At 36.8% G+C, this 120,057-nt stretch overlaps 14 protein-coding genes, 1 non-coding gene and 2 pseudogenes across 25 annotated transcripts; 11 read left to right on the top strand and 6 right to left on the bottom strand.

Moving 5' to 3' along the window:
- Positions 1-17,587: 17,587 nt before the first annotated feature.
- LOC110672489 (DNA-(apurinic or apyrimidinic site) endonuclease) lies at positions 17,588-23,098 on the top strand. 2 transcript variants are annotated; one of them, XM_021835281.2, is made up of 9 exons: positions 17,588-17,923; positions 19,001-19,093; positions 19,454-19,598; positions 19,887-19,989; positions 20,562-20,640; positions 21,311-21,372; positions 21,686-21,772; positions 21,958-22,061; positions 22,891-23,098. In XM_021835281.2, exons 1-9 carry the CDS (start codon positions 17,681-17,683, stop codon positions 22,962-22,964), a joined length of 990 nt encoding a protein of 329 aa, XP_021690973.2. In that variant the 5' UTR covers positions 17,588-17,680; the 3' UTR covers positions 22,965-23,098. The 2 variants fall into 2 exon arrangements, with proteins under 2 accessions (XP_021690973.2, XP_021690971.2); XM_021835279.2 differs by having other exon boundaries at positions 17,590-17,923; positions 19,791-19,989.
- An 863-nt stretch (positions 23,099-23,961) lies between these two features.
- LOC110672497 (lysine-specific demethylase REF6) lies at positions 23,962-33,119 on the top strand. Its single transcript, XM_058140241.1, has 7 exons — positions 23,962-25,119; positions 25,657-25,735; positions 26,110-26,177; positions 26,282-26,432; positions 26,971-27,647; positions 28,611-29,357; positions 30,135-33,119. The coding sequence occupies exons 1-7, from the start codon at positions 24,258-24,260 to the stop codon at positions 32,891-32,893; spliced, it is 5,343 nt and encodes a 1,780-aa protein (XP_057996224.1). The 5' UTR covers positions 23,962-24,257; the 3' UTR covers positions 32,894-33,119.
- Positions 33,120-33,777: 658 nt separating this feature from the next.
- LOC110672510 (zinc finger CCCH domain-containing protein 43) lies at positions 33,778-39,358 on the top strand. Its single transcript, XM_021835304.2, has 6 exons — positions 33,778-34,436; positions 34,967-35,032; positions 35,691-35,831; positions 35,948-36,220; positions 38,080-38,349; positions 38,925-39,358. The coding sequence occupies exons 1-6, from the start codon at positions 33,906-33,908 to the stop codon at positions 39,129-39,131; spliced, it is 1,488 nt and encodes a 495-aa protein (XP_021690996.2). The 5' UTR covers positions 33,778-33,905; the 3' UTR covers positions 39,132-39,358.
- Positions 39,359-39,559: 201 nt separating this feature from the next.
- LOC110672511 (protein NOI4-like) lies at positions 39,560-40,979 on the bottom strand. 2 transcript variants are annotated; one of them, XM_021835307.2, is made up of 3 exons: positions 40,839-40,979; positions 40,051-40,242; positions 39,560-39,818 (listed from the first exon to the last, which is right to left on the bottom strand). In XM_021835307.2, exons 1-3 carry the CDS (start codon positions 40,845-40,847, stop codon positions 39,795-39,797), a joined length of 225 nt encoding a protein of 74 aa, XP_021690999.1. In that variant the 5' UTR covers positions 40,848-40,979; the 3' UTR covers positions 39,560-39,794. The 2 variants fall into 2 exon arrangements, with proteins under 2 accessions (XP_021690999.1, XP_021690997.2); XM_021835305.2 differs by lacking the exon at positions 39,560-39,818 and having other exon boundaries at positions 39,829-40,242.
- A 622-nt stretch (positions 40,980-41,601) lies between these two features.
- Positions 41,602-44,498, top strand: LOC110672485 (callose synthase 10-like). 3 transcript variants are annotated; one of them, XR_009145604.1, is made up of 5 exons: positions 42,001-42,114; positions 42,739-42,878; positions 42,975-43,072; positions 43,190-43,356; positions 44,288-44,305. XR_009145604.1 is itself a non-coding variant. In XM_058139661.1 (5 exons), the coding sequence occupies exons 2-5, from the start codon at positions 42,767-42,769 to the stop codon at positions 44,394-44,396; spliced, it is 447 nt and encodes a 148-aa protein (XP_057995644.1). In that variant the 5' UTR covers positions 42,001-42,114; positions 42,739-42,766; the 3' UTR covers positions 44,397-44,498. The 3 variants fall into 3 exon arrangements, 2 of the variants coding, with proteins under 2 accessions (XP_057995643.1, XP_057995644.1); XM_058139661.1 differs by having other exon boundaries at positions 43,229-43,356; positions 44,288-44,498; XM_058139660.1 differs by lacking the exon at positions 42,739-42,878 and having other exon boundaries at positions 41,602-42,114; positions 43,229-43,356; positions 44,288-44,498.
- Positions 44,499-44,747: 249 nt separating this feature from the next.
- On the top strand, positions 44,748-46,643 carry LOC131175237 (callose synthase 10-like). Its single transcript, XM_058138932.1, has 4 exons — positions 44,748-44,762; positions 44,854-44,949; positions 45,184-45,309; positions 46,116-46,643. Exons 1-4 carry the CDS (start codon positions 44,748-44,750, stop codon positions 46,188-46,190), a joined length of 312 nt encoding a protein of 103 aa, XP_057994915.1. The 3' UTR covers positions 46,191-46,643.
- Positions 46,644-49,699: 3,056 nt separating this feature from the next.
- LOC110672487 (GDSL esterase/lipase At3g48460-like) lies at positions 49,700-51,132 on the top strand (annotated as a pseudogene).
- Positions 51,133-51,551: 419 nt separating this feature from the next.
- On the bottom strand, positions 51,552-53,855 carry LOC110672486 (E3 ubiquitin-protein ligase AIRP2). 2 transcript variants are annotated; one of them, XM_021835278.2, is made up of 5 exons: positions 53,516-53,855; positions 52,788-52,938; positions 52,591-52,657; positions 52,127-52,358; positions 51,552-52,022 (listed from the first exon to the last, which is right to left on the bottom strand). In XM_021835278.2, the coding sequence occupies exons 1-5, from the start codon at positions 53,845-53,847 to the stop codon at positions 51,812-51,814; spliced, it is 993 nt and encodes a 330-aa protein (XP_021690970.2). In that variant the 5' UTR covers positions 53,848-53,855; the 3' UTR covers positions 51,552-51,811. The 2 variants fall into 2 exon arrangements, with proteins under 2 accessions (XP_021690970.2, XP_057995919.1); XM_058139936.1 differs by having other exon boundaries at positions 52,788-52,933.
- Positions 53,856-55,820: 1,965 nt separating this feature from the next.
- Positions 55,821-63,420, top strand: LOC131175236 (uncharacterized; annotated as a pseudogene).
- A 1,288-nt stretch (positions 63,421-64,708) lies between these two features.
- On the bottom strand, positions 64,709-66,526 carry LOC110672484 (uncharacterized). Its single transcript, XM_021835277.2, has 2 exons — positions 65,573-66,526; positions 64,709-65,489 (listed from the first exon to the last, which is right to left on the bottom strand). The coding sequence occupies exons 1-2, from the start codon at positions 66,373-66,375 to the stop codon at positions 64,862-64,864; spliced, it is 1,431 nt and encodes a 476-aa protein (XP_021690969.2). The 5' UTR covers positions 66,376-66,526; the 3' UTR covers positions 64,709-64,861.
- Positions 66,527-67,892: 1,366 nt separating this feature from the next.
- Positions 67,893-72,986, bottom strand: LOC110672524 (elongator complex protein 3). The gene is made up of 9 exons (XM_021835323.2): positions 72,446-72,986; positions 71,023-71,092; positions 70,773-70,945; positions 70,004-70,178; positions 69,524-69,690; positions 69,168-69,387; positions 68,968-69,072; positions 68,433-68,585; positions 67,893-68,137 (listed from the first exon to the last, which is right to left on the bottom strand). The coding sequence occupies exons 1-9, from the start codon at positions 72,913-72,915 to the stop codon at positions 67,973-67,975; spliced, it is 1,698 nt and encodes a 565-aa protein (XP_021691015.2). The 5' UTR covers positions 72,916-72,986; the 3' UTR covers positions 67,893-67,972.
- On the bottom strand, positions 71,570-71,684 carry LOC131175757 (small nucleolar RNA snoR100). Its single transcript, XR_009145947.1, has one exon. It is a non-coding gene; the product is annotated as a small nucleolar RNA snoR100 (small nucleolar RNA).
- Positions 72,987-73,200: 214 nt separating the features above from the next.
- On the top strand, positions 73,201-75,539 carry LOC110672498 (30S ribosomal protein S21, chloroplastic). The gene is made up of 2 exons (XM_021835292.2): positions 73,201-73,740; positions 75,101-75,539. Exons 1-2 carry the CDS (start codon positions 73,295-73,297, stop codon positions 75,210-75,212), a joined length of 558 nt encoding a protein of 185 aa, XP_021690984.2. The 5' UTR covers positions 73,201-73,294; the 3' UTR covers positions 75,213-75,539.
- Positions 75,540-82,637: 7,098 nt separating this feature from the next.
- LOC110665292 (probable ubiquitin-like-specific protease 2A) lies at positions 82,638-85,192 on the bottom strand. 5 transcript variants are annotated; one of them, XM_021825353.2, is made up of 7 exons: positions 85,027-85,192; positions 83,924-84,173; positions 83,656-83,826; positions 83,436-83,567; positions 83,274-83,355; positions 83,075-83,185; positions 82,638-82,999 (listed from the first exon to the last, which is right to left on the bottom strand). In XM_021825353.2, the coding sequence occupies exons 1-7, from the start codon at positions 85,085-85,087 to the stop codon at positions 82,928-82,930; spliced, it is 879 nt and encodes a 292-aa protein (XP_021681045.1). In that variant the 5' UTR covers positions 85,088-85,192; the 3' UTR covers positions 82,638-82,927. The 5 variants fall into 5 exon arrangements, with proteins under 5 accessions (XP_021681045.1, XP_021681043.1, XP_057996108.1 ...); XM_021825351.2 differs by having other exon boundaries at positions 83,656-83,823; positions 85,027-85,191; XM_058140125.1 differs by lacking the exon at positions 85,027-85,192 and adding an exon at positions 84,881-85,007.
- A 2,516-nt stretch (positions 85,193-87,708) lies between these two features.
- On the top strand, positions 87,709-91,709 carry LOC110665291 (26S proteasome non-ATPase regulatory subunit 6 homolog). The gene is made up of 8 exons (XM_021825350.2): positions 87,709-87,978; positions 88,064-88,178; positions 90,031-90,121; positions 90,221-90,366; positions 90,471-90,690; positions 90,774-90,882; positions 91,067-91,235; positions 91,354-91,709. Exons 1-8 carry the CDS (start codon positions 87,843-87,845, stop codon positions 91,526-91,528), a joined length of 1,161 nt encoding a protein of 386 aa, XP_021681042.2. The 5' UTR covers positions 87,709-87,842; the 3' UTR covers positions 91,529-91,709.
- Positions 91,710-98,385: 6,676 nt separating this feature from the next.
- On the top strand, positions 98,386-98,775 carry LOC131175235 (glycine-rich protein 2-like). Its single transcript, XM_058138931.1, has one exon. The coding sequence runs from the start codon at positions 98,386-98,388 to the stop codon at positions 98,773-98,775; it is 390 nt and encodes a 129-aa protein (XP_057994914.1).
- Positions 98,776-107,600: 8,825 nt separating this feature from the next.
- Positions 107,601-113,828, top strand: LOC110665290 (protein ACTIVITY OF BC1 COMPLEX KINASE 7, chloroplastic). Of its 2 annotated transcripts, none has more exons than XM_021825348.2 (12): positions 107,601-107,974; positions 108,077-108,188; positions 108,554-108,748; positions 109,356-109,403; positions 109,476-109,604; positions 110,315-110,439; positions 111,474-111,584; positions 111,856-111,964; positions 112,209-112,327; positions 112,706-112,859; positions 113,090-113,234; positions 113,492-113,828. In XM_021825348.2, the coding sequence occupies exons 2-12, from the start codon at positions 108,108-108,110 to the stop codon at positions 113,548-113,550; spliced, it is 1,275 nt and encodes a 424-aa protein (XP_021681040.1). In that variant the 5' UTR covers positions 107,601-107,974; positions 108,077-108,107; the 3' UTR covers positions 113,551-113,828. The 2 variants fall into 2 exon arrangements, with proteins under 2 accessions (XP_021681040.1, XP_021681039.2); XM_021825347.2 differs by having other exon boundaries at positions 108,077-108,205.
- Positions 113,829-120,057: the final 6,229 nt, after the last annotated feature.

Here is a 120,057-nt window from a genome sequence, read left to right as displayed (position 1 = left end):
TGGGGGTAATTGAACCATATCCATATTCTAAATTTGAAGCCCTGCCCAATACGACGTACAGTTCCAGATATTCCAACGTCCAAGCATCTACTCCGAAAAACATAAACGCTCCAAACGCTCGAGCAGTCTTCTTGATATCATCGTAGCTCACTGGATTCCTCTTCCTGGGTCTGTAACTCTCAACTTCGAAACGCTAAAAAAAATTGCCTAACCATGCAACAACAGCAGCAATCGCCTGTGCCCGTTAAAACGGAACTCGAAATTTTTTCTTTTAAAATGCATATATACTCATAAAAATTTTATTTTAATTATTATCCTAAAAATTATTTATATTATTTTATTATGTTATACGTGAAATAGTAAAATCCTGTGTTCCACATTACATATTTAATAATTTTCTATAATATCAACACTCTCGAAATTTTTTTAATTTATTTATACTTTTATAACGATATTGTTCTAATATCAAAAATTGACCTTTTCAAGATAACTAAATAATAAGTGTAATTAATTTTTTTTTTTCAAATTAATTTTGTATATAACATTAACCCTTTCAAGTAAAATTTTTTGATTTCGCATGAAAAAGAAAATACTTAATTGATTTTGTTTTTATTACTTTAGTTTATATTTATTTTTTTACTAAAAATTAAATTATATTAAACTTATATTTTATCACAACCAAATAAAAAAAAAATTAACTTTATACATTGTTTTTCTATAATTTTAGTTATATTGTATTTTTAATATAATTATATATGTATATACAATTATAATTGTATATGTATTATATACAAATTAATATTATTTTTTTTATTTTTCTTTATTTTTTTAATAATTTTAAATATAAATATATTAAATCATCTTATAATTATTAATTAAAAATATAATAATATATTATATAATATATTTAATCTTAATTATATATTTTATGATTAAAAATGATATAATTAATAAATAATTAAAATTATGCTTTTAAAAAAAATTAAAATTGTGAATGTAATTATAACATCTCGAATTTTTTTAAATAAAAATTATATTTTAACTTATAGTGTTGTGAGTTTCACGTAGGTGTTTTCATTTCGAGAAAATTTTACTAGTGACCAGGACTGTATTTTTGGGCCAAACACATGGGCTGCGGGACCCACTTCAAAAGGAGGTCAACATTACAGTGATTTTCAACATTTTCAAACCCCTCAAACGCATTTTATGTATCAGAATTGGTATCGGTAAATTCAAACTCCAAATGCTCCGTTTTACCTAAAGTTGAGTTTATAATAAAATTTATAAAATATTCGTGAGTAGCTAGAAAATTATGATTCCAATTGTATTAGTATAATAGCATTGTTAAGAACTGCAGGGTATGATTATAGAATTTTTGGGGTTAATTTTGATAATTTTTGCAAAATATTAGTTTTAAACTTAATAGTTGAATAATGTAAATATGTGAGTTTTGGTTATTGTGGCAGGCCTAGGAGGGGCATTATAATGTTATTGTGTTATGGGCCTAAGGCCTTTGGATTAGAAAGTGTTGTTTGAGTTGTTTTGAAGGTTAGGTACGTCTTCGGTGCAGGAAAAACTGTCAGATTTTCAACATAAATTATAATGTCTTTTGACTCTTCAAATCCTTATTTTTTGTTAATATTGATAAATTCATAATATAATTGTTTATGTGATCAGAGTCAGCTTTTTTCTTCTGCTCAGCCTCTATAGTAATCTCCAGTTGATCTGTGAGTAGATATTGATTTTACTTATGATTTTAATATTATTATATATTAAAGGCATACTATACCCATACATCATTTATAAATATATGCATATAGTTATTATTAGGCACGCTTTATATTGAATTATTATTTGATGAAATCAATGTGGGTGTCGCCTTAGAATAATTTGGAGCTGTGTGTGTTGGGGTGTGTAGCGTGATACTGGATATGGGTAAGACAGACAAATTGACTATAACTAGCTTTAAGTTGATATCGCTGACCCCCGCGTTTGGATTATTAAGAAAAAGTTCGGTTCGAGTTGATCTCGCTAACATACATTAGATTAAGAGAGATGTACAGGAGATCAGCTCCCATATGCATACATATATTGATGTGACATGTGGGTGTGTGAATGCTTCAAATTATTTTTTTTGTGTAACACCCCAAAATTTTAAATTTTATGAGCATTTTTGGTATTTTAATTTTATTTAAATTTTAGAAATTTTTTTTAGATTTTTCGGATTTTAAAAATCGGGTTCGATTTTCCGAAAATATAAACTTTGAGGAGTTTTAAAAAATTTATTTAAAGACCACGTGGCAAAACTAAAAATATATTTGGAGTCTACGTATTTTTCTGAGTTTTCTGGAATTTTTTCGGAATTTTTGGACCTCGTTTTCGGTCCCGAGGCAGAGTAAAAATTCAAAATTCTATATTTCGAATCGAACCGGCCGAATCGAACCGGACCGGATCGGACCGGTCGAATCGGACCAGTCTTCTTCCCTTTTTCTTCCTCCCGCGCGCGACGTTCCCTCTCCCTTTTCTCTCTCTTTTCTCTCTCCTCCCCTCCTTTGCCGCCGGCCAGCCTCCTCCCCTGCGTCCCCACCTCGCGTGCGCCTCCCGGTATCCCGACCACCCAGCGCCCCAAAAAGCGAAGCGCGAATGCCCCTCCCTGCTTGGCGTTTCGGCTTCTCCGGCCAAAATTCGGCCGATCCGGCCACCAATTGGACCGGGTCTTATGTCTAAAATCATCTACTCGGCGAGAGCTTTCCATAGACACCAAGAACGCCGAAATCTATCGAGCAGTTTGCCCAATTTTTGCTCGAGAAGTTTTTAGCCCATTTCGACTTTTGGGCTAGATTTCTCGAAAACCGTGAATCCACGAAAAGCCGAGGCTACCGACGCTCCACTCGTCGAGAGCCGCGCGACATAAATTTTGAATTTTTCAGACACCGGATTTCGGTGGGTCCCACGGAACTTCGCAGTGTTTTTCCGAGACTTCAATGAGCTTAGAAAATTCTGAAAAATTTATGTACTCACACCCGTGGTATGGTCTTCGTGTAGGTATCCTCAATTCGCGAAAATTCGGGATTGGCCAAGATGCGTGAATTTCCGGCCAAGCGACGTTCTGGAAAAGTCTCGAATTGGACCGAGGTTTTGGCTACCCCCATTGTCGGGCGTCGAGTGCGTCCCCGAAGTCGGAATCGACAAAGGTAAACCCGAACCTTGCTTTTTTGTAATTTTCTAGTGCTTAAATAGGATTAAAAATCCATAAAATATTCGTGGTAGCTTAGAAAATTACGATTTTTTTTGCAATAGCTTAGTAATATTGCTAAGGACCGCGGGGCAAAGTTTTATAATTTTTAGAGCTTGTTTGGGCAGTTTTTGCAAAAATGATCAATAATAAGGACTAAATTGAAATTTTACATGTTGTGATGGATAATTGAATTGGTGGGCCCAGGAGGGGCTATGTGATGTGATTGAGTTGTGGACATATGGATTGTGAATATAGAAGTGTGTTTTGAGCCCTTTTGCAGGTTGGGTAGGTCCTAAGTATAGGGAAGACTCTGCCGGATTTTCGGCACGACTTAGGACGTATTGGTCTTTTTCTTTGTTTGTATTGAGTCAAATTTATTAAATGATTGTAATAAAATTGTCAGGTGAGCCGGGACAGCCTTCTTCCTCCGCCCAGCCGCCACAGTGATTGTCGTCAAGTCTGTGAGTAGAATATTAATTTTAATTGTAATTTCGATATTATTATATGTTCAAGCATGCCCATGCATCACTTATATGCATATATTTATGTAGTTAAACTCTAGGCATGATTTATGTTGCATTCATAACTGTTGATGTGCCATGGATGTTGTTGTGGTAATTTGGAGCAGTGTGCGTGCGTTGGCGTGCGTGTGATGTGGTGTGGACTATGGATAGGACGGGGTAGTCACGGCTTGAGTAATTCGCTGGGACCCGATCCTTCGAGGGGTAGTCACGGCTTGAGTAATTATTTGGGACCTCGATTTGGTTATTAAGTGGAAGTCCGAAATGAGTAATTGGGCACGGGTTGGATTTAAGAGAGCTGTATAGGGGATCAGCTCCCATATGTTATGATTGATACTATAGGGTGTGTGAGTGCTCCAAATTACCTTTTTGATGTTATGATGTGAAAATGTTGTTGATGTTGCATTTCACTCTACAGGGTGCATTAGTTTTAGATAGTTATAGGGATTATGGTTAAAATTGATATTTTACTCTCTAAGTCGAACGCTCACTCCTATTCAAAAAATTTTACAGGCCACAGGAGGATATTTTTTTGAGGTTAACCTGCTTTCTCCCTCGCAGGTCAATTATTACTGTTTGTATAAACTTGTTAAATCTTAGAATTTCCGCATGTGTTAGAAATGTTTATTTGATTTGGGTCTGTAAACTAAATTATTATTTTGGGACCTGTAAACTTAATATACTATGCATGTTTGATGGATTGGATGAGGGAGCTGAGCTCCCATTTATTTTTATGTTGATGAGTATGTGGAGGGTGAGTTGAGCTCCCCAAATGACTATATATTGTGTTTACAGGTCGGGTGAGTCAAAAACTCCCCGTTGGAAAGTCCATTTTATGGCCGGACTCTGTCCGTTTGTTTTCTTGAAATTGGGCCCAAATGGGCCTTAGAATTGGGTAAATGAATAGTTAGGCTTACTACGGGCCTCGGGGGCTTTAGGCTGGCCCAGGTCCTAGTGCCGGTCCGGCCCATAGGTTGGGTCGTGACAGATGTGGTATCAGAGCTTAGGCTCCAGATTCTTAGGGAATGTTTGTCTAAAATATCGGGAAGAGTCTAATAGGAGTCACATGCGGAAAAATAGGGTCCACATTCGTCTTGCATTGTCGTCTTTGCTTCTAGTTTCTGCTTCATATATTGTGTATAAATATGAGTCTATAGAGCTGTGTAATGTGCAGTTTTAAATTTTGTGGGCTAATGCTGCTGAATTTCAGGAAAATGCGTAGAAGCGGAGAGGCGCCATTGCACGAGCGGATGTGCTGACGGCGAGGTGTCGGCCAGATGAGGCGCTGCCAGGAGGCGGGGTAGGAGGCCTAGAGGCTGCTCAAGTAGAAGCGGCTACCACGATCTGAGATCGATCTTTTATGGCACAGGGTCCCATGGACCCCATGGCAGCTACTCTAGCTGGTCTGCAGAGAACCATCGATATGATGGCGCAATATATGGTACACCCTCCACAGCAGCAGCAGTCCACCGCACCAAGAGGGGAACCTTATAAACAGATAATTAATTTCAAGAAGTTGGTGCCTGGAACTTATGATGTGTCAGACGATGCATATCGGTTTTGGATTCCATAAGCGAGCGAGCAGAATTACGATTGGTGATAGGAGGCGATAGAGTGTATCACGACATGTCATGGGGCCTATGCCTGACAATGGATGAATGACTACGTGTTACCTCGGATGGAGGGTTTGTCATGGGCTCGGTTGTGGAACTGTTCATCAATCGTTTTGTGCGAAAGTTTGAGAGATCGAAGCAGTGGGCCTTTGAGGCCCTAAGGCGAATGGCAGTGCAGTAGATGAATATGCTCTGAGAATTTACGGAATTGAGCGGATATGCCCCTACAAAGTAGCTACGAAACTATGAAGGTGAAGAGGTTCCTAAAGGGGCTTGGCGGGAGGTATGCAAACTGGCCATGATGTCCAGTCGATCTTTTGATGTGGTGGTTGATCGAGGCAGACAGTTGAGATTAGCTATCTTTGTGGATGACAAATGAAGAGCAAAGAAAAAGCGAGCGGGGTTCTTGGTGTTCCCCAAATGGGTGCTCGGATAGTGGTGGCGAGTAATTACAGAGGAAAGGGTAGGAGCAAGAGAAGTGGTTTTAGACACAGATCACGACGATTCGGACCGAGTGCGGATCAGCGGTGGTCACGGTTCGAAGTGCAGCGGATTCTGTGCAGTTCAGATCCTCCTTGGCACCTTGTGTACAGTGTGAAGAGGACATTCGGGACCTTGTTTGATGGGATCGAGTATGCTTGGTGTGGCCAACCAGGTCACTTTGCTAGAGAATGCCCGTGTTCGAGCCACGGATGGGGTCACAAGGTTCATTGCGAATGTTCCTCGACAATTGTATCCGGTGCTTCCAACATGGCGGCGATCGATTCGGTGGCCAACGCCGAGGACAAGGGGCGTGGATTTGGAGGCGGTCGGGAGGTAGAAGTCGATGTCGAGTTACGCCACTTAGGGTAGGGTCAAGCTCGAGTTTTCACCACGACCCACGGGATGCTCAAGCTTCAAATGCGGTTGTGGCGGGTATTCTTACAGTACATTCTTATGAGGCTCGTGTTTTGATAGATCCGGGTGCTACGCACTCATTTGTCTCCCCTGTGTTTGCCATGAGGTTGGGTAGAAACCCTACAACCTTAGAATGTCCTTTATCGGTAGCTACCCCGCTTAGTGACAACATAGATGTAGATATGATTTTTCCGGGTAGCCCAGTGATAGTGGATGGAAAGATCCTCCCAGCAGACTTGGTTCCTTTACCAGTAATGGATTTTGATGTAATTTTGGGGATGGATTGGTTGGCAACTCACTATGCCACCTTAGACTGCAGGAACAAAAAGGTGTATTTCCACATACCTAGTGTGGAAGAGTTTAGCTTTGATGGTGACAGGAGCGTGGCTCCATATAATTTGGTGTCAGCAATTAGTGTCAGAAAAATGTTGAGGCGTGGATGCCAAGGGTATTTGGCATTGGTGAGAGATACATCTGTAGAAGGTGTCAGCATGGAAAATGTTCCTGTTGTCAGAGAATTCATAGATGTCTTCCCTGAAGAGCTTCCAGGGTTGCCACCAGAAAGGGGAATAGAGTTCTGCATTGATGTTGTTCCGGGTACAAACCCCATATCAATGCCACCTTACAGGATGGCACCAGCAGAATTGAAAGAGTTAAAGGAGCAACTACAGGAGCTTTTGGACAAGGGTTTCATACGTCCGAGTACTTCACCCTGGGGTGCTCCTGTTCTATTTGTGAGAAAGAAGGATGGGTCATTGAGGTTGTGCATTGACTACAGACAGCTGAACAAGGTGACAGTGAAGAACAAGTATCCACTTTCTCGGATCGATGATCTGTTTGATCAGCTCCAAGGAGCTAGATTCTTTTCCAAGATAGACTTGCGATCAGGCTACCATCAGTTGAGAATCAGGAATGAGGACGTGTCCAAAACGGCTTTCAGGACAAGATATGGTCATTATGAGTTCTTGGTGATGTCTTTTGGACTTACTAATGCACCAGCAGCCTTTATGGACTTGATGAACAGGGTGTTCAAGCCATTTTTGGACCGTTTTGTCATCGTATTCATAGATGACATTCTGGTATACTCTCGGACCGAGGAAGAACACGTGTGGCACTTGAGGATGGTGTTGCAGACGTTGAGGGAGCACCAGCTATATGCCAAATTTTCAAAATGTAAATTTTGGCTAGAAAGCATCTCATTCTTGGGACACGTGGTTTTTAGTGACGGCATTCAAGTGGATTCCAAGAAAATTGAAGCTGTAACTGATTGGCTTAGGCCTACAACAGTCACTGAGGTGCGAAGTTTTCTGGGTTTAGCTGGCTACTATAGGCGTTTTGTATAAGATTTCTCCAGGATAGCGGCTCCCCTAACTAAGTTGACCAGGAAGAATGTTCCATTCATTTGGACAGATGACTGTGAGGTGAGTTTCCAGAAGCTTAAGGAGTGTCTAACCACTGCCCCTGTGTTGACACTACCTGTGAGTGGTGAAGGATACACCGTATATTGTGACGCCTCCAGAGTTGGCCTAGGGTGTGTCTTGATGCAGAATGGAAAGGTAGTGGCTTATGCTTCAAGGCAGCTGAAGAGGCATGAGCAGAACTACCCCACCCATGATTTGGAAATGGCGGCTGTAGTCTTTGCACTAAAAATCTGGAGACACTACCTGTATGGTGAAGTGTGCGAGATATACACCGACCATAAGAGTTTGAAGTACATCTTCCAACAGAGGGACTTGAACTTGAGACAGAGGAGATGGATGGAGCTTACGAAAGACTATGATTGCACCATCCAGGTACCACCTGAAAGGCCAATGTTGTGGCGGATGCCTGAGCGTAAAATCTTCCAGCGTTTGGCGCACATTTGAGAGAAGAGACCATTGATTCAGAGGTACATGAGTTGATGGATCAAGGTTTAATCCTAGATCTTTCAGATGAGGGGGTATTGTTGGCTCACTTTTCAGTGAGGCCAGACTTGAGGGACAGAGTTAGAGTTTCCCAGCACAGAGACCAACAATTGATGAAGATCATAGAAAGAGTACAGCAAGGTGAAGGTGGTGAGTTTGGATTTGCCAATGATGGTGCCCTAGTACAAGGTTCTAGGATATGTGTGCCCGATGTAGACAACCTCAGGAATGAAATCATGCGAGAGGCACACTACACACTGTACAGTGTCCACCCAGGTTCCACCAAGATGTACCATGATGTGAAGGATAGCTATTGGTGGAATGGCATGAAGAGAGACATAGCAGACTTTGTGTCCAAGTGCTTGACTTGTCAGAAGGTGAAGTTTGAACACCAGAGACCGTCAGGGAAGCTGCAAGAGCTCCCTATCCCAGAATGGAAGTGGGAAATGATCACTATGGATTTTGTGGATCAAGGTTGCCTCGTACCACGCGAGGATATGATTCGATATGGGTAATTGTAGACCGCTTGACCAAATCAGCTCACTTCTTACCTGTAAAGACTACATACTCTGTGGTACAGTATGCCCGGCTCTACATTCGAGAAATAGTCAGATTGCATGGAGTTCCGGCTTCCATAATATCTGACAGAGGGCCCCAGTTCACTTCTCGATTTTGGAGAAAGTTGCAGGAGGCACTTGGCACACAGTTGAACTTCAGTACAGCCTTCCACCCTCAGACAGACGGACAGTCCGAAAGGACAATCCAAACACTGGAAGACATGCTTCGCATGAGTGTTTTGGATTTTGGAGGTCAATGGGATGAGCAGTTAGCTTTGGTGGAGTTTGCCTACAACAACAGTTATCACTCCAGCATAGGGATGGCACCCTATGAGGCACTATATGGAAGAAAGTGTAGGTCTCCTCTGTGTTTGTAACACCCTCCCGGTATCAACTCCGTACATTCTACTGTTCCGGTGACCGGTGTCGGTCCGGACAGCTAGAACGTCCGGAAAAATATTTAAATTAAAGTCAGGAACCATAATTAACTCAAATATTAGTAAGAAAAATTTAGTAAAAATTTTAGAAATAAAATACAACTAAATCAAATGAGCTGGTACCCTAGCGAGGGGTAACCAGAGGGAAGTTGTGGTTCTCGCAACGAGGAGCCCTAGACCCGAGGGAAAAATTATAAAATAATTTTTGGGACTTCAGAGAAGGGTTATTGAGGTTCCCATGGCATTAGAATGCCAAGAAAATACCTAGAAAAATTTTTCAATCGGTACAGACGATTTAGACCCGTTAACCCAAACGGAGGGCATTTTGGTCATTTCGCCTTCAGAGGTGATTTCTGGCCGACTTGTCCAGTTAAGTAAATAATTAATATGACATAAAATATGAAGAAATATTGCTAAAAATTAAATTGAAATGTGGTAGAAAAGAAAAGAAAAGAAAAATGAAGGAAATTAGGGATAATGACATCACATGATGTCATTTACATACCCTCCACCAATCACCATTCAATAAGTCTTTTTTTTAAACAATTAAAAGAGACAAATGGAGTCAAAATTCTGCTGTTTCCTTCTTCTTCTTCAGCCAAAACGTGAATCTCTCCCTCTTCTCCCTCCATTGATTTTCAAACAAAAGCTTCATTTCTCATGCTTCCTCACCATATTTCCTCAAGACCCCAACACTAAAATGAATCCTTGGACCTAGAGGAAGTGTTTGGCAGCCAAGAGAGTACAAGAAAATGAAGATTTAACTTGGAAAAATCTGCCCTACAAGAGGTTAAAGTGAGGTTAGTGCCTACTTATATATATACTTCTTTGATTCTATGTTAGAAGCTTGAAATAAGTGAGAAATTGTAAATTAAATGAATAAAAGTTAAGTGTATGCATCCCTTGAATTTTTGGCAGCCCTAAGGAAGGATGAGTTTGATTGTTTTAATGAATTTAGAGTGGATAGAAATGATGTGTAAGGTATGAATATGCATGGATGTTGAACTAGTGTGCTAATTGAGGTTTATGGGCAAATTGAATTGGACATTAGGGTTTTGAGAAGTGAAAAATTGATTTGGCTTATGAAATTGTTAGAGCACATTTTAATGGTCAATTAGTGACCATTTTAGGTAAGTTGACCATATTATGGACTGAAAAATAGGATTGCAAAGTGAAGTTGTAGGCTGCCCTAGGACAGCAGCAGAGGGACTAAAAATTCAGTCCACTTGCACTGCCATAACTTTGGCTGTGTAGGTCCAATTGATGTTTGGCTAATTGGACATGAAACTAGGCTTATAATGGCACATTTTTGCTGAAGAAACCATGCCCAAAAGACTAAAGCAAGAGGACCAAAACTTGGCCCCAATCCGGATACCACAAACAGCCTGCAAAAATGACCATTTGTACAGTAACTGTTCATTTGGCCATAACTCACTGTAGAGTGGTCAAATTGACCTGAAATTTTTACAGCAACAAGATAGGATATAGAAAAACAACTTTCATGAAGAAACCTATCCCAAATTATGCCATTAACCCATTCAAATTATTGAACAAAATTGAGTTATCAAACCTGCAACTCTGCAGATTTACATTTGAACAGTAATGTTTGGATGGCTATAACTCTCTCTAAAAAACTCGGATTTAGGCGATTCTTGAACCGATGGAAACCTAAGGCATGGTAGAACATTTCATATGAAGAAAGTTAGACCAAATTATGAACCTAACTTGGTCAAATTACTGACCAAAGTTGGACCAAAATCTGCCAAAACACAAAATTTCAGCAGAACGATGCAGTGAGCGAGAAACTTATTTTGGCCATAACTTGAGCTACAAAACTCCAAATGGAGTGATTCAAAAAAAGAAATTCAACTAGACAAAATAAGGAACATATTCTATGAAGGAAGTTTTGTCTAATTCCAACAGTAAATCGACCAATGAAACAGTGCAACTTCGGAGCACCAAAACCGAAAATTGGCAATTTTGCCAAAATGACCTAAGCTTTGAGAAAGTTACCAAAACCAACAAGTTTTAAATGAAAAATGTAGTATGTTTGAAGTGCCAAAGTCGATGTACATATTTTCTATGCAAAAGTCAACATTTTAGTTGACTAATGAAGTGAATAGTGACATGAAAACTTGAAATAAGCTTGGAAATGGATTTGGTAATTGATTCCAACAAGTTTTAAATGCAAAATGTGGTACATCGGGAGTGTTAAAACCAATGTACCTATTGTCTATGCAAAAGTCAACATTTTTGTTGACCAATGAGGTGAATAGTGACACCAAAACTTGAAATTCAAAATTTGAAATTAGAAATGCATCTAGGGGACATTAAATTGCAATTGGCAATTAATACTAGTAAATGTAAAACTCAAAATGTGGGATCTTGGTGTAATTAGAATTAATATATCCATTAAGTATAAAAAGGTCAACATTTTGGTTGACTAGTATGGTGAATAGTAATCAAAATGATTAATGAATTAAGATGAAGACCTAGAACCAATTCTAAGCTTAAATGCTTAGAATTGTATGACAAATATGGACTATACATCCTAGTCAAAATTGTTAAAAAGAAATTTAGGCCATAAATTTGAAATCCATGAAATATTCATGGATTACTTGAAACATGAAAAATAAGTCACCTAATTGATGTGAATAGATAGTTAGGGCATATATGCCCATCATAAATGGAATTCATAAAATATTAGTAACTCAACTTGAAATATAAAATTTGTAATTACATAAATAGATTCTTGAATGTATAAATGAGAAAAGAAAAATGTTTTGAATACAATGGTACATGTGAACCATTGCTTAGAATTGTGATCAATATGAATAACATAATGAATGAATAAATGAACCATATTAATGTATGAATGAGACATTAGTTCTCATTATTGTAGAGAGGAGAAATATTTTGAGTACAATGGTATATGAATACCATTATTGTGAATTGTGATCAATAGAAATGATGTAAGGAATGTATGAATATTATGATCAATGTACAAATTATGAAATTTATCGTGAAATAATAAAGACATAAAACACAACATATTAATATTTGATGATAGTATATGCCCTTGTATTGCCTAGACATGTGTGTCAGATTGGATAGTTTGGCATGCCAATAGGGTATTGTTTTAGCAGTACTGCGAAAGGCTTTATGCCTGTATTCATGGCTTTATGCCCGTATTCATGGCTTTTATGCCCGTATTCATGGCTTTTATGCCCGATTATGTGATATCATGGCTTTTTAGCCATACCGATCGCATACATGGTTGGCGTTCTGCGTCCCATGGTATGACGCCCGAGGCAATCATGGTGTCGGTGCCAACGACTTCGTTATCCGATTTAGTCACTGTCAGAGGTCACTTGGGCAGTGTAATTTATTGAAATAAATTAAGACTATTAGTAATTAAAAACATTAGAGATCAAATAAATGAGTTAATAAGACTTCAAAAGAATTAGTTACAATTATGAAATGATCCAAACCACATAAAAATTGTTAAGTAAAATGATAAGAGAGTTGCAAAAATAGGTATAACTTAACTAAATATTTTAAATGTACCTTCTATTGCCATATGAATATAAATTGAGTATTTTTATTAATTCTGTATATCGTACATTATCACTGTGAATTTCGGAATTAAACGCTTCCAAAGCGAAACAAATGAGAACAAAAGATAATTAACATTAGACACATTGTATTAAATTAAATTGATTCTTAATCAAATTATGCTCTGTTCTTTCTTTATTTGTATATATTATTTCTTGTTATATTATTGCACCACTAAGCAGAAATGCTTAGCGCGATGGAATTGCTTCCTCGCGCAGGTACTGAAGGTAAAAACCAGTAGACTGTCGACTGAGATTTTTGGAGTCCAGATCTGCAGAAGTGTCAGAAGAGTTCAAGATTGTCACCTCCTCAGCAATGCATGTAGATAGGGCTCATTTTATACATGTTATGTATATTGTTCATTCCTAGCACATTGTAAATTATTTGTATATCTTGTACAAAATAAACTCATGTAATTAACCTATGAATTATGGAAGCTATTCAAAGTAAGTATTTTAGTATGTGAATTGAATTTGAGTTATAATGAGATTATACTTGTGAATATTGAGATATTGAAAATCTAATGAGATTTCTGAGAAATCTGGATACTGTATTGAGATACATTATGTTTGAAAATTTTTGAGACTATTAAGTTTGAGAAATTGAGTATATATTGAAATTGTCTTTGGCAGGTTCAGAAGAACTGTTAGTCCAAATTACAGCCGACACTTTGTCGGATTATCGTTAAAATTTTTGAAATTTCCAATTTAGTTAGATTTTGATAAAAGTAAAAATAGCCTAAATCTTCAATAAAGTTTTTGAATAAATAAATCAAGGACTGTAATGAAATCAGATAAAAAAGAGTGCTCCGGCACACTGAGTGGCATAACTTGCACGGCTACACTGTAGTCGGGTAAGGGGTGTCACAGTGTTGGACAGAAATGAGGGAAGCGAAGGTGCATGATGTAGACCTAGTGCAGTATACTTCAGAGGTAGTTCCTTTAATCAGGGAACGACTGAAGACAGCTTTCAGTAGACAGAAGAGTTATGCAGACCCTAGACGGAGGGATGTGGAGTTTGCAGTGGGCGACTATGTATTCCTGAAGGTTTCTCCAATGAAGGGAGTCATGAGATTTGGAAAGAAGGGCAAGTTGGCACCTCGGTATATCGGACCTTTTGAGGTTACTGATAGAGTTGGAGCAGTTGCCTACCGGTTGGAGCTACCACCCAACCTTTCTCACGTTCATCCCGTGTTTCACATCTCCATGCTCTCAGGAAATACATTCCAGATCCTTCTCATGTACTGTAGCCGGATGTGATAGAGCTAAAGGAGAACTTGACATTTGAGGAGCAGCCTGTAGCCATAGTGGACTACCAAGTGAGACAGCTGAGATCCAAACAGATCCCTATGGTTAAGGTTTTGTGGAGGAGTCAGTCAGTGGAAGAGTGCACCTGGGAGTCAGAACGGGACATGCGTAGCAAGTACCCTTATCTGTTCAATGTATAATCATGTGCTTTATTCTGCCTTGTGTAAAATTCGAGGACGAATTTTCTGTAAGGGGGGAAGAATGTAACACCCCAAAATTTTAAATTTTATGAGCATTTTTTGTATTTTAATTTTATTTAAATTTTAGGAATTTTTTTGAGATTTTTCGGATTTTAAAAATCGGGTTCGATTTTCCAAAAATATAAACTTTGAGGATTTTTAAAAAATTTATTTAAAGACCACGTGGCAAAACTAAAAATATATTTGGAGTCTACGTATTTTTCTGAGTTTTCTGGAATTTTTTCGGAATTTTTGGACCTCGTTTTTGGTCCCGAGACAGAGTAAAAATTCAAAATTCTGTATTTCGAATTGAACCGGCCGAATCGAACCGGACCGGATCGGACCGGTTGAATCGGACCGTTCTTCTTCCCTTTTTCTTCCTCCCGCGCGCGACGTTCCCTCTCCCTTTTCTCTCTCTTTTCTCTCTCCTCCCCTCCCCACGGCCGCCTCCCTCGTCCCCACCTCGCGGGCCTCCCACTGCTCTCGGCCGCGCCCCAAACGGCCGGAAACGCGCGCGAACGCCTCCCTCAGCGGCGTTTAGCTTCCAGCCGATCCGGCCACCAATTGGACCGGGTCTTGTGTCTAAAATCATCTACTCGGCGAGAACTTTCCATTGACACCAAGAACGCCGAAATCCATCGAGCGGTTTGTCCAATTTTTGCTCGGGAAGTTTTTAGCCCATTTCGACTTTTGGGCTAGATTTCTCGAAAACCGTGAATCCCACGAGAAAACCGAGGCTACCAGCACGCTCCACTCGTCGAGAGCTTCGCAACGACATAAATTTCGAATTTTTCCGACACCGTTTTTCGATGGGTCCCACGGAACTTCGCAGTGTTTTTCCGAGCATTAAATGAGCTTAGAAAATTCTGAAAAATTTATGTACTAACCCCCGTGTTATGGGCTTCGTGTAGGTATCCTCAATTCGCGGAAATTCGACAGTTGACCAGGTCTGTGAATTTCCGGCGAATGCACTTCATCGAAAAGTCTCCGAATTGGACCGAGGTTTTGGCTACCCCCCCATTGTCAGACGTCCCGAGTGCGTCCCCAAAGTCGGAATCAGCAAAGGTAAACCTGAACCTTGCTTTTTCGTAATTTTCTAGTGCTTAAATAGGATTAAAAATCCATAAAATATTCGTGGTAGCTTAGAAAATTACGATTTTTTTTGCAATAACTTAGTAATATTGCTAAGGACCGCAGGGCAAAGTTTTATAATTTTTAGAGCTTGTTTGGGCAGTTTTTGCAAAAATGATCAATAATAAGGACTAAATTGAAATTTTACATGTTGTGATGGATGATTGAATTGGTGGGCCCAGGAGGGGCTGTGTGATGTGATTGAGTTGTGGACATATGGATTGTGAATATAGAAGTGTGTTTTGAGCCCTTTTGCAGGTTGGGTAGGTCCTAGGTATAGGGGAGACTCACTGGGATTTTCGCACGACTTAGGACGTATTGGACTTTATCTTTTTTTGTATTGATTAAAAATTATAAAATTATTGTAATAAAATTGTCAGTGAGCAGCCTTCTTCCTCCGCCCAGCCGCCACAGTGATTGTCGTCAAGTCTGTGAGTAGAATATTAATTTTAATTGTAATTTCGATATTATTATATGTTCAAGCATGCCCATGAATCACTTATATGCATATATTTATGTAGTTAAACTCTAGGCACGATTTATGTTGCATTCATAACTGTTGATGTGCCATGGATGTTGTTGTGGTAATTTGGAGCAGTGTGCGTGCGTTGGCGTGCGTGTGATGTGGTGTGGACTATGGATAGGACGGGGTAGTCACGGCTTGAGTAATTCGCTGGGACCCGATCCTTCGAGGGGTAGTCACGGCTTGAGTAATTCGCTGGGACCCTCGATTTGGTTATTAAGTGGAAGTCCGAGCTGAGTAATTCGCTGGCACTAGGTTGGATTTAAGAGAGCTGTATAGGGGATCAGCTCCCATATGTTATGATTGATACTACAGGGTGTGTGAGTGCTCCAAATTACCTTTTTGATGTTATGATGTGAAAATGTTGTTGATGTTGCATTTCACTCTACAGGGTGCATTAGTTTTAGATAGTTATAGGGATTATGGTTAAAATTGATATTTTACTCTCTGAGTCGAACGCTCACTCCTATTCAAAAATTTTTACAGGCCACAGGAGGATATTTTTTTGAGGTTAACCTGCTTTCTCCCTTGCAGGTCAATTATTACTGTTTGTATAAACTTGTTAAATCTTAGAATTTCCGCATGTGTTAGAAATGTTTATTTGATTTAGGTCTGTAAACTAAATTATTATTTTGGGACCTGTAAACTTAATATGCTATGCATGTTTGATGGATTGGATGAGGGAGCTGAGCTCCCATTTATTTTTATGTTGATGAGTATGTGGAGGGTGAGCTGAGCTCCCCAAATGACTATATATTGTGTTTATAGGTCGGGTGAGTCAAAAATTCCCCGTTGGAAAGTCCATTTTATGGCCGGACTCTGTCCGTTTGTTTTCTTGAAATTGGGCCCAAATGGGCCTTAGAATTGGGTAAATGAACAGTTAGGCTTACTACGGGCCTCGGGGGCTTTAGCGCCCAGGTCCTAGTGCCGGTCCGGCCCATAGGTTGGGTCGTGACATTTTGTGAATATTATTTGAATGTGGTTGAATATGTTGATATTTGTTGCATTTCATTTTTAGGAATGCATCAGTTTTAAATAGTTATAGAAATTATATTTAAAATTAATATCTTACCCTATGAGTTAATACCCACTCTTGTTCACCTTATTTTTCAAGAAAATAATTATAGAATCTTCTTGTGATTAATCTGTTTTCTTTCTCACACGTCTTTGTTAGCAGCAATTATCAATATTTCATAATATTAATTAAAAATTTAGAGCTCCGTATTTGCTACAAGTATTTTATTTAGCTTGAGACTATAATAATTTATTTATTTTGAAATTGTAAAACTATTATTTATACATGTGTGGATATATTGGATGAGTATTTATCTTTGATGAGGGAGCTGAGCTCCCATTTGATTAAATTACTATATTGATGATTATAAGAATGAGCTAAGCTCACAAAATTGATATATTTTATGATTATAGGTTGATTGAGCTAAAAATTATATGTTAAATAGTATAATTTATGATCATACTCTGTTTGTTTATCTTCTTAAATTATTGTTATAGGCGTTATGTTTAAATTTGAAATAGCTAGACTTACTACGAATTACATAAATTTTAGTGTTCATCCGGCTCATAATCTGGGTAGTAATTCCAAGTATAATTTTTCATTGCAGTAATTATATAAAATTAAGTTAAAAATTAAATTAAACTAAAACTAAAATATCAAAAATCATATCCAACGAGACTAGTGTCATCTGCGGGCTAGAGCTCTGTGTCTAGTGGAAAGGCTGAGATTTGAGAGTTGTTGCGATGAAGCGCTTTTTCAAGCCAATAGAGAAAGATGGGTCTGCAAAGAAGCCTGCGCTCTCTGCGAAACAAGAAGATGGTGAAAAGAGAGAGTTATCTGCATCAGAAGGGAACTGTGAGAACAAGAAAGAGCCGTTGAAGTTTATAACATGGAACGCCAATAGCTTTCTTCTTCGAGTCAAGACCAACTGGCCTGAGTTCTCCAAGTTCATCTCTAGCTTGGACCCTGATGTCATTGCCATACAGGTACTTATCTCTCTCTCTGTTGCATCTCTATTTTATAACTATTTGATGTATAGGAATTTGATCCAATTTGTTAAATGTGCGTAATGGGAACTGGGTATTTGATGATTGGGTCTATGAACATTGATTTTGTGTGCAATGGCAACTGTGTGTTGGGTATTTAATGGGGAAGTGTGTTTTGAGATGCGGGTGTTAGATGGGTACTATTTTGGTTGTATGCTGAGGTGCTAAATGTTTGTTTCTGTATTTGAATTTGCGATATTACTTCTTTTTTTTTTTCCCTTCAAATTTACCTCTATTTGCTTGCATTTGAAGAAGTAATGTGCTTTTGTTTGAAGGAGAAAGAAGGAATTGAAACCAGGTCGATTGAGTAGTAAAACACTAACCAGAGAATGCACGTCCGGTCTGCAGCCTCTAATTTTATAATATTTAGTTCCCCTTTTGTCCTCAATATCAAGCTCAGAGGAAGGAGTACAATTGTGTCAATTGAACTGTCTATGATATATGTTTATGCACTCTTACAGTTTGGTTGTTTGAGTTTCATGAAACTGAGTTGCTCTTAGATAAAATCTGGGCAGCGGACATATTGGACATAGTCTATTGTTGGCCTAACGAGGTTTGCAATGTATGGCATTCTGATACCCTAATTCCTTACTCTTTAAAGGTGAAATTTGTTGTTTTAATCTTCCTCTTTATCACTTGGTTTGAAGGGTTGGACATTTTGCATATTGCTGTTAACTGGATCTGTATCCAAGGGAATTAAGGAAGTTTTGGTGTTATTTTGAGTGCAGAGACAAATAAATATCAATCAATGTGTGTGCGTGTGTGTGTGTGTGTGTGTATTCCAACTGAATTAATGGAAACAACCTTACATTGCTAGACTTTATTTTGCTATATTCTCTGTTGGGTCATCGGTTTCCTTCCTTGATGCAGCTCATGATTAATTTGTCATCTTAAAACTCTTTATTATGCAATGTTATTCATATTTCTGAACATATATGAGGTCTTATCAGTTTTTTTTAGTTGCATACTAATCCTTGATAACTGAGTGAACTCTATCTAATAGCACAATAATTTTAGGAAGTAAGGATGCCTGCTGCAGGCTCAAAGGGTGCGCCTAAAAACCCAGGAGAGTTGAAAGATGACACAAGCTCTTCCCGTGAGGAAAAGCAGGTGACATTTGTTCTTATTACTATACATGAGATAATTTTGTGAAGATCATGCCCTATTATGTAAACTAGAAATTTTTTACACTAAGCTTGGAAAACTGGAACGTAGGAAAAAAGAAAATATTGAGGGAAAATAAATAGAAGAATGTATATTTTCCTCCATTGTTTGGATGGAAAGAAAATCAGGAGAGAATAAGTGGTAGAAAGGTTCTGAAATTACAATTTTTACCTTTACTTTTTTGATAAAATATTTTTAATAAGGGGTATTTAATAGTGAAATTAAAGTTTCATTCAATTGGCATATTTAAAGATCAAGTTTCTGATGTTAACTGATAACCTATTATATTTTTATCAAATGATGCAGATATTGATGCGTGCTCTTTCCAGTCCACCATTTGGAAATTATCGCATTTGGTGGTCCCTTGCAGATTCAAAGTATGCAGGGACTGCATTGTTAGTAAAGAAGTGTTATCAACCAATAAAGGTTTCTTTCTCTCTTGACAGAACAGGTAGTTTGGTTCAATTTTTCTATGGTTCATGCATGTGGTATGAAATATTTCTCATTTAGGGACAAGAAAGTTCTTTCATCATAATTTGGACATAACTGCTTTACTTGATGGAAAATGCATCATGTTTCTCCTCCCATCAGATTTGCATATGAAGTGATAGTCACTTGTACATTTTTTTTTTTTTGCCATTAGCTTCAAAACATGAACCAGATGGCCGTGTTATTTTAGCTGAATTTGAGACATTTCGTTTATTGAATACATATGCACCAAACAATGGCTGGAAAGAAGAGAATTCATTTCAAAGGAGAAGAAAATGGGACAAAAGGATGCTAGAGTTTGTCGTGCAATTATCAGACAAGCCTCTTATATGGTGTGGTGATCTGAATGTTAGGTTAGTATTTCTGTATTTCTTTGTCTTTCTGAATTTGTCTTGCTTCATTTTTACTATTTAGTGTAGTCCAAGCTATTCAAGGTATATGGAATAAGTTGAGGACCCTACTATTCATACATGCATGCATGCAAATTTGTTTTGTTTTGTTTCTTTTTTTTCCTCCTCTTGAATTCTATGAAGATTGTAATGCTTTGTGCTCAGTATTTTCTCCAGTAGTTGATTGATGCCAACAACATGATTAGATGGACTGATTTTGGCACCATGTGCAATTTATCCTCCACTTCTTTCAGTCCAAGAAACTGAAGATAATCATTCATATTTATTTTTTAGAAAAAAAAAAGAAAAGAAAAGGTGGCATATTGACTTGCACACAATTGGTTCTTCAAAGGGTGATGAATCAAATTCAATTGTTTTCTAGTGTTATATTTAGATTACCGTACTGTTGGAGAACTGTTCTTGACTTTGTAAGAAACTGTTCTGGCAATAAGATCTGCTTTGTGTCTAATTCTTGGAATGAACTTAGTGTTCTTACCTATGATCTTCTACTTAAAAAGTTGATCTCTAATTTGCAGCCATGAAGAGATTGATGTGAGTCACCCTGAATTTTTCAGCGCAGCAAAGCAAAATGGTTATATTCCTCCAGACAAAGAGGTGTTAGTATTTTTGTTTGAACATATTCTGGCACGTTTTGGTTTCATCTCAACTTTGATACATGCAGGATATTGTTAAAGTTGCCTTTCGGGCACCAAAATTATTGGGAAAAGATAAGCTACTGAAATGAAAGAAGACTTTTACTGTCAAAACTTGTACATTTTATATGTCAAGCAGAAATTATTTGCCCTTGTAAACGGAAATGCTTCTTTGTATTGAGCATTGAAAGTCTGAATTATAAATCATGTAGTCTGGAAGGAGCCATTATAATTTCAAAATACTAGTGCAATAATGGATGTTTTGGATCAATTCCTTTAGCAATGAGTTGCTTTTGAGTTAAGGGGTTACCTTTGTATGTGTGCATGCAAGCATGCAGCCATATGTGCTTGTGGCTGTTATTTTTCTCAAAGTCCATTTTATGTTAGCATTCTTTCTATTACAATGGTAAAGTTACTCCATTTGTGACCTGAAGGTCACAGCTTTGAGCTACGGAAATAGCCTCTCTGCAAAATAGGGGGGAGGCTGTGTGCATCAACCCTCTCCAAAGCCCACAAGTGTGGGATGCTTCCTATACTAGGTCACCCTTTTTTGTATTCTTTCTATTGCAACTGTTTAGTATGATCCTCCTTATCTAAGCTAATGCTTTGACTTTTGCATTTTGTTGTTGCAGGATTGTGGGCAGCCTGGCTTTACCTTGAATGAGAGAAAGCGCTTTGGTGCCATTCTGAGAGAGTGAGTGCTTCCACTGAACATGTACTACTATAATTTTAATTAGCAATTAGTGCTGAAACCATAAATTGTACCTTTACTGATTTTTGCCCTTGAAGATTGAGGTCAGTTAATAGTTCCTTATGGTAAATCATGTTACAATATCTTTCACTATAAGCGTCGGGATTAAAGATCATTATTTCATTTCTTTCACTCTCTCTTCTCATGACCTTCTTACCTTGCAGATTCATTTTGCTTTTCAGATATAAAGATTTCTCTTTTTATTTCCTAATTTGTCCTGTTAATGAAGTTTGGAACTGTTTGGATTATGCTTTAGGGGAAAGCTGATAGATGCATATAGATTTTTGCACAAGGAGAAGGACATGGAGTGTGGCTTCTCATGGTCTGGGAACCCCATTGGAAAGTATGAAATCATATGGATTATCTATTTAGCATACATACGAAATATATGCTATGAATAACTATGTTATAATATGACCAATTGATGTCTTTTAATAACGAAAATTTATGCTGCCATTACGGTGTTCCAGATAGTCGCATACTTGTAGCAGCAAGTGATATACTTCCTGATGGATGGCTTTGTTGTAGGTATCGAGGGAAAAGGATGAGAATTGATTATTTCATAGTTTCAGAGAAATTCAAAGATAGGATTATTTTGTGCGAGATGCATGGGAAAGGAATTGAATTACAAGGTGCTCTTTTTTTGTTTTTTGTCCTTTTCTCTTATGCTATGCAAATCCTTTACACTAGTGAATACTGGTTAGAAAATCTTTTTATCATCCATTTAATGAATTGAGCCAATGAGGCCTTGATCTAGTGGCAGAAGACTTGTCTATGGCCGTAGAAACAATATGTATACTTTTGGCCTCAAACTCCTCTCTTGCTACATGGAAAGTCCATTTTTACATTTTAGTGAGTTGAAAACAGCAAGCAACCTGTACTGCTAATCACTGCACACCAGCACACTGGAGGACTTGCCTTGGCTGTCTCAGATGGCACAGCCTAAGGGAATGTTGCTTTATTCTCCAATGTTCTTAAACTTTGTAAATGATCTGTGGCTGACGGTTTACATATTATTTTCCTCACTTGGAAGGATATATCGGATATATCTTTCTAGGTTTTCTATCTTTTGAGGCTTGCAAATGATTTTGTTATATGTACATTTGGAATGGGTGGTAGTTTATGTTTAGTTCTCTTGCCAATTGAAATGGTTCAACTATCTGCACAACATTGATCAACTTCAAACAAATTTGGAATTTGCATTGTTCTAGTCTTCAGTCCATTGACTGCTGTCAATTCTTAATTATCATCATCTGCTAAAGCTCTTTATAGAGATCACATATTCACATTGCAGACAGTAAATGCTATTTAAATTAATAATGCTTACATTCAAATGCCTAAACAAAAATGAAAAGATATCCATTTTTTTTGTGGAAGCTTGCGTTGTTTCTTGCCCTTTTCTCTATCATTTCTCACTGCATAGAAGTTCAGCTATCTTAGTTGACCTTGGATTCTTGGCAGGTTTCTACGGAAGCGACCACTGTCCAGTATCTCTTGAGCTTTCACCAGCTAGTTGTGATTCCAATGAGAGTTAACTTTCGTATGTTTTTATTCTGTGATGATACTGTTATCTAATTTCTTAGTGTATTAAATAGAATCTCCTTTAGTCTCAAAACTTTAAGACATAAATTTATTTATCAAGAAATTATTTTGGATTACCAATACCCCATATGCTAGTGTTATGTAATTTAATTAAATAGTAAATGGCCAAGCTAAGATCAATCATGAGGGTGTGTGGGGACAATAATGTGAAGGAAATGGGATCAATGATGTAAGGGGAGTTAAAGCATGCTCGGTAAAAATTATTCAATTCAAATTAGAGCAGCAAACGAAGCTTTGCTTTGTAATGTACGACTCTGTTTTCCCCAATTACATTGTAAGCTTTAGCTAGTTGGCTTATTTGCTAGTTGCCTGGACGACTCTATGGCCCGCCATGGATGCTCAACCACTCAATCACATTACCATACATTATCCTCTTTAAGATTTATTTATTTTTCTCAGCGCATGTTGACATTAATTTGTAGTGATTTGACTTGTCAAGCTCTGATTTGGTTTCCTCGCGGACTCCGTTTGACCGTCGTCGAAGTCAAACCCAAGGTAAAAATGATGAAAACTGAAAACAAGAAAATGTTGGGGCAAAAAATATAAGCCGGGAAAAGATAAGGGCCACAACTGCGAAATGTTTATTATTATTTTAAATTTCTTCCCATATCCTAAAATTCATTGCCCCTTATCCAGAAAATGAAAATCCATGCCGATGACAGCTTGGCCAAGCAGTGGATATACTGTATTTTAGGCCAATGTAATTAAATTAAATTGTATTTAAGCAATAATTGCTCTACTTGTTTACTTAAAAAAGGTAAATTATCCGCATCCCAATTTTAAAATTCTATAATATAATATATATTTATAAACGAATTCAATCTTAAAAAAAATCAGATTGGTGGAAACTGTAAATAAGAACAAAAGCGGGGTCATTTACAAAAATTAAGCCAATCCCCCACTCGATGGAAATACGTTGGCTACTCTGTGAGGTTCCGCACTGGGCAGTCTCTTCATCTCTGCCTCTCTATTTTCACCGCTCTGTAATAAGCAGGGCAAAAACAAAATCTCATATAAAAAAAACCCCAACCGCAAAGACAATAAGCCCCAAACCCATTTACGTTATACTATAAAAAAAGTAAGAGAGCAAAGAATCTGATCAGCTTGCTTCCCTTCTTCTTTCCTGTCTCTCTCCTCTCAGTGCACAATGGACTTTGTATGAGAAACAAACCCACGAATCCAAAACCGCCCTTTTCAACAATTTTTCATCTTCTCTCTGTTTTTTCATGGCAGCTTCTGGTGGGTTGGTCTCTGAGCCAACATCACAGCAAGAGGTCTTTCAATGGCTGAAAAACCTACCACTGGCACCAGAGTACCATCCTACTCCAGCTGAGTTCCAAGATCCAATTGCCTACATTTTCAAAATCGAGAAGGAAGCTGCCAAGTATGGTATCTGCAAAATCGTGCCCCCTGTCCTTGCGGCTCCCAAGAAAGCTGCAATTTCTAATCTCAACCGCTCCCTTGCCGCCCGTGCTGACTCCTCTAGTTCGAAATCCCCACCTACATTCACTACCCGCCAGCAGCAGATCGGATTCTGCCCGCGGAAGCCCCGTCCGGTGCAAAAGCCCGTGTGGCAGAGTGGAGAGAACTATACTTTTCAAGAATTCGAAACTAAAGCTAAATCCTTTGAGAGAAGCTACCTCAAGAAATGCTCGAAGAAGGGAGCTCTTTCTCCTCTAGAGATCGAAACCCTATACTGGAAAGCTACTGTCGATAAGCCTTTCTCTGTTGAGTATGCCAACGACATGCCAGGCTCTGCTTTCTCACCGAAGAAGACTGGAGGGAAGGAGGTGGCAGAGGGGGCAACTGTGGGGGAAACGGAGTGGAATATGAGAGGAGTGTCGAGGGCAAAAGGGTCATTGTTGAGGTTTATGAAGGAGGAGATACCTGGGGTTACTTCACCGATGGTGTACGTAGCTATGATGTTTAGTTGGTTCGCTTGGCATGTAGAGGATCACGACTTGCATAGCTTGAATTACTTGCATATGGGGGCAGGAAAGACTTGGTACGGTGTGCCGAGAGAGGCTGCGGTTGCTTTTGAGGAGGTTGTTCGGGTTCATGGGTATGGAGAAGAGATGAATCCTCTTGGTGAGTTTTTATTGTACTACATTAAGCGAGAGAACTAACATGTAGTTTGACTCCCCTGTTTCTAGGTGTATTCATGTTATTTCGAAAGAATTTATTTATGTGAAGGACATTGTCAAATGCATCATTTAGTAGCATTACTCAATTAATATGGTGGAGGAGATGATGATATAATTCCAAAAATGGTGAGACTTGATAATGTTTTGAGTAACCAGTATCACTTATTAAGATGGGCTATTGAACAATGCAAGTAAATCACAGTGAAGACCTGGGATTCACCTTTTTTTACCAAAAGGCACTTTTGGGTGGTTGCTGATTACTTGTTGAGACTATTTATGTGCTATTGGTGTTTGATTGTCCTTCTGGGACCTGGGTTACCCTTTTTCTTAAAACATCATGAATAGAGTTTTTATGGAGTGATGCTGTTCTGGTTCATCTGAAAAGATATGTAATTTTGGAAAGTAAGAGAATGATAGTTGACTTCACGCTTATATATACATCTGAATATACTCAATGTTACTTTGATTTGCCTTCTACCAGTTACATTTGCAATTCTTGGTGAGAAGACCACAGTTATGTCACCTGAAGTATTTGTTAATGCTGGTGTACCATGCTGCAGGTGCGCCTTCACTTCCTTCCTATTCTGCTCCTCATTGTTCTCATTTTGCTTTGTAATAACTTGCTAATGTTTTACTTTATTGGGAAACCAATTACGATAACCCTTGGGGTGTATGAAACCATTTGCTTAGAAACTGCATTGATGTCATTTCTATTGATAGCAGTTCAACCTGTTTAATGATAGATGTGCGATTATATACTTGTAGACTTAGTCATCTGAAGGAACTTTTCTCAAAATATAATCACGCCTTATCTCTTTCTGTACACTGATGGAAACTTTGGGCATAATCTTAGTCATAACTTGTATAAGCCAATGTTTTTCAATCTGGCTTGACTGCATTTTTTTTTCTAAACTTTTTAGTTTCTGTGAACCAGATTAGTGCAAAATGCTGGGGAGTTTGTTGTCACTTTCCCAAGAGCCTATCATTCAGGTTTCAGTCATGGTAAGACACCTTTGTACTTGAGTTTAGTCTTCTCGAATTGGGAAGTGATTGCTGATGTTTCTTTAATTTTCATTATTGTGCTGTTTGTGATTTTTGATATCTAGGATTTAATTGTGGGGAGGCAGCTAATATAGCAACTCCTGAATGGTTGAGGGTTGCTAAAGATGCTGCTATTCGAAGAGCTTCAATTAATTATCCTCCTATGGTGTCTCATTTCCAGTTGCTTTATGATCTTGCACTAGAACTATGCACAAGGTATGCTTTATCAACTATTGCAACTTTACTTGGCAGCTGAACTAGTAATCTTTCTCTTCAGTAGTTTCCTTGTCAGCTTTCCAAGGGATTCTTCATTTACAAATTGGATTATTTCAGACAATAACTTACAAGATGAAAAACTCTTCCATACATGATTTGTTGATTATATATCTAATATTGGTGAAATTTAATTGAGTTTGAAGTAGTCAATCACGTGCTGCTGGGAAGACTCATAGGGAATCTGACTCAATTCTGTGTTTACAGAAAATTTTGTGTTAGTAGATAGATAATTGTCACCATCATGTTTCCGTGTTGCCAAACCCCCATATGCTGCTCTCTTTTCTTGTTATTCATCCAGTTAAATCTAAATTTGTGTGTGTAACCTGAAAAATAGAACTTCCTTTCTGAGAAGTTTGTCTCACATGTGAACTATGCTTCTGGATGTCTATGTTAGGATGGTATGAGTATGATGTAGTTTACATAGAATTTCTTTTGTAATTATAAGCCATCTCGTATTTCTTATTCTTTCTTCTTCCAGAATGCCTGTGAGCATCACTGCTAAACCGCGTAGTTCTAGACTAAAAGATAAGCAAAAGGGTGAAGGAGAAACACTGGTTAAAGAACTATTTGTAAAGAACGTAATTCACAATAATGGCCTGCTTCATATTCTTGGAAAAGGATCTTCGGTTGTGCTTCTTCCTCGAAGTTCTTCAGACATTTCTGTTTGTTCGAATTTACGTGTTGGATCTCAGTTAAGAGCGAGCCCCTCCCTTGGGCTATGCAGTAACAAGGTTATCATGAAATCCTCAAAGGATTCAGTTCCTGATGAAATCATGCCAGAAAGGAACAACAAAATCAATCAAGCAAAAGGCCTCTTTTCGGTGAAAGAAAAGTTTGCTTCTTTGTGTGAAAGAAATAGGTTTTCCTCATTGAATGGAAATGACAGTATGCATACTATGGACACAGGCATTGCAAACGGGGAAACTGTTCATGGTGATAAGTTATCTGATCAGAGATTATTTTCATGTGTTACATGTGGAATTTTGAGCTTTGATTGCATTGCTGTCATTCAACCAAGAGAAGCTGCTGCTAGATACCTCATGTCTGCTGATTGTAGCTTTTTTAATGATTGGATTGTTGGTTCTGGAGTAACTAATGATAGGTTCACCATTGCCCTTGGAGACTCAAACACTGCTGAGCAGAATTCCTCCACCAGTAAGTTTTAAATGGTCTTCTTATGATGTTGGCTTGCCTTTATTACATGATAATAATGTTACATATAGGTCAAAAGTCTTGTATCTTTTTAGTTTATATTATGTCAATAGTCATATTGAGCTCCATCATGTGTACTGAATTTGTCTTGCATATGTCTGATTTGATGGTAATGCATTTCTAGGATTGATTGATAGAGACCCTTAAAAGTAGTGTGCTAAGGTTGAACCCTACTGGTTAAACTGATCTAGAAGGTTGGGGGTTGGGAGTGAGGGTAGGTGTGTTTTATGTTCTCATCCCTTTGTAAAACAATGTGCTGCATTTGGAATTACATTTTATTTTTTATGTATTTATTTTTTTCTAATCAGGCATTATCAAGTAGTAGGTTTGTAAAACCAATAATGAGAACACATGGGGATAATGCAGAAGAATTATAGTGCTTTAAAGTGAAAACAATTTTCTTAATTATCTGTAGGCTTATGAGTGTGAAAAAGAGGTTGTATTTTGTAGGTACCCTTTAAGAATGGTGTATTAATGTGAGATTCAGAATTAATCGTTTCTATCCGGCTTGAAATGGATTATGAGAACTTGATGATCTTTAAAATCTTCAAGGGATGATAAATGGATAAGAAATGCCTTTTTGTTTGTCATAATAATGTTGGCTGGGCTTTTATTCTGTGTCAATCCTTTATTTATTTATGTGATGGTCCAATGATGATGCATGGCTCCTGTTTTGAACTAAACCACTTATTAGCACAACATAAAATGCATTCTTCAATTAACATGGCTCTTCGAGCGGCTAAATTTTCAATTGACCTGCACATTTTATGGTCCTCAAAAAGGCCAAAGGCTTTTTCTATTTATTATCTTTTATCTTATGATTCTGTAGATTCTCTGTTTACTTGCTGATTTCCTTATTCCAGAAACCGATCTTGATCTCATTTTTTTTTTCCTCCAAAATTATAGAATGGTTGAAGAAGAATACTGTGGATGGTTTATATGATGTCCCTATTCAGTCTGCTAATCACCAAATTCAGATGACAGATCAAAATAAAGTTGCTTCAAATGCCGAAACACAGAGAGCCACTTCTGCTCTTGGCTTACTAGCTTTGAATTATGGAAATTCATCAGACTCTGAGGAAGATCAGTGTGAACCAGATGTTTCGCACGATCCTGCTGAAATTAACATGACAAACTGCTCATTGGAAAGAAAATATCAGCATCAAATTTCTGCTTTGCCTTCTTTCAAGCAAGAGTGCCATCATGATGAAACTGGCAGTCATACTATATCTTTATCAAGGCCTGATCATAGAGATGAAGTTACTCTTCAGACTCTTGATGGGCATGCAGAACAGGGACATGGGCATGGACCAGCCAATTTGAAGGATGGAAGTGACCAAACTCTTGATTCCTCTGTTGAGTTTGAAATTGATAATCTTGCTTCTATGGAATCAAATGGTTTGGAAGATACATTTAGAGATCCAATGTCAATGTCACTTACAACTTCAAGTTGTTCCCCAGTTGTCCATGATACTGAAAAAGCAAAGTTTAGTAGAGTTGGTGTACCAAGAGAGGATACGGAGACATCATTTGCCCAAAGATCTGATGAAGATTCTTCTCGCATGCATATCTTCTGTCTTGAGCATGCTGTAGAAGTGGAACAGCAATTCCGTCCAATTGGAGGTGTGAATATATTGCTTCTCTGTCATCCAGGTATGTTGTGATATAATTTACCCACATAGATTTTTCATTGATAGTATAGGCACCGCCTTTCCCTATTTTTTCATTATTCTCTTTTCCAATGCTCTTTACTCATCAAATCAAGTTTTATCCAGAATTTTTTGTGCATTGATATTGGAGTATGACCTTAATAATATATTGATTTAATAGGATAATTGGGTATGGCCAATGCCAGCACACACTATATGATGATTCAAGTGGATGAAGTGATCCCACTTACATAGGGGATATTTGTATTTGTCTTGTTTCCTATTTTCAATTGAATCCATTTGTTGACTTGAATATTATAGTTAGACATGTATTGAATTGTACAAGAGGAATATAATTTCCACTCAGTTTCCTGGCTTCACATTTTGTTTGCATTGAAATTTGTGATTTCATTGAAGGGAAAATGGCACGTAATGGAGACTTTAAGAAATGGGCCAGTGTGCCTTGGAGGAAAGGGATTTTCTTCTTAATGTTAATGTTTAGTTCTTGTAGTGGTGGCAAGAAAGTTTGAGTTTATGCTCCTTTTCATTATAAGAAAAGAGCTGCATGAGCTGGCTCTTTTTCAGTAAAATCTCCATTTAATTTGCTGAAGAAAGTGTAGTACACATAAACCATAATCGATATTTGGTAATCAATCTGTTAACTCTGCTGAATTCCAACCAAATGCTTTTTCTGGCCTTATATTGATGCTTGTGTTCTAGCTTGTATAGGTAAATTATGGTTTATCTCCTTCCTTTTTAATTTTTATGAAAACATTTGCAGAGTATCCCAGGATAGAAGCTGAGGCAAAGTTAGTGACAGAAGAACTGGGAATTGATTGTCTCTGGAATGATATTACTTTCAGGGATGCCACCAAAGAGGATGAGGAGAATATCCAGTCAGCTTTGGATAGTGAGGAAGCCATACCAGGGAATGGGGACTGGGCTGTAAAGTTGGGAATCAATCTCTTTTACAGTGCCAATCTTAGCAGATCTTCTCTTTATAGTAAGCAGATGCCATACAATTCTGTTATATACAATGCTTTTGGTCGTGTTTCTCCAGCTAGCTCGCCCACAAAGTTTAATGTTTATGGAAGGAAGTCTAGCAAGCAGAAAAAAGTGGTGGCTGGGAGATGGTGTGGGAAAGTTTGGATGTCAAATCAAGTTCATCCTTTCCTAACAAAACGGGATTCTGAGGATCAAGATCAAGAACAAGATCAAGACATTAGCTTCCATGGTTGGACAAGGCGAGATGAGAAACTCGAGAGAAAATCAGAAAATGTCTATAGGACTGAAACCACCTTAGTTACCAGAAAATCTGGGAGGAAGAGGAAAATGATGGTGGCGAGTGGACCAGGTAAGAAAGTCAAATCTCTGGATGCAGGAGATGCAGCTTCAGAAGATTCAGAAGAGGATGTTTCTCATAAGCAGCATACAAGAGTTTATAGTAGGAAGCAAACTAAACGTATCGAGAGAGAAGTTTCATATGATTCATTGGAGGATAATTCTCATCCGCATTATGGAAGAACTCACAGAAGCAAGCAGGCTAAATCTGTCGAGAGAGAAGATGCAATTTCAGATGATTCATTGAGATGTAACTCTCATCAACATAGAAGAATTCCTAGAAGCAAACAGGCTAGATCTACTGAGAGTGAAAATGATATTTCTTATGCTTACGCAGACAACAACTCTCAAAAGCAACATAGGAGAATTCATAGAACTAGAAGTAATCAAGCCAAATATGTTGAGAGGAAAAGTGAAATTTCAGATGATTCACTGGAAGGTGATATTCATGACTGGAATGGAAGGCTTTCTAAAAGCACACAAGCAAAGTTTAGGAGGGAAGATGCAGTTTCAGATGATTCACTGGAGGAGAGTTCTCATCGGCCTCTAAGGAGGGTTCACAGAACCAAACCGGCCAAATATTTTGAAAAGGAAGATGCAATTTCAGATGATTCACTGGAGAATAGTTCTCTGCAGCAGAATAGGAGGATTTCTGGAGGCAGCCAAGCCAAATCTATTGAGAGGGATGATGAAGTTTCAGATGATATGCTGGAAGCAAGCGCTTACCAGCAGCACACAGGATCTCATAGGAGCAGGGCATCCAAATTTTTTGACAGGGAGGGTGCTGTTTGTGATGACCTACTGGAGGACAATACTTATCAGCAACGTATGAGGATATTCAGAACCAAGCAAGCCAAAATTTTCAAGATGGAAAATGCAATTTCAGATGATTCATTGGAAGAAAATATTCAGCAGCAACGGCGAGGGATTCATAGAAGCAAAAGGGCAAAATTTGTTGAGAGTGAAGATGCAGTTTCAGATGATTTGCTGGCAGATGATACTCGTCTAGAGCACAGGAGGATGCCTAGAAGAAAGAAAGCCAAATTTGTAGAGAGGGAAGATGTTTCAGATGATCTGCTGGAGGACAATGGTCAATGGCAGCTAAGGAAGACTCCTAGGGGCAAGCAAGCAAAATTTATTGAGAGTGAGGATGTATCGGATGATCTGCAGGAGGATACTCATTGGCATCCAAGGAAGAGCTCTAGGCGCAAGCAAGCTGCATCTATCGAGAGGGAAGATGTTTCAGATGATCTAGAGGAGGGGAACACTCATTGGCAGCCAAAGAAGACTCCTAGAGGCAAGCAAGCCAAGTTTATTGACAGGGAAGATGTTTCAGATGATCTGCAGGAGGATGATACTCATTGGCAGCCAAGGAAGACTCCTAGAGGCAAGCAAGCCAAACTTATTGAGAGGGAAGATGCAGTTTCAGATGATTTGGTGGAGGATAATTCTAATCAGCAGCACCAGAGGATTCTTAGAAGCAAGCAGAAGAAACCAGTGACGCTTGGCAAAATGAAACGAGGGGCTGTTCAGCATGTGAAACAAGGGACCTTTAGACTAAGAAAGAAAGAGAATCTCCGGTCAGTCAAACAAGAAAAGCAAATGAAGCCAGAGACTCCTCGGCTTAGAAATGCTAAAGGTGAGCATAATGCAAGACAGTTCGAATCACATGTTGAAGAGGAACTAGAAGGTGGACCTAGTACACGCCTTAGGAAAAGGCCCTCAAAACCTTCAAAAGAGTCAGAAATAAAGCTTAAAGAGAAGCTGCAAAGCAATAGGAAGAAAGTTAAGAGTGGCTCAGCGGGTGGGCAGAAGAATGTGAAAAATAAGTTTGAGGATGCAGAATATCAATGTGACATTGAGGGATGCACCATGAGCTTTGGCACAAAACAAGAGCTAGCAATGCACAAAAAAAATATTTGTCCGGTGAAGGGGTGTGGAAAGACGTTTTTCTCACACAAATATCTGGTGCAGCACCGTCGAGTCCACCTGGATGACCGCCCACTCAAGTGCCCCTGGAAAGGTTGCAAGATGACATTCAAATGGGCATGGGCTCGAACTGAACACATAAGGGTTCACACAGGAGCTCGTCCTTATGTGTGTGCGGAGGAAGGTTGTGGACAGACGTTCAGATTCGTGTCAGATTTCAGCCGTCACAAGCGGAAGACTGGTCATTCAGTGAAGAAAAGCAGGGGTTAATTTAATTAATTAGAGAAATGTAATTTAACATTGCTAATGGAAGGTAGGTTTGAAGATGATAGGGGCAGGTTATCCCTGTAATTGTCATTCAGATTAACATTAATTCTCTTTTTTGTCATGTCATTGTCATTGGTCTTAATTAGTCCCATTTATTCACTGCAATCTGACCAATTACTTGGATCTTGAAAGAGATTAATCTCCAATGAATGTCACTGGTTGTATCTCCTGTTTTTGAACTTTCCTTGTGCTGCATCCCACCATCTCTTTCTAACAACTTACTTCTCAGAGATGGTTTATTTTTTAAGGGGAATTCATAACTACACAACCCCCCACCCCCCCTCTTCTTCCTTTTTTTTTTTTAACTGAAAAGGAATAATCCAAATTATAGACACCTGCATTGCATTCTCTTCTTTATTTATTTTGGGGTAATTTATAATTTAATTGTAATTTAATTTTTATGTTTCTATGAAAAATAAGTCAGTCTTTAAAATATGCTTTTGTTTTTATTAAAATTTATCGTTACTGTGAATTATTTCCTAAAATAGTTCGTGAATTGAACAAGTAAAATTTCTAAAAGAGCAAAATTTAATTAGTCTAATTAATATGTCATAGTTATGGTAATTCTTCATGTAATAAGCTATTAACTTTTAATTTTTATTTTTGTTGCTTGATTATAATTAAAACATCCATAAATATAGAAAGGGTTATTTCATTTTGTAATTTATAATAAAAAAAATTTTCAAACAATTTATTTAGAGAAAATATTAACAGATTTCAAATCAAAATAAAAATCAAACACTCTAATTTTTGTTAAATTATAAAATATATTTAGTATCTTAAAAAAATAATAAAAATAATCTTAAGCGTGACGATGTACATTCAGCAAGAGCACATAAGTATGTCTCTACCATTTTATTTAGATTTCCCAATGTACTATTTTGTACTTTCCAATTCCACCATCTCCCCTACATCTGCAATTTAGGGTTTTCACAAATTGAAATGTGCAGGCCTAATGGAATACTCTGAAGCCTCCAATTTCCTCACAAATGCTGCCGATACAAACCCTAAATTAGGGTTTCAATCCTCTTTCAATGCTGATTCAGATTCTGATCAGACTTTGGAACTAGGCAAAAAGCTAGAGCGGAAGCCTCTTTATTTGACAGAGGCCGGGGTAGTGTTTGAGGAGGCTGCACCTGATATAGCAGTGGTGGAGAAAGTATATGAAAAACTGGAGAAGCAGCTTCATTTGAAAGAGGATGAGGAGGACAAACATTCGATTGAAAGGAACCAAGATGACTACTTTAACAGTGTAGAGAGCATTGATGGAGAAGAACACAACAGTTATGATAAAGAGGATAATGATAATAATGATGAGAAGTTAGATGATGAAGCTGAGGAGAAGAATGAGAGTATTAATGGTAACAGAAGGCATCAGTATCCAGTAAGACCTGAAGCTGAAGATTGTGCCTTCTATATGAAAACTGGTACTTGCAAATTTGGATCCAATTGCAAGTTCAATCACCCTGTAAGAAGGAAAAGCCAGGTACCATATATGTATTCTGTATATGTGCGTGTGTATTATGACATGGGTGTCAAACATGGTACTTTGAATGAACGGCTATGTGTTTTTGTTGTGTATGCGATTGCTTATTGCATCTTATTTAGGTAGATGTGAGACTTTTTTTTCTTTTAATGGGAGATTTTTTTTTTTGGTATTACGATTTTGCGAGGGGATTTACTGGCTTTGAAAGAAATAAAATTATAAAAGAGAGGGGTTTTGTGTTTTTCAAAATGGTAAAAGTGGCTTGTGCTGTTATTATCAGAATATCACTTGCAGTTGTTTGTGTTGATGGAAATTGGTTCTACTTTCTCTATTCGCAAGGCAATTGGCAGTGTATCAAGCAAAGGAAATTGTTTTTTTTTTTTTTTTTTTTTTTTTTTTTTTTTTTTTGGCTTTATTAAGCATCTGACAATTTTGGATGTCTATCATTCAGAGATCTATTGATGAAATATATGATTCAATATGTCACAATAACTGTTAAGTTTTGTGTCTTGAAATTTTGCTTCTATAAGGCTACCAAGGAGAAGGTGAAGGAAAGGGAGGAAGCAGCAGAGAGATCTGACCAGACAGAATGCAAGGTTCTCTAATATATTTGTGCCCTTTTACTCTGCATTAAGAAAAATTGTTGTTTAAAAGTTCATTTTATTTTTACTCCCATTTTAGCGTTCTTTTTTGTTGTGAGAGTTTGATCTCTTTTGCTTTCTGTTTCTACTTTGATTGATTGTTGTGAGCTGGATCATTAATGGTTGTTTTCCGATAGGATTTATTTGTTTATTAAATTGTGACTTTGAGATACTGTTAAAAGCATGTTACACAGCATTACTTTTGAAGGAAAAGATTTCCATTTATTAGCATGTTGAGTGTTCTCGACTGGTGTTCTTGTTCAGTTTCGCTTTGCACACGCATAGTTTTAACTCTCAAACCTACAATTGCTTTTGGTTTATAGCCTTTCTTTAAGGCATTATGGCCTAGTGCAAGTTGTGGTTTGGACAGGATTTCTTTGAACTTAATTTGCCTCATAGGAATTAAGATTTGTTAAAATGATAAATTTTGTGCAACTCATTTATTAGTTTATTAATCAAGTTGTTTTCAGTTCTTTATCTTTTTTGTTCATTGAAACTTAAATATCTAGTAAGCTGGTTTTAGAAGATGTTCATGTTCATAGCTTCATGCAATATGCATGGCTAGTGAATAACAGTTTCTGCTCTTCTATAATTTTTCTCGAGTTTGTTGCAGTATTACTTGAGGACAGGGGGTTGTAAGTATGGAAAAGCTTGTAGATATAATCACTCAAGAGCAAAAACTCCAGTGCTCCCTGCAAAAACAACAGTATTCCCTGTTTTAGAACTTAACTTTCTGGGTCTGCCAATCCGACTGGTATCTCTTTTATTTATATAGAAAAACATTTTGCATGTCTTTGCAAATTCTTTCAAGAACTTATCTTTGTTTTAACAATGCATACTGGAAATGTTAACATATTTCACTAATCATAGGGAGAGAGAGAGTGCCCGTATTATATGCGTAATGGTTCCTGCAAGTATGGAGTGAACTGCCGGTTTAATCATCCAGATCCTACAGCTGCTGGAGGAAGTGACCCTCCTTCAGCATTCAGTAATGGTGGGGCTGCTGCTTTACAGAGTTCCTCACAATCAAGTGTAGCATCTTGGTCTTCACCAAGAGGACTAAATGAGGCTGCCCCCTTTCCAATTATGTTTTCACCAACTCAAGGGGTTCCTTCACAAAATCCTGAATGGAATGGATATCAGGTGTGTTATTGTCCTCTGCATGGTAGTGTTCCTTTGTTTTGTTGTTTTGACATGTAAATGAAGCTGTCTAAAGTATGTGTTTTTTCTTTAAAATTGAACTTAAAAGAGGTGACATTGAATATTGAATGTTAGTGGGCAAAGAAGAATGTGTAGGATATCTTCCTAAATTGCCCTTTATTCCTTTTTTGATTGGATTTTGACTTTTATGTGGATACTTTTTAAGGAAAAAAAAATTGAGTGGGTTTTTTATTTTTTACTACTAATTTTTAGTGGTGTCATAATTAATTTTGCAATGGGGTCAAAATATAATTTCCTTCTAATATATTTGTCTTTTTTAATTATACATAGAATCAGTGGGATCAATTGACTACTTTATACGAGGTAAATATGTCCCTGCAAGGGGCCTTAGTTCTTTGGGCTTAGTCTCACTCTATTTTGTGTCATTAACTTTTTGTGGAGTTGCTTGTGTTGTGCATGGAGAACACTGGAATATATTAGCACTTAAAGAGTTGCATTAAGTAAAATATAATGATAATTGATAAATGTCTATATGGTTAACAGAAAACAAAGTAGCTTATTTTTCTCATTGTTTATCCATTTAAGGCTATGCAATCAGTCAGTTCGGTGTTCAAACGAAATACTGGAAAACCAAATTGGTAAATATTGAGAACCAAACAAAATTGGGGGTTATAACCAAATTGAACAAAAAGATTTTTAATTTTGATTTGTTGGTTTGGGATTATAGATAGAATTAACGCAAACAGAATTACGCACGGAATTAACAAAAACATAAATGGCCAAAATCAATACAAACATAACGGGAATGCAGAATCAACATAAACATAATTGCCAAAAATGCACAGAAGCAACACAATCACAAATGCAAAAAATCAACACAAGATATTTCTTAGCCAAGAGCATACAGCAGAATATATGCAATTATAGCTCCCATCTTAATAAATGCTAATCTTAGTTTGGAAAATAAGAACACAAGATATTTCTGAACCAAGAGGAGATGACATAATATATATAAGTTTTTTTATTACTTATCCCCGGCAAGCAGAAATGTTACTTCTCTAGTAGTGGATTTTTAGTGGCAATGGAGAGAGGATTTGCAGCGGCCAGAGGCAAGGCAAGATAGAGAAGGAGGAACACAGAGCAAAGAGAGAACTAGAAAGTAGAAATGCACTTTGAAGAGTTGAGAAATGAGGACTGAATTCTGAAGGAGAAAGTAGAAACTAGAAATGCAGAAATGGGCAATGGCTCGAGGTTGTAGGGACGCAGAGGAGTTGCAGACGGCACCCATATATAGGAGAAAAGAAAGGGTTAATTAGGTTTAGGTGTTGGGGATTTTGACATTTTGTAATGGACATGGGCTGGACAGAGGGGCTAAATGACAACCCCGAAATGCAAAATGGCAGCCCCGTAAATGTGGGAAAAAAATGTCGGTTCATTTTTTTTTCTTTTTTTTGGGAGAAAATAACTGAACCAAAATGAAAATAACCTAATCAAACTGAAAATAGAAGTTTCTAAAAAAAAAAAAAATACTAACCAAATAGAAAACCGAATGAAAATGGATCAGTTTGATTTTTCGGATATAACTGATTTTTGCTCAGCCCTACATCCAATGCTTAGTTTTTACAAGTTCTCTGCACAACCTGTATTTTCTTTTAATCCTTCTTTCCCCTTCTGATGCAGTTGATGTTTAAAATTAATTTTGATGTCAATAGAAGTTGCATTTAAAATTTCTATGCCTATTTTTTTAGAGCTTACTTTATATTAATCACTCTTAAAATCACTTACAAAATTTATTACCAAATAACTTTCCCATCAATTATATTCCTTTTTTGCTTGTCAAGGGTCCTGCATTTCCACCAGAGAGGAGGAGTATACACCCAGGTTCAGCGTATGTCATAAGCAATCCAGCTACAGATACCAACGTCTATGCGCATCAGCAGCAGATGACATTCGATGAATATCCAGAACGACCTGGACAACCAGAGTGCAGTTATTATTTGAAAACTGGAGGCTGTAAATTCAAGTCTAATTGCAAATATCATCATCCAAAGAATCAGATCCCGAAGTCACCTCCATGTGCTCTTAGTGACAAGGGCCTGCCATTGAGACCTGTAAGTTTATTTTTCCTCATGAGCTGCTTCTTATGAAGGATAATAGGCTTAGAAAATAATTTTATAACTCTTTTCATTTATGGAACAAAATGTAATTAACAGCCTATCAAGTAGTAGTCCATGGTTTTCCAAAATGACCAAGAAGATGTTTTTCTGTTTATTTTTAACTCATTTATTGGATGTGGCGGTAATGTCAGAAGTAACATATGCTCCAATACGAGTACTCACCTCATTTTTATATTTATTTTTTGAGGCTTCTCTTCATACTTGGAGAAGGCTGTTTTAATCAGATAGAAGGTTAAGCATCTCTTTAGCCATATATTTTAGTAGAAATGGTAGTTATTTAAATTAGATAGAATTGATGTGCTAGTATTTGCAAGCAAATAAAACTTACTGAAACTTAGCCTCTAGGCAATAATGATTCATTTGCTGCTGTACAGGTCTCAGTTTGTACAACAATGCTTGCAATTGAGATAGTCCTTTTTAGTAGTTTTATGTTTAAGCCACAAGCACTGAACTGGATTTACATCTTCATGTTTCTCTTCCATGACTAATTTTTTGTCTACCAAATCCAGGGTCAGCATATCTGTTCTTACTACAGCCGGTATGGTATTTGCAAGTTTGGGCCTGCTTGTAAATTTGACCATTCAATACAACCAGCTTCAATGACAGGGTCTGCTGAAGATCAGGGTACCCCCTTCAGTGACTCTCTGGCTAAAGACGAGTCTAGGATGTCTGAAACTGGAAATCAAAGTGACACTGCTATTCAGCAGCCTGAGTAAAATTTTTGCATCAATGGACCTAGCTCTTCAGGGTCAACAACACAGAGGATTTGTAATTTAATCCGTGAATTTGGATCTTTTATTTGACCTTTACTCTGGTTCATCTGCCACAAGCTTTTGAAACCGTGGCGTTAAATATTTATAATGGGTTGTGTTACTGCAGCCAAAAGTGTAATCTGGATATGTAAATTCTCTATTTTATGTTCTTTACCAGCCTTGTTTATCTATTTAAGTTGTCATTTACCAACTCATACACAAGCAGCTTGAATTATTCTTTTTTAACATCAATTTTTGACACGTTGTCCTTATTATCCTAGCCAGGCAGCCACTTGCTGCTGAATTAGATGACAACGCTACTACCTCAGCATATTTCAAGCTAAGAAATTAAATGCCAGATCAAGAATACAGTATTTGATGATTATAATAATATTCTGTTCTCTCTCAGACCCAAAAAGAGAAAGCACTGGTAGTCCCTATGAAGCAACAAATTCTACGGAATTTTTATATGCAATTCTCTCTCTTTCACATTTTATCAAAAGCATAAGAAACATAAAATGAAACTTGAAAGCCCAAAACAGCAGGAGGGAGAAGGATATAATCAGAATCAACTCGATGCTCCACTAGGACGCCAGGCACATTCACTTGAAGGAATTACACTATGGTTCAACCACAGCAAAGCCATTTCCACTGCGTGGAGAATAAAGCTCTAAGAGATTAAAGGGGTACAAGATACAATCAACTAGCTAAAACTTTTAAAATTGTACCAAATCCAGCTGAAGTTGCTAAAACCAGAAGAATTGCCAAAATTAAGAATGTCCATAAAGGTTCCTTTTTTTTTTTTTTTCATTTTACAAAAAAGATGGTCATAAAAGAATCTAGTAACAGGGAGACTCAACGAGTACTCGTACAAAACATTTACCTTTGGAGAATTCTGATAAGAATCATTGTTCTTGTGCACAGCATCATTTCTTCTTGGGGACATTACTTTTGCTGGAGCATTTTTTGTTTTCTTCTTATCTCTGGCCTTGTTAAATATGACAGTAAATCCTTCAGCCGAGGCAGGATTACTTACATCCCACTCACCAAACTTGGGCAAGGGCAGACCTTTATCCTGCCAAAGAGGAAAATTTTGTCTTAAGAAGATCAGTCGACCTCATTGTGACATTCCAATGGCTTGAATGCTTTAAAGCCATTTAATTTCATTATAACGTTTGGTCATCCATTCATGAAGAAATTAAATTGGATTAATTCATTTGCTTTTTCGTCTTTTTATCCTTCTATATGTTAAACACCATTAAGAGTAATTTTCCATCGAAAACTGATCGCGAATCTAAGCCCATCACCCATAAAACACACCAAACATTGCCAGCTCCAGCTCTCCCTCCTGCCAGTTTTATGAAAAGACAAGAAATTGGCCAATAAAAGATAGCATTTTCAAACGCAAAAGCAGCAAAATTTTGGTCCTGAAACCTGAAAATTTGACCATAACAGTAAAGATACGCAAGCAAGAAATTTCTATCAACGTCATCTCTGAACAAAAAACAGATTCTGGAGGGGAAAAGCAGTCACAATTTCTTCACCCAAATCTCACCATGTCAATGATTCAACACAAATCCTATCACCTTTGGAAGGCTAAAAAGATTTGTATCCAATTACCGACGCCATGAAAAACGAATTGATGAGAAAAAGAAGAAGGGGGAATCTTACCGAGGCCATGAAAGGAAGATTACAGGAACTTCCACTTCAAAGGATCGGATTTTGGTGTGTGTGTGAGAGAGAGAAGGGTGGAGGCTAGTGGCGATTCAGGAAACCAGAGAGAAACTTTTATAGATAAAGAGACTCGTGAGCGCATCGTGTGGCAATTAGCGGGTTGTTTCGTTTTCATTTCTGTTTTGTTAGTTAACGCTTTTCAGGAACGCTCGTCGTTCACGCGCGCCAACCCATTGGCACTTACTAATTTCATTTCCGTTAATTAATTATCCACGTCAGCTCCGTTTGTTTTCTAAAAAAAATTATTTTCAAAAAATATTTTATTAATAATACATGGAAAATATTGAAAATTTAATTTATAATATTAAACATATATAAAAATATTAAATTATAACGGTCATCTCTAATTATCAATGATGGTAAACTGTTATAAAAATTTTAACTACTACTTAGAAGATTGTCAATGATGGCAAACTGTTAACTGAAGCTCGGCATACATGTAAGAATTGGACAACGGCATACTTGGGCAATGCCAACGGTCTAACTTCCAAGCAAGAAGAACTTCCAAAACGTTGCCACTTGCCAAACCATCTGCTCATGTAATGGAAAAAGCCGTTTTCTTACAACTAGTATTCTCCCTGAATAAAAGTTCTTGCGCTCTAGAAGGCTCAATCCCCTGTATCACTCACAGCGAGTCCAGAATAGTAAACAACCAATTATGGTCCATATAACACATCAAGTCGTTAGCTTCAATCTCATCGTACGTTCCCAATGAAAGATCACCCAACACTTAAATACATACATCCCTACTCTATCAATTTTAAGGGCACAACCGTCTAGTCATCCTCCTCTCTTTCCCGCTTTGTTCTACTCGTAAAAGCCTCTTCCTTCCTCGTTAAACCTCTCATTTTTTAAAACCCCTGTTTCCTTTCTCTATCCGCGGAATTACAGATCGAGCTTACCATTACCGAGTCGAAATTATCCAACTCGGGCCAATTCAAAGCCCAGACATTTGTTGTTGCACGATAAACCTAGGATTTGGATTGTTTCTGATTTGCCGCCGGAATAATGCCTAGTGTTTACGATAACTGGGAGAGGCTGGTGAGAGCCACCTTGAACAGTGAACAACTGAGAACTGCTTTCCAAGGCTATGAGAGAAGTCCCAGCGGCATTGCCGGAACTGTGCCACCTTCGCTCCGAACAACCAACATTGATGCCATCTTACAGGCTGCCGATGAGATTCAGTATGAGAACCCCATCGTCGCCAGAATAAGTGAGTTTTATTTTTTTTTCTTTTTTAGGTAACTAGGATTTTTTTTTTTTAAATCAACTTTAAAAATTTTTGGTGCTTCACTTTGGCATCAAATGATGATCAACCATCAACAAGTTCATGGTGTGATGTTAATTGAAGTTATGCTGCTACTTATTTAATTGAGCTTGAGTTTGAGTTAGAGCTATTTATTATTATTTTTCCCCTTTTCTTCGGGTTAAGAGTTTCGACAATGGATTCGTTTCCAAAAAGAAAAAGAATTCGTCAATTTACTGTCAAGGGCGGGGAGGGGGGGGGGGGGGAGAAGCGGGGGTGTGGGGGGGGGGGGGGGGGTGGGGTGGGTGGGAACCCTCCTGCTCACAAGGGGTGTGCGAAAGCACTCATAAATTTTTTAACTTACAATTTATTTCATCAACGAAGTAGCCAAGAGAGTGAAGCTATATAGTTAGTGCTATGCTCGTTCCAACCATGAAGAATCTTTGACAAAATATCCCTCTTAGTCTTATCTATAAATAGAAGTTTTTGCTTCATTTATATGTACTGATCTCAGAACGTCTGATGTGGAGTCGTTTATGTGAATGAATTTGATTTTCTTGCCTGACTTTAGTCTTTTTTGTTTTGTTTTAGGTGTCTTTATTAACTGATTACAGATGGCATGATATTACTTACCCACCAGAATCTTGAACGTTTGCGAACATTCTGTGATGGTCAATGTGTAGTCGGGGATATGCACATTGTTTTGCTGGAACATATATGGTTCAAAGATTGTAATGCTTCCTTTGTTAATTGATTTTAATGCTTCCTTTTTTAATTGAAGTCATCTGGTAAAATATTTCATAAATTTTTTACTGTTTCAATTTCAGTGTGTGAGCAGGCGTTTTTCATGGCACAAAACTTGGACCCAAAGAGTGACGGTCGTGGTGTTCTCCTATTCAAGACTGGTTTGATGTCTGCGATTAAGGTATACCTGAGCTTTGAATCTTTACTAGTACATATTATTATTTTCAATTTGAATGCAATAATCTGGGACTTACAACTCGTTAATGCAAATGTTAATTTCTGCTTTATTCATTTTCAGTCTTGATTTGAGTTTTGATGAGATCCTGGTTTGCTACAGCAAAAACTTGCCAAAAGGGATGGTGCCCAAATAGATCACAGTCATGACATTGAACACCTGTGGGAATTTTACCAAAGTTACAAGAGAAGGCATAAAGTGGATGATATCCAAAGAGGGAATCAAAAGTGGTGAGAATCTGGAACTTTTTCCTCTGCTAATCTTGAAGAGTACACCTAAATTTTCTTTGCATTTAGTTTCCTTTCATTTGATTGGTTTCTTCATAATAGCCTTTTTTTCTGGATATTCCTTCTCCCTGTGGCAAACCTTTGCATTTGAAACTAATGCTCATTAATTATTTTGGTTAAGCATGTGTCCCTTGCAATGATATATCTAATGAAAATAAATTAGTCCTATAGTTTCTCTGTGCTAGTGATAGCCATTGGTGAATGAAACCTGCATGCCTGTAGGGAGTCTCTAAGTTTAAGGTACGACTGACTGGAATCTTTAGTTTAGAATGTTAAAACTTTTGGATACGATCCACAATTGTTACTTTTGCTTCATTGACAAAATCAAGTTGACTTGTCTTGTCATTATTAGATTATGAAATCTGCAAAATTTTTCTGTTTTGTATTTTGAATATTCTATTCACTTGATTTTTCATCAATGTCCATGTTGCCTTTTATTCTGTGCCATTTATATTTTTTATTTCTTGCGTCTTTTGATGCCTTTTTGGTGATTGACTATACCAAAGACGAGTTAGAATTACATCATTTGATTAAAAATTTTTATATGTGAGACTGTTCATATTTAAAAATATGAATACACTACACCAATTTGTTATGCACGGAATACTTGATATAAAGCTAATCACAATTTATTGGAGGTTCTACAGGCGCACATCCAAGTGGGAATTGAACCTACATATTTGCCAATTATGAATTGAGTGATTTAACCATTCAAACAAGGATGCTTATCAGGGATCCTCAAGTGCTGCTGCATTAATTAATATATCTTTAAATACTGAACTGGAAGTAAAGTAGTTTTATTTAGTTAGTAGCAAATATCAATATATGCGTGCATCACTTGTAAATATACTTCAGTTGTTTTTGTTTTTTTTAGGGTGGAATTAAGATCTCTGGAGATGAAAAAAGTATTTGCTACCTTGAGGGCCTTAGTGGAGGTCATGGAGGCACTTAGCAAAGATGAAAATTCTGATGGTGTTGGATGACTTATTAGGGAGGAGGTAGTTATCTATACCTGCCTTAGATATGAAATATTAAGTTCTACAGTAGTTTTCACATCTTTGAACATGTTAGATAGAAGATTAGGTTTCTTTCCTTTATATTTGTACATCTGTTGCTAATGATATAGGTTTGGTGTAAGAGTTTGGTTGGCCACTTTCTTGCTATATGCAAAACAAAAATGTTACCATGTCTTGTGATCGTATTATCTCTATTTTGATCTAAATTCTGAGTTGATCATTTGCAACCAAAAAATCTTCTCTTTATCTATTATTTTTATCTTTTACTGATTTCATTACATATCTGTCTCTATATTAAAAAAAAAAGAAAGATCAAACATGAAGAAAATGACTGTTGTTCCTGAACAAATTGAAGATTAGAGTATTGTTGTTTAATAGTTCCAAGGTTTTAGATTAACATAACTTTTGGTCTGTGATTTTCCAGTGGCAAAGAATTAAAAAAGTTGGGGAGCTCATCCCATATAATATTGTCCCTTTGGAAGCACCATCATTAAACAATTCTACTGAAGTTTTCCCTGAAGTAAGTTGGTCTCTAATGTATTGCATCCTTTGTTTCTGGTTTCTTTTATGAGTGATTACATACCTCCAGCTTATATTCACCTCTACTTCATATTCTGTCTTTACTCTTTAGATCGACAATCTAAAATATTTTACTTTTGCTTATTTATAGATGTATCAAATCAAGTACATTGAATGTTAGCATTCAAAGAAAAATCTCATATTTTTCTGTATTGGGATTGGGTAATTTTTCCAGGTTAGAGGTGCCATATCTGCCATTAAATATACTGAGCATTTCCCCAGACTTCCTGCTGATTTTGAGATTTCTGGAGTATGTGATGCAGACATGCTTGATCTTCTGGAATATGTGTTTGGCTTTCAGGTTTGTCCAGTTGCTTTGTATTAATCTGCTCTCAGATATGTTGATGACGAAGCTTATTGTTGGTGAAAATTGTGAATTTGGCATTTCATTTTGCATCACAACTGAATTTCTCTTGTAATTTATGTTTTGTTTAATTTTCTAGTGATTTCTCTCTTTCCTTATTTCACCTCTCTGCACTCACTCTAACATATATAGCTGTTCATTGTGAATGCTTAAAAAAGGATTCTTGCTAATTAGCAATTATTATGAAAACATTACTTCTTGTTAGATGTTACAAAAATGATACTTATATTTGGAGGGATAATTGTTATTAAACCCAGCCTAGGGGTTGACCTGGCAGAGGGATGGGGTCGATGGGTCAGAGCAGATCATTAAAAATTAATTAATTAATAATTAATTATATGTATATATATATATATATAAATTAAAAAAAATTAATTAAATATTACACATATTAATATAAATAAATAAATAAATCTAAGGTACAACATGTCTACAAGATGAGTGGTAGAGATGCAAGTGTTAAGATGGATGTTAAGATGGATGCCTAGCTTGTTAAAGAAATCACAACAAAATTATCTTGGGAGTCTGGAGAGGGACTGTTGGTAACCAGAACAGCTGCTCTTCTCATCTGTTCCTATCTCCCAATTTGCTAGATTTATCAGTCTTTGCTAGTAGCAATTTTTTTAATGCTTCTGTCCTCTTTAAGTTAGCTATATTTCTTATGCATTGTTTACTTCTAGGAGTTTCTTTATGATCACAGAAATAATGCAGACTTCTACTGATGGTTTATTTATTCTTTTCAGCTAGCTTTTGAGAAATTTTTTGTCCAGAAAACCAACGGACTATTGGGCTTATTGGCAAAAGTGAGTGGAATATAATTTTTAATTAGTGCCATAGATGATGTATCTTGTAGTGGTTGACTATTTTGGTTCATAATGCAATATTAAATTGCCTTTGAATTTGATGCATTTAAGTGTTTTTATTGAGAGTGTCATGGATATATATAGTTGAATTTGAATATTTAATCCATGTAAATGTTTTGGTTGATAGTGTCATGGATATATATAGTTGAATTTGAATATTTGATCCATGTAAATGTTTTATTGTAATTGGTATTTAGAAAGGGGGAAAGAACGGGGATAGTAAAGGTGTGACCAAAGGGCAAAGGTACAAATCACGAAGTAAGGAAGTTATAAGTTATGTGTCTGATCCATATTCTATAGAAGCATGCATGGATTTATTGGAGGAGATGGAAGGTGTTTCTGATGCTGCGTACAACAAATCACTTGAAATATTTGTGAATCAAGATTGGAGAAAGATGTTTGTCTTGATGCGTGCGAATAGAAGGAAAGCTTGGGTGGAAAGTTTGATATGATTGTGTGTTCTTTTTTGAGAATTATGACTGCATTTCATTTCTGAACTACTGTATTTCATTTCTTGTAACACCCCTAATTTTTAAATTTATTATTTTATGGGTAATTATTTATATTTTATTTTATTTAAATTTTAGGAAATTATTTAAAATTTTTCGGATTTTAGAAATCGGGTTCAATTTTTCGAAAACATAAAACTTTGATGATTTTTAAAAATTAATTTAAAGACCACGTGGCAAAACTAAAAATATATTTGGACTATACGAATTTTTCTGAGTTTTTTAGAATTTTTTTCGGAATTTTTGGTCCTCATTTTTGGTCCAAAGACAGAGTAAAAATTCAATTTTTGTGTCCTGAATTAGACCGGCTGAATCGAACCAGACCGGATCGGACTGGTTGAATCGGACTGGCCTTCTTCCTCTTTTCTTTCCTCTTTGCGCGTCCCCGACCTCCTCTCTCTCTCTCCTGTTTTTTCTCTCCTCCCTCAACCCCTTGCTGGCCAGCCACTACCCAGCCCTCCCCCACACTCCGGCGCACCTCCCCTGCAGCCGGCAAGCCTCCATGCCGCCGGAAAAGTCGCACGAAACACACCCAGCTTGTGCGCGCGCGCCATTTCGCATTCCCGGCCGATCCGGCCACCGATTGGATCAGGTCTTGTGCTAAAACCCATTTACACCTCAAGAGCTTTCCATAAACACCAAGAACACCAAAATCCATAGAGCGGTTTATCCAATTTTTGTTCAGGAAGTTTTAGCCCATTTTGACTTTTGAGCTAAATTTCTCGCAAATCGTGAACCCCACGAGAAAACCGAGAGTACCGGCTCCACTTGTCGAGAGTTTCGCGGCAATACTAATTTCAAAATTTTTTGACACCATTTTTCGGTAGGTCCCACGAAATTTCGTAGTGTTTTTCCGAGCACTAAATGAGTTTAGAAAATTCCTTAAAAATTATGTACTAACTCTCGTATTGTGGGCTTCGTGTAGGTACCTTCAATTCGCGGAAATTCAACGGTTGCCCGAATCTGTAAATTTCGGGCCAGGCAGACAGGCTACCGAAAAAGCCTCTGAATTGGGTCGAGATTTTAGCTACCTCACCATTGTCAGACGTCCTGAACGCGATCCCGGGGTCGGAATCGGCATAAGTAAACCTGAACTTTATTTTTTCTTAATTATCTAGTGCTTGAATTCGATTAAAAATCTATAAAATATTCGTGGTATCTTAAAAAATTATAATTCCTTTTGCATTAACTTAGTAATATTGCTGAGGACCGCGGGGCAAAGTTTTATGATTTTTAGAGCTCATATGAGTAGTTTTTGTAAAAGGGGTTAATTATAAGGACTAAACTTTAATTTTTCACATTATGATTGTAGATTGTTTGGATGGGCCCAGGAGTGGTCATGTGATGTGATTGAGTTGTGGATGTTTGATTTGTGATATAGAAGTGTATTTTGAACCCTTTTGTAGGTTGGGTAGGTATAGGGGAGACTGTGCCGGATTTTTGGCACGACCTAGGGTGTCTTTGGTCTTTTCCAAACTTGTATCGAGTCAAATATATTAAATAATTGCTATGAAATTGTCAGGTGAACCGGCACAGCCTTCCTCCTTCGCCTAGCCGCCGTAATGACTTCGGTTAAGTCTGTGAGTAAAATATTAATTTTAATTGTAATTTCGATATTATTTTATGTTTAAGCATGCCCATGCATCGCTTATAAATATATATCTATGTAGTTAAATATTAGGCATGATTTATGTTGTATTTTAAATTGATGAAGTGTTATGGATATTGTTTGTGGTAATTTAGAGCAGTGTGTGTGTGCGTTGGCGTGCATGTGGTATGGTAATGGGTATGGACAGAACGGGTAGACACGGCTTGAGAGACACTTGCTGGGACCCCGCACTTGGTTTATTAAGCGAAAATCCGACCTGAGAGATAATTGCTGGCAGAGGTTGGATTAAGAAGGTTGTATAGGGAATCAGCTCCTATATATGTATTGCTTGATAGTGTTGGGTGTGTGAGTGCTCCAAATTGCCTTTTTGCTATTATGATATGAATTGTATGAAAATTATGAGGATGTTGCATATCACTCTACAGGGTATATTAGCTTTAGATAGCTATAGAGATTATGATTAAAATTGGTATTTTACTCTCTGAGTCGAACGCTCACTCTTGTTCATTTATTTTTTCCAGGAGGATTATTTGTTGTGGCTAATCTACTCTTCTTCTTCGCAGGTCCATTAATAGCACTTAATGTATTTTATACAATTGAGTTAAATTTTAGACTCCGCATGTGTTAGAAGCACTTATTTTTATTTTGGGCTTGTATTATAAAAGTTATGTTGGACCTGTAAAATTATTAACTGTATGCATGATGGAATTGGATCAGGGAGCTGAGCTCCCATTTGAGTTATGACATTTTGATTATGTGGAGGGTGAGCTGAACTCCCCAATTTATTATATATTGTGTTTACAAGTCGGACGAGTCAAAAACTACTTGTTGAATGGTCCATTTTATGGTCGGATTCTGTCCGGTTGAATTCTTGAAATTGTACCCAAATGGGCCTTAGAGTTGGGTTGAGTAATAGTTAGACTTACTACTGGTCTCGGAGGCTTTAGGCCAGCTCAGGTCCTAGTGCAGGTCCGGCCCATAGGTTGGGTCGTGACATTTCTGAACTTTGTTTAAGATTATGATTTGTTTCTAAATTTAACATGTTAATGGTATGTCTTTAACTTTATTGTAAGAGCATTTTACCATATGTACATTATAAGAATGTAGGAATGGATTTTTCATACTTATTTTTTGTTGTTTTATTTTCAAGTAGGATCCATTGAACAAAATCTCTATCATAATCAAGTGATAATATATTCAACAAATAGTGGTAGTTCTAGCAGTGACCCATCTCTTTAGAGGTCTTATACTCTTATTTTTCATTTAACTGAGTGAGCGAGACCCTTGTCTCCCAACCTTATCTTTTAGAAAAATAGCCAAGAAAAGTTGAAGTCGGACTTGCATTGCCTCATTTAAGGCTCCAACTAATCTTGTGGTGCCACCTACTTGACCCATGTTTACCTTCAGAATTAAATATTCTCGACCTTCAGATTCACAGTTCATTTATTCTATGATTTTCGTATATTGAATGGTTTGATTTTGTTTATAAATTTCTTGAAGTTCCACGCAATTGTTCTGATTTGGAACGCCATCATCAATTGTTTGAAGATATGCTAATTAATGTTCAAATCTCTGGCAGCAAAATAACCACATAATGATATAGTTTTATTTAACCATTCAAAAATAATGCAGGAGAATCAATGAAAGTTCTCAGTGATATGTTGTTTCAACTGCATTTGGCAACTTTCAGGAGAGTAAATTTCTGTCATTGCAAAAAGAGAAGAGGAAGGAGCTGCAAAACTGGAAAGCCTTGTCTAATGGCTGCTTTTACATATTCCTGTGTCCCAAGTCACGCTCATTGCTATATTCATCCTCCCCCTTTCACGTTCATTCAAGAAGATCTATGCTTTTCGGTTATTCATTCACCGACTCTGGAAACACCAGGCCTGTGTCAGGACTCAGGTCCTACTGTTTTTGGCCATGTCTCTAACTCTCCATATGGCAGCACCTTCTTTCACCATTCCACAAACAGATAATCCAATACCTCAACCGCAATGCAACTTATGGGATGAACTTTGCTGTCGCTGGCTCCATAGCTATAAATCATGCCTTCTCTTCTAAGAACAATCTTACCCTTGACATTACTCCTGAGTCTATCTGAAGATCATTTGGTTCAACGAGTTCTTGGAGAAGCAGGAATGCAAGGGGTCAGTGACTTCAGGGCCTGAGTGCAGAGCAACACCAAAAGATGCATTGATCTGGGTTGGTAAATTTGAGTTAACGACCACGCTTATATTACTGGATCTTCTGTATTTGATGATACAATTCGAAAAGTTGCAATCAGTATCGTCAATGCATTTCCACAGGTGATAATCCAATTTCAATTGCCATATATGTTTCTCTTGCTTTCTCATAATCTGGAACTCAATTTATTTAATAAATTTTGCAGGCACTGCCGAGCAAAGCTGTGAAATTCGTTGTTGTCCAAGGTTTGCCTTCCACATGATGCTTGCCCCTGGACATCACTAGCCCCTGAAGATGACATAGACGACATGGGCTGTGTGAAGAGTGCACACGATCAAACCAGCACCCACAATGCCGTTTACTTGGCCAAATTACAAGATCTCAGGAGGAAGTTTCCCAATGCCATAATTTCCTATCTTGATAACTCATCCCTTATAGGTAAATCCCCCTCTAAGCCCAGCTAGACTTGCATGAGACCCAATAGATCTCCTGTAAAACAAGCCTCACAATCTTAACAATGAAATATCTCTATTCATACACCGAATTCTCTAAAAACATATAAGAGATATCTTTTTTCTAGTCCATTTCTCATTCACTTGCCAACTGAACAGTGGACTGGTTTCCAACTTGTACACTTATTCAATTCAGCAAAATAACAAAGAATGAACTATCCTGCTGGTATTAGTTTCAGAAAAATATATTCCACTTTTTATCCGGATAAAAAATGCAGAATGCATGTTTGTATGCTGAAACCAAATAAGTGAATTGAAAATTTGGGAGATTAAGAATGCCTTTTTTTCCAAAATCTTCTTAAAATTCAGGAACTATAAAATCATTTTAATGGAAACAGCTTTTCATGAGTAAACAGAATGTACGTGTCATGCTAAAGAGGCTGGTCATCAGTTATGAGCGAAGGCAGTAGTATGTCCAAATATTAGAACATCTAAAGTGCTGTTGGGAATGATAATTCAATGAATATCCTTGAGACATTGCTTTATTGTTCCAACCCAAAAATGCTCAAAACCCATTCAACAACTTGCCAGTATTCAACTTGCGATGCTACAGTTCAAGACTAATTAGCTTCTCACAAGAATGCAAGATGCATTCATTCCAAGAAAATTACTTATTGTAAAAATGTTCTAGATATAATATTGAAAATAGGTCTATTACACTGATAGAGCGTATTCTTAACAATGACGTGGAAAGCTCACCAGACTTTGTAAATGCACGGTCAGCATTTTTCCTCTGTACATCAATCTTCTAGTATGTGAGGTTTAGATTAGGTACTCGTAGTACACCAAGAACAAAGCATCAGGGATATCCTTTGGCAAGCTGTTTATATAAAGATAGAATCGCAACAAATCCTCTCTTAACACAGTTTCAGTGTCAACCACATCCTTACTGCATGTGAGAACCCACAAGTCACCTGAGTTCACTCTTTTCAGACTTCCCCGGCAAAATGGGCAAGATTCTGATCTTGTGTTCCTGTAACATTTGAAGAGGAAAGAATGAGCATCAAGTGTTAATGAATAGTTGACCAAATTAGAGAGAGAGAGAGAGAGAGAGAGAGAGAGAGTGATGTCTTATACCAGTCATGGTAGCAGTTGACGCACATAGTGTGGCAACAGCTTGGCACAACCATTTTTGTGCAAGGCTCCAAGCAGATCCCACATTCATCTTCCCTCTCTAAGTCCATATCCAAAACTTTCCTCCTATCCTCTAGTCTCTTATTGACAACCACCTCCACACAACCTTCTTCCCGAGTTATGTCCAACTCCATTGAATCACAGTGAAGACGTTGAAGTGATGGTAATATAACAGCTGCAATTTTAAGTCAGAGCATGAGCAAATAAAATAATGTGCAAAACCATAATATTCAGGCAAATATTATATGTCTTTTTCAAAATTTCTTGAATGCCTACAGAATGGAATAATTTTTGAATGTTGCATTAAAGAATGGATGAATCATTTGCATCTCCGACCAAGTATCATGTACCTGTTCTATTAACAAGCAATTCATTAGATAACAAAAAAGAACAGTTAATTTACACACCATAGAATTCCCTAATGGTTGCTTTTCTTCTGCATGAAGAGATCTTTGGCTTCCCATCTGAGCATACCTAAAGATAAAAGCCAACATAACAAACTTTAAGAACTCTAGTTTCATCTGATAGAAAAAAGAGGAAACACAGAAAAACAAGACCATCCAATTCACATCAGTAACGCAAGACCAGGCAAGTAAGGACCAACCTGATATAAAACTATGTGGAAAAGATTTAAATAACATGTACACGAACAATCCATCCATTGGATTAATAGCAGACAAATGGATGCCAAGTGATTGTAAACCAGTTTCATTTGCAGACAAGAACCACTCTTGCCTCTTGCTATAGAAGCTGCCCTGCAAATGTAATTCAAATAAGCTTAACGAACTCATAGCAGGGTTTGCTTTACACAGCTCCTAAGTCCTAAGAAACTAAATTTAGCATAAAAGGGGTTAACTATGCAAAATAGGGAAGAGAAAATCAAAATATAGAATAGGAGTGAAGAGGAAATTGCATTATTTCTTTGATACAGGGTTATTATTAGACAAAAATTACATTTTGGAAATAAATGGGAAAAATACTGGAATTCATCAAGAATAATTTAACAAGTATTATTATAGAACAATCACAGATGCACACGTTCTATAATTGCCCAAATGACTAGTATAGTAAAGAAATACCTAAACTGAAAGAATTACAGATAAAATTCTAACAAAATAAAAATCTATGAAAAGCATACTTCTACAAAATCCCAATTGGTCAGGTAAATTTCTCCGGCGAGCCCCCATAGCAACACTTACAGGTTTACAAAACGTAAAGCAACCCAAATTCCCCAAATGTTCAGAATTTCAACAGCAGCAGAGCATCGAACAGACCCAGTTCTATATAAATGATCATAAACAGCAAAAGCAACAGAGAGGGAGTAAAACTCACAACACATTAGCGTGGTGGATATCAGCCTCAAGAACCTTGAGGGACTCCTGGTAAGAAGACCTAGCAGCAAGCTCATAATAATCCATCATCTCTATCCCCTTGCCAATGTAATCTAAACTTATTTGAACTAATATTTTGTGCAAGAAAAAGAAGAACAGGAAGAGATGATCAAAGAGGAAAAAGAAAAAAAGAGACAAGGACTGAATTTGGAAAGAGTTAGTGAACTCTATCCTCAAAGTTTCTTGATTGATGAACAAAGATACAGACCAGAGAAGGAAAGTTCTGTAGATTCTGGAAGGAGGCTCTGCTTGTGTATGAGGCAACTTGGTCATGACAATTAGCCCATTATTTAAAAAAAAAAAAATGAGAGGAGAGATATAAATCATATAAAATGGGTTTTGAATTTTGATTAATTATTATTTTTCTATCAGTCGAATTTTACTTGGTGGCAGTTAGGATTCAAAATTTGACCTTTTGACTATGTTCTTGGACTGTGTTCATTAATTTGGCTGTGCAGCTATAAAGTAGGTGCTTACTTCTTCCAATCAAAATCCATCTTTTTGGGTCAAAGGATTTGGGAATCTTTACTCATTCATTTCTTAATCATTCACAATTAAAATTTATAACCCTAATTTATTATACAATATTAGAAAATAGATATTTCATCACTGAATTTAATTTAAACCATGAAGTGATTCATCAGTGATTTATACATTACAGCCCCTCACTGAATATTTTATGAGAATTGAGAAGAATTATAAAGAAAACACTTTGTACTTATCAATAATTTAACGACAAACCTGCCTGTAATCACAACTAGTTTTCTAAAAGACCATTGGGTAGGAGATGTACAGCAGCAATGCAACAACAGAGCAGGAATCCATTATAAAACATGACAAGAAATGATTTAGGGTGCAGAACCAGGAAAAATAAAATCAAGATAAGGAAAGCATTGAAAGGCATTTTCCAAGCCAAGCCTACAAAACCCCTGAGATCTTAGGCAATTATATAGATCATCAACAAGGCAGCACGCAAGCTAGGCAACTTAAATTCTTAAAGAGTTGGCCTACCTTGCAAGTCTTAATTAGCTTGTTAATTTATATCCAAAAAGTTGTTTAGAGTTGGTTGCCTTAGGTGGCAACTGCTAAACTAACCTAGATAATGTTTGCATAGTTTTCAATTTCATGAATAAAACTGTAAGAACTTGATTTCAAGGAAAAAAAAAAAAAAAAAAAAGGAAAATGTCAAAGACAAGTTCACTATCATATATATTTTTTTAAGGTTTGAACTAAATCATCAATCTATTAATCGAAGCTAGAAAAAAAAAAGCTTATTATTGGTTAATAAGCTTTAATTTTATATCTGTTTTTATCAAAATAAGCCTTAATTCAATGCTATTAAAATTGTTTATAAGGTTGTGAAATTTTGAACTTAAGTCTAAATTAAAATTAAGGGAAAATTATTATTTACATTCTGTATTTAATAAAATTAACTATTTAATCTAATTATTTTAAAAAATATATTATTTAGTTTATATGAACTGTTCACTTCTTTCTAATAACTGTTCTGTTAGTCATGTTAATCAAAGGAGAAAGACTAGTTATATTATTCAAATTATAAAAACTTAATAATTGATAAATTTAAAATTATAGAAACTAAATAATTATATTATTCAAATTAAAACAATTAAATAATTGAGTTAAGAAAAAATATTTTCTTTAAAATAATTTCACTATTAGAAAAGTTAATAAAAGGGACTCAACAATCAATGAACTAAAAATAAAAGGTTAAATAATATATTTTTTTCAAATAAAAACTAAATAGTTATTTTTATTAAATTATATCATACTCCCCCTCTAAAGTTAAATCCTAATTCTCCATCACCACTGTAGTAGGCTTCTATCCTACCATCGAAAGTTGATAGAATAGAAATTTGAATGATGCATCGCTAACATAATGATTATGTGATCCGTTGAATTATCATAAATTATCAAAGCAACGGGACAGAGTTCACATTGACTTTTTATTTAATAATTGTATCTCTTTCAAAAGTCAAAATTTATTGCATTAATTAACTCTACGGTAAATATTATCAAACAAACTATAACTGATTTAATGAGTTATTCGCAACTTAACAGTATGAATTAATTCATACTTGTAGAAAAGAGAACACATTGTTGAAGTGGGCCACCAAACCCGCGACAGAATGAGAAATGTGCAGCCCAAATTTAAATGGGCTGGCTCATCAGGATGAAGGACATCCTAGCCCCAGGTTGGAATAGGAAAAATGCTTATCATCAAATAGGATACGAACCTACTAGTAGCCAAACAAGCTGAAGCAATTTCCTGGAAAATTTTTGCAGAATTCGCTGATTCTCCTAACTGAAGGGTGAGATGGAGAAAACCATAGCAACGACTCTAATTTTTCTGTTGATTTCATTTTTCTCGCAACAAACACTATCCTAGGTATTAATATCACAAGCTAATCCCATAAGTTTCCAATTTATCCTGGCGTTTCTGAAGATTTTGATCTCAAGACAGCATCAGTTAATTGTTTTGGGAGATTGTTTTTCTTTTAATAATGATTTCATATAATTCGAATGGCGTTTATTTATTTATTTATTTATTTATAAGTTAAGGTTTCTAGCTAAACCCATTTGGCTTATAAATTGCTTGATTTTTAAGCTAATTATAGTTGATTCTGTATAAGCTTAGTTTTTTTTTTTCATTGATTATAGGATCAAGAAGGCACTGGCTTATACTTGGATTTATTGATTTGTCCTAGTAATTTGAAGAAGATGCAGCTGATAGGTTGGGATTCCAGTGCAAAGTTTAAATTAGTATATATTTACTTTGCTGGTCATTTTGACAAGCAATATTGATACCTTTCTTGAATTTGGGAGATGGTGTTATTAATTTTGTTTTGAAGGTTACCCTTTTAATATTTGTCATCATACTGATGTTTAGAACGGCTAAGCCAGGAAAAGAGCACGCACGTGAAGTACATTGCTCTAGAGAAAGTAGGGCCGCCTGGAAAATTATACAGGAGGCAAAGAGAAATTGCTACTTCTCAAGAAAATTCTTTGGGAACAAACTGTGATAATAAATTTTTGTGTATATTTGTACAGTATCTGATGCCATTTGTTGAACGGGAAAATTACCAGATTTCTAGTAAATGTAGACTTCATCCTGACAATGATCTCTTCGGGGATCAAGAGCAGCACAAAATTCACGTGGACATAAATGAATGGAAGTGTGGATATTGTAAGAAGAGCTTCCGAGCTGAAAAATATCTTGATCAGCATTTTGACAACAGGCACTACAATGTTCTGAATGTTGTATGTGGATTCTGGTTCTTTTGTGTGGTGGGTGTGTGTGTGCGCGCGCGCGCGCGTGTCTATGCATTGTTCTGGCAGTTGGAACAAACTGATCTGAGACTTGAGTTAATGTCACATGGTAAAAATTTCACTTGATTTCAGAATGAGGGAAAGTGCTTGGCTGATTTATGTGGTGCGTTTCATTGTGATTTTGTGATGAATTCCAAATCACCAAAGACAAAATGCAATCCTGCAGCCGTTGCAAAAAAATCACCACCTTTGCGAGGTTGCTGTACTCCAATGGCTGGCACTAATGTTTATTCTTTCTTGTACAGAGTCTTGCAGATAGCTGTTTTCCTCTTAATCAAGGTCGTTCAGCCAGCCAACTGCAGGTACTTCTATTTTGTAAATCTGCAAGATTAACTGTGCCTTTTTTTCTTTTCCTTCTTTACTTTTGGTGGTTAGGCTGATGCTATTTATACTGACTGAATCATTGATTTAAAAAGCACATTTGTTGTATTCACTAATTTTTCTTGCTTATGCTTTTTTAGGGTTCAACCCTAATTCAACCTCTGAATGCAAGATTGAAAACAGATCTAGAGAATAGAAGTAGATGAGAAGAGAATTAGACTTAGATGAGAAAAGGAAAGAGTAGAATCAGAGAGAGAAAAGTCTATTATTGATTCATTAATGGAATGAATAAATACAGATGAGGATCTTTCCTTTTATACAGCAGTTACACAACTAACTGTGACCAATTAACAAATTCAGTTCTTCCTTCTAACTTCCTCAATAACATTTCCCTCCAAAACATTCTCTACTTGGTTATTCTGCCTAACAATATTGTTTCTCTTCTTCCTTCTATGATATGTAACAATAACACCCTCTCCCCCCCCCCCCCCCCCCACCAAGACAATCTTCTTGTCCCCAAGAAGATTTGAAGTCAAGAAATTGGCTCTGGATAAAAGACTGATCCTCCCATGTAGCTTCCTCCTCAAGCAAATGAAGCCATTTAATGAGGCCTTGAAGGACTTGCTGCTGTTGCCTGGTTACAGATCTTGTCTTCAACACCCTCTCAGGAGCTACCACAATAATGTCATCCTGAAAAGTGGGAAGATCTTGGACTACAACAGGACCTTCACCTACTTTTCTCTTTAAGAGTGACACGTGAAAAACAGGATGAATGGATGCTGTGGGAGGTAACTTCAATTTATAAGCAACAGAACCCACTTTAGTCGTCACCTGGAATGGACCATAGAACCTAGCTACTAGTTTGAAGTTCTTTCTTAGACCCACTGATGTTTGTCTGTAGGGCTGCAACTTAAGGTAAACCCAGTCCCCCACTTCAAAAGTCCTCTCAGACCTCTTTTTATCAGCATACTGTTTCATCCTATTCTGAGCCATTAGTAGATTCTCCCTAATTAGTTGATACATGTGCTACCTATCCTTCACAAAGTCAACAACAGCACCTACAACAATATTATCCAAAGGCAGAAATGTCAAGGGAGGTGGTTTGTAACCATAGAGAGCCTCAAATGGAGTCATTTTCAAGGAAGAATGATGGCTAGTATTATACCACCACTAGGCCAATGGTAACCACTTGGCCCAAGAATGTGGTTGTTGATAACAAATACACCTCAAGTACCCTTCCAAACTTTGGTTTAGCCTTTCGGACTGACCATTTGATTGGGGATGGTATACTGAAGTATAAGCCAATTTGGTCCCCAACAACCTGAATAGTTCTTTCCAAAAAGAACTAGTAAAAATCTTATCTCTATCAGAGATAATAGTAATGGGACAGCCATGTAATTTGAAGACAAAATCCAAGAATAATTTGGCAACATCAAAAGCAGAAAAAGGATGCTGAAATGGCAAAAAGTGAGCATACTTAGTAAATTTGCAAATGACCACAAGAATGGTGTCTTTGCTTTGGGACTTTGGCAACTGCTCCACAAAGTCCATAGTGATGTGCTACCAAGCTTGATGAGGAACAGGCAAGGGCTATAATAGCCCAGGGGTGGCACAAGTCTCAACCTTACACCTAGCACAAACATCACAACTTCTGACCCACTCCACTACTGCCTTAAGCATCCCAGGCCAAAAGAAATGCCTGCTAAGTCTCACTGAAGTAACATTAATTCCTGAGTGTCTTCCTAAGTGTGAGTTATGATAGAGAGCCAATAAATGCTCCCTCAAATGCCCTGTTCTGTCCACATAAAGTCTGTCTTTGTAAAACAACAGTCCATCTTTCAAAGAGTACCCAGGATGTGCATTTGCATCAATAGAGAGGTGAGAAATTAAATCAATAGCTTGCTTATCAGTAGCATAGCTATGAATTAATTGTGACATCCAAGTAGGCTGCAGAGAAGAAGAATGCAAGGCCAATAAAGTAGCTTCCAAAGGTGCAGGTCTCCTAGACAGGGCATTTGCCACCTTATTATCCACCCCTCTTTTGTATAGGATTCTGTATTGCAGACCCAGCAATTTAGAAACCCCTCTAAGTTGCAAGTTAGTATGCAACCTCTACTCTAACAAGTGTTTGATACTGTCATGATCAGTCTTTATGAAAAAGGGTCTCTGTTCCAAGTAATGTCTACATTTTGACATAGCAAATGTTATAGCCAATAATTCCCTTTCATAAACTGATAAAGACTCTACCCTAGGACTAAATGCCTCAGAAATAAAGGCAAGTGGATGCCCATCTTACTGCAGCACAGCTCCCATACCCATACCACTAGCATCAGTCTCCACTATGAAAGGTTTTGTAAAATTTGGCAAGGCTAACACAGGAGCTTGCGACATAGCAGCCCTAAGTTGCTCAAAAGCCTATTGTGCTTTTTCATCCCACTGAAATGCATCTTTTTTGAGTAAATCAATAAGGGGCTTGCTAATTATTCCATAATGAGGAACAAATTTGCTATAGTAGCCAGTTAATCCCAAGAAACTCCTAAGTTCTTTTATTGATTTGGGAGTAGGCCAAGATACCATGGCTTGTATCTTAGTAGGATCAGTTGCTACACCTTTGCCAGAAATAATGTGTCTCAAATAATCATTCTCATGCTTCCCAAAAGAACACTTGCTAAGCTTAGCATATAGCTTTTGTTGTTGCAGGACTTTAAACACTTCTTCTAGGTGCTACAAATGCTCTTTCCATGAAGAACTATATATCAAAATGTCATCAAAGAATACCAAAACAAACTTCCTCAAAAAAGGCTGAAATATGTGGTTCATAAGATCTTGAAATGTAGCTGGAGCATTTGTCAACCCAAAAAGCATGACAGTAAACTCATAGTGCTCATGATGTATTCTAAAGGCTATTTTATGAACATCTGAGGGATTCATTCTGATTTGATGTTAGAAAGGATTGAAACACCATGACACTCATCTAGAAGATCATCTATAATAGGAATTCAGTCTTTTGGAAGTGTGGATACCTATATGGCCTGATATTAACAGGCTAAGCAGATGGCAGTAAAGGAATTGAGTGATTATGGCTTCTAAAAGGTGGCAACACTTTAGGATCCTCAAATATGCAATGGAATTTATCCAATAATAGTTCCAAATCCACAGGATAAGTACTAGAGGATTAATTAGTTGCCATGGCAACACTTTCAGTAATAGGCCCCTGCAGTGGAGAAATCTGTAGATAGAATATTGGGGTTTGAAAGTCTCCTCCCTTCTTATGAACTAGCTTACCACAGCTCATACAATTCAAAAGTGTTTGCTGTGAAGTAGCATCTGTGATTCCTTGCAATGTAATTATTGTACCAACCCTATGGAAATTGATTGAGGAACTCTCAAAGTCAAATAAAATTGAATTAAAAGTTTTCAGCCAATCAACTCCAAGTATCATATCAAAGCTCCCCATATCCAGCAACCTGAAGTCAAAACAGAAAGAATAATAATGAATTTTCCAGTTAAAATTAGGATTGATACAAGTACTGGAAATTCTTCTGCCATCAGCTACTGTTACTGCAAAAGTAGTCACATCTACCACAGGCACCTTCAAATCCCTTGGTACTTTAACATCTAAGAAGCTATGAGTGCTGCCAGAGTCAATTAAAATCAATAACTCTCTGTTCTTATGCTTCCCTAACACCCTTATAGTTTTTATCCCCTGTCTACCCTCAATAGCATGTACAGAAAGGGTTATCTCATCTGCAACTCCACTTCCCTCCCCTTCCAAAGCATCATGCCACACTTCTTCCCCATCTTCCATTTCCTGCCCTTGCATTTGGAATGCAGATTCCTCATATTCACAAGATTGAATAGCCATCACAGATTTCTGTTGCTTACAATGATGACCAGGAAAGTACTTATCTCCACATTTAAAGCAGGGCCTCGGTTGTCTAATATTGTTGGAATTAGGTGCAGCATTAGTATTTGGTTTAGTAGCAGTTTGGTTGACAGAAGCTTGACTGGTTGCAAGTTTTGGTTTTTGGGTGGAGATGGACTATTTCAGGTTATCATTTTGATCAGAATTGGGTGGTTTGGGTGCATAAGGAAAATTTTGATGAGTTGGGGCATGTTTGTAAGGAAAAGAGGATGATGATGGAACAAAGGAAGTTCTGGTGCTGTTCTGGTTTCTTACCACAATTAAGTAGCTGTTCTTGAAATTTGGCAATTTCAAAAGCATGGGCAAGGCTAGTAGGTCTAATCATTCTCACCATGGGCCTAATGTCATTTGTCAATCCTCCAATGAAACCAGAAAGGAAATAGGCTTCTCCCAAACTAGACATCTCCCTTTCCAATCTTATTCTAATATCCTCAAACTTATCCAAGTTTTCTTCAATAGATCTCTCGTCTCATCTTCATAAATTCTTCCACAATATCCTCTAGCCCGTCCTCTCCAAACCTTCCACTCAATTCCCTTTCAAAATCATCCCAAGCATGAGATCCATCCCCCTTCATCCAATTGTGATACCAGGCATCAGCCCTATCTATTAAAAACAGGCTAGCAATTCCTACCATTTGATCTTTAGGTACTCTATACACCTCAAAGTATTTGATACATTCCCTAATCCAAGCCCTAGGTTCCTTCCCATCAAATGTCACTAATTTGACTTTAGGCTAGATCTTTGACATACCTTCATTGTCTGCTGTAGATCCAGCACTATTATCTTCTTTCTGTAGCTGATTCCCATTCTTGTTTGGTTTGGGAAGAATTCCCTTCCCTCCGAGAGCAGCAGTAACAGATCCAGCTACTTCATTTTCTCCAGAATTATTTCCCTTACTTTTATTCATCATAACAATTGCAAACAAGGATCGCATCTCCTCCAAGATCTTGCCTGCATTTTGCTTAATTTCTCCCCTCAATTCTTCCTTATCCTTCTTCGACACCTCTTGCATGACCCTAATCTGTTCCTCCAATTCAGCTATTTTAGCTAAATTAATTGAATCCTGGGTAACTACTCCAGATCTGGTCATCATGCTACTGCCGGAATCACAATTGCAGATCTGATCCCTTCGTAACCTGGCTCTGATACCAAATTGTTAGGGTTCAACCCTAATTCAACCTCAGAATGTAAGATTGAAAACAGATCTAGAGAATAGAAGTAGATGAGAAGAGAATTAGACTTTATGAGAAAATAAAAGAGTAGAATCAGAGAGAGAAAAGTCTGTTATTGATTCATTAATGGATTGAATGAATACAGATGAGGATCTTTCCTTTTATACAGCAGTTACACAACTACAGCAATTACACAACTAACTGTGACCAATTAACAAATTCAGTTCTTCCTTCTAAATTCCTCAACAACATTTCCCTCCAAAACATTCTCTACTTGATTATTCTACCTAACAATATTATTTATCTTCTTCCTTCTATAATATGTAACATGTTCTTACTTGTAGAATTGCCATTCTGTGATGCTCACACTTGTTCAGGGAAAAAAAAGCATTTTCCTAAAGGTGGCAAGGTAAGACTTTTCTCTAAGTACAGCAGTTGCACGAGAGATCAAATCTGCAGTCAAGCCTTAACGCTACTACTGTAATTGTCAGAATTCCCAGTGTCCTGTTTGCATAATTATTATACCCATATCAGGTTTTACCAGATTTGCCATACACAAAACTCTTAAAAGGGGGAAAAAAGAAAGATAGAAATATTCTAAAATTTGCACGACCTTTCTCAATTATTGTTTCTTTGGGACAGTCCAATGAACTCCAAGAATATTACCATGTTAAGGGAACTCACTTAACAATAACCTTTACATTTCTATTTGGATGCTTGAAAATTCACAATTCTCCAGCTTTTGCTTTCTTTCTTTAATCTATGAAACCACTAAGATAATCCTAGATGTCTGTTGGTTTGTCTCACATTTTTCTTTCTCTTCTTTCCATTCACACCGAAGCAAACAAGTATTATCTACCTGGCTATGTCAATACTGACTTTGATGCTTCTGCCTCTCTTCTATCTTATTGTTTATTTATATCAAAGGTACCATTTATAGTTTTTGAAATGCCAAATTGACAGAGGTTTAGAGACATTTTAATGAAATTTCTTTGTCCATATGCAGAGAAATGAGGCAGGGAACACAAGAGTTGAGACGAATTGCTCGAGTTGGGCGGAAGACAAAGCCATCATGGTGAACTGGTAAATCTTTTATGTGTTCTGACTAGGAAACTACCTGAATCAATTGCCAAGGTTGAAATTATATATATGGTCTTAAATTGAGACTCAAGTATTTAGATTATGAACTTTCGGTCAGGAGCAGTAAGTATTGGTTATTAATTTTCATTATAATGGTTCAAACACACTGAACATTTTAGGGAATATTAATTTTCATTATAATGGTTCAAACACACTGAACATTTTAGGGAACTTGTAATGTTTCGATCTTTGCTGATGTATATTTTGGATTAATGCAAACTTTTACTCGCATTCTTCTAAGTAAAAGGATTGCATGCATTTCATGTTCTTATTGACTAGTTCCTCTGCCAAACGAAGTAGATATGCACAAGGCATTTAATGGAAATTGAGCTAGTTCAGGCTTCTTGCAGGTATCCTTACACGTCCTTCTCCAGACCACAACAAGTCCGGTAAATTCAAAGAGGGCTCTGTTAACGGTATCAAGTTGACAAATTGCCCTTGGCCAAGTTGACCAAGAGATGATTTGTGATCAACCCTGCATTGGCACTAGTTCTTTCTTGTGGATGGCATCTGGCTCCTCTTTATGTTCCCATCATATAGAAACCTGAATATATTCACATCCAGTTTTGTAATAATTTTAGTGGTTACTTTTTAAACACTTGTCAGACTGGATGCTGATTTATGATTCATTTCTCCAAAAATGTCTGCCTATACGATTGTCTTTCCAAATTCAGGTACTTTTAACTGATTATCACATTTATTGCAATTGTCTTGATGCATGCCTCAATTGTTTTTCTTCTACTCAGCAATACGTGTGTATATCTTATGCTCTCTGTTTAACACCTTAGGTGGATCTATTATCCTTAAATGTTACAATACAAAACATTTCAGAAATTAATTTGGATCAGAGTAGCTTTATCTAAAGCCAAACTTGCTTTGTCAAAAAATATCATGCATTTTAAATGCTTAAACCACTGTCAAATCTGTGCCACAGTGAATTTTAGCTGGCCTTCTCCCGGGCAATTCTTTCACAGATGCATCAACTCCCAGCCAATATTGTCAGGTTCCTCAAACCAGTATTTTCCATTTTTGCTTTTCTGGCGTCTTTAGCCCAAATAACCAGTTTGTCAATACGCTTAGTTGGTCTAATTGTTAGTTCTCCAGCTATCTCCATTACAGTTTGCTTCTGATTTCTATTGACCATAGTGTTGTATATTGTCCAATTCCCATTGCTTATGCCGTAGTGTGCTCCGAAGTCAGTTACAAAGCACCTTGCTCTGACTGGGCTTATAAAACAAACTGTATTTTTTAACTTGCTTAAATAAGATGACCTTGGAATAAATAATTGAGTAAATCAATTTCAGAAAATACTTTTCAGCCATTAGGATCATCTGTCAGATCCGCTTTCAATAAGTCCCAGGTTCCTGAAGGATTGCAGCTCTAGGGAGCTATGACCCCAAATGCAAGGGATATCAACTCATTTGATAACAGGAAACCATCTGGATCACTGAGCCGGATATAAGCCAGTCTGCTTGAAATCTCATCTTCATGTGTAAACAAGTTATTGAATTCATCTGCAGTCATGGCTCTTCGTTCCTCATCTAAGCAAACCACATGTCCAGTTTCTATATAAGGTTTATAGACCTTGCAGAGAGAATAAACAACCGAGCCACCAAATACATCTGTAAAAGACCTTATATCGAGACCTCTTGCAGTTCTAAGCGAGAGCATTAGAACATCCATGGCCATGTCCTTCGCATCAAGATGATTATTCCCACAACAATCCACTGCCCCATTATTCATATTCTTCACATAACCCATGTACTCTCTCATCTTCCTTGGCCTTGAAAACCTCTCTCCATTAACATAACTAGCAGAGCCAAGGCCAAAACCATAGAAAGGCTTGTTCCTCCAGTATGTAAAATTGTGCTTGCATTCAAACCCATCTTTGCAATAACTGCTAATTTCATAATGGCTGTAACCAGCATCAGAAAGCATCTGCGAAGCCATTCGATAAAAATCAGCAGATTGTGTTTCAGATGGCAGAGGAAACTCCCCTGGTGTATACCTGCAGACACGAAATTGAATCTGAAAATCATTACACTGCTGAAATCCAATGTTTTTGACAAAGGATGTTATCACCTGACTTACAAGATTCCAAATTTTGTGCCTTGTTCAACCTGCAAATCATATACAGAAACATGCTTAGGCTGTGCTTGAACTGTCAACCTCAAGCTCTCCTCCCACATTTGTGGAGTCTGGTGAGGGAGAGAAGAGATAAGATCCATGCTCCAATTCTCAATACCACATGATCCCATAATCTCAATTGCTTCATAGACCTCCTTAACTCCATGTGCTCTCCCACAAGCTTTCAACAACTCCCCTTGAAACGCCTGCACTCCCAATGACACTCTATTCACGCCCAAGCCCATCAACTCGTCCATTTTATGAGCATCGAAAGTCCCAGGATCCATTTCCATTGATATCTCAGTATCCTCAGAGAGCCCAAACTTCCTCCTCAACGTATCCAAAATCGACGCAACTAGCCTTGGAGCCACTAAAGAAGGCGTGCCACCACCAAAGAAGACGGTTTCAAGAGGTGGGTGAGTATTGAATTTTGACACTGTTGAAACTATTTCCAGCTGAAGCAATTCTACGTAGTTAGATATTCGAGGGTCGGTGTCGGTTGGGTTGGCAGAGCCGAGAGCAACGATTGGGAAGTCACAGTAGTGGCAGCGTTTGCGACAGAAAGGGAGGTGGACGTAAGCTGATGTTGGAGGGTGGTGTTGGAGAGGTGGGATTAAGGTGGGTGCGGTGACTGAGGACTTCTGGCGAATAGGTGGTGGGGATCCAGTGAATGCGTTGGTAATGACCAAGCAGGGTGGGAATTTCTGAAGAGTAGTGGTTTTGGAGGGGAAGTTTGAGAAAATGGGAGTGAAGGTTGATTTCAGCATCACTGGATTGTGATTCCTAGCAGGGATTAGTGGTGGCGAAGAAGGGGTATGCGTGTCTAAATTCCGTTTTGCTGGAGGACCACCAGCTGTTGATAATGAAGAGGATAAATTAGATTCCGTTTTGAATACCGACCTATATTATTATTATTATTATTATGTATAAATACGAATATTAGTTTTTTTTTTTTGAGAAAATAATATTTATAATATATTTAAATTTATTATTAAATAAATTTTGTAGTATTGTAATATAACTTTTTTTCATATTTTTTTTTACAATTAGTAATGATATTAAGACCTCTAATAAGACACAAAAAAATTACAAAGTTCATCTGCTTAAGAGGATTACAAACAAAAAAAATTCCTCATGAAATATTTTGGAAGCTATAATATGAACTGCAGCATTAGCCATCCTAGGAACAAAATAAGATTGAATAGAGGTAAAATCTCTAAAAAGATAAGATAAATCATTAATTAAACCATAAAAAATATGAAGAGATAGAACTTCCTTGCATAGTTGCAATTAACTCCTATTAAAATTGATGAGAAGGGTTTATTTTTTGCTAAAAGAATAGCATTTTGATAAGCTAAAGTTTTGAGGGTAAGAGGGTCCATTATACAAAGAATCCATTTGCAAAACCAACCAAGCAAATATCTTTAAGAGTTCCTGGCAATAACAGCAATAGAGCCACACATACTTCTAAGAAAACTAGCAGTTACATCAAAATTTACTTTGATAATGAATGGAATGGGAGATATCCAGTGAGGACGAGATAAAGAGAGCACCCTCGAACGTGTAAGAGTGAAAGAAGCTTGAAAATCATCAAGAAAATTAGTTGTTTTCGTAATAACCTCTTGAGAAGACCATTCCTTATTGTCAAAGACCCAGGTATTTCTACTCTTTCAAACATACCACAAAAGGAAGACAAGTAATTGAGTGAAATACTTGAGATTTTTATGAGATGCAACATCGTCTAAGAGTTCCAATCCAATGGAGTGGCAAGAGTGCGAATTCTAAACGGAAAGCGTAACCATATTTTTATTGCTCTAGGAAAACCATATGACGTCTTTTCATAGAATTGACATAATGCTTAAACTACATCTTTTGCAACAATATATTTACTTTTTTATTCAATTGATTAAATTTATAATGTAAACAATTAAATATTATACATATTTTGTGAAGTTCAAATGATATCACAATTTTTCTTTACGTCATTCATTTAATATTTTTATTTGAATAATTTTAAATTAATTAAATATCATTTTAATAAGTCAAAATAAACAAAAATCAACTTAACAAATTTCTTCATAAAGAAATTCATTATATGTATATATATAAATTAAATAGTTTTGGATTTTATTATTAGTTTTTACTAATAATAAAAATTATTATTAAATTTTTTCGCTAGTACAAAATACTTTTTAAGTTGCAATTTCACTTTATCTAGTCGAGGGAGACGTTTTTCAAAAAGGCAAAACGGACAACATGAAACTGAAATTATGCAAAAAAATAATTAACTAAAAGTTAACATTTTCTATTAAAACAATGGTATAAATTACAAAATTTTGTTGCATCACATATTGGCTAGCCGTGTCAATGTAGAGCAAGACATTTAACCATATAGGGGCCTTCAAGCTCATAGCCAAGTTTCCTATAATAGTGACGGGTTCCCACCCCCGAAATCACTGCTATTTTAGTTGATCTATGCTCCCTGCGAGCAATCCGCTCTGCCTCTTCCATTAATAGTGTACCGTAACCCTGCCATCACAAACATGAGTGAGAAAGCGGAAAGAAAGATGTAGTTAAATCCCCTGAGAAATTGAAGAATTAGTTTCCCTAAATATAGACAATTAGCTGCCTACAGACTCTCATGTTCCAACATTAGTATGAAAAATTATCATAATGTGAACTGTGGTTACTGATAAGGAATAAATTTTGTGATGTCCTCAACCAGGAACAATGAAGGAAAAGAGAACAACTCTTAACCACCACTAAATCCATTTCCGTCCACAAATTACATTAATTTAAAAAAAAAAAAATTATTGTATGTTACCTGGTGTTGCAACTTGTCTGCATCACGCCCATGAACAGGAACAGCAGTTCCATAAACATGGAGCTCACGAACAATAGAGCAATTTCCCATGAGCTCTGGGCAAGTAACATTTCGACCACATTTTCGCAATCGCAATAAACCAACGAGGATATCCTGCAACCAAACAGAATTTTGGAAAGGTTCATTTATGTTCAGATTCAGCAAACAAAAAGCTTCTCTAATGAGCATTAAGAAGCAACCACACCGAAGCAAGTCAGTACTCCTCAACTGATAGCAAGGATCCTAAAGCATGTTTGGTACATTGTATGAAATGTAATGAACTGAAAATGCAATGGGTGATGAAAAAGAAATTCTCCAGTGTACCAAAAAATGCAGGGTCCCCAGCAGTCTACAACCACATTTTCATGTGATAACTATCACTGTAACTTAGAGTATTTGCAAATAATTAGGTGCAATCATACTATATATCCCTTCCCTTCCAAACGCGTACACACACATGCGCATGCCATGCATGCAGGAAAGGTGTCCCACTTACCTGTCTTGTATCCTCGTATGAAAGAAATGTTTCCCAACCTTCATTTGCTGTATAATCTCGGCGAATGAGCTCAACTTCTTCTGGTTTAATTTTGTGATGAATGTCCTATGTTTATTACAGAAACATTTGTCAGGATCTCAACTTTTTCCAAGCAGTAGTATAATACCTCATAAAATGGTGCAACGACCCCTTTTGCTTACCTGGATTCCAGCCTCACGCGTACGGACATCACGGCATTTCAAACCCAAGTCATCCATTCGAGCTAAAGCTAGCTCCCTAAGATTTCCCTTATCAACCCCAGATGTAACCAAAGGCATAGGAATATCCCGTTGAACTCTATAGACACGTGTCCAAGGCGGTACCATGGCTAGGATTCTCGCTACAATATCTACAAGTTGCTCAGGTGGGTAATTTCTGTACCTGCAAGCAGGAATAAAAATGATTAATGCTTTTACATTCAATCACACAACCTTCATCTTCAAAACCAGAGATCAGTCTTTTCATATAAAATTTGCATTAGGAACAAGATTAAGCAGTAATCAAGAACAATCAGGACCTGCCAGTTTTCCAGAGCTCATAAAGCCCAGTTCCACGAATTACGAGTGTGGGATAAATTTTCAGCCCATCTGCTCTAAATGAAGGACTCTCAAAGAACTCTCGAAAACTTTCCAAGTCTCGCTCAACCCCAACATTTGGAAGATCAGGCATCATATGAGCAACAACCTAAGATAAAGCATTAAATATTAATAAACAGATACAGGTAAACATAAACAACTAGAATAGTAATTAAGAGTACACAAACCATCTGTTATGTAGAGCATCATTTTGAGGGGTAACAATATGATATAAAGTGGCCTCATCATTAATTGAAAAGCCATAATTTTTCTTTTTTAGCGAAAGCATGAACATTTAGAAAACACCAATGCAATTGGGGGAAAAAAATCAGTCTTGTAAACATGAAACCATAATGAGGTGAATACCACTATTCCCAACTTTTATTAAAGACAAGTGTATATATAATAGAACACTACCACACCTTGAAACCAGCATCCTTTGCCAAGCAAAAACAATCAGCAACAGCAGCTACTGTGTGTCCTCTATTAGTATCCCGAGCAACATCCTCATATGTGCTTTGAACTCCAATCTCCAATCGCGTACAACCATAAGAAAGCATTTGACGCAAATGAGGTCCAAGGCAGTAATCTGGCCTCCTATATATATATATTTTTTTAAAGCGAGGAAAAACTTATTTTAATAATTGTGAAATAAGCATTGCAAGCATGTAAAATAAAATGAATTAATTTGTGAAAGTGGATGGACTATTTCTCTAAATCCTGGCACTCATTGACCTAAAAAGATAAAAATAATTAATCCAGTGTAGAACATCCCAATTCAGTATTGATTTTACTCTTGTTACTGTTTTATGCAACCCACCACTTCAAGCAACAAAAATACACAATAATGAGTCATTAATTGGTATCTTCTATGTTTCAAAAAAAAAAAAGGGTTATCTTCTAAAACAAAGAATACACTAACACACATACCTCATGAATCATCATGTGCTTATATGAAATCTGAAAATTTGTGGGAAACATTTGATGTTACAAAAAAAAAAAAAAGTCAGATGGTTAGATCACATAGGCTTTTCTTTTCCTCAGTATATCCCTTGGATAATTAATGGTTACCCAAAAATAACAAGAAGCATATTCATCAGGGGATTAGCAAATTAGGATCTCCATCTCATGCAATTCATATTATAATTAATAGCTTTTGTTTTTGAGGGGACAATTAATATAATAACTTACGTTTCAATTGTCATGCCAATACACTTTGTTGCACTATGCTCAGAGTAGGCAACTGCCTCTTCAACATTGGCAGAAGTGTGTCCTGACAAAGCATCATGAAGATTCCTTATAAAGTAATCACGGTAGTCTGCTGGCAATGACATGAACGTACCACCCATCAATATGAACTCGACCTGAAAACACATACCCATGTCAACCTCGTGACATGAGAATTTAGACAGCTATAGTAAAAGAGGAGAATAAACAAAACCTTATCTACACTGTGGCCCAACCGCTTAAGTTGATCAATCCTGCTTCTAGCCTGAACATATGGGTTATATCTGGAACCACAAAGCAAGCAGGTAAACAAAATAAATGATTATTATAGGAAAAATCAACTCAAATACTACTCTTCCAGCATAGTAAAACAAAAGGCACAATTCAATAGAAAAAAAAAAAGTTAAACCTAATGGTTGGTGAAGATAGAGGTTAATGAGTTAATGGATGGTGTAAAGTGAGTCAATATTTATAATAAAGCCATCCTCACACATATCATATGACACTGCAATGTGTAACCCCTTTCAAGCATCGCATTTTCAAAGAAAAGATGGTCTTACATTCTCATCTCTTCAAATTTCAAACTTAACAAATGAATAGTATGTCATATCCCATGGTTCTCTACTAGCCATTACCTGAAGCCTCAACTAGCCTATTAGCAAACAAGCATGACTAACTAATAACTATATGCAAGTAACTCCTTTTATTTTTCCACTTTTTAACTTTTATGCATATATTTGAGAAGAATGATTAAGGGGGCAAAATTTTGGTCGAAACCAGGGCCCAAATCAAAGCCCACCAACAGAGGCATCAGAGAGAGCAGACATGTTGACCATCAATTCAATTTCTGTGCGCACTACCATGCTACCTTCATTCTGTAATAAATCCAAAGAATCGACTTAATGAACACAGACGATGAAGTTAAATTCTTTTTATTTTCTCATATAAATGCAATGACACAAAAAAGCTGAAAAAACCGAAGGGAACTGGAAAAGATAACAAGAACATTCACTTGGCGATTGCATGATAGATGATGACATGTTGGAAGGAACACAAAAGCAAAAAATCTTCAGGGACATATGAAGGTGGAAATTGGAAAATGCAATGACAAGCTAGAGACTAATAAAAATCAACAGATAATAAAGTTCACTGAAAATGCAAATCCAATGGATTTTTAATAATATAATATAAATGTAAATTGATATAATCCAATGGATTCATGTCAAAATGTAAATTGATATAAATGCATCACCAAGAACAAGAATTTTTAGAATTTGATGTGTTCGATAATTTGTAGTTATAGCTCAAGTAAACGCAATTCGCTACAATTTTCAGAAAGCTAAACACACTACAACCGATCATATAATGTAGCCAATAACCAATATTCGAATCATTTACGGTTCATAACGGGAAGCATAAGACTATTGATAGTTCAATAGCAATTAAGATAATCAATTCTTACGCCACTTCATCACTCATCTCCTCTTGTCACCAAAAGGTAAAAGCTTAATTTCTAAAACCAGATATACTCATATACATTGATCAGTCTTAAATTAAATTCCTAGTCCTACATAACCCGCAACAACTTAATTATTGATTTATACTAGTTTAGCACTTTATCTGACACTAAACCTTACCTGGCTCGAATTGCACGCATGCTAGTAGGTTCATAACCAGTGTAGGACTGCGTGCTGTACTCAAAATCTGAATCCGGCCCACCAGGACAATAAACGCAAATATTTCCCGTTGTTGCAATATGCGGGCACCGATGCGGTTTCGACATGACGGCGACGACAGCAATTCCAGAGGCGGTGCGAACCGGCTTGGCGCGGAGCTTCGGAAGTAGCGATTCGCGGTCGGACTCGGGAAGAGCCGCGATCATCTCCACGAGTTTTGGGGCTCGCGCAAGGCCGTACTTGCGGCAGGCGGCGGATTTAATAGCGTTGAGGTCCACAGTTAGGTTCTTTCGCGAGAGTTCCACCATGGAGTTGACGATTTCTGCTATGGCTCGTACCCGGGCTTCCTCTTCACTCAGGCCGTGGGCTTGGTATCCACCCCGACCCGGCCGCGGCGCCTTTTTGGACTCGGAGATTACTGCTGTTGCCATCTGGAGGAGAAAGAGAGACACAGAGAAGCTAAACACACGCACGGAGAAGAAAAGGGAAAGATAAATCGAGCGCTCGAGCTCATTGATGGTGTTCTGTGCTATTAACGTCGTCGTTTTAAAATAATTGAATTCCCTTTTTTAAGAAAGTTCTTTTTTTAAAAAATATTTTAATTTATTTTTTATAAATTATATTTTAATTTATTTAATTATATTAATTTAATTTAATTTTAATATAATTAGAAATGGAAATTTTTATTAAAGATAGAAAAGTGAAAAATGGAAAAACTTTTTGGCAGTTGTCTAACCATGTCAAAATTCAGTAGACAAAAACCGAACCTTGAAAATAACCAAGCTTGCTACTTGCCAGAACTAAACCCGCATGGAACAATCGGCCATGGCGATCTCCTCTCTCTCCAGTTTCTTCTCTTCCCTCCAGCCCTCGAGATCATCGGCTCCTACTATTCTCTCTATTTCCTCTCAACAACTTCGGCTCCCTAGAATCACACTTTCTGAATGGACCCCACTAGTGGCCGCATCCAACCCGGCACCATCTTTTATTTCTTTGACTACCGCTGGTGACAGTGATATCTTGTCCGTGGTGTGTCCTTCACTGGCATATGCAAAAACTCTTCACTTCAAATCGGGGTTTAATGTGCAGATTAACGTGGAGGAGAACGAGCCTGAGGATAGAATACTCCTTAGGTTCAGGAGAGCTGTCATGAAGGCTGGTATTCTACAGGAATGCAAGAGAAGAAGGTTCTTTGAGAGCTCCCATGACAAGAAGAAGAGAAAAGCTAGAGATGCTGCTCGCAGGAACCGTAAGAGGTTTGTTTGGGATTCTTCTCTTTTGGGTCTGTTCTTGTTGGTGAGAATATGCAGGACAGACGAAACGGTTGATATTTCGGGAATTACTTGTTTTGGTTCTTGCAATGTGGTGGAACCCAGTAGCTCAAGTTGATTTTTTGTCTTGTGATCTCTTTGGTTGATATTATTTTCCTCCAAGTTTTAGCTATTTCATTGTGCACTTCGATTTAACTTTTTGGGTTTTAATTGCTGCGAGGAAACTCAGAAATTTTTTATTGGATATTAGGTTTTCCAAATATGTCTTTCTACACTGATGGATCTCTTTGATTCTCATGACATCTCTATCTGGGTTTAATATACACAAGACACCCGTTTTTTATATGTTTGTTGTTTGTTGTCTACTGCTAATATTTTTTTCATGTGAAAAATGAAGATCGTTATACTTCAAACCTAAGAACAAGGTCAAGTTTTCCTTTTCCTCAGTGATTATTATTTTTAATCTCATATCAGTAATTCACTTGAAACTGTGAAATCCCCATAATATATTCTGTGCAGTAGGGCCTGCAGTTTTAGTTAGTTTTATAATTTATCAGCATTTAGTTGAATTTGAAATTCAACTTTAATTTCCTCAACGAAAGTGTATATTCAGAGAATGCAAATTGTGAATTAGATGCCTTAAACAGACATGAAAAAACCTGAAATACCATTTAATATTAATTTCATTCACATAAATTGCAGTGTCAACATAAACTAATTTAGCTGCAGTAGATAATAAAATGCTAGTAATAATCCTGTATTGATGTTTGAGGTATAAATTTTTGAACCATAGAATGCTGAAGTTTCTGTCAAAAATGTACTGGTGGAGGTTAGAAATGTAATGCAATCTTAGGGACTCAGATTTGTCTTACGCTCAGATGAAGGGATGTCTTTTATTTTGGTCAGTCCTGGCCATGTTAATACTTCATAGTTTTATTATCTTTCCCCTGCTAACTCCCTTCAACGTCAGAATGGAGCATGGACCTTATATATATTTTTCCCCATTATCTTTCTTTGAGTGTTCTTGCCTTTGTTAGCATGGTGTTGATGTGTTTTTCTTTGCTATTTTCTGTCATTGAGTGCTGTGCTTTAGGTGAATCTTACTATTGTTTGGAATGCCTATCTCGTTGGTTGTGTATTAGTTGTTTGGAAGTTTTGGGTACAGATGCTTGAATTTTCAGCAGTATTGCTTGTATTGACGCTAATTATACCTTGTTAACTTGTATCCCCAGACATCCCGCGCATATCTTCTCTTCCCCCTTTGACAAATTCTATGATCTAAAGGAGCTGAGAAAATTTTGTTTGCACACTTACTTTATTGTTAATTTATTTCTATCAATGCCAGGCACCCGCGAAAGAAAGCGCAAGGCAAAAAGGAAGCACCAAAGAAGGAGGAGAAGTACAATGATGAGGATGATAACTGGGAACTTCCAGAAGGAGAACTTCCTTATTGCTAACTGCATGTTCAAAAACAGCCAAACTTCAACACCAGAACCGAGACTTTTTAACAGCTGTACTTTGGATTGTTGAATGATTTCGCTCATGTAATTAGATTGACTGAGCATAGACACAGCCATACGGGTACAGCCAAGCTTGTTAATATCAGAGATGCTTGGACTGGGTTAGCAGGTTTAGACTTCACACTCGTTAAATGCTGAAGTGTCGGTTTTTTTATTCTCAATATGTACAGATTTATTATATGAATGAGATGTAAAATGCTTCATACTGAGATCAATGTGCTTATTTCATTATTTGTTAAAGAAGAATATGCTGCTCAATGCTAATGCTCTTTGTCATTACTTTTTGGGAGAAGATTATCAATAGGCATCCTGCAGTTTCCTTGTCTTTAAAACATGACTATTTGTGGCATGGTATTTTGCGGTCGCCTGGACGATTACTCACCGAGGTGGAAAAAGTGAAGAGTCGCCACTTTAATTTCGAGGGAAATTAAAGAAAACCATCTGTGAAAATAAATTGAAAGAAACCATTTCGAAAACAGAGATTTCAGGTTCGGGGTCTATATATGGGCGGGGAAGTTGTTAGGCACCCCGCCTCGTCTCTCCATGAGGGTAAACAGATTTAATATTATGCTCTTTATAAATTAAAATCGATAATTAGGGGTTAGAATGATGATGTTAATCTTTTGGACAGATAAAAAGAAATATTTGATATTTCACTGGTTCGGGTTACCCAAATACATAAGTACATGAGATGACCCTTAGTGAGTCGGTGTTGTGTAGCGGATTTTTGTTTAGGGGGTTACTTTGTGTATTGTGATATTTTAGTTTGGATTTAAGAGAATTCGGGTACAAACCTCTCCCAATCTCTTAGAGTAATCTGTTTAAATTTTAAGTGAGTAATCTCGGATAAGAACTCTCATCCGATCTCCACATATTTAGTAAAGTTTTTTGTTGAGAATCGGATAAGAACTCTCCTCTGATCTCTTCGAGCATTTAAAGTTTAGCGTGAGGAATCTCGGATAAGAACTCTCCTCCGATCTCCACATACTTAATAAAATTTTTGGTTGACAATTGGATAAGAACTCTCCTTCGATCTCTTTAAGTATTTAATTTAGAGTTTAACGCAAGGAATCTCGGATAAGAACTCTCCTCCGATCTCCACATATTTAATAAAATTTTTTGTTGAGAATAGGATAAGAACTCTCCTCCGATCTTTAAGTATTTAATTTAGAGTTTAACGCGAGGAATCTCAGATAAAAACTCTCATCCAATCTCTTTAAATATTTAATTTAGAGTTTAGCGCGAGGAATCTCGGATAAAAACTCTCCTTCGATCTCCACATATTTAATAAAATCTTTGGTTGAGAATTGGATAAGAACTCTCCTCCGATCTTTTTAAATATTCAATTTAGAGTTTAGCGTGAGGAATCTCGGATAAGAACTCTCCTTCGATCTCCACATATTTAATAAAATTTTTTGTTGAGAATCGGATAAGAACTCTCCTTCGATCTCTTATTTATTAAAATTTCGTATTGTACAGTCTTATGAATTAAGGAATCTAGTGATCGAGGGCACAAAAGACCCACGTGTAGATTTTGAACCCACTGAGCCTTATCTGGAGGGTAGACACGACACCGAACTTCTTGCCGATCTCTTACGTGATCGCCTTATCAGAACTCCTTAATCCGATCTCTTTGGTTGCTCACTAGGAATCCAAACTTGTCGGATTCCCGATTTATTACATTATCCTCTGGGCTTGCTCCATAGCCCGACCTCTAGACTTATTTGGTTTAACCCACTATTTGACCTTTTGTTACAACTTTTCTTTTTTGTCATTTTTATTTGTTTTGAAAACTCTCATATCGAAATACCCATGCCTACGCTCTTTTGAATAGTTATAAGTTGCCTACAGGATGAACGTCTACTGTTGAAGAAAATAAAAACCAGATGATGATAAAAGGGATTTGCAAATAAAAATAAGAGAAGACACAGGAAATGACTACTAGCCTAGACAACTTGTTCTGAAACTGGATATGAAAGAAACCTTAAAAAATTGGAGAAAACCAACCAAGGGTATTCAACAAAATAACAGTTTACTACAACTATTTTGGGATTTTAATGTAACTGAACATAAAAGAAATTTTAAAAAGGAAAGCTGGAGAAGATAGACAAGGGCATTCAACAAAATGGCAGTTAAAACACTTACCTGTGGAAGATTGAGGCTATTGAACTAACTCTGGAGCCACAAATATTCCTGCGTTGAAGGCTGGTGGTACAAGGATCAATGCTTACTTTGAGATTGGGAGAGCCAAGTTGAAATGCGGTAGAACCAAAGCAACGGAAATCAGGTTAGAATAAGATCAAGCTGAAAGAAATAATGGGTTGAGATCGGGGGTTGATGCAGACGAGACCAAACGAAAACGGTAATAGCAGAGTGATGAACAAACTGAAAATGAAGAATTTCAAGGTTCGTAAACTCTGTCACTGGAGATACTCAAGAAAACTAGTTCCTGGAGTTCCTCGGTTTTATGTAAGCTCAAAGTAGCAAGACTGAATTGATTTTCAGAGTCTTTCCACTATAATCACCACCCTTTTTTTTTTGTCCGTTCCTCAACAGTATTGCATGCAGGTATTTATAGGGAACGAGTGCTCCTAATGAAAGGTCAGGATCTCTTCTGGGGAGATGGAAGGTTTGGATTTAAAAAGACATGATCTGATGCCCGAGAATTGAAGAGAATCAAAATGGACGGCTGAGATCCTATTCAGAATATTTGTCCTTTCTCCTTTCCAATCCAACGGCTTAGGATCTTCCTGTCAAGATGGATCCGAAGGCCGGGAACAAAAGGCGCTGGTCCTATCGTCCACTTTTTGATCCAAGGGCTACGGGTTTGTCCTTACGAGTAAGATCAACGGCGGAGATTCAGAAGCACAGGACTGTCATAACTGTCCTGGCGTCTGTCAGCATTGTGGGAGATTCTGCAAATGAAGCGTGCGGTGAAAATTTGATCTTGCCTGCAACGCTTTAACTACCTCGGCTCTGATTATGAAGGAGATTATTGGAAGTCTTTTGTCTTCTTTTCCGATCTCCATTCCTTCCGATCTCTCCATTATGACCCCTTTTCCGATCTCTCATATCGGGCCCTCTCCCGATCTTTCTCATTCTAGAACCTTCCCTTCTAATTGATCTGCCTCAGTCAAAGCATTTAATTCTTTAGTTACCGATGCATCCGCTTTGGCTTCCGTAAGTAATAAATGCTCAGGCCCCCTATATATACGTCTCAGCGAGGAATCTCTCCCACATTCCATTTCTCCTTTTTCCATTTCGCACTTCTCCTGTTCTAGTTTCTCCAGCAATATTCAGGCCATGACGACCGCTTTTGATCTTTTTTTGACTGTTCTCTTTGCTCCCCGACTGAAAATTTATGATCCCGATAATCGGAGAATCATGAGAACCACATTTAATGATAGTGAAAGAACCGGACTAATTTACAGATCCAGATCGAAAATATCGATCGTGCCGATCTTTAATCGATCTACCGATATAATCGATGAATTGATTTCGGGCGAGAGGACTGCTAATTTCCCTTTTAATATCGGTGACCGCCTCTTGAAGTTCATTTGGCTCCTCACCACATCGGGCATCCCGACTGCAGCTCGGTTCTGGTCGATGACATCGACGATGACTCTGCTTACCATCATGAGAGTCATAGTCACTCCATCTGAGCTGCACATCTATCCGGTGCCTATGGTTGGCTTTCTGATCAAACATATCTTTTGAGTCAGCTATAAGACTAGGCTTTGACATAGGTCCTTACTAGGTAGGATGTAGTGTCGATCTTTAGAGATCGCTCAAATGATGTAATCTAACCTTCAAAGGTTCCTAATGATGTAATCCGATCTCTTGAGATCACCCAAATGATGTAATCTGACCTTTTGACAATGAAATGAAATTTTATTTGATAGTTATCATTTAATTATTGCCTTGATTAATTTCTGATATCTTATGTGCATATCCAATCTGGTTCCTAACTAAATCACCCTTAGCCGATCTATGACTCTGAACATTTACCTTATTTCGACGACCTTAGTTAGCCGATCTCATTTTATTTTATTTATTGTGTTTCTGGAACCTTCCCGCGACGCATTAGAAAAGCGGGCAATTACACCAACCGATGCACCGCTTGGGACTCTGTGAGCATTGAATGCTCACACAGGTATAAATAGGAGGGGGGTTCCTCAGTTGCTCCCTTATGCCATTCTCAGCACTCTGCTCGCAATTTCAACTTTCTCTCATTTCTTCAAGTTTTTCCGACACCGATCACACTCTGGTAAGGACTTTAATCCTTCTCTTACTTAAGCTTTTCTATTTCTTTGAAAATGAGAGGCGCCGAGGGTCAGAGAGCGGCGAGCCCTCCTTCCGTCCATGTCTCGTGGTCATCGGATGAAATGAAAGTGGTCGAACCAAGTGGGCGATCTGAACCTCCTACGACTTCCGCTTTAGTTCGTGGTCGAGCAGCTCAATCAAGACAGACATCTTCCTCTAGTAGAGAAAATCTTCTGGTGGATGAGTTGCCGTCGGTCCTCCAGGAAACCAATCTGCAATCCATTAGTCAAGAATACAACCTTTGAACCGACTCCTTCGAGCTTATCAGATGCCATGGCGATCTCTGAGCCGATCACTTTTTCGATGAAAATGATGTAATCATGGTGTATGAAGAGCAATTAAAAGCCGAGCTTCGGTTTCCCCTTGATGACTTCTTCAAGGAAGTCCTGAAATTTCACCATGTCTCGGTAGCCCAAGTACATCCGAACTCGTGGCGAATTCTGGTAGCTTTCAGAGACTTATGCCGAGCCAAGAAGCTCGATCCTACCGCGAAGGTTTTTTCCGAGCTGCATAGGCTTACTCGCCGAAATGACGACGAGTACTGGTTCTTCCAGGCGAAACCGCACTGTGGGCTTTTTACCGATCTCCCCTCTTCACTGAAGAATTGGAAAAATCGCTTCTTCATGCTGAGAAGCAAAATTCCGAACGGTTTCGAGGGTTTTCCCCCGTAGCTGGCAATATCTGATTCCGCCAATTTCGAAGCATGTCGCCCTGAGTAGGGACGAGGGTGCCATTGTAATGGAACTTAAGGATCTGGAGGCCACCCAGAAGTTCTCTTGCTTATATGCGGTGATGGCCGAGCTGAAACATTGGATGATGCGGCTGATCACTGATGAAGAATACGGGCTCCAGCTCTCTGACCTCCGCCCTGGTACCTTCCCCATCTCTGATCTCTGAATCTTAGTGAACTCACTGACTTTTCTTTATGCAGGTATGGCGGGCGGCGAGGCTTCCAAGGAGAGTCGTAAGCGGAAGAGGGAGATCTCCAGAAAGGTACGGGAAATGAAGATCGTCGCGGCATCACAAACGCCAAGGCGGGATTCGAGAGAAGTGCCGGGAGACTTGTCTCGACCTTCGGTACAACCGGTCCCTGAAGTAGAGGTAGCTCCTTCTCCCCCTCGACAAGAAAAGCTACCACCTCCACCTGTTCCTTCGAGTGCGGAAGGGGGACCTTCCCAACCTACTGTGAGGACCCTTTCCCACGGCGCCCAGGTCCTCATTCACTCTCTGGAGAAGAACCGATCTATTCAGGAGAATCTAGGCTTGGCCAAAGTTCTGGGCGCTACCATATGCCGTCAGGACGATCGGAATAGGCTGACCCCGGGTAGCATTGACGATTTCCTGGCCTAGATGATGAGTTTGAGCGTAGAGAGCTTGGTGAACCAACATATAATCAGGGAAAAAGCCCATCTTCTGAGGCAGGAAATTCTAAAAGCGATCAAGGACGCATCCTCTGCCCAAGCTCAACTTTCATCCGCCCAAGATTATATTGCCGAACTCGAAGGTCAGATGAAGTCTTACGAGGATAAATTGGCCGAACAGGCTCATAAACTCGGAGAGGCTCGGGCGTTCTGAACTGCTGACGTCGCTTGCCTCACTGAAGAACTCAGAGTGAAAGAAGAAGAGGCTGTAATGAGGGAAGCTGGTGCTTATGTGAACGTCCACAGCAACCTCTTGGCTGAGCTTAGGAGGCGTTATCCTGAGGAAGACTTCTCTTGGATTGTGGACTTGGCTCCTCGAGACGAAGAGGAGAGCGAGGAGGAATCAGAGAGAGAGAGGGAGAATGAGCGAAATGTACCGAGAGATCAAGCTGGGGGAGATCCTCCAGCCGAATGACTTGTAAATGTTTACTTTGGAATGAAATGAAGTCTTTTTGCTCAATTTTTTGTTGAGATCGGAAAATGTCCAAATTGTATAAGTACTTAATTGTTTTGCACGCACTGGACGGTAAACTTTAAAAGCAACCATTAACCAAAGTATGAGAGATCGGAAAAATATTACGGATAAGCTTGAGATCGGGCTGAGCCCCGACCAAACACCCAGTAAATCTTTAGAACATTGGAAAGACTTGATTTGAATTTTAGGATCGGGATCATCAATAGACCGGACATAAACCTTTAGCTTTATTTTGAGAAATGGACCGGACATAAACCTTTTAACTTTATTTTAAGAAATATCTGGAACACACAAGTGTGGGACCCGATTCTAGCATTAGCTAAATGATTTTCCACTACATTTGTAAAGAGAGATCGGAGACGAGACCGAATGGCATGGGGACCGGGTGTTGGTTTGATTCCCTTCGACGAGAGATTGGAAATGAGATTGGATGGTATGAAGACTTGACATTTGTTTGACCTCCTTTGACGAGAGATCGGAAAGCCATCAACTAGATGGGAGATCGGTCAAGTCATTTGTAACCGAAAAATGTCGAGTGGGGATCCATTTCAAAGTCGATTGACTTCGGGGGTTCGGCCAAAATATGGTGTCGACACTATTCACAGTAACAAATTGAGCCAAGCTTACTGCAGTCTAAGACATCTCTTATTGTGAAATGTGGGCTTTACTTAATGTCTTTTAGGCCATTGAAGTTGCTTGAACAAGGTTTAAGCTACTCAATTAACAAGCACTTAATGATGTTACTGCAGAAGCTCATCAGTCAAGGATTGGCTAACTGATGGTACTTAGTTTCCAAAAGGAGAAAAAGCCTTGGCTGCGAAGAAAATCCGCTTAGCTAAATAGCTGAATTTTCTGAAAAGACCACTCTTCTGTTACATAAAGGAAAATGATAAATGACACATTAGCTAGGTGATGTGATAGATAAGTGATATCAATGACACATTAGCTCTTTCTGGGCTCTTTGTGGCGGTAACTCCTTAATATCTACATTAACAAATAAATAAGAATTTAATTCTGTATATAATTATAATATTAATTAAAATATATTATGAAATTAGTAAAATTAGCATAATTAGATATGATCATAAAGGGTAGCAAATCCAATGGATTTTTAATAATATAATATAAGAAGGAGAAAGAACAAGAGGAAGCAATGTGTGCTGATGCCTTAATGCTTATCATTTAGGAATCAAGGAACCTGAAAAAGATCAATGAGAAACACCATGTTTTTAGCAGCAATCCAGTAGTCAAACAACAGGTTTCCAGCATTTAAAAAAAAAAAAATCACATTATACATCAAATGGTAGAAACAGAAGGCAGAACTTTAAAAATGTTCCTCTCCATGAATGGTGATTGCTAAACCATGACAGAAACTGGCAAACCATTCATAGCTTATTGGAGAATGCCAATATTATGTATAGCAATCAGGATAATCACTTTCCAAACAAATCCAGTTCTGCAAAAAAGTTGTCCATGCATTGAGGACTGAACCAGTGTTGATTCATCTGCATTGCATCAGAAAAATAGTTTCATTCTATCAATAAAACTTTCTAATATATGAAGCAGTTGTCATTACTTACAAAATAGGGGTAGTCCTTGATGCTAAAATCCTCTGGAGCCTCTTTGACAAACAAATTTATGAAGTAGAGAACATAGATGCCACAGTCTTCACCATTGCTTTGCTGTGGTACCTACAAATATTTCAAAAAGGCATATGGAAGCAAATTTAAGTGAAATCCGCAGGTATGTGTACAATGACAAAGTGAGCATTGTGGTTACCTTAGGTACCAAGAATGGAATCTTATAAATCAGCTTTTTATTTTCATCCCTGCCCTCTGATCTATAAATGTCTAACACAAACCTGAAAAATAACAAACATGTTAATGTGCAATATGGCAACTATTGCTGACAAAATAACCCAATTCCAAAAAATGCTCTTACTTTCTTATATCTGGCTCAAGGCGCCTTGGGTTTGCCATTTCAAGTGAATCCAGTAACAACATGCAAGGTGTTCTGGCTTTTGACTCAAAGCTCTCACCAAGGTGGCAGAAGATCAATAGGCTCCAATGACCCCTAAAAAGATAACAATTTTGACTATTTAAAATCCTGTGCACCAACCAATAAGGAATAGATTGACTGCCAAGCCTATAAAGAATCTTACCAGCAAACAATGGGAACAAGCACATATTTCTTCAAAAAAATTTGCTTTCTCTTTATCCATGTAAGCACCTTCCCCTTAGAGGATGCCTTCATGTACCAGTAAAACCACAAGCTATCCAGGTAAGTGAAGGAAGTCCTCTTATCTTCTGAGAAGCTCCGCCACAAATTTCTACTAATTTCAAACATATTTTGGGAACATGATTAATAAATTAATTCACTAAAATGTACTCTTGCCATAGTATAGTAGTGTACTGAAGGCAATAGCTTACTGGAAGTATCTGTCAAATTCTCTACTATCTAGTCTTTTCTTTTCTTTAATTACTCTCGCAATTCTACACTCGTGCTTCCTCCTCTTTGATCTCTTACGAGAAGGGAAGGTACCTAAAAAACACTGGGGTATTGAATTGTATCTCCAAAACTCTGCAGCCTGTTGTTTATTTATCTTCTTGCCATTAGAATACAAGCTCGCTAGCATATGCTTCCAACATGAGCGATGTTTGGACAGTCGAGAATAAGCCTCTGTCAGAACACAACATACATCAGCATTTTTTAAATTCCCTATTCATCATCCATCAAGTATTTTTGACAGATCAGTTCAATCACACATAGAGATGCCTGTGTGCAGATTATCATGGCCTATAGAAAATGACAATCCAACACAATTTTACTCTACATTGCTAACTACAACACAAGTCACCTTTCTCAACTCAGTTGCTGGCAAGTATAAACCGATGCCCAAACAGAATTAATAATACAATTAATTGGGAGGGTCCGATCGTTATTGTTTTTGCAAATTGCATTGGTTTTGGCCCTGAAGGATCAAAAGCAGCATGGAATAACACATTAAAATCAAACGCAGATACCCCATTAAAAGTCATGCTTAAGTATGATACTCATAAACTTTTGATAGATGGAATTAAAATTTCTCCATATAGTCCCTCCACAATAAAATCCTCAAAACATAAAAATTGAAAAAAAAAAATGTATCTTCCTAAAGAACGACTAAGAGTAGAAGGGAAGGGCGCAGGAAGGGAGTGGGGGGGGGGGGGGGGGGGGGTGGGGTGTGTGGTGGGGGTGAGGGGGAGGTGTGGTGGGTAGAGATTTTGTTTGTGTTATTGATTTTGCTCAATTAAGACAACTTGGCTGCTGAGAAAATTCCCAACTGAAATCAAAAGCGACATCATGAAACATTACTTATGTTGCAAACAAATTAGCATGTACCGTACCAAAAGGTTCCAAATTTTCCTCACTTTTCCTTCGTTTTCTCAACAACCAAAAGGAGGAATATGAACAAACATACAACCTCATTGATCATTGCTAGCTAGGAATAAAAAATTTTTTAAAAAAATGAAGGGCCTGTGATATGGGTTACCTGCGAGTCGAGATTCAGTATCATGCAGAAGAGTTCCACCATCACACTTTCTCATCCCCATTGTTAATAACGAAATCAAGCAAAATTTCCCTCTCTTTTGAGAAAAAGAAAACGTATTGGTTTCGGTGTCTGATTAACGATGGATTATCCAATGATACCGGTTAGATATTATATATTTCGCATATATAAGATTTATTTTCTTTATTTAAAAAAATAATAATTAAAACACCAGAATAAAAAATATATTTTTTTTAATTTAATTCCAAATAGACTCATATTCAATGATTTTCGGATAAATATTAAACAGAGACTCAATTTTTCGAGTGTTTTATAGAGGTTATTAAATTTTATTTTTTTTTTCATAAAATTAATTAAATTTTATAAAAATTACAGATATTGAAAACTAAATTTAGTGATATAAATAAAAAATTATTAAATTCAACCCCATCTTTCCAAAATAAGGAATATATTCTTCCCATATAAAATATATCATTTTTTAAGTACATTGAAAATATAATATATTTTTCTTAATAAACCATATGATAATCGAGATTTTTTTTGGTAAATACAGAGTAGATCAGAAAAATTACTAACGGGGATGGCTAACCTCACATGGCAAAGCCAAGAAACAGTACCAAGAAGAGGGTCACATGGGAAAGCCAAGAAGCAGCTGAAGTAGCTAGCCCATCTGCAGCAAAATTACTCTCCATGTACACATGCAGAAGCTTCACAAAAGCAGCTGAATGGATTCAATCAAATTCAATTAAAAATTAAATTAAATAATAAATAATTTCAATATAAATTATCAATAAGATTCTATTAAATTTTATTAATAATATTATAAAATTTAATCAAATAATTTAATTTTCACGCATTGTCAAAGAATTATGATAAAACTAAAATTGCTTAGTTGATATTTTTTCATTAATTAAAATTTAATAATTTTATAATCATATATCTTTTAGTAAATATAAAATAAAATCTTTTTTTTATCAGTTTATATGTTAACCCGTTTTATTTGTATTTTTATAAAATAATAATTTTTAAAATCAAGCTCATCTAGTAAAAATGGGTTTCCTTCTCCTTCGGTGAAGTAAAAAAGATACTCGCCTTTGTGTCTTTCTTTTCAATATGCCAGCTTCCAGGGGTAAGCAATTGGTTCAAATCAAATCGAATCGAACTAAATCGAATTAAATTATAAAAATTGAATCATCAAATTTAGAAACTGAATCGAATCGAAATTGGTGAAAAATCGAATCGAATCGAATCGCTTTATTTCGATTCGGTTCGATTTAAATCAATCGGTTTGATTTTTTATTGACTTTTTAATTTAGACTTAATTTTCAAGTTATTTGGTCTAATTTTAACTTTGATTTGAACCTAATAATCATTAATCAATGAAATTAAATAATTAATATATATAAAATTAAATATAATTCATAAATTTTCTATAAAAATAAATTAATTCAAAAATCGATTTCGTTCGATTTGACTATATAAATCACTATTCGGTTCAATTCGGTTTAACTGATTTTTTTTCTCTTCAAAACCGAACCGAACCAAAATAACTGAAATTTTTATAAATTAAAATCAAACCGAACCAATTAAATTTTAAAACCAAACCAATTGAATCGAATTGACTTGATTCGATTCGATTTTTCGATTTGAACAGAATTCTGCTCAGCCCTACCAGCTTCCATCATCCAAATAAGGGTGTGAATGAGTCGACTTTATCGGATTTAACATATTTATTTCAATTAAATTCATCAGATTAATTTAGAAAATATTGAAATTAAAATTAATAAAATAAATTATAAAATTAATATCTTCAATTTTTATAATAAAATGGATTAAGTTCAATTTGATAATTTGAGTTATAGTTTTTTTAATTTTTTGAATTTATGCAATATTTTCTAAGGTTTTTATAACTCAACTCACACTTATGCACACATTAAATTGAATAATTTAAAATTATTATTTTTTATTAATTAAAAAATAATAATTTAATGCATTTAATGTCAAATTATTTTTTTCGATAATAAGTTTTTACAAATTTCTTTATAATCACCATAAAAATTTTTTTTATAATGAGGGTCTTTATTGTTTCATATTTTATTGTCTTTAATGAGTATCAAATTGGATTGTATCGATTTAATAATTTTTAAAATTAAAAATTAAATTAAAATATATTAATTTATATAATTTTTTGTAAATAGTTTATTTAATTAATTTAAACTTGAATTATTTTAATTATTTATCTGTTGACATAAATTTTTTATATATTTATTATTATATAAAATTTAAATACATAAAAATTTATTTTTATTGATATAAAATTTTTTATTATATAATGTTATTACCTAAAAAATTAAAATTTAAATAAAATTTAAATTATTTTTAGTAAACAAATAAAATATTAAAATTGAATTACTTTATTTTAATAATTTCACTAAAATATATCAAAATAGTAATTATTATTATTTACGAAGACTTTAATTTTATGATATTTATTTAATATTTTTTAATTGAGTTTTAGTAAAATTATGATTAAATTTTAAATTTTATTTTTATTAATTAAATAAGTGAATTGAGCTTAAAAACTCTTTGCACAAATTGTAAACAAATTGATTATGTGTTTAATTTATGGAGTCTATAATTTGAGAGGGTTATGTCTTAAATAACCCTCTACAGTCGTATAAAATAGCTCCGGCAAAGTCTTACATATTTAGCATCATTCGGTTTCTCCTTGCCTCCTTGCTCAAGCAAAACCCCCAGAAAAGGAAACTCGAGAATCTAAACTCACTGAGTCACCCTTAATGGAAGGGCAAGAAGGAATTCAGCAACCGCACCTCATACTCGCTCACAAGCGCTTCCTTCTAACCCACCCCGATGTCCCAGACATTGAGAAGGTCCACCTCAAGGAGGAGGTCTTTACGGCCGTCAAAGCTGACGGTAACTTGCCGATTCATATCTCACAGCTTAGTAATTGCCTAGTTGAATCTGTCCTTATTCGAATTTTATTGTGGTTTCTGTTTAGATATGGTTCCCTTGTACGAAACCCTAGTGGGCGAAGGGTTACTGGAGAAGGATCAGAACGTATTGGATTCGATGCGTGCGAAGAATGAGGAGGAGCTCAAGAGGCTCGATGAGAAGTGAGTTTTCTTTTGTGTTTTCGGATTTATCATTTTTTTTTTTTTAATTTGGGTTGGCTTTTCCTGTTTGGTTGATTAGGATATCAAATGTATGAGGTAATAACTTGACATGCTTTTTTCATTTTGGGCATGGCTAAGCTATACAGTCTGAGTATGCTCTATTATTTATTAGATTTGGCTCTACTGTTTAACATTTTTCCTTGATTGAATTGTTAGTTGATTGATGTGTGCTCAATTCAACTCAACTAACCTCTTTATTATTTATCTGATTTGGCTCAACATTGGTCATTGATAAAGTTATTAGTTGTTAATGGTTGCTCAACGCAACACAAAACTAAGCTCTAGTAGGAAACTAGCTGGTTGGCTGTGAATTTTTTATTGATATAGAAATTGAAACACAGTTTTGGTGATGCTACTAAGGCTCCATTTGGGATTGTGGTTTTGAGGCCAAAAAGTGCATTTTGGAAATGTATCATTCTAGATGTTGTTAAAAATAGTTCTTTTGAAGTTCTTATGACTAAATAAATTTAGATCAATTTTTAATTTCACAATTTCAGTGAATGAGAGATGAGTCCAATAAATGATATTCTATAGACAACTGGAGCTAGATGATTAAGTGGGATTTCTTAGGTTTGAGAGTTCCACATGCATTTATTTGAATAAATTTATCATGCAGTTCAAGTGGATTAAATTTGTAGAGGATGTAGGCATTTGGTTGAGTGGTGCATTGTTTCTATTACTTGTGCTAGGCGTTAAGTAGGTATACCAAAAATATGAAACAAGGACTTGGTTTTGAGATTTAGAATATGCTTTTGAAGGAGTCATTTTTTTAGAGAATCTATATTGTGATTGAGGTATGTTTTGAGCCATTCAGTCATATCTAAACTTGTTGAAGATGCACCACGTGGGCTCCCAGGTTGATTGTGCATGGCTATTGTGTTTTAGATTGAGGAGAGATGCCAAAAGTTGGTTTTGGAATTGAGAAATGATCTTGAGTAATTCATTGTCATGTGCTGATTCATCAGACAAAGAATAACAATCTTGAAATGATAAATGCTTTTCCATTCTTGGGCTCTCTCTCTCTCTCTCTCTCTCTCTCTCTCTCTCTCTCTCTCTCTCTCTCTCTCTCTATATATATATATATATATATATATCCCTTAAATATATTCTAGTCTGAACTGTGATTTGTCACCTTCTGTTGTTTTTGGTGAGATGAATGATTACTTTTGTGTATGTGAATGTTTTCATTACATAAAAATAATGCATTTGACAAGAAAACCCTTAATATGATACTGTGGATAAGTTTGTTACGAGAAAGTTAACCATAATTGGAACCATCGTTGATTTGGAAATTTGGAGTCAACTGAAATTTATAGTAGAGCTAATTAGTGTTTGAGGGAGATGAGCTTATTTGATGCATCACTACAATGATTGATCGGATTCAACCTAGCCTTTTTTCTTTTTATCTTTTATTACTTACCTTTTGTTTTCCTCTTATGATGTTAAGATAGGCATATGAGCGCAATAATCTCATTACAAACTTTTGTTTTTTTACCGGTAAGGTTTTAATCTTGTTTGTTCACTAGGATATCTTTGTGGATTTAAATTAATTTACCTACTATATTTTAAGGATAACATATTATCATAAATAATTGCTGAAGCACTGATGGTGAATGTTATGATAGAATGATGAGGATGTTTGAATTAGATTATTTCAAGGGATAATCCTTTAATGGTTTTATTTTTGGTCTGATTGAACAACTATTATTGAATAATTTGTAGTTTTGAAATGTTAATTGGGTTACCAGTTTTCTTCATGAGTAACTTTTGTTTATTTGGTTGTCTTCGTTAGGATTGCTGATGCTGAAGAAAACTTGGGTGAAAGTGAAGTTCGAGAAGCTCATTTGGCCAAATCTTTGTTCTACATTCGAACTGGTGACAAGGTGAATAAGATTTGTGATTAGCCGTGTTTATAGTCCTGTCTGTTTTTTCCTCTCTCCATATAGTTTCAGTAATATCTTTCTCGCACATCTGTTGCCCAGGAGAAAGCTTTGGAGCAACTAAAGGTGACAGAAAGCAAAACAGTTGCAGTTGGGCAAAAAATGGACTTGGTATTCTATACTTTACAGCTTGGCTTTTTCTACATGGATTTTGATCTCATTTCCAAGAGCATTGACAAAGCAAAAAAGTAAGTAGAACATTAATTTGTCAAGTGGCATTTTTGCTTTGGTTGTGTGTTTCCAGAAGCATGCAAGTAGTGTTTTGGCTTATGTGTTTATGTCCTGATGCCAGCTTGTTTGAAGAGGGAGGTGATTGGGAAAGGAAGAACCGGTTGAAGGTGTATGAAGGCTTGTATTGCATGTCCACTCGGAATTTCAAGAAGGCAGCAAAATTGTTTTTGGATTCCATTTCAACCTTCACTACCTATGAACTTTTCCCTTATGACACCTTCATATTTTATACTGTTCTTACAAGCATAATATCATTGGATAGAGTTTCCCTGAAGCAAAAGGTAATTTTGGTTGTCATTTGGCTTCTCATCTCACATTTTTCTGCACGCTTCCTATGAATATTAATTTTAACTAAACTTGGCAGGTAGTGGATGCTCCTGAGATCTTGACAGTGATTGGGAAAATCCCGTACCTTTCTGAGTTTTTAAATTCTCTATATGATTGTCAATACAAATCATTTTTCTCAGCATTTGGTGAGTAGAAGTCTAACTATAATTTCGTTTACTATGTCCTGATTCTTGTGCTTTGTCAACTCCTGCAGCAAACTGTCTTTATCATGTAGGCATTTGTAACGGTTGTTTTTTCTTTTATGATTTATTCACTGTTTATTAGGGCTGTATGTCTCATTGTTGGTTTCTTATTGGATTTCATCTTCAGCTGGCCTCACGGAGCAAATTAAACTTGACCGCTATCTGCATCCACACTTCCGATATTACATGAGGGAGGTCAGAACTGTTGTCTATTCTCAGTTTTTAGAATCCTACAAGAGCGTTACCATTGAAGCAATGGCAAAGGCTTTTGGTGTGACAGTGGAGTTCATTGATCTGTAAGTGGTTGAATTTCATGGGTTCTTCCCTGTAATTTTGGGTTCCCCTCACTATGGTTGTTCTTGATGGTGAAATGAGGAAATTGTATGTAAAGGCCAAATTTCCCTATGTTTTCAGGGAATTATCACATTTTATTGCGGCGGGGAAGCTTCATTGCAAGATTGATAAGGTTGCAGGTGTTCTTGAAACTAACCGGCCTGATGCAAAGAATGCTCTTTACCAAGCCACTATCAAGCAGGGAGACTTCTTATTAAACCGCATTCAGAAGCTATCTCGTGTGATTGATCTTTGAAGTTTATGGGTGTTTTTTGTGAATCTGCAATGGATGCCATAATCGGAGGTTTCCAAAGTAAAAGGGAGCATAGGGATTTCATATTTGATGTTTTTCATTGAATCAATCCGTACTAGTCGAGTTGTTCTTTATTTGTTTCTTCTCAAAATATATTAAGAATTTAAGCATTTTGCTGATTTCAGATGCGAGTTCGCCTTTTATCATACAAATGCTTGTGTTTACTTATTTTGAGCGCTACTATTGTATTGGGGCACGTGATATGGGCTTTAGATGCCAGAAGTTTCATCTGTTAAGCAGATGTTGGATTAGCTTAAGAATCATATGAACAACGCAGGATGCTCTTTCCCATATGATATTTGACTGGCAAGTGATGCGCAAACGAATTGCGCATGAATGAGGCAACCCATTATTCCAACTCTGATAATTGCAATAACGTGTAGTTCTTTCATCGTCGTTCTCCAACATGAAGCAACCGATTTCCTCGTCAGATAAACGGGGCAAAAAGTGAGGTTCACACTTCTCAATTCTTATAGGGTATCTCGGTCTCAGCATCATTTCATGGGAATGGTATGATGTAGTTTGTAGAAGTTCTTGCGCTTGGGACTAAAAGCCAATTATTGAGTTTAATTTGTGAGTTAATAGATGCCAAATCCCGCGTTTTTTATGATGAATGATGATCATACGATTTTATGGTAGCAAATGTCTTTTTGGTCAAGACAAGCATGATTTGCTAGATAGGCTTCTTTTCGATTGATCCCCGAGCAACGTCCTAATGATAAGACCTGTGTAGGTTTATGGCCTCCAATCAACGTCCCAGTGACGAGCTGTGGATGAAAATCGTCAAGGGTTCAGTTGGCTCATAATTGTTGTCCTACGACAACGATTGAGATTAAAAATAATAAATATTGGAGAAAATGAATTGTATTTAATTTTACTCTAAAAATTAATTTAAAAAGAGGAAAGTTGTCAAATCTTATATTTAGCATAATTTTTTTAATCTCAAAGTGGCACACTCTTTCATATTTAAGTATGAATATCCGAAATATAAAGTTTGCAAGTATAAATATTTATAGGTGGTCTAATATTAAAGTTATAGTAGACTCTGACACTATATAGATAAAATGTAGCGAGCTTAACTTTACTTTAAAAGTTAGCTCAAAAAGAAAAGATTTGCTGAAATTTTATATTTAACACAAAATTTTTTTTCCAAACTAATATGAATATAGATATAAATATTTAATCTAATAGTTAGTATATTTAATCTAATAGTTAGTAAATTCAATCTTATATCAGCTTAAACTTTTCATAGCTGATCCCCTTACAAGTCTAAAAAATAAGGGCATTGAGAGATAGCATCCCATAAGACACATCATTAGACAGCTCGTTCACACTCCTAAGTAGAAACAATATATACTAGTGTGGGAAGTTGAAATCGGGATAGAACAAAATATCACCAAATTTGTAACACCCCTATTTTTTAAAAATATACTTATTTTATGTGTAAATATTAATATTTTATTTTATTAAAATTCTGAAAATTTATTTGGAATTTTTCAAATTTTAGAAATCAAGTTTGATTTTTCAAAGTCAATAAACTTTGTTAATTTTTAAGAATTAATTTAAAGACCAAGTAGTAAAACTAAAAATATATTTGGACTCTACAAATTTTTCTGAATTTTCTAGAATTTTTTCAAAATTTTTGGGCCTCGATTTTATTCAAGAGCAAAGTAAAAATTCAATTTTGAGTTTTTTGAATTGAACTGGCCGAATCAAACAGAACCGAATCGAAACGTTAGAATCAGATCGGTCTTCTTTTTCTTTTCTCCTTCTTCTTCAGCGCGCGTGACGCCCTCCCTTCTTCCCTTCGATTCTCCCTCCTCCCGCCTCCCAGTAGGCCACGCCACCCGACCCTCTCCGGTTCTGGCGACCCACAGAACCCCTTCCCTTGCTGCGCCCCGAGCGTCGAAAAACTGGCTTGAAAACCTCCCCTATGCGCGCGCTATAATGCACTTTTCCTGCCAAAATCCGGCCGATCCGGCTACCAATCGAATTGGGTCTTATCCCAAATATCTTCTACTCATTGAAATCTTTTTATAGATACCAAAAACACAAATTTTCACTAGTAGATTGTCCAATTTTTGTCCGAAAAGTTTTAGTCCATTTTAATTTTTGGGCTAAATTTCTCTCAAACTAGAAACCCCACGAGAAATCTGAGAGTACCAGCGCGCTATACACGGTGAGAGCTTCCGAGGATATAAATTTCATAATTTGTCAACGCTGAAATTTCGGTGGGTTCCACGACCTTCACTGTGATTTTTTGAGCTTTAAATGAGTTTAATAATTTTCAAAAATATTTTTTTCTAACTTCTGGAATTGTGGGCTTCGTGTAGGTACCTTCATTTCGCGAAAATTTAACAGTTGCTCGAGTCTGCAATTTCGGGCCGGACAAGCAGGCTACCGGGAAAACTTCAAAACCGAGTTGAAATTATAGGCTACCCCACCGTTTTCAGACATCCCAGACGCGTCTCAAGTGTCAGAATTGGCATAGGTAAACCCAAACCCTAATTTTTCTTAATTATCTAGTGCCTGATTTAGATTAAAAATCTGAAAAATATTCGTGGTAGGTTAGAAAATTATAATTCCTTTTGCATTAGCTTAGTAATATTGCTAAGGATAGTAGAGCAAAATTTTAGAATTTTTAAAGCTTTTTTAAGTAGTTTTTGCTAAAAAGTTGGTTGGGGGGACTAAATTGTAATTTTATCAGCTTGTGAGTTTTGATTGATTTAAAGGGCCCAGGAGGGGCCATATGTTATTGATATGTTGTGATTATAGGAAATTGAGAATTAGAAGTGTTGTTTGAACCCTTTTGCAGGTTCAGTATGTGACACCCCTTACCCGTCTACAGTGTAACCGAGCAAGTTATGCCACTCAATGTGCCAGAGCACCAATTTATGTTTCTATTACAATTTATCCCTTTAAAATTCATTTATTTTCAATTTTGATAAATCTGAATTTATCCGCAAATTTTATAGAAAATCCGGCAGAGTGCCGGCTGTAAATTGGAAAAACAGTTCTTCTGAACCTGTTTAAAAACACTTCCAAAATAATTCTCAAATCCAAACTCAATTATACACATTCAAGTCAATCTAAAAATCTCATTCTCAAATCACAATACTATTTTCAAAACATTTCTGTTCACTTCATCACTTGAAGCATATTCATAAATATATCTCAACATTTCATTTATCAACATACATTATGCAGAAAATTTCAATAATATGAAATTTCATATATTTACTTTAATACATAATTACAAGAGTTTATAGTTACAATCCAGACTATTACAAAATGCCAAAATACAAAATGCTCCCAAAATCCTATGTCCTACCATATGCACTGCAGGTGTGAGGTGACTCGGAACTCCGGATGCAGCTCTGAAGGCTCACCTTGTCTGGTGTCTGCTGGGCTCCCCAGCTAGGTCTCCAGTATAAGCGCGTAGCAAAAGCGACGCTCTAAGCAATTCTGCTTAGTGGTGACAATATAAAATAAAATAAAGTAAAATATAATATTAACTTCTTCATGCATTTTATTAATTGTTTCCTTGATGATTTTGAGCTTCTTTGTATTTTATTGTAATCATTCTTGATATTTAATTTCCGTATTTTCCTTAATAATCAGTTTAATTACAGTTATACTTTTCCATGCCTAAGTAACCTATACAAGTTGACCGGACTGGATAAAAGAGTAAACTAGCACTGGGTACCATGTACCTCGGGCTGTCACACCATCGGTTACAATGTGTCTCCAGGTGTGCAAACAGAATGGCTAATAAGCCATAAAAGCAATAAGGCATAAAGCCAAATAAAACATCATTCTGTGATGTGATAGCCATAGGCTATCACATCACAGAATGGCAATGAAGCCATACATCATACGTAGTACTGCTATCAAAACCCTATTGGCATGCCAACCTATCCAAACCAATCACATTAGGCCTACTAAGGCATTTTACAAAGTCATTTTTTGAATATTTGTACTTTATGTGTAAAGTTACTATTCATTTCATTAGTCAACTAAAATGTTGACTTTTGCATAGACAATAGGTACATTGGTTTTAATACTCCCAACATACCACATTTTGCATTCAAAATTTGTTGGTATTGGTAATGTAATGGCCCGGCCCACTAGTGATATTGTCCACTCTGGACTGAAGCCCTCACGGTTTTAAAACGCGTCACTAGGGGTTACAAACCACCAACTTATAAACCCAGCATCTCTCCTGTGTTTTGCCGATGTGGGATTTGCCTAGGGTGTTACAATCCACCCCCCTTATGGGATTCAGCGTCCTCACTGAGGTTTGCCCCACCATCGCTCAAGGTTGCACGCGGAGTGGCTCTGATACCACAAATGTAATGGCCCGGTCCACTAGTAATATTGTCTGCTCTGGGCCGAAGCCCTCACGATTTTAAAACGCGTCACTAAGGGTTACGAACCACCAACTTATAAACCCAGCATCTCTCCCGTGTTTTGCCGATGTGGGATTTGCCTAGGGTGTTACAGAGTAGGTCATAGGAATAGAGGGAACTCTGCCGGATTTTCGGCAAAACCTTAGGGCTATCTTTTGATTCTCTATAGCTTTGTTTCAAGTTGTTTATTGATAAATTTTGATATATTGTTTAGGAGAGTTAGGATAGTTTTCTTCCTCCGCCCAACCACCGTAGTAACCTTTAAAGTGTTGTGAGTAGATATTTATTTTATTTATAATTTCAATATCATTATATTTATGGCATGCTCATACATCACTTATACTTATATTTATGTAGTTAAATATTAGGCATGCCCTATTTTGCATTTATACTTGATGATATTTACTTAGTTGCTGTGTTTGATAATCTAGAGTTGTACGTGTGAGTGGATGTGTATGTGGTGTATATGGATATAGGTAGGATGGACAAATCGGTTTGAGCTAATCTTGCTTGGGGCCCGGTCCCTTTTGAGGAAGTCAGGGTGAGTACGGCTTTAAGTTGATCTTGCTGACCTCGGCATATGGGTTTTTAAGCGAAAGTCAGGCTTAAGTTGATCTCGCTGACAAGTCTTGGATTAAGAGAGCTGGGTAGGGGGATCTGCTCCCTATATATGTATGCGTGAGTATGGACTTGGCATAGGTGCATGAGTGCTTCAGATTATCTTTGATGTGACTTAATATGATTTGTTTGACTTGTATGAAGATGATACATTTCATTTCTAAGGATGTATTAAAATTAGACAGTTATAGAAATTATAAGTAAAATAAATATTTACTCTCTGAGTCGAACGCTCACTCCTGTTCACTATTTTTCAGGTTACAAGAGAGTTTTTTCTTTGTGTTTAACCTGCTTTCATTCTTCGCAAGTTCCCTTGCTATAAATTTTATATTTTGTACTGTTAAATATAAATTATAGTCCTCCGCATGTGTAGAAATATATCATTTAGTTTGGGACTGTAATATTTAATAATATTTGGGATTGTAACTTATTAAACTTTATGTATGTGAAATTGGATGGTTGGATGCCTATGATGGATGAGGGAGCTGAGCTCCCATTGATTTTATTTTAGGATTGTGGATGATTGACGGGTGAGCTGAGCTCCCCAAATATATTTTCATTGAGATTACAGGTCGGGTGAGTTAATAACTCCCGTTGGATAGTCTATTTTATAGCCGGACTCTATCTAGCTAATTTCTCGAAATTGGGCTCAAAACGGGCTTAATGATGGGTTAGAGTTTGGTTGGGCTTACTACGGGCTTCGGGGCCCTTATGCTGACCCAAGTCCTAGTGCCAATCGGGCCCATGGGATTGGGTCGTGAGAAGATTGGTATCAGAGTTTAGGCCTCAGATTCATGGGAAATATATGTCTAAGGTTTAAGAAGAGTCTAGTTAGGAGTCACATGAGGAGAATAGGGTCCACATTCATCCTTGCATTGTCATCCTTGCTTCTAGTTTTTGCTACATAGAACTGTGTGTAATTATGAGTCCATTGAGCTGTGTAACATGCTATTTTGAATTTTGTGGGCTAATTCTGCTAAATTTCAAGAAATGTGTAGAAGTAGAAGAGATGCCACTACACCAGAACGGGATATGCCATACGAGATGTCGGCACAGGATGAGGTGCCTGCCCCAAAGAGGCAGGGCAGGAGACCTATAACTACTCAAGTAGAAGAGCAACAGCCACTAGTTCAAGAACAGTCTTTTGTGGCCCAGGGTCCTATGGATCCAATGGTAGCTACCCTAGCTGGTTTACAGAGGACCATCGATATGATGGCACAATATATGGTCCACCCTCCACAACAACAGCAGCCCACCACACCGAGAGTGGAACCTTACAAATAAATAATTAATTTCAATAAGTTGGTGCCTAGTATCTATGATGTAACTGATGATGCCTACCAATTTTTAGACTCGTGCAAACAGGCAGGGATGGAACTACAGTTAACTGATAGGAGGTTAATTGAAAGCGTGCAGCATGTATTGGGACCCGTGCCCAGACAGTGGATGACTGATTATGTGTTTCCTTGCATTGAGGGATTATCTTGGACTAAGTTTGTGAAATTGTTCATCAACAGATTTATATCAGAAAGCTTCAGAGATCAAAAGTAGTGGGCCTTTGAGGCCTTAAGGCAGAATGGTAGATTCGTAGATGAGTATGCTTCAGAATTTTTAGAACTGAGCAGGTATGTCTCTACAGCCATGGTCACAGAGAGAGTGAATGTAAAAAGGTTCTTAAAGGGACTAAACAGAAGATATGCAAACCTGGCCATGTTGTCTGATTAGTCTTTTGATGTAGTGGTGGATAGAGCCAGATAAATTGAAATTAGTTACATGAGAGATGAAGGAAGTAGAGTAAAGAAAAACAGAGCTGAAGGGTCATCCGGTATGACACAGATGAGCAGCATAGGTGGTAGTCAGAGTCACCACAATGGAAAGGCCAGAGGTAGTAGGAAGGCAGGCCTAAAACATAAAGTTACAGAATTCAGGCAAGGGTATGGCTCTAGCAGTGGTCAGACTTCAGGATACAACAGCTCAGGTTCTGGTTCGGGGTCTTCTTTGGTGCCATGTACACAATGTGGTAGAATTCATTCAAGGACTTGTTTAATGAGCTCTGGTGGATGCTTTAGATCTGGTCAACAAGGTCACTTTGCCAGGGAATGCCCCATGTTCAGTAAGCACCTGATGGGGTCACAGGGTTCTGTTGTAAATATTCCCCAATAGTCACACTTTGGCACATCCAGCACGGCAGGCAGCTAATACAGTGGTCAGCAGGGTCATGGACAAGGAAGACGTGGATTTGGAGGCAAAAGTCAATATCAGGGTTCTACAGTGCAGGGCAGAGGTCAAGCTCGGGTTTTCACCCTAACACGCTAAGATGCCCAGGCTTCAAATGCAGTTGTGACAGGTATTCTTTCTGTTTGTTCTTTTGAGGCACGTGTTTTAATAGATTCAGGTGCTACGCACTCATTTGTTTCTCCTATATTTGCCATGAGATTGGGTAGAAATCTTACAACATTAGAGTTTCCATTGTCTGTAGCTACCCCTCTTAGTGATAACATAGATGTAGACATGGTTTTTTCGGGTAAGCCAGTGGTTGTAGATGGGAAGATCCTCCCGGCAGACTTCGTTTCTCTACCAGTGATGGATTTTGATGTAATCTTAGGGATTGATTGGCTATCAACTCATTATGCTACCCTAGATTACAGAAATAAAAAGGTGCATTTCCACATACCAAGAGTAGAAGAGTTCAGTTTTGATGGTAACAGAATTGTGGCTCCGTACAACCTAGTGTCAACCATTAGTGCCAGGAAGATGTTGAAGCACGAATGTCAAGGTTATTTGGCACTAGTAAGGGACACATCTACTCAAGGTCTAAGCATGGAAGATGATTCTGTTATCCGAGAGTTCATGGATGTTTTTCCTGAGGAGCTTCCAGGGTTGCCCCCAAAAAGGGAAATAGAATTCTGCATAGATATTGTGCTAGGTACAAACCCTATTTTTATGCCACCTTATAGGATGGCACCAGCAGAATTGAAGGAGCTAAATGAGTAGCTATAGGAGCTTTTGGACAAGGGTTTCATACATCCAAGCACTTCACCTTAGGGTGTTCCTATTCTGTTTGTGAAGAAGAAGGATGAATTCCTAAGACTGTGCATTGATTACAGGCAGCTGAATAAGGTGACCATCAAGAATAAATATCCACTTCCTCATATTGATGACTTGTTCGACCAGTTACAAGGAGCGAGGTACTTATCCAAAATAAACCTAAGGTTAGGTTATCATCAGCTGAGAATCTGGGGTGAGGATGGGCCCAAGACAACATTTAGGACAAGATATGGTCATTATGAGTTCTTGGTAATGTCTTTTGGACTCATTAATACACCAGCGGCCTTTATGGACTTAATGAACAGGGTGTTCAGACCGTTCCTGGACCGTTTTATCATCGTATTCATAGATGACATTTTGGTATTTTCTCGGACCGAGGAAGAACATGTGTGGCATTTGAGGATGGTGTTGCAGACTTTGAGGGAGCACCAGCTATATGTAAAATTTTCAAAATATGAATTCTGACTAGAGAGCATCTCATTCTTGGGACACGTGATTTCTAGTGAAGGTATTTAAGTAGATCCCAAGAAAATTGAGGCAGTAACAGACTGGCTTAGGTCTACAACAGTCACTAAAGTACAGAGTTTTCTAGGTCTGGCAGGTTATTACAGGCATTTTGTGCAGAACTTCTCCAGGATAGCACCCCTAACTAAGCTAACTGGTAAGAATGTTCCATTCATCTAGACCAATGAGTGTGAGGAGAGTTTTCAGAAGCTTAAGAAATGTCTAACTACAGCCCCTATGTTGACATTACCAGTGAGTGGTGAAGGGTATACTGTGTACTGTGATGCCTCCAGAGTTAGTTTAGGATGTGTTTTAATGCAGCATGGGAAAGTGGTGGCTTATGCTTCAAGACAGCTAAAGAGGCACGAGCAGAACTACTCTACCCATGATTTAAAAATGGCAGCTATAGTCTTTGCATTAAAAATCTGGAGACACTATTTATATGGCGAAGTGTGTGAGATATACACTGACTATAAGAGTTTGAATTATATTTTCCAGCAGAGGGACTTAAATTTGAGACAAAGGAGATAGATGGAGCTTCTAAAGGATTATGACTGCACCATCCAATACCATCCTGGGAAGGCAAATGTGGTGAAAGATGCCTTGAGCAGTAAATCTTCTGGCAGTTTGGTGCACATATCCAATGAAAGAAGGCCATTAATTCAGGAGTTGCATGGGTTAATGGATCAGGGACTAATCTTGGATATATCTAATGAGGGTGCACTGTTGGCACATTTCAGAGTGAGGCCAGACCAGCAGGACAGAATTAGAGTTTTCCAACACAGAGATCTGCAACTAATGAAAATTGTAGAAAGGGTACAACAAGGAGAGGATTGTGAATTTGGGTTCGGTGCAGATGACACCCTTATGCAAGGCTCAAGGATATGTGTGCCAAATGTGGATAACTTTAGAACTAAAATCATGCAAAAGGCGCATTGCACACCCTATAATGTCCATCCAGGCTCCACTAAAATGTACAATGATGTGAAGGATAGGAACTAGTGGAATGGCATGAAAAGAGACATAGTAGACTTTGTGTCCAAGTGCTTGACTTGTTAAAAGGTGAAGTTCGAACACCAGAGGTCGTCAGGGAGGCTGCAGGAGCTCCCTATTCCGAAATGGAAGTGCGAGATGATTACCATCGACTTCATGATTGGGTTGCATCATACTACACAGGGATATAATTCGATATGGGTAATTATAGATTGTCTGACTAAGTCGGCTCTGTTGCCCAATATGCCAAGCTGTATATTCGTGAGATAATTGATTGCATAGAATTTCTGTTTCTATAATATCTAACAGAGGGTCCCAGTTCACTTCTTGATTTTAGAGGAAGCTACAGGAGGCACTTAGCACGCAGTTAAATTTCATTATAGTCTTCCACCCTTAGATGGATGGACAATCCGAAAGGACAATTTAGACAGTAGAAGACATGTTTAGAATGTGTGTCCTAGATTTTGGAGGTTAATGGGATGATCAGGTACCTTTGGTGGAATTTACCTACAATAACAGCTATCATTCTAGTATTGGGATGGCACTCTATGAGACCCTGTATGGCAGATGGTGTAGATCTCGGTTGTGTTGGACAGAAGTGGGTGAGACGAAGGTGCATGACCTAGATCTGGTGCAGTACACCTCAGAGATGGTTCCTAAGATCAGGGAGCATTTGAAAACTACGTTTAGTAGGCAGAAGAGTTATGCAGATCCTAGGCGAAGGGATGTTGAGTTTGCAGTGGGTGATTATGTATTCCTGAAGGTCTCTCCGATGAAGGGAGTTATGAGATTCAGGAAGAAGGGCAAGCTAGCACCCCGATACATAGAGCCTTTTAAGATTACTGATAGAGTTGGAGTAGTAGCCTATCGATTGGAGTTACCACCCAGCCTCTTCTCATGTCCACCCTATGTTTCACATCTCCATACTCAGAAAATATATACCTAATCCTTCCCATGTACTGCAACTGGATACAGTAGAGTTGAATGAAGACTTGACTTTCAAGGAGCAGCCAATAGCCATAGTGGACTACCAGGTGAGACAGCTAAGGTCAAAATAGATCCCTATGGTTAAGGTTTTATGGAGGAGCCAATCAGTAGAAGAATGCACCTGGGAGTCAGAGTGGGACATGCGTAGCAAGTACCCTTATCTGTTCAATATGTAATTCTGTTCTTTTATTCTGCCTTGTGTAAAATTCGAGAATGAATTTTCTATAAGGGAGGAAGAATGTAACACCTCTATTTAAAAAAAAAATACTTATTTTATGTGTACATATTAATATTTTATTTTATTAAAATTTTGAAAATTTATTTGAAATTTTTTGAATTTGAAAAATCGGGTTCAATTTTTCAAAGTCAATAAACTTTATTAATTTTTAAGAATTAATTTAAAGACCATATGGCAAAACTAAAAATATATTTGGACTCTACAAATTTTTTTTGAATTTTTTAGAATTTTTTAGAAATTTCTGGGCCTCGTTTTTTGTCCAAAGGCAGAGTAAAATTCAATTTTGGGTTTTCTGAATTAAACCGGTCGAATCAAACCGAATCAGATCGGACCGGTCTTCTTTTTCTTTTCTCCTTCTCCTTCCGCGCGTGGGACACCTTCCCTTCTTCCCTTCGATTCTCCCTCCTCCCGCCTCCCCAGCGTGGGCCACCGCCACCCCAGCCCTCTCTGGTCACCGGCGACCCACCAGGACCCCTTCCCCTTGCCGGCCGTCGCCCCATAATGCAGAAAAACCGGCTTGAAAACCTCCCCTATGCACATGCTGTGGTGCACTTTTCCTACTAAAATCCGGCCAATCCAACTACCAATCGAATCGGGTCTTGTCCCAAATACTTTATACTCGTTGAGAGCTTTCCATAGACACTAAAAACACAAATTTTTACCGAGTAGATTATCCAATTTTTGCTCCAGAAGTTTTAGTCCATTTTAATTTTTGGGCTAAATTTCTCCTAAACCGGAAACCCCACAGGAAATCTGAGAGTATCTGTGCGCTCTACACGATGAGAGCTTCGCGAGGATATAAATTTTATAATTTTTCGATACTAAAATTTTGGTGGGTCCCATGACTTTCACTGTAATTTTTTAAGCTTTAAATGAGTTTAATAATTTTTGAAAATATTTTTCTCTAACATTTGGTGTTGTGCGCTCTGCTTAAGTACCTTCATTTCGTGGAAATTTGACAGTCGCTCAAGTCTGCAATTTCGGGCCGGACAAGTAGGCTATCAGGAAAACTTCAGAACCGGGTCGAGATTATAGGTTACCCCACTTTTTTCAGACATCCCGGACGTGTTCCAAGCATCGGAATTGGCATAGGTAAACCCGAACCCTAAGTTTTCTTAATTATCTAGTGCCTGATTTCGATTAAAAATCTATAAAATATTCGTGGTATGTTAGAAAATTATAATTCCTTTTGCATTTGATTAGTAATATTGCTAAGAATCGCGGGGCAAAATTTTAGAATTTTTAAAGCTTGTTTAAGTAGTTTTTGCTAAAAAGTTAGTTCTAGGAACTAAATTGTAATTTTTTCAGCGTGTGAGTTTTGATTGATTTGGAGGGCCTAAGAGGGGTCATATGTTATTGATGTGTTGTGATTATGGGAAATTGAGAATTAGAAGTGTTGTTTAAACTCTTTTGCAGGTTAGGTAGGTCCTAGGTATAAGGAAAACTCTGTCGGATTTTTGGCAAAATCTTAAGGCTGTCTTTTGATTCTCTACAGCTTTGTTTCAAGTTGTTTATTGATAATTTTTTATATATTGTTTAGGTGAGTCAGGACAGCCTTCTTCCTCCGCTCAGCCACCGCAGTAACCTTTAAAGTGTTGTGAGTAGATATTTATTTTATTTATAATTTCAATATTATTATATTTTTGACATGCTCATGCATCATTTATACTTATATTTATGTAGTTAAATATTAGGTATGACCTATTTTGCATTTATACTTGATGATATTTACTTGGTTGCTGTGTTTGATAATCTGGAGCTGTATGTGTGAGTGGATGTGTATGTAGTGTATATGGATATAGGTAGAACGGGTAAATTAGCTTGAGCTAGTCTCGCTTGGGGCTTGGTCCCTTTTGAGAAAGTCAGGGTGAGTACGGCTTTGAGTTGATCTCGCTGATCCCCGTAAATGGATTTTTAAGCGAAAGTCCGGCTCGAGTTGATCTCGCTGGCAAGTCTTGAATTAAGAGAGCTGGGTAGGGGGATCAACTCCCCATATATGTATGGTTGAGTATGGACTTGACGCGGCTACGTGAGTGCTCCAGATTATCTTTGATGTGACTTATTATGATTTGTTTGACTTGTATGAAGATGATGCATTGCATCTCTAATGATGCATTAAAATCAGATAGTTATTGAAATTATAAGTAAAATAAATATTTTCTCTATAAGTCGAATGCTCACTCATGTTCACTATTTTTCAGGTTACAGGAGAGCTTTTTCTTTGTGTTTAACCTGCTTTCATTATTCGCATGTTCCATTGCTATAAATTTTGTGTTTTGTACTGTTAAATATAAATTATAGTCCTCCACGTGTGTAGAAATATATCATTTAGTTTGGAACTGTAATATTTATTAATATTTGGGATTGTGACTTATTAAACTTTTTGTATGTGAAATTGGATGGTTGGATGCCTATGATGGATAAGGGAGCTGAGCTCCCATTAATTTTATTTTGGGATTGTGGATGATTGACGGGTGAGTTGAGCTCTCCAAATATATTTTCATTGAGATTATAGGTAGGATGAGTTAATAATTTCCCGTTTGATAGTCCATTTTATGGTCGGACTTTGTCCGACTGATTTCTCGAAATTGAGCTCAAAACGGGCTTAATGATGAGTTAGAGTTTGGTTGGGCTTACTACAGGCTTCGGGGGCCTTATGCTGACCCAAGTCCTAGTACCAGTCCAGCCCATGAGATCTGATCGCGACAAAATTAATCATTAGGCTACCACGTGTGGCGGTAATTTAAAAAATGCACTTAAAAACAAAAAAAGATGATAATGTAATATAAATATAAATTGGCAAATCAAGCTTATTTACTTGTCAAATTTTCTTTTGGACAGTGGAGGTGGGATTTGTTGTTTGACATAACTTACGCTAGAGAACCTTTATTATTAAAACATGGATTATTTGAGAAATATATATTTTTTAAAAATTTTAATATTATTTTTTTGTCAAAATAAAAAAAAAATCTGTCAATTTCATTTAATATTCACATTATAAATATATACCCATTACATTTTAAATTTTATTTACATCAAGTGCCATAACATTTAAGTGTGATAAAATAATATTAAAAAAATAAAGAAAATGAAAGAAAAATCTAGAATAACATGGATAGAATTAATATAAAAAAAATTTATATTTTTTGTTGTTGATATAGTATTAATTTCAAATAAAGTTGAATGAAACTTAGTCTTATTTAATTATGGAAAGAAAGTTTTTTTTTAATAATTATTTTAAGAAAATTACAAAATAAAAATTAATATATAAATGTGAAAAATCTTCATATATTAAAAACTAAATTTTCATATTTTATAACTTTAAACTATTTTTTTTAAGCACAACTCTAAACTAAACCTTGACAAACTAGTTGATATTGTTCTTCATAATTTTCACTCAATAAATATCTTTGAAAAATACGGAGTTTTTCACATTTAGCTCCATTTTGTCAAAGTTGATGTTATTTTATCCCACCAACAACTTTCCTTTTATCATTATTATTATTTTTTGTTTTTCTTATTCTTTTCGTTTAATAAATGTTATAACGATGACATTTAACTAAGCAATCAATAAGCTAGATTGATTGGCTATGTCATTTTCCTTGACTACAAGAGTTTGAAATCCAACAACCATACTTTATATTATAATAATTATTTTAATTAATAAGTATAAGATTTTTTTTAGTAGCAATTCAGTCATGTCACTAATTCGTATGCGTGTGTTCTTACTAAGATTTTATTTTTTTTATTGAGATTGAAAGATTTGAGACTTGGACCTAATATCTGCCAATAAATAATATGTCTTTAATCATTGTAACAAGCCAGGTTAAGCATAATAAGGATGAGAATTTTTCTATTTTATCGACTAAGATTTAGAGGGTATTTAATTCGACTTATAAATTAGTCAAATTTACTTATAAGTAAAAATTCAATACTAAATTAATGTTTTTATTGGTTTCTAAGTTAGAAATTAACAATAAAAATATCTACTTATTTTAAAATCACTATTTGACAAAGTAAAATATTATATTATCATAATAATTTTTAAAAATATCGACATCATCCTCATTTTAACAATTAAAACACGTAATTACATATATTTTTTGGTAATTTAAATAAATTAAATTACTTTTAAGTATCTTTTAACCAAATCCTAAAATTACTTAAAAATTACTTTTATGCAATTTTTCCAAATAGTTAATTTTTTATTTTTAATTTAACTTATAAATTAAAAAATATATTTTAAATTAAAAGTTAAAAGTGAATAATCAACTCAAACACTTTCTTAATTTAACTACAAACTATTTTAAAATTATTTATCTTAAATATACTTATTTACATAAGATAGTGTGTCATTAAAATAATTTAAAAAAGAAATTTAATATTAATGCATGAAATTTAACTAAAAAATACTTAAACTAACTTTTCATTTTAAATAAAAGGTTTAGACAACTATTCTATGTGTTTTTTTTTGCCTTAACAATTTTTTTATTAATATATAAATTTTATATCAATTTTCAAATATTCTAATAAATTAATTATTATTATTAATAGTCATCATAGTTTTTAAGTTTAAAATTTATCTTTAAATTAAAAAAATATATGTATACTTTTGTGATTATATTATAATTTTTTTTACATAATTAATTTTTAAATTAATAATACTTATGTAATATAAGAAGGAAATTTGTTAATGATTCAAGGGGTTATAACTATAAGACATGAATTAGGAAAAAAAAAAATCTAGTGTTAATTGTTTGCATAAATTTGTAAAATCTTTGCATAAGAAGAGGATAAAAAAAAAGAGCATGTTGAAGTGAATTAGAAGAAAAAGAAAAGAAAAAGGGAAAAAAAAAAGCATATTCCTTTTTTGGGCTAAGTGTTATCAGACCCTCGTAATGTTTCGGGGGTTTTGGGTTCGAGTCTCGCTACTGCGTAAAAAATAGCTCTGCGCTAAGAGTGGGCCTGACGAATCCAGAGTCTGCACAAATGAAGTCGTGGTGGGCTTGAATTTGGTGCGCTACCGGGCAGTATATACTTTTCGGGCTAAGAGAATCGATTTATAAAATATTAATAAATAATTTAAAGATTACTTTTTTAATAAAAAATAACTACTTTGGGACCCACTTTGTTAATTCTCCATAGAATTAACAGCACGAATCCTGTTAGAAATTTGTAATTATTTCTCGAGAATAACGTCGTCTTTTGCAGAAGTACACAACACAAGCCTTGCAAGCAAAGCGTCATTTTCTTTCATAAACGCCCTTTAATGGGCTCCTCTTATTTTCAAACATTGGTGCTATATGCCCGGACACTCCATGCTTGTACACCAGTCATTGTATTCTCTGCCATAATCCATAAATTACCCTCCTTCTCTGATCATCTTTTGGATAATGTCACCATCACATTCTCTCAAGTGACCCAGAATCTGAAACACCAATCCATAATTTCTTGATTGAATTGAAAACACCGTACTCCATGCCTCCTCTTGATTTTAAAGGCATTCAGGATAAGCTCTCTACTCACTTTAGACCCTTTCATCGCTCCTTTCAGTTCTGGGTTCGCGCAGCTGATATCTACACTGGGTACAAGGTTCCTCTCCCCCACTTCTATATGTGTATATTCGCTCTCTATCTCTGTGAGTTTTAGTGGGTTTTGTTGTTTGATAGAATTTTGTTTATTGGGTATTTCTAGGTATTTCAACTTCGAGTGAGTTTGGTTAAGGATGTGCAGAAGAAGGAGGCAATGTGGGAAAGGCAGCATGAGCTGGCTGCTGATAAGATTTATGCCATGTGTTTTGATCTTGGTGGGTTCTTCCTTAAGGTAATAATCCTTTTAAATTCAACTTGGTCTTTGCTTTTGTGTGCTTTGGACTTGAATAATGTATTGAGAACGGTTCAATTAAAATAGTTTTCTTTTTCTTTTTCCTTCTGCGCATCTTGGAGCGGTAACTTGAGCCTATTCGATTCAAATGAGTCATGCTTTTCTTAATATTTTTCCCTTATATTAAAGCCCTATTTATTTCACTGAGTCTTTTATCTGCTTTGTTTCCAGTTTAATCATCAAAGCAATGTTGTTTCCGTGGTGGTGTCTTATAGAAAGCTTTATTTCACTGATGTTCGTGTTTTGTTAAATGTCTAAGATTTTCATAATTTTTGGATGCAATTAAAGATCGCCCAAGTCATTGGAAAGCCTGATTTGGCCCCAGCTGCATGGGTGAGAAGGCTGGTCACACTATGTGATAGAGCTCCTGCAACGCCATTTGATACTGTTCAACTTGTGCTGGAGAAGGAATTAGGCCGAAGTGTAGGAGAAATTTTTGAAAATTTTGAAGAAGAACCTCTTGGTTCTGCTTCAATTGCTCAGGTAATGTATTTCATCTAAATAGTCTTCCCGGCTAGAAGTAGAAATTTTTGTACCTGAATTTGTGGCACGCTCAAGGGCAGTTTTATTCTTGAAGGCATTATGGGAAATATTAAAAAAAAAATGCTATTGATAAATGATATCTGCTAGAACAAAAGTTTATTTTGTGCCAATAACTGTTCTGATTTTGAAGTTGAAGAGTTTGTGATTTCAGAAACAGACAACTGTATTGAGGTATTGATTTTTTTGTAAGGAATAGTTTCCTCGTGTTAACTTGCAGGAAAAAGGTTGATTATTGATAGATAAAATTTCATTGCTCAAATTTCTCAAGTGGAAGCTGAGAGAGATTTTTTTGAAAATATTTTGATGAGCTATTCAGTGCCTTCATTGTCAAGACTGAATAGAATGAACACAAAGCTGGGGATGATTGTGGTTTTTGGAGTGTATTATTAGAACTCCTCTAAAACTTCATTTTCAAGCCTTGTCTTAATTCTTTATAGGAAAAATGTCAGTCTCACATTATGTGATGAAATTTTAAATAAGAATGAGAAATTTACTACTTAGAATGAAGCTATTTGTAATTGATGTGTAATTTTTAAAACCAAATTAGGTCCATCGGGCAAGACTGAAAGGTGATAAGAGTGATGTTGTCGTCAAGGTAAGCATTCTTTCCTGTGATCTCTTAAGCGTAATAAAGTCTTCACGACTTTAACTGTCAAGTGTATAATAGGTGCAACATCCAGGGGTCAAGGAGCTGATGATGACAGATATTCGGAACTTACAAGCATTCGCTTTATACATGCAAAAGACAGATATCAAATTTGATCTGTACTCTGTGACTAAAGAAATGGAGAAACAGGTGCATGCCAGTCCTGTATTAATATTCCTTGTAGCATATGCATATCCTCTTTCATGCCTTATGTTTTTGGTTACTCCTTGTTTCAATTGCTAATGTTGACCACTTTATGTAAAGGGATATTGAACCTAGCATGCTGAGGTAAACACCCATATTCTTAGTAAACATACTTTCTATCATGAAGGCGTCTCAAAAATTATATGGGCTTATTTTATTTTATTCAATCACTAAGCAACAATACGTGTGATTGCGTATCAATTTATCAAGTGAACAGAGGTACCAGGTTTTTGAAGTTGAGTGTCCAAGATCATGTCATCTGGTTTTAAAAATTTGAATTTAAGCACCATATAAGTTACTATGCTAGGTATTTGGAAAAACTTTTCGTGCTTTTGAGAAGGCAGGCAGATTTCTTCAAAATGCTAATTGAATGGTTACTTATTATGCATCATTCTTTTTTTCAAACCATTGTTTTACATTATGAACTAGGGACTGTTGTTCATTATTCCCCTTCTGTAATATTTGTAAGTAAGAATTTATTCCTTGATGTCTTTCCTTGACTGCATATATCAAATTTGTTAAAGCTTTATCTAGTTAAACGATTTAATTACTATTATGTGAAATTCATGCCTGAAAATATAAACTGCATGGGTTTTTTTATACTTTGCGTTAAATCTGATAGAACATTTCTGGGTATTTTGCTTATGCTATTGAAGATTGGATATGAATTTGACTTCATGAGGGAGGCTAATGCTATGGAGAGAATTCGACGTTTTTTGTACGAGAATAACAAAAAAAGTCCTGTTTTGGTGCCACGAGTGCTGAAGGATATGGTCACCAGGTACGCTATACTGCAGAAGATTACATCTTGGTACAAACTTGTGAAGGTTAACTAGGACTGAATAATTTTCATCTTATCTTCATTGGTGGAAACTGCATGATAAGCCATACAGTTGTTTTGAGTGTATCTGTTGATCCAATTTATTCTACATGTCTGTCCACTAAACTTAAGGCGTATTTTGCTTCATGAGTTGCTTTTATCAAGCTGTAAGGTAATTGCTAGGAAATCCAACGTTTTCTTTGTGTATATATATATTTTTTGGATATTTTCTGCTGAGGGCTGACAATGTGAATTTTGTGAACTATGCGTTTCTTGCTTACATCATTTTCTCCCTGGATTTTTTTTTTCTTCCCTTCCCATGAGATGGAACGAGTAAGAACTTGGTTGTTTACTTAAAGGTGCCAAAACTGATGTCACAACCCTGATAGGTCCAAGCACTAAGCAAGGGAAAAAAAAAAAAAAAAAGCTCTTGCTTTGACTGGAAAACAGAGGACAATGGCCAGCCAAAGGTAAACTCACGTTATCATCCAAGAAGTTAGGAATTAGGAATATAGGATATAACATTAGAAAAATTGTGGGAACAGGGATTTATGTTAAATGGCAATATATCAGTGAGATTCACCTTTGCATTGATTGACTATTTTTTATTCTTCTTCTTTCCGAAATCAATTAAGAATAGAAAACAAAATCTGCTGACGATCTTGATGTTTTAGGTGTGGTTCATTTAAAGTAATTATATACTAACCAGTCATGTATTGCACCACCTTCATTTCCATGACCATGTGTGCTTTTTTAACCATTGCTTACCATATTGGTTGAATAATCATGACATGCTTGAGTTGCAGTCACAGAGGCCAATATTACTTTCTGCTGCAACTTGATTAAAATTCTTGACCTTTCTTATTTCCCCTGAGAAAGAAAAATTGATCAGCTGCTTTTTCCGAGGTGTTGCTTTGTTAAATATTTCTCTGCTTCATTGCTGGCCCTTTAACTTCTTCAGGTAACCTTTTTCTGATAAGGGTCTTCTTGTGTAGGAGGGTCTTGGTGATGGAGTGCATTGATGGAATCCCAATCCTGAATCTTGGTGATGAAATAGCCAAAAGGGGAATAAATCCTGGTAGTAAGATTGCAGCGACAGCAAAGCAGTAAGCCCTTAGATTATCCCAGAGAGTGTACAGTCCTTTTTGCAGATGGCTTTTTGTTCCTAATCTTCTTTCTCTTCTGAATTGATTAGTTTGGTTTCCTGAAATAATTCTTATTGGAACACAATTTGTTTCATTAACGCTTCTTTTGATCACTGATAATTTTCTTTTTATTGCTTGTTTCAGTCCTGGCTTCTCTTTAAAAGTAGATTAGCAGTCTTGCTCTAAACAGTTAGGGGAAGCATGACAAACTAGTTAAAATTTCTGAGCGCAGGAACATACTTAAGAGTCTGACACTGGCATATGGACAAATGATATTGAAGAGTGGTTTCTTCCATGCAGATCCTCATCCAGGAAATATCTTAATATGCAAAGGTTCTGAGGCAAGTCGGCGACCATTTGTTTGCTTTTAACTTTCTTTCTTGTTCTTGATTGTGTCATATGATCTTCTTTTTACTGTATTCTTATGATTGATGTTGATGATGCCTGATAGCTACTCTTTCTGATTATTACTTCACATTAAATGTGAAATTATATAAATAAGTGGATAATCTTCCACCTCGTTTAATCATGCATGTTTGATGTGCAACCAGACTTAATTGTATGTTTTTTTCTTCCTCAAGTCAGGTTGCCTTGTTAGATTATGGTCAAGTGAAGGATCTCCCAGATTCATTGAGGCTTGGATATGCTAATTTGGTACTTGCTATGGCTGATAATGATCCTATAAAAGCATCAGAGAGTTACAGGTAATCATTAGACATTGTAGTTACTTCTGATTCATGCATTGGTTTTCTATTGGTTTGTTGAAACATGCCAAGAAACTGAGGCAGAAAATGATGGGCTACAAGGTGCATCTTATTGCATGCATTAGCAATGGGTTCTCATGGATGGATGATAAAATAGGAGATCTTATTCAATGATACTAATGCTTGAATAATATAATGTTATATTTTAACTGATATAACGTGACATGATTAATATAGGCTACATGATCTGTGGATATATAAATAGGAGTTCAGTTGTCACCTTTAGTTTGATAATTATATCCTAAATCATAGTGAATTATTGGACTGTTTGTGCATTTTGCTCACGTTTTGCTGTTTTTTTTTTTTCCCCCCCTCAAGAGAGCTTGGCATTGTTACGCAGAGCAAATGTGAGAATGAACTACAGGAATTGCTTAAGTTGGCACAAACTATGTTTGATACTAAACTACCCCCTGGAGTAGCAATGTTGCAGCCTTTCTCAGAGGACTCTTCAATTAAAAAGATCAGTGTTCAGGTAAGCATTAGTTGGTCTTTTCTGGATCACTTGAGGAAAGGAACTGGAACAGAGCAGGTTTGTTGTGAATTAGTGCCCTGATAACTTAGGCTCATGACTTCACGCCCTGTTTTGCTTTGATAATGATGCTTAAAAGAAGAGAAGAAGGAGAAGATAGATTGGATAATCTGTGCACCATTATTCTTTTCTAACTTTACAATTTTCTTATTCTTATGTATTGGCTATGGTAGGCTTTTCCAGAAGAGCTGTTTTCTGTTCTTCGTACAGTGCATCTTTTAAGAGGTCTTAGTGTTGGTCTTGGAATCAACTTCTCATGCGCAGAACAATGGAGACCCATTGCAGAGGAAGCATTATATCTAGCTGGCAGATTGAAAGGTAAAACCTAACTGCTGTAAAATGGGAGCATTTTATCATCATATAGAATTCATTCAATCAATTTTTTAAATTTGTTTGAGAAAAAGGAATTCCTTTCATTTTCTCATGCAAACTTAGATTTTTGTTGCCATGGATTAATCATTTGAGCATCTGAAAAGCATATTACTCATTTATTGCGTCCATCATACTTGTGGGCCTTTTCCTTTTCTTGTATTTCATGTTTTAAAACTTATTCATTGCCATGATTTCAAATACAGATCTCAAGACCAGAGCTCGTAAGCGCCGTTTATTTAGAAGATTGCTTCGGAGGGAGTAATGGACTAATGATAAAGTAGGCTTGATGCATTACTTTGGAGGGAGTAGTTAACTAATGAGCAAGTAGGCATGTGAATCTGAAATTATTAAAAGTATGTTGGATCAAAAGGTGGTTTAAAAGGTTTTGTTATTGTTCACTGTAGAGAGAGTTTTTAGTTTTGAAGTAAGAACAACAATAAAATAGAGAAAAGGACCAGAAAGATTTGATAATTGCAGTGATGAAATTTTATTCAACCAACAGATTTATTCATACAAAAGAAGCTGACAAATTTTCCTGCATTGTTGCCCATTCTTTGGATTGTTACAACTAATTTAAATTCAAAAAAATACTAACAGCTATTGCTGATTTTTCTGCTAGTTTTCATGTTTCAAGAAAAGACTTTTTCAAAGTTTGGAACTAGAAATGTCAACACTTGAACACTCCTTGGCGTTTTGGTGACAAACACCTATCTTTAGCTTCAGAACTTCAAATCTTTCTTTGGGCAATGGTTTGGTAAATGTGGAAAGAGATGAGTAGAAAGAGATGATTCTCATTTATTTCAATTAATCTGTACATGGGTATATATATACAATTGATTCCTATAATTGTGTTCTACTAATTAGGAAAAAATCCTAAATAGGAATACAGAATACAGAATATATAGAGAAATAATATAGTGATTGACTTTCCATAACATAGTGATTGACTTTCCATAACACTCCCCCTCTAGTTGGAGCATAGATGTTAATCATGCCCAACTTGTTACAAATGTAGTCAATCCTAGCTCCATTCAGAGCTTTTGTGAAAATATCTCCTAACTGCTCTCCAGTTTTGATGTGTCCTGTTGAGATGATCTGTTGTTGAATCTTTTCACGAATAAAGTGACAATCAATCTCAATATGTTTGGTCCACTCATGAAACACCGGATTAAAAGCAATATGAAGAGCAGCTTGATTATCACACCACAATTTCGCAGGCAGGGAGGTCTTAAAACCTGTCTCATCTAGTAATTGAAGTATCCACATTACCTCACATACTGATTGTGCCATGGCTCTGTATTCAGATTTAGCACTAGATCGAGAAATTACACTCTGCTTCTTACTTCTCCAAGACACCAAATATCCTCCAATAAAAATGCAATATCCAGTAGTTGACCTCCTGTCAACCTTAGATCCAGCCCAGTCGGCTTCTAAAAAACATTCAACATTCAAATGCCCATGATTACCATATAGCAAACCTCTTCCTAGAGCGCCCTTCAGATAACACAAGATTTGTTCTAAGGCTTCCCAATGAGCAATAGTTGGGGAAGACAAAAACTGACTTACCACACTAACGGCATAAGCAATGTCAGAACGAGTGACTGTAAGATAGTTCAATTTTCCTACCAATCTCCTGTATCTCTCTGGATCTTCGAACAACTCACTATCCCCTGCTAACAGTTGTAAAGTTGGAGTCATTGGTGTGCTACAAGGCTTAGCACCTAATTTTCCTGTCTCTGTCAATAGATCGAAGACATATTTTCTTTGAGATAAGAAAATACCCTTCTTACTTCTCATAACTTCTATACCCAAGAAATACTTTAACAATCCCAAGTCTTTGGTCTGAAACTGAGTTTGGAGGAAGGTTTTAAGAGATGAAATACCTACAGAGTCACTCCCAGTGATGACAATGTCATCCACATAGACTACAAAGAGAATTAGACTAGCCTCAGATTGCCTATAAAATACTGAGTGATCACACTTACTCTTTTGCATACCAAATTCCTGTACTGCTTCACTGAATCTCCCAAACCATGCCTTAGGACTTTGTTTCAAGCCATAAAGAGACTTTCGAAGCCTACAAACTTTACCCAACTCCCCCTGAGCAACAAACCCAGGTGGTTGCTCCATATACACCTCCTCCTGAAGATCACCATGAAGGAAAGCATTCTTGATATCCAATTGATGCAGGGGCCAATCATATGTAGTTGCTAAAGAGATAAACAAGCGAATTGAAGTAAGTTTAGCTACAGGAGAAAAAGTATCAGAGTAATCAATCCCATATGTCTGAGCATATCCTTTTGCTACAAGGCGTGCTTTTAACCTAGCCATAGAACCATCAGGATTTACCTTTACTATAAATACCCATTTGCAACCAATAGCTTTCTTACCAATGGGCAAAGGCAATAGTTCCCATGTACCATTAGCATCTAAAGCCTCCATTTCCTCTTTCATAGCATCACACCAGCCAAGATGAGACAGTGCCTCATCAACAGTATTAGGGATAGGAACAGAGTCTAAAGAAGTAACAAAACACCGAGAACAAGAAGACAATTGATTATAAGAAACAAAAGAAGAGATAGGGTAAGTACATGAACGTTTACCTTTATGAAGAGCAATGGGTAAGTCTAGATCAGAATCATGATCGATTATGAGTGCAGGATCTCCCAACGAAGTAGCTGGTGGAGGATCTGAGTCAGGAATCTCCAATCTCCTGGAATAAACATAAACAACGGGAGGTCGAGTAGGTCTAGAGACAGAAGGAACAGGCTGTGAGAGAGGACTAGACATTGGTTGGACAGTATATATTAAGAGATCATCCTCCTCCCCCTGACTCTCATACACAGATGATGGAGGGAAAAATGGAGTGGACTCAAAAAATGTGACATCTGCAGAAACAAGTTAACGATTAAGAGTAGGAGAGAAACAACGGTACCCTTTTTGGAGCCGGGAGTACCCAAGGAAGACACATTTGAGAGATTTTGGATCCAATTTAGTAACCTATGAACGAACATCACGCACAAAATAGATACAACAAAAAATACGGGGTTCAATAGGGATCAAAGATTTTGTAGGAAACAAAGTAGTATAAGGAATATCCTCATTAAGGATAGAAGACGGCATATGATTAATCAAAAAATATGCCGTAGAAACTGCATCCGCCCAAAAGTGTTTAGGTACTTTCATCTGAAAAAGAAGAGCACGAGTTACCTCAAGAAGATGACGATTTTTTCTTTCGGCCACGCCATTTTGGGATGGGGTATCCACACAGGAAGACTGATGAAGAATGTCATTTTGTGTCATATAAGGCTGAAATTGTGCTGAAAAGTATTCTTTGGCATTGTCACTTCTTAATATGTGCACAGAAATATTAAATTGAGTTTTGATTTCATTACAAAAGGCACAAAAGATAGAAAATAACTCAGAACGATTCTTCATTAAATATAACCAGGCAACACGAGAGTGATCATCAACAAAAGTAACAAAATAACGAAATCCAGTTTTAGATGTAACAGAACAAGGACCCCAAACATCAGAATGAACTAACTCAAAAGGGGATGAAGCCCGTTTATTGACTCTAGACACAGAAGGCAAACGATGATGTTTTGCAAACTGACACGACTCACATTCTAGTCTCGATAAAGACTGAAATTGAGAACACAACTTCTTCATGGTAGACAAAGAAGGATGACCCAATCTACAATGAGCTTCAAGAGGTGTTAAGGTACTGGAGCAAACAAGCGACCGCGGTACATGATTTTCCAGAATGTAGAGACCACCTGACTCGCGTCCTCTACCAATAATCTGCTTCGTCGTAAGATCCTGAAACAAACACTGGTCAGGAAAAAAGGAAACATAACAATTTAAGGTACGAGTAAGTTTACTAACAGAAAGTAGATTAAAAGAGAATTTTGGTAGACACAAAACAGAAGACAAAGAAATTAACAAAGTTGGGTTCGCAGTTCCAGAACCCATGACACAATAAGTGGAACCATCAGCTAAAGTAACAGTAGAGAAAGTGAGATTAGACTGAAAAACAGATAGAAGACTAGAATTACCTGTCATGTGATCTATCGCACCAGAATCAATAACCCATTTGGATGAAGAAGATACAAGGCATGTAGTGGATTTACCTGACTCAGCGATCGCAGTGACAGGGGAACTGGTAGGCTTTAGAGATGCCTGATACTAGGAAAATTGTGTAAAATTCTCTGCAGATACCAAAATAGTTTTCTCAGAGGAAGATACTGTAGAATTCTCTGCTACCATTTTTGCCATCTGTGATCGCTGATTTTTCCTCTAAAGTTGCGAACAATTATATTTTGTATGGCCAGGCTCATGGCAATAATAACAAATGACTCCTCTTGAGTCCTGATTAGAACTAGCCTCTCCATTACGCTGATTACTTCTGTTGCCTGTAATTCCTCCTCTACTTCCTCTTCTATTACCCTGTTGTCCATTTGGATTACGGCTAATAAGAGCACTACTGGCAGGCTGTGAAGATTGAGTACTCTCTGTACGAAGGACCCGTGTGAACGTTTCATGTAAAGAGGAAATCTCAGAACTGGAGAGAATCTGAGATTTAGCAGTCTCATACTCTGAAGGAAGGCCTGCAAGAAAACTCATAACAGTCAGTTGCTCTCGTTAGGCCTGCTGAACTTTCACATCAGGACTAAAAGGCAACAATACATTAAGTTCCTCATATACCCGTTTAAAATACATAAAATAAGCCGCGAGAGACTTATCCTCTTTCTTAGCACGGTAGAATGCCTTACAAACATCATAAATACGGGAGATATTCCCTTTACCAGAATACAGAAAATCTAAGTAATCCTTCAATTCCTTAACAAATTCACAGTGATTAATTAAACTAATTACCTCACTATGAATTGAGTTCCGAAGCTGCAAAAACAATCGAGCATCCTCCCTTAGCCAAGTTTGTCGTGTATCATCAGTGGGTGGATCTTTAGTAAAGTGATCATCCTTATCAATGCTACGCAAATAGACCCTAACAGTCTTACTCCACTCCAGGTAATTCAAACCATTAAGTTTGTGTTCCGTGATCTTAGTCATCACCGGAATCACATCAGAAATAACATTCTTATTGTCTGCCATTTGTTGAGACAAAGAAAACTAACCGAAATGCTAATCCAAAGTGCTTATAGCAGCAAAATAACCCAAAATCACAAATCAAGCAATTACTGAAATAGGATCTGAGAGCCAAACCTCGGGAGTCCTTTAATGGTATAGTGGATCAGGCAATAGCACACAGTGGTGGAATGAGGGTTTTGAGGCGACGCCGCAGATGTTGATTGGGGTTGAAACGGCCGGTCAGCGGCCAAGGTCTCTCCTAAGCTGAGTAGTGAGAACAAATAGTCACTCTAGATTGATGACCTGCTCTGATACCATGTAGAAAGAGATGAGTAGAAAGAGATGATTCTCATTGATTTCAATTAATCTGTACATGGGTATATATATACAATTGATTCCTATAATTGTGTTCTACTAATTAGGAAGAAATCCTAAATAGGAATACAGAATACAGAATATACAGAGAAATAATATAGTGATTGACTTTCCATAACATAGTGATTGACTTTCCATTACAGTAAACATATCAGCAAGTTGATCTTCTGAAGAACAATGAACAAGTAACACTTCATTGGACTATTGAACTTCTCTAATAAAGTGAAACTTAATCTTGATATGCTTTGTTCAGCCATGAAACGTAGGGTTCTTTGAGACTGAAATTGCAGAACTATTATCACACATGATCTTGGTTGCTTTAGCTTGCTCTTGCCCTAAATCTTTCAACAATTTTCTTAACCAGATAGCTTAGAGCAGCAATGTGTTCTGCTTCTACTGTGGATTATGCTGTGGTTTCTTGTTTCTTTAAGCTCCAAGTGAAAAAAGAAGAGCCTAAAGAGAATAAATACCCTGAGATGCTTCTAGAATCATCAACACAACCTCCCCAATTCCTGTCAGAATAGCCTAATAGCTTTAAGCCTCCTTCTGCAGGTTTAGAAAACTGAACCCCATGGGAAATAGTTGCTTTAATGTACCTCAGTACCCTTTTAGTAGCTGAAAAATGTTTTTCACTTGGAGAATGCATGAACTTGGAAAGCACACTAACAACAAAAAGTATGTCAGGTCTACTAGCTGTTAGATACAGAAGGCTGCCAATTAAACTTCTATACAAGCTTTCATCTATTTCCTTAAAGTCATCATTCTTGCTGAGCTTCTCACTTGTTGTCATAAGAGTAGATACAGGTTTACAGTCTTGCATTTTGAATTTTTTTAGCACATCCATGGCATACTTCTTTTGACATATGAAGATACCTGAACATGATTGCATAACTCCAAGATCAGTCATTTCAAAAACTTTCTTCATCTCATCCTTGAACTCTAGAATTAGCTCAAGATGGCTTCCAATTATGAGCATGTCATCTACATAAATGGAGACTATTAGAAGTTGACCTCCACCAGATTTTACATACAAAGTTGCTTCACTTTGGCTTCTGCAGAAGCTAAGTTGATGTAGATGACTATCCACTCTATCATACCATGCCCTAGGGGCTTGTTTCAAGCCATAAAGGGCTTTCTTTAGGAGATACACATGATCTTCTTTGCCTGGAGCTGCACACCCATCTGGTTGCTCTACATATATTTCTTTATCAAGAAATCTATTCAAAAAAGTAGATTTGACATCTAATTGATGAATTTGCCAAGAATTTTGAGCAGCAAGAGCAATAAAGAGCCTGATCGTATC

Source organism: Hevea brasiliensis, chromosome 17 (assembly GCF_030052815.1).
Source record: "Hevea brasiliensis isolate MT/VB/25A 57/8 chromosome 17, ASM3005281v1, whole genome shotgun sequence".
Lineage (NCBI taxonomy): Eukaryota > Viridiplantae > Streptophyta > Magnoliopsida > Malpighiales > Euphorbiaceae > Hevea > Hevea brasiliensis.
Note: the sequence above shows the minus strand (reverse complement) of the source record. Positions and strands in the feature narration are given on the sequence as shown.

Coding starts and splice junctions, on each gene's coding strand:
- LOC110672489 (XM_021835279.2), top strand. CDS start 17,681: ATGAAGCGCTTTTTCAAGCCAATAGAGAAAGATGGGTCTGCAAAGAAG. Junction 19,990..20,561: donor TGTGGTGATCTGAATGTTAG/GTTAGTATTTCT, acceptor TCTAATTTGCAG/CCATGAAGAGATTGATGTGA. Junction 22,062..22,890: donor GAAAGGAATTGAATTACAAG/GTGCTCTTTTTT, acceptor GATTCTTGGCAG/GTTTCTACGGAAGCGACCAC.
- LOC110672497 (XM_058140241.1), top strand. CDS start 24,258: ATGGCAGCTTCTGGTGGGTTGGTCTCTGAGCCAACATCACAGCAAGAG. Junction 26,178..26,281: donor TCATTCAGGTTTCAGTCATG/GTAAGACACCTT, acceptor TTTGATATCTAG/GATTTAATTGTGGGGAGGCA. Junction 27,648..28,610: donor TGAGCAGAATTCCTCCACCA/GTAAGTTTTAAA, acceptor CCAAAATTATAG/AATGGTTGAAGAAGAATACT.
- LOC110672510 (XM_021835304.2), top strand. CDS start 33,906: ATGGAATACTCTGAAGCCTCCAATTTCCTCACAAATGCTGCCGATACA. Junction 34,437..34,966: donor CTGTAAGAAGGAAAAGCCAG/GTACCATATATG, acceptor TGCTTCTATAAG/GCTACCAAGGAGAAGGTGAA. Junction 36,221..38,079: donor CTGAATGGAATGGATATCAG/GTGTGTTATTGT, acceptor TTGCTTGTCAAG/GGTCCTGCATTTCCACCAGA.
- LOC110672485 (XM_058139660.1), top strand. CDS start 41,910: ATGCCTAGTGTTTACGATAACTGGGAGAGGCTGGTGAGAGCCACCTTG. Junction 42,115..42,974: donor CCCCATCGTCGCCAGAATAA/GTGAGTTTTATT, acceptor TTTCAATTTCAG/TGTGTGAGCAGGCGTTTTTC. Junction 43,073..43,228: donor GTTTGATGTCTGCGATTAAG/GTATACCTGAGC, acceptor GGTTTGCTACAG/CAAAAACTTGCCAAAAGGGA.
- LOC131175237 (XM_058138932.1), top strand. Junction 44,950..45,183: donor CTACTGAAGTTTTCCCTGAA/GTAAGTTGGTCT, acceptor TAATTTTTCCAG/GTTAGAGGTGCCATATCTGC. Junction 45,310..46,115: donor AATATGTGTTTGGCTTTCAG/GTTTGTCCAGTT, acceptor TATTCTTTTCAG/CTAGCTTTTGAGAAATTTTT.
- LOC110672486 (XM_021835278.2), bottom strand. CDS start 53,847: ATGACCAAGTTGCCTCATACACAAGCAGAGCCTCCTTCCAGAATCTAC. Junction 52,359..52,590: donor AACCATTAGGGAATTCTATG/GTGTGTAAATTA, acceptor TTAAAATTGCAG/CTGTTATATTACCATCACTT. Junction 52,023..52,126: donor GTCAACTGCTACCATGACTG/GTATAAGACATC, acceptor CAAATGTTACAG/GAACACAAGATCAGAATCTT.
- LOC110672484 (XM_021835277.2), bottom strand. CDS start 66,375: ATGCTGAAATCAACCTTCACTCCCATTTTCTCAAACTTCCCCTCCAAA. Junction 65,490..65,572: donor GGCACAAAATTTGGAATCTT/GTAAGTCAGGTG, acceptor TCGTGTCTGCAG/GTATACACCAGGGGAGTTTC.
- LOC110672524 (XM_021835323.2), bottom strand. CDS start 72,915: ATGGCAACAGCAGTAATCTCCGAGTCCAAAAAGGCGCCGCGGCCGGGT. Junction 70,946..71,022: donor TGGGCCACAGTGTAGATAAG/GTTTTGTTTATT, acceptor ATGTGTTTTCAG/GTCGAGTTCATATTGATGGG. Junction 69,388..69,523: donor GAGCTCTGGAAAACTGGCAG/GTCCTGATTGTT, acceptor TCCTGCTTGCAG/GTACAGAAATTACCCACCTG.
- LOC110672498 (XM_021835292.2), top strand. CDS start 73,295: ATGGAACAATCGGCCATGGCGATCTCCTCTCTCTCCAGTTTCTTCTCT. Junction 73,741..75,100: donor GCTCGCAGGAACCGTAAGAG/GTTTGTTTGGGA, acceptor TATCAATGCCAG/GCACCCGCGAAAGAAAGCGC.
- LOC110665292 (XM_058140125.1), bottom strand. CDS start 84,962: ATGAGGTTGTATGTTTGTTCATATTCCTCCTTTTGGTTGTTGAGAAAA. Junction 83,827..83,923: donor GAATTTGACAGATACTTCCA/GTAAGCTATTGC, acceptor GTTTGAAATTAG/TAGAAATTTGTGGCGGAGCT. Junction 83,186..83,273: donor TTCCATTCTTGGTACCTAAG/GTAACCACAATG, acceptor AAATATTTGTAG/GTACCACAGCAAAGCAATGG.
- LOC110665291 (XM_021825350.2), top strand. CDS start 87,843: ATGGAAGGGCAAGAAGGAATTCAGCAACCGCACCTCATACTCGCTCAC. Junction 87,979..88,063: donor TACGGCCGTCAAAGCTGACG/GTAACTTGCCGA, acceptor GTTTCTGTTTAG/ATATGGTTCCCTTGTACGAA. Junction 90,691..90,773: donor GAGTTTCCCTGAAGCAAAAG/GTAATTTTGGTT, acceptor TAAACTTGGCAG/GTAGTGGATGCTCCTGAGAT.
- LOC131175235 (XM_058138931.1), top strand. CDS start 98,386: ATGAGAGATGAAGGAAGTAGAGTAAAGAAAAACAGAGCTGAAGGGTCA.
- LOC110665290 (XM_021825347.2), top strand. CDS start 107,861: ATGCCTCCTCTTGATTTTAAAGGCATTCAGGATAAGCTCTCTACTCAC. Junction 109,605..110,314: donor CTAAAGAAATGGAGAAACAG/GTGCATGCCAGT, acceptor ATGCTATTGAAG/ATTGGATATGAATTTGACTT. Junction 112,860..113,089: donor TTAAAAAGATCAGTGTTCAG/GTAAGCATTAGT, acceptor TGGCTATGGTAG/GCTTTTCCAGAAGAGCTGTT.